Source organism: Ovis canadensis, chromosome 24 (assembly GCF_042477335.2).
Source record: "Ovis canadensis isolate MfBH-ARS-UI-01 breed Bighorn chromosome 24, ARS-UI_OviCan_v2, whole genome shotgun sequence".
Taxonomy (NCBI): Eukaryota; Metazoa; Chordata; class Mammalia; order Artiodactyla; family Bovidae; genus Ovis; species Ovis canadensis.
The window spans coordinates 50,252,389-50,356,719 of NC_091268.1; the positions used below are offsets into that span (position 1 = coordinate 50,252,389).

General features: G+C 53.3%; 1 protein-coding gene across 5 annotated transcripts; it reads left to right on the forward strand.

Moving 5' to 3' along the window:
• The first annotated feature begins 4,048 nt into the window (after window positions 1-4,048).
• MYL10 (myosin light chain 10) lies at window positions 4,049-95,882 on the forward strand. Of its 5 annotated transcripts, XM_069569744.1 has the most exons (9): window positions 4,100-4,384; window positions 73,908-74,160; window positions 87,100-87,192; window positions 87,673-87,748; window positions 88,502-88,606; window positions 92,668-92,746; window positions 94,371-94,418; window positions 95,314-95,362; window positions 95,632-95,882. In XM_069569744.1, the coding sequence occupies exons 3-9, from the start codon at window positions 87,157-87,159 to the stop codon at window positions 95,728-95,730; spliced, it is 492 nt and encodes a 163-aa protein (XP_069425845.1). In that variant the 5' UTR covers window positions 4,100-4,384; window positions 73,908-74,160; window positions 87,100-87,156; the 3' UTR covers window positions 95,731-95,882. The 5 variants fall into 5 exon arrangements, with proteins under 5 accessions (XP_069425841.1, XP_069425843.1, XP_069425845.1 ...); XM_069569740.1 differs by lacking the exon at window positions 73,908-74,160 and having other exon boundaries at window positions 4,049-4,384; XM_069569741.1 differs by lacking the exons at window positions 4,100-4,384; window positions 73,908-74,160 and adding an exon at window positions 83,956-83,998.
• Window positions 95,883-104,331: the final 8,449 nt, after the last annotated feature.

Here is a 104,331-nt window from a genome sequence, read left to right on the forward strand (position 1 = left end):
TGGAGGAGGGCATGGCAACCCACTCCAGCATTCTTGCCTGGAGAATCCCATGGACAGAGGAACCTGGCGGGCTATAGTTCATGGGGCTGCAGAGTCGGATGTGACTGAAGCGACTTGGCACGCACGCATTTTGAGAATTATCAACATGTGATCAGAGACACAAAGTGAGCAAATGCTGTTGAAAAAGGGCGACAGTAGACTTGCTCGACCAGGGTTGCCACAAGCTTCAATCTGTTAAAAAAGAAAAATGCAGTATCTGAGAAGCACCATAAAGCGAAGTGAGATGAAACGAGGTCTGCCTGGAAAGCTTCTGGAACATCCTGGGGCAGAAAAGCCTTGTCACTCATTCCTGTTCCCTTTCCGTCAGGACGGCTTCCGAGCGGGAGCGTTGCTCTGCCTCTTGACCTGACTAAAGAGCCATCTCCCTTGCAGACATTTTAGTGTCCTTCCTGGGCTCCCTCCAGGGGCCCCTCTGGGGACTGGAGGCTGCACTTGCTAAGCCAGAGTCCCTCTCTCCCTCCCATGCCGGGCACTGACGCCTGGGGAGGGGCAGGACCACTGCCAAGTAGCCAACCGCTAGTTATTACAGGGGCCCTGGCTCCAGAGCCTCCTGTCTCCTGGAGAGAAGGGCTTGTTGGGGACTGTGGGGGTCAGATGCCAGGAAACCTGTTGGGGTACAGGGCTTAGAGGACATCTCTGGAGGCGGGGGTGTGTGTCCAGAAAGAACATGATAATCAGCAAAAAGCAACAAAAGATCTTTTCAATGTCTTTTTCTAGTTGAACGTGTCATTTGCATTTCATTTCTGTCTGCTAATCTCGCCCCTTCCCAATACTTAGTAGATACTTCTGTCTTATTTCTTCATCTCTGTGTTAAACCTGGAGTTGATCATCAGAGCGTGGCCTCTGTGCTGGCCACCAACAGGGATGTACCAGGATGGAGAACCTGATGAACCCCAAATTCCTTTTTGCTCTGCTGTTTCAGCGAGGCACCCCAGTTCTGCTTTCCATTTTGGCAGCTAGGGAGTCAGAGTGGACACGGCAGGGTGTGGGGGGCAGACACACAGTAGGCCCTTGTCTCGTGAGCAGGATCGCTTCCTCCCTACCCCAACCTCCTCCCGCCTCCTTGGGGAGGTCGCGCTGACTTGCAGGCTTGGCTCCGCTCCATCTTGCGCGGCTCTCTTCCCTGGAGCCCAAGCGGAATGTTTTCCCTTCCCTCCTCCTCCTCTTCCTGTGCACTGTCTGTGGGACTCCGTCGGTGTCCCGGGCTACCCCAGGGCGGCCCGAGCCCTCTCCCCACCTGGGTTCCTGCCCCAGAGCCCACCAGGCTGTTTCCAATTTGGACACGATGCATCTTGCCCCTTCAGATCACAGCCGCCTCTTTGATGGAACTAATGATGATCTAGGACTCCGGGGCCCCAGACCTCCCCAAACTGAGATAAATCCTGCCTCTGTGCAGACAAAGGGGCCTCCGACCCTGCATCTGATCCCCCTCCTCCAGGCTACACTGGAAGGGGAGACGTCTCTGGGAGATGATGTGAAGGCTGCGGCTGACCCAGGGAGACAGGAAGACGGGGATTTGTCCAAGGTTCCACAGAAGGTCCTAATACCCACTGGGGGTGCAGGGAGTGGGGGGTGGGCAGGGTTGCAAAGAGTCAGCTGGGCACACCTCATCCCAGAAAGACTCAGAGCCACAAGCTAGGGCAGGAGGGAAATCCCGTAGATGGGTGTTCAGTTCCCCAACCATTCCTGACAGCTTCTTTGCACTGCTGGGACACTAGGAAGAATGACACCCCACTTCTTGCACCCACAGGCTCACAGCGAGGGAGAGAGATTCACAAACAGACTGTGTGCTGGTGTGGCCACAGTGGAAGTCCAGGGGCTGAGGGAACCTGACCCAGCCTGGGGAGCCTGGCAGGCTTCCTGGAGGAGGCATCTCTGATCTGGGCCTTGGACAACTACCATATTGGGCAGGTGATATGCCCCGCCCATAGAAAATTGAAAATAGTGAAAGCTATTTAAAACCCTAAATCATAAAACTTATACACATGTGAAGAATCAAAGAGTTCTTTCTAGATTTTCTGATTTGAAAATGTTGGATTTTTAAAAATAGAACTGCAAAATAAATTTATTAGGTGGCTGCCAGTTAAACTGTCAAATGATGAATTTAATATGCCATTTATGGAATCACAAGTATCAACAGAATTTACATTGAGGCTTAGCAGTGGTGGACAAATACGAAGAGAAGAGTTGATCATCTCAGGATATTTGAGGGCAAGGAAAATACAGCAAACTTTTTTTTTTCTGTCTTTGTTTTTTGTTTTTTGGTCCTGCTGGTGCCTTATGGAAAAGTTCAGGTGTTACCTGTTACTCGCTGAGTGGAAATTGGGCAGAAAATGTGAATGAGTATTTGAGCTCCTGGTGGGGGTGTGCGGGGAGGCAGTCCACAGAAGGGTGTAAGAAAGTGCAACGTGGGGGTGTTAGGACCAGGGAGTAGTGGAGGTGTGCTCAGGCTGGAGGAGGCACCCAGGGTGGAGGGCAGGTAATTTTTTTTTTTCACCCTGCTCCGCTTATGGGGGATCTTAGTTCTCAACTGGTCGAATCCAGCGCCCAGCAGTGAAAAGCAGTGCAAGTCCTAACCATTGGACTGCCAGGGAATTCCCTTGCTGTTACAACTCTACTGCTTTCTCTGAACCCAGAGTGATTCCTGGGCAGGGAGTGCATCAGCTCTACTGCTCTGACCAGGCCAAGGCAGGAGCTGGTACCGGTCTGTGTAAGGGACGGACCGCGGAGGAGGCCCATGAAGCCATCCTGAGAGACTGGTTTTACCTAGTAAAGGATGAGGAACCACTATCAGTGAGCAAGTTGGGGCCCCCCAGGCACCCCAGAAAATCCTCTCCAGACACTGAGACTACTGCCACACCTCCTCCCCACCCTGCTCCCTGATTTTGCCCAAGGACACCCCTTTCTGGAGCACCAGCCCCCAGCCAGCACCCCAGTCTTCCCAGCACCCCCATCCCTGCGCCTCTGCCATTTTCACCTTTCATTTCCTCCTCTTTCACCCCCTGCTGCTGGCTGCCCAAATTCCACCTCAAATGTATTCATTTTAAAACTTAAGCTTAATCCAGGGTTAAGGAAAGCACTTCGAGCTCTCTGGGGGTGTAACCAAGCTGAACGTGGACTCATTAACCCAGCAAAAGGCTCCGCTCAAACCACTGTGGTTTAGCATCAAAAACACATGTGATCCTCAGGTGGGGAGGCAGGTGCTCAGCTCCCCAGCCAGCTCCTCCCTTTGGGGGGCAAACTCCAAACAGATTCAGTGCTTCTGTCCAGGGCCTGCCTCTCAGCTGTCTGCTTGGGTGGCTTCAGAGAGCCTGGGCCCTGACCCTGCCTACCCCACCTGGAGGACCCAATTTTTTGAGTCCTGTAGCTTCTTAGAAGGAGAAGGCACTGGCGACCCACTTCAGTACTCTTGCCTGGAAAATCCCATGGGCGGAGGAGCCTGGTGGGCTGCAGTCCATGGGGTTGCAAAGAGTCGGACACGACTGAGCGACTGAGCACGCAGTTTCTTAGAAAAGGCTCTGAGTGAGCCTTCCTCCAGGCTGGTGGTGACCCTTTGCAGGTGATGGGGGCTTGGGGGAGTTCTGTCGGGAGCTGAGCCCTCCTGGTACAGCTCTGCCGCTCTGAGCTGCTTCTGTCTGGAATCCCACCCTGGATACCCCTCTAGTCTTCCCAGATAAGGGGTGTGTGGCCCCAGTCTCCTCTGGACAGGGATCCCTGAGGGCAAAGGCTGATCTTGCTTGTGTTTGAGGCCAGCACTCTGCTAGAGGGCCTGTGAATACAGTCGGTGCCTAATAAATGTTTGCAGCATGAAACGCTGGGCCCAGCACTCATCCATCAGACAGCCATAACACCCTGGACAGTGGGTTGCAGGGTGGGGGCGGGGCGGGAGGGGAGGAGGAGGGTGCTGGGTTCTGCAGAGGCCTCACTGTGGGCAGTCAGGGGTCGTCCTGCCGGCCGGGCTGGGTCAGACACGGACTTCGACCTTGGCTTTGCAGAAGGCGCCTGGACAGTGGCTTCTCACCCGGGGCGGGAGCTCCGCATCCGGGGAAGGAGGAGGCGTCTGCAGTCCTGTGCCCATCACCTGAGCTGCACCGGGCGGGCGGGGAGGATAACAATTATTGGAAGAGGTTAAAAAAAAAAATCATTATCAAATAACTACAGCTTGAAAAAGTTGGCGGGCGGGACGGAAAACGCGGCCTGGATCGCGCGGTGGCCGCCTCCGCTCCAGGCGCGCCGCGCCGCGGTAGCCAAAAATCCGAGGAGGAACATCTGTAACGCATTTAAGGGATGTTCACCTTTGAGACCGCGCCGCTGGATGGAGGCGGTGAGTTCACGCGAAAGGAAAAACTCTTTAAGAGGGTTTCCCTTAGGGGACCTGCCTGGCGGGGCAAAGCAGGACTGCACGCCGGGGAGGGGGTGTAATGTCGGGGTGGGGGTGGGGAGGGGCTGGGACCGCCTCTTTGAGCCTCAGTTTCCCCCAGTCTGTAGCACAGATGGTTGCGGATTTTTTTTTTTTTTTGTCCACTGGAAGGGCCCTTCCAGTGGGGACATTCGGAGAGTCCCCTTCTAGTCACCTGTGATCCTGTGAGTGTCGCTGGTGGAAGGAGAAGGACCAGGCTTTGGGTGGGGATGGGGTGGGGCCCTCATCGCCTCCTGCGGGTTGCCAGGCCCCTGTCATTGCATTCCCTCCACATTCCAGAGCCCCTGACGTCTTCTGGGTGAATGATTGTCTCCTGAGCCAGGCCAAACCCACCTTCCTGAACACTCACTGCTCTGTCCCTGCAGAGGAGAGCAGGGGACCCTCCGTTCTCAGTGGGAGAGGTGACCTTGTCAGTGGGAAGAGGCTTCGTATTTCTGGCCATTCTCACCTCTTAGGTCTTCATTACAGCCCTCCCTCCCTCAGGCCTTGGCTCCCCTAAAGCCCCCTAGCCCTGATTCCCACCACTCATCAACTTCCCCCTGGGGATTTGCATCTCAGAGTGGTCAGCATGGGGTCCAGTCCACCCCCGCCCCCTCCCAGAGTCACTTCGCAGGTGGCCCAACCTCTGAGCTTTTCAAAGTTAGAGGGGAGGCTGGGGAGGTGCAGGAGCGAAGTGCAGGGACTATTCCCTGGGGACTAACCCCCCCCCACCACACACACACACACACACACACACACACACACACACACACACACAGGAAGCCCACTTGCCCAAGAGAGGCTCAGTTGGGACAAGCCTGTGGTCCCGGGGTTTCTATCCACAGTATTATGTCCCTCCCAGCCTTTGTCCCCCAGGAGACAGAAAACACTGGAAACCATATTGCTAGGTGGAGTCAGGAGCACAGACCATCCCTTTGCACGGACTGATCAAGCGCTCATTGAAAAATGCTTCAGATCGCAGATATGGTGTGATATGTATTTTCCAACAGTAAACATAAGTCGGGTGGCAGGAGGGGGCGAGGTGGGGTGGGAGTGGGGGGTGGGGAGGAAGCAGAGCAAGAATTTGAGCTCAGGCCATTTGGCCCCAGAGTCTGCTCTTAGCTCTGAGCTGGACTATGAACCTAGCGAAAGTGAAAGTGACGTGTTAGTCCTTCAGTTGTTTCCAACTCTTTTGCGACCCCATTACTGTAGCCCACCAGACTCCTCTGTCCATGGAAGTCTCCAGGCAAGAATACTAGAGTGGGTTGCCCTACCCTCCTCCAGGGGATCTTCCCCACCCAGGGATCGAACTCGAGTCTCCTGCAATGCAGGCAGATTCTTTACTGTTTGAGCACCAGGGAACCTAGAAGATGCTCAATAAATGTTTGCTGAAGGAATGAATGGGAAAGCGGATGAGTGACTTCAGAAACTTTCAAACAAGTCAGTTCTTCCACTCCCTGGGGCCTTGGTGTCCCCATCTTACCCATGGTCCTGGGCACGTGCGGTCCCCACATGTGTCTTCACAGTGCAGTTTGTGAGCACCGGTTTCTGCATTTGCAGCTGTCTCTCCATCCCTTGCTCTCCTCTGTCCTCCCTCAATCACCTCCTGGGTAGCACTTCCCTGCCTGGTTGTGCAAGTGCGTGTGTGCAGGTGTGTTGGGCAGTGGGGGCAGCCAGGCAGCAGAGACACTGAAGACGGCCACCTGGCTCTCACACGGTCTCCTCCCTCCTCAGGTGTTGCGTTGTCACTTACACCTCACCTGCTACACAGCTGTGATCTGTGGCAACATCTGAGAAATTCCATGATTCTCTCAGGCACTGCCTTCTTTCCAGAATCTCAGAGTTCTAGAGTGGTCACGCTGTTGCGATTCCATCTGGGCCCTTCCTCTGAGTTTTCATTGCCTGAACTAAAGTCTGGACTCCAGGGGTCTGGTTCCATGAGCTCTCCCTGGCAGAAGGAATCTGTTTCAAGATAACAAGTCAAAAAAAAATCTCCTTTTCCATCCCTGGTCAGAGTCTGGCCAACCCAGTCCGAGGCCATGCCTCCATCCCTGGTGTACGGGAGTTTCTTCCAGTTGGACCCAACTCATCTCTACCTCCCTGCTCACTCGTCGCATCTGTTCTTACATGCACAGCTTGGGAGAACGGGACAGAGGTTCAAGGTTAGTCAGATCTGGGTCGACCTTGAACGTGGACCCTGGACAGCCCCTGAGGGCTATTCAGGGGGCTTGGGAGCTGGCTGACCTCCAGTGACCGGTGATCAGGAATCCAGACCCTAGCCTCCCAGAGTGGGAGGCAGAGTAATGTTTGGTCAGGAGGTGGTGTATCTTAGGTGGATGGGCATCTGGGGACAGGAGCCGATAGGAGGAAGGGCGGGCAGCCTGGCAATGCTGAGTGAGGCTGAGGAAGGGCTCTGGTGTCTGGGAGAGATGAGGATGGCTAGATATGGATGTGGCCCCAGACCACCAAGGGTTCTGAGCAAATTGATAAGGACAGGGTAGAGCCCAGGAGATTGAAGGACACTTGTTAGAACTGGGCGATGGGGTCAGATGGAGCTCCTAGCCCCCGGCGTCAGGAGGTCTTTACCCAAGGAAGTAGGAGGCTTAAGTTTCTGTAGCCAATTTCTCACTTTGCTTTGTCACAAAGAACCCAGAGGTCCTAATTTACAGACCATAACAAGTCCCTGAGCCCAGGAGACCCAGTGCCTCTTAGTTATCTACTTGGTGGATTTTTTTTTTTTTTTTTTTGCAGCTCCCTGCCTCTTCCCCACAGCTGGAGGAGCTCAGGACAGGCCAACTCACTTCCACTGGCCCAAGTCAACCCCATGTGGAAGACGGAGCCTGACACGGCAAGGCAGCTGGACAGGGTCCTTGACTGTATGGGCCCTGGCATGTCCCATCCAACGTGGACCCTGCAGCCATGCAAGTGACTTGCTTGGCTCCGCCTTGCTTGTCCCAAGAGGCTGGTTCTGGCACCAGCTGTCACTGAATAGTAAACAACCAGCACCAAAAACCCCCTAAGAAGTTTAAGATAAGAGACACCCCTTCGGGGAAGGAAGAACAAAACCTAACAGGAAGCCAAGTGGGTAAACCGTTACTGGTGTCGATGTGAGGGTTGCATCTCTCTGTCCCACGCTGGAGACGCTGTGCTTTTGGCTCTTGGGCTGGCCTGGGATGGGGGCATCACAGAGAGGGGATCGAGGTACACCTGCCAGGGGGCGGGGCTGGGGAGCGGAGCGACTGTCATATCATCTCCTCCTGTGATGCTCTGGGTCCTGCCCAGGTCCCTCCAAGTGGCACGTGAAGGCAGTGACTGGGAGTGGAGGCCCCGAGGCCAGACTGGTCACTGTGTGGTTGCTGAGTGTCCTTGAGAAGTCAGTGACCCTCCTGAGTCCCCTGACTTTTCTGAACGTACCCCCTCAACCACGTCATGGGGGTGCTGAGAGAACTCACCAAGATAACTCAGGCCGAGAGGCTAGCTCGGTGCCTGCCATACGGTGAGCACTATGGCTCAGCAAGGCTTGAGGAAAGGCTGGGTGGTGCACTTTGCAGACCTGGAACTGGGTGAGGAAAAGAAAAAAAGAATTCCTTAACCATCTGGAGCTGGGGCAAATTTCCTGGAGAAGAAGCCCTCCAACCCCCAGCCTGGACACCATCATCTCAGAGGAAAAGGAGAGAGAGAGAGAGGTCTTAATCAGAGCTTGAGAACTATGAATCAAGCACTTTAAATATTGTTTATTATTTATTTGTATTGTATTTTTAAAATTTTATTTATCTTTTGGCCCCATAGTGTGGCACTCGGAATCTTAGTTTTCTGACCAGGGATCAAACCTGTGCCCCCTGCCGTGGAAGTGCCGAGTCTTAACTATTGGGCTCCCCGGGAAGTCCCAAATCAAGCAGTTTTAATTGAACACACCGGACACTGATTCAGCACCTGCTTCTGTGCAGGGTGCAAGGGTGAAAAGATGCCAGTGCTACCCAGGATGTTTCCTCAGCCATCACCATCTAGTGTGGGACCGGAAATGGATGCTCTCCTATAGGCTGTGATGTGGGTCGGGGTGGTGGGCATGCAGAAGAGAGAGATGGCCACTCATTCAGATGGGGAATGTCGAAGAAAGGAGGGGAAAGGGATCTAGGCCCTGGGAGGTGGCAGAGAGGGAGCAGGGAGGAGGGGACATTCTAGGTGCAGGGGTGCTCTTCGAGGGGCTCTGAGAAGCACGGGAGGAGGGAGGGGAGGAGGGAGAACTCGGTCACTGAATTCCCTGCCTTAACAAGGCACCCTCCCCGGGAGGAAGAGGGAGTAGAGGGCGGCCAGTGACTCACTCTGCCCAGCTCGGCCTGGACAGCTGTGCACACAGACTGAGGAAGGGGCTCCCAGGCCACAACCCCCTGCCTCCCTCTCTCCTCCCCGCCAGGGGCTGGCCCATGTCACCTCGATCGACCTTGCCTGCACCAATGCCTGTCTCTCCCTGAGACTGCAGGAATGTCACTGGAAGTCCTCAGTGGCCCTGGAGTTCTCCTGCACCCTCAAGGAGGAAGAGCAAGATGTGAGGTCTCTCTACACGGAGAGTCTCACCTCCTAGGTCCTCTCAGCGTGACTCCAAGGTTCAGGCCCCTAGCAACAGCACCCACGTGCCCATCTGGCCCCCATCTGGCCCCTCTAGTCGTTCATCCACCCTCTGACCCACTGGCACTCAGCCCCGAGCCAGACCACACAGCTCGCAGCCCCAGCACCTCTTCCTGTCTAACTCCAGGGATGTCGTTGCTGGTTGTGTTAGTCGCTCAGTCATCTCTGATTGCGACCCCATGGGCTGTAGCCCGCCAGGGTCCTCTGTCCATGGGATTCTCCAGGCAAGAATCCTGGAGTGGGTTGCCATTCCCTTCTCCAGGGGGTCTTACCGACCCAGGAATCGAACCCAGGTCTCCTGCACTGTAGATGGGTTCTTTACCATCTGAGCTATCAGGGAAGCTCAGGGGTCGGGGCCCAATTCCCCTTGTCGTGAACTCACTTGTTACTCTTTCTCCTCGCAGGAAATATCACCACTGGGGATTCCCTGGTGGTCCAGTGGTTAGGACTTGCTGCTTTTACTGCTGAGAGCCCAGGTTCAATATCTGGTTGGGGAACTAAGATCTCTCGATCCGTGCCATGTGGCCACATTTTTAAAATGGAAAGATCACTGCCCTCTACCGAATTGCTCAGGCCAGAAACTTGGGGTCCTGTCGCCTGGGGTCCTGACACCTCCTTCTCCTACCCCTTATTCCTCTAACTTGACATTACACTGTGTAAGTTTCAGCTCCAAGATAGGCCTCATCCACTGGTTGCCATCTCCACGGCCACCACCCTGGTCTCCTCTGCCATCCTCCATTGCCTGCATGTTGGAGCAGTCACAGTCCCTCTACCTGCCATCCGTCCTTCACACAGCAGCCCAAGTAATTAAAACATGTCAATCAAAAAAAAAAAATGTTGATCAGATCATGTTTCTCTCTGCGGAGAACGTGGAGGGGAGGAGGCTTGTGTAGGGAACCAGTTGGGGTAGTGGGGGTGCGCTGGGAAGGTCAGAGTTTGTGTTTCCCTGAAAAGAGCCCTGGGCTAGAAGGCTGAGAACCTGGCTTCCTTCTGGGAGTTATAGCCTTTCTCTGAGCCTCAGTTCCCCCATCTGTAAAATGGGCATAAGTGGTCCTCCCCTCCAAGGGTTGGGGTGAGGACAAAGTGAATCAAAATGTGTGTGCTTAGGCCTGGGCCAGTGGTAGGCCCCTCACCAGGGCTGGATGTGAGTGGTCGGATCTGTCTTGAATCCCCCTGCAGAAACTGTTTTCCTGGCCAAAGTTTCTCTGCCTATTTGGGCAGGGTTTCCTTCACGGTGTTTCTGATGAAGTTTCACAGTTTACAGGATTTCCACTGCCGAACTAGCGATGACTCAGGCTCTTTCATCTGACCCTTCTGAGAGCAGAGCCCCTATCCTGCCTCTTCTTCTTCTTCTTTTAAACTATTTATTTATTTGGCTGTGGAGGTCTTCATCTTGGCAGGTGGGATCATTGGTTGTGCCATGCAGACTCTTAGTTTGGGATCTAATTCCCTGACCAGGGATTGAACCTGGGCCCTCCTGCATTGGGAGCTCGGAGTCTTAGCCACTGGACCACCAGTGAAGTCCCCTGCTGCTCCTTCTTGCTGCCCTTTGTTCCAGCTCCATTGTTGGGGGGGACAGAGGCCTTCCGGCCGACTGGAACCAACAAGGAAGGTGGCACAGACCCCTCTCATCCCGCTCCCACCCCCAGTCTGACCAGCTGACTCCCCACTGGCTATAACTCTGGCCCAGTTTACACAACTGAAGAAAAACGCAGAGAACTCAGCCTCCCTGATATGAGGGTGAGATGTATATAGGTCAGGGGCGAAGGGAGTGCCCGGTAGAGGGAATAGCCAGGAATAATGTTCAGAGGCTCTTCCTGTTTCGCTCCCACCCACCTCCCCCTCTGTCAGCACCATTGCCCAGCATCCTCTCCACCTCTACAAGGGCTCAAAAGAAGGATCCAGAACACCTGGGCTTATCGCATAGGAAGCCAACAGATCCTCTGGGGATGGCAGAGCCCTTCCCCAAGCCCAGATCCAGAGAGCCTGTCACTGCTTGAATTCCTGCTGTGTGATCACAGCACTGAGTCCCCACTCCCCTACCTGGCAGGAAATGACTGTCCTGCCCAGCCTTAAGGGGTGACATAAAACCCATGCCCATGTCCGCCTGGTCCTACATCAGACAGCCCTTAAGGGGTGGACTGGAGATTGCAGCCTCCCTCGTCCTGTGCTTGATGGAGAGGGGAGTGAATGGTGGACGTGGTCCCCAAAAGCAGAGACATGCTAAGTGGGGGACCCTAGGTGCAGGTGTTAAGGAGGTGCCTTATCTGTAGAGAATTTAGTAACAACAAAACTGACTCAGAGTCGGCTTGCTCTGTTATCACTTGCTCTGTTATTGCCAGCATAGGTTGGCAGTTCTGAACAATGTCAGGGATAAGACACTCCTTTGCGCCAGGACAGCCGGCGCCCACCATCCACCTCGTGCTGTCTCTCAGGGGAGCAGACCCCTGGGCGGCTGGCAGGTGACTCTTCCTGCTCAGTGCTGGCCCTGTTTTATGACTGATCTGGCACAAGGTGGAAATGAACTGGAGAGGTCAAAGGGCATAAAGAGGTCAAAGCGGCAGCTCAGAAGTCAAGACCTTTCTCCACTTATCACCCTCCAGGGCCTTCCCCTAACGATCCAAGAGAGAGGTGCAGGGCCCAGGTTGGGCAGGACCCTGTCCATCAAGGCAAGGAGTTTGGATTTTATTATCCTCACGGTGGGAAGCCTTTGGAGGGTTCCAGGCACAGAAGGGCTGTGATCTGATCTGTGTTTGGGGAGAATGGGAAAATTTAGGAAGCTGAACGTGAGAATGGGCTTCATGGACAGTTTAAAACAACGTTCTTCCGTTCTGTCTACAAGGCTTTTAACATTTTCCCTCCTGTTTCTGTTTTCGGCTGCTCTGGGTCTTTGTTGCTGTGCACAGGCTTTCTCTAGTTGCGGCGAGCGGGGCCTGCTCTCTAGTTCCTATAAGGGGCTTCCCATTGCAGCGGCTTCTCTTGCTGTGGAGCGTGGCTCTAGATCGCAGGCTCAGAACTTGCAGCTCACGGGCTTAGCTGCCTCTCGGCATGCGGAATCTTCTTGGGCCAAGAGTTGAACCCGTGACCCCTGCATTGGCAGACAGATTTTTAACCACTGGACCACCAGGGAAGTCCTATGAGGCTTTTTGAATCACTGCCATGTGCCAGGCTCTGGGCCAGCTGAGGTGGGTGTCAGTATGGGTGAAGCAGACAGGCCTCCACCCTCAGGGGGTGCACAGCCCGGGTGGGGAGAGAGACATTAAAAATCTCACCGACATTAACATGCTGACCGGTGTCGGAAAGATGTGCAGGAGTCCTGGGGCACCCGAGAAGGCTTCCGTAAACTCTCTTTAGCAGGAGACTCGAGACAGAGTGAATTAACTACTAGGTTGTCTGGGGGCCTGGAGGGGAGAGGGGGCAGGGGAACTGGAGGAGCTGGAATAAGGCCAGTGTGGTCGGAAATGAGGAGACTGTGGTGTCCGTGAGCTGGGAAGTCCCTGAGCTGGTGGGGTTTCCAGAAGACACATCAGGCCAAACTCAGGAACCTTGTCTTCATCCTGGGAAGGGCTTTAACCCAAGGAAGGGGTCCTGATTTGAGCTGCGTTTTTTGTTTGTTTGTTTTAGATATAATGACCTGTAACATTGGATTAGTTTCAGGTGGACAATATAGTAATTTGATATTTGTATATATTGCAATGTAATCATCAGGAGAAGACTAGTTAACCTCCATCACTACTTAGTTACAAAATTTTTTTCTTGGGATGAAAACTTTGGCCTCTCCACATGGTATGTGGGATCTTAGTGCCCTGACCAGGGATCGAACCCACGCCGTCTGCAGTGGAAGCGCAGTCTCAACTACTGGACCACCAGGAAAGTCCTGGGATGAAACTTTTAAGACCTATTCTCTTGGGATGAAAATTTTAAGACCTATTCTCTTAGCATCTTCCAAATGTATGATTAACAATAGTGCTCACACTGTATACTCCATCCCAAGAATTTATTTATTTTATGGATGAAAGTTTGTACTTTTTAACCCCCGTCTCCTGCTTCTCTCACTTCTCGTGGCGTTGTGTTTTACAACACTATGCAAACAAGAGCGAGACAGCCAAAGCCAGGGAGCCCAGCGCTGGCCTGGCATGGCCTCAATCACCCACCAGGAGTCACTGGCCCAGTAAGTGGAGAATTAGACTGCCAGGCTCCGAGTGGCACACCCGTGATGGCGGCACAGCCGTGGCGGCGGCGGGGAAGCTATGGCCCTGGGCGGTGTGTGGTTAGTCGGGCAGGTTCCTGAGCGCAGCCTCCCGTGGCCCTGGGGTGCGGCCCAGCCCTCTGGCATGAAGGCGCCAAGAAATATGAGTTGTTCCTTCTACAGTCTCTGTGACCGCAGCCTTTGGCCTCGATAAGTAGATGATGTTGATTCATGGCCTCGGACTTCTAGTCACAAAACCACAGTCTGGCTCAGGATAGTTCACCAGGGGCGGGAGAGATAGCTGATCAAAATGCACCTGTGAATCTCTCTAGTCTAGGGTAGGAATTTGGGATGTTTTTTTAGGGGGAGGAGGAGCATGTGGGATCTTAGTTCCCTGACCAGGAATCGAACCCTCCCCCTCTGCGGTGGAAGTCTTAGCCTCTGGACCACCAGGGAAGTCCTTTGAATCTCCCTAGTCTGAATCGTGAGAAACTCTGTCCAGTTGGTGCTGGGTTGGCTCAGCCTGAGAGTGCTGTTTTTCTGCTTGGTTTGTTGGGAGCAAGTAACTTTTGCAGGGAAAGAGCGGCTGCTGGAGGCAGGAGTGGAGCTGGCTGGGCTGAGTGGGTATGTGGAGGCCTCTTCCTCCCCTGAGGCTGCAAGAGGGTTGCTGCTATTGTGTGTGTGTTTTATTTTTATTTTTCAAATAATTCTGTTTATTTATTTTTGTCTGTGCTGGGTCCTTGTTGCTGTGCGGGCCTTTCTCTAGTCGCAGAGGGCAGGGCTTACTTTCTGGTTGCAGTGTGGGTCTTCTTGATGGCTCCTCTTGTTGAAGAGCACAGGCCTTAGGGTGTACTGGGTTCAGTAGTTGTGGCTCCCGGGCTCTAGAGTACAGGTTCAATAGCCATGGTGCATGGGCCGAGTCGCTCCTTGGCAGGTGGGATCTTCCTGGCTCAGGGATCGAACTCGTGTCTCTTGTATTGGCAGGCAGATTCTTTACCCCTGAGCCATCAGGGAAGCCTTGTGTGTATGTTTTAAATAACAGCTTTATTGGGATATAATTCATGTACCATGCAATCCACATACTACAGGGCAACTAAAAGTCTGTGTGCCACAACTACTGAGCCCACGAGCCACAAGTGTGAAGGGTGCACAAGTGTGAAGGGTGTGAAGCCCTTGCACCCTAGAACCTGTGCTCTGCAACGAGGGAAGCCACCTCGATGGGAGGCCCTCACACCACAGCTAGAGTGTAGCCCTCCTGATCCTCTTGACTAGAGAAAGCTGGCATGCAGCAATGAAGATCCAGTGTAGCCAAAAATAAAATAATAATAAATAAAAAAAATCCCCCAAATGTGTTATTCATCTTTTTATTATTGAGTTGGAAGGATTTTTTTTTAAATATATATATATATCCTAGATACAAGTCCCTTATCTGGCATGTGATTTACAATGTATACAGCAGACTATTTTGATTGCTGCAGACCATTTTCCGTTGCGTGGATACCCTACTTTTCTTTTCCTTTTAGTGGAATTCCGACTAATACATGGAGAAAGAACGATGGACTTGAGAGCCACCATTTGGCAAATCAGTTCAGTTCAGTTCAGTTCAGTCGCTCAGTCGTGTCCAACTCTTTGCGACCCCATGAATTGCAGCATGCCAGGCCTCCCTGTCCATCACCATCTCCCGGAGTTCACTTAGACTCAAGTCCATCGAGTCCGTGATGCCATCCAGCCATCTCATCTTGGGTCGTCCCCTTCTCCTCCTGCCCCCAATCCCTCCCAGCATCAGAGTTTTTTTTTTTTTCAATGAGTCAACTCTTCACATGAGGTGGCCAAAGTACTGGAGCTTCAGCTTTAGCATCAGTGCTTCCAAAGAAATCCCAGGGCTGATCTCCTTCAGAATGGACTGGTTGGATCTCCTTGCAGTCCAAGGGACTCTCAAGAGTCTTCTCCAACACCACAGTTCAAACGCATCAATTCTTCAGTGCTCAGCCTTCTTCACAGTCCAACTCTCACATCCGTACATGACTACAGGAAAAACCATAGCCTTGACTAGACAGACCTTAGTCGGCAAAGTAATGTCTCTGCTTTTGAATATACTATCTAGGTTGGTCATAACTATTCTTCCAAGGAATAAGCGTCTTTTAATTTCATGGCTGCAATCACCATCTGCAGTGATTTTTGGAGCCCAAAAAAATAAAGTCTGACACTGTTTCCACTGTTTCCCCATCTATTTCCCATGAAGTGATGGGACCAGATGCCATGATCTTCGTTTTCTGAATGTTGAGCTTTAAGCCAACTTTTTCACTCTCCTCTTTCACTTTCATCAAGAGGCTTTTTAGCTCCTCTTCACTTTCTGCCATAAGGGTGGTGTCATCTGCATATCTGAGGTTATTGATATTTCTCCTGGCAATCTTGATTCCAGCTTGTGCTTCTTCCAGTCCAGCATTTCTCATGATGTACTCTGCATAGAAGTTAAATAAGCAGGGTGACAATATACAGCCTTGACGTACTCCTTTTCCTATTTTGTTTCTGGCAAGAATCATGAATGGATGTTAAAATTGATGGACAAAAAAAGTGTATGAGAAACAGGATATTTAGAGTCTTAAAAGTAGCCTCCCCACTGGACACTTATTAATAGCAAAAGGGAAAAATAGCAGCTTTACACTGGAGAAACTTGGCAGACAACTTGATCAAGAAGTCAAAATTAATATCCACAGTATCAGAGACAAACATATCACATGCCCCCCGGTATGATGCAGCGACAAATATACACCCTGCTTTTTGTGGTATCTTTACCAGAAATGCCTACCCTGAAATTAATGGTGAAGAAGCATCAGAAAATGCCAACAGAGAGGCATTCTAGAAAACAAGCAGCTGGTACTGCTTAAATGTGTTAGGGTCATGAAAGACAATGACGAAAAACTGTTTCTGATTCAAGGAGACTAAGGGCTCATGGCGACTCAAAGCAAAGTGATCCTGCATTGAATCTTGGATCAGAAAAAAGAACAAGAGTGGGACCACCTGGGAAATCCAAGTAAGGGTTTTGATTAGGTCATAGTGTTTCCTGATTCTGATCATCGTATTGTGTAAGATGTTAATATTTAGAGAACTTGGATAGACTATATGGGAATTCTTCATACTAAATCTGCAACTTTTTGGAAAGTCTGAAATATCTCAAAATGAAAAGTTAACACAAACCACAGCAAAATTCTGCTTTTAAAACTCCTTTACTGTCCGTTGGCCTAAGGAGGGAGTTCCTGTAGCCAGACTGTCACCAGGCTTGAGATCTGGCTCCAGCCCGCCTGGAGCATCAGGTCTGGAGCTCAGGAGCACACAGGGTGGGGCTGCCTGTTATGCTTGGCTGTTACGGCAGGTCCCACCCCTACTCATCTTCCTCCCTTTTTACCTCCTGAGAAGTACTGAGACTTGGCCCTTAACAGGAGATCACCTTCCAGGAGCTCCCAGTCTGATGACAGAGGCAGACACAAAGACTGAGCTGGGACTTGACAGAGGATTCTGTTTCTGCTGCCTCCTCCCCAGTGAAAGTTTCAAGGCTGACTTTCCCGTCACCTCCTTGAAGCTTTGTGGCTCCTCCAAGTAGAGGGACCTGCCCTCATCCATCCTCCCTGGGTCTGTACCGAGGGTCCCTTTTCCAAGCATCTCCCATCTGCTCTGCCTGGGAGGTCTTCTGAAGGGCTTCCCCGATCTCAGGACTCCTTGATGTCTGGGTCAGCGCTCCATTCAATTCTGGATGCCCCTAAAGCAAGAAGTGTCAGGAACTACTGTGTCTTCTGTGTTGATGAATCTGGTATCAGGGCAGTGGGGTAAAACCCCCACCATTTTGAGAAGTGAATCCTCCTGCTTCAGAAAATTGATTTGACTCTCTAGAGAACAGGACCATGGGGGCTGGGCTGTTGTGCTTTGACAGGAGGCAGGATTTGAGGGGTGGGAGGAGGAGGGGGAAAGGGGAATGGCAGGGCAGAGATGGCAGACAGACATCTAGGGGGAGGGATTTTAACAGGCTCCTATAATTATAAAGCAGATGCCTCTGCCTCTCCAACCGTCAGTAAACCTACTACCCACACAGATGCCTGGTATGAGTGGGACTGGGGATAGAAGCTAAGGAAAAGGATTTCCACATCGGGGCGGCAGTGGTGGAGGACTAAGGCATCTTGAGCAAGGAGCCGAGACCATCTCCACACTGGTGTTCAGTAGAAGCAGGGCTCTGGGTCAAGGACAACCGAGATGCGACCAGTCTTGTCCCCAACCCAAGACTCCGCAGCCGTCTTGGAAAGGAGTTCCCGTTCCTCCACCATCCAGGGGCTGTGGATCATTCTGGTGCAGCCTTGCAGGGGTCAGCATGACCTCCTGACTCCAGCTGGCAACACCAGCGCGTGGGTCTCCAGTGGGCACTGCATGGAGGAGCAGAGACCCCTCACGCTTTGACTCTTGCAGCCCAACCGGCGGTGGACACTGGTTCCCTCCAAGAGCTTCTGGGGAGCTTCCCCTGCCTGCGTTTCTGGGGGAACAAGTGATTCCAAAGAGATGCACTTGACTCCTACTCAGTGCGCTCAGGGAACCTCTACTGCTGCCTCCTGCCTGGGCATCTGCTTGACAAATGTCCCTGGCAAGCAAATGGAGAGGTTGAAATGTCCAAGTTCAGATCAGTGTGGTAGAATGGGGGCCTTGAACCCAGTCGGTGGCTCCAGATTTATTTCCTGGGAATTTCCCCCCCCCCCCCCCCCACTGGATTTGCTGAGAAATCCACAGGGGATGAAGTGGCAGGCATGGCCCCACCCTAGAGACCCCCTTTGCACAGGCACAAGCTGAGCCTGGCTTGAGTAGGGGCGGTTCTGGCCAGCATAGGTGTGGTCACCAAGCCCCAAGGCCACCCTGCCATCACTCCTCTCTGGAGCCCAGAGACTGCTGGCTTCTCCCGAGGGTGAGCGCGCTCACTGCCACTCATTCTTTCAGCAAACATTCCCTGATTGGCTCCTAACTGCCAGGACTATGCTTGGTGCAACTGCTCAGGGAGGACCAGACATGACCCCTGCCCTCAAGGGGTCACCATCTAGTAGAGAGACATGGTGATGGGCAGTTATCATATGGTATGGAAGGGCGTTGGCAGCTCCTGTGACCTGGGAGCACCATGGAGGCACCTGGCCCCGAAGGGGTGGGGCTGGAACCTTCCTGAAAGAGATGATGAAAAGCTAAGTCTTAAAGGATGAGGAGAAGGAGTTAGTAGAGGTGGGGGTTGGGGGAGGGAGGCAGAGGCATGGAGGGGAAAGCCACACTCATAACCAGGGGCTGGCCTCAGGATCCCAGGGTACCCTGCCACTCAGATGCCTGTCCTGGTCCCTCACAAGCCAGGGAGGGCCCAGCCTGCTGACCTCTGTTCCCTCCCACCCCAGCTGCTACCCCGAACAAGGCCAGGCCTGTATGAGACTTCCTGGGGCATTTACTCCATCATTGTGAGTCTGGAATTTCAGACCCAGAAGCCAACTCCAGCTGGAGGAGGCACACAAAGAATTTAGCCAAGATTTCCTTGTAGCCCAGACTCCTCTGGAAAACAAGATCCCTAGGATCCCAGTGCAGATGGGAGCCAGGCCCCCCATGGGCTCCCACACCAGTCACAGCTCTGCCCCCTGGAAATGACACGGGAATCCACCTCTTTCCAGTTAGCCTGGAGGGAATCTGCCTCCTGGATCACCCTCTCCCACCCTGCGTCTAGTAGGTGTGTGACTGCTGGAGCCTACATCATATGATTACACCCTAGCTGCAAGGGAGGCTGGAAGATGGCTGGTTTTTGTGAAAGAAGATGGACAATCAGAAGGTGGGAGACTCCCCAGACATAGGAGGCACATTCAGCAGCATTGGGCAGGCAAAGGAATGAGGGATGGGCACTCTTTGATACTGAGGGGGAGGCTCTGACTGGCAAGGAAACCCTGCTATCTGGCACGATCCAAGAACTAACATCACAGCCCAATCCAATGGCCTGCCTTGGGCCATCTGCTTCCTCATCTTCCATTTGGCCTTTGGCTCATTCATCCATTGGCTAGTCATCAATGACAGCTCCTGTGTCCCATTTCCATCAACCTTTCTTTTTCTTTGTTGTCGTGGTGACCACTGTTGACCTGCCTTGGCAATCCAGGGGAGGTGTGTGCACCAGAAACCACAAATCCCACAGAGGAAGGGATCAGGGCTGTGGATGGAGGAAGGGAGGGTGGGAGAGGCATCCAACAGGGGGTCATGGCGAGCACTGGGCAGGCCCCTCTGCTTTTGCCCAGCACCCCTTCTTCTCCTGCCTGGGGAGGCAGGTGCACTGGGCATAGGGAGCCCACCCCTTGTTATTTCTTGGAGGAATGTCATCAATTGATCCCTCCTACCCCTTCCAATCTTTGGGGTTCCCATCTGGAAAATAGCAGGTTCCCTCTGGAGAAGCACCCATGTGGTTGAATTTGATTATTCCCACTCACGCTGTGTTCGCTGTTTCCGGAGCCTGGCAGGAAATGTTTACCGTGGATTTTTATAGAAGCGGCTGTAATGATGGAGTCCCACCCGACTCCTTCCCATTAGATAGGCGTATCTCCTCCCATCCCAGGGCGGCAAGGTGAGGAACAGGCGTGAGATCTGGAGTTAAGCCCCTGGGTGTCTCTAGCTTTGTGACATCAGAGAGACCACTTCACTTCTGGGAGACTCAGTTTCTCATCTGTATAATGGGGATAACATTATTCACCCAACAGGGGGAGGAGCCTCCTCAACTTGGGCTCCTCATTGAGAAGCCCAAGGCAGCTGGGGCGTGCATTGAGGGGGTGGTGCCCCAAGTCGCCGGCTTGTGGGGACCACTGTCCTCCTACTCCTGGGGGAGACTTGCCTGACCTGTGTAGGACCTTGGTGCTTTTCCTGGAGACATGCTGGGAGGAGACAGCCCTGCGCCCTGGTGCCCAGTCTTGGGTCTCCCACGTAGGAGCCTGAAGCACCTTCCCCGGGCGAGGAGATGGGCTCCATCCCTGTCTCAGCTCCTCAAGAGAGCAGCAGCCACTCTGCCTGCGAGCTGGAGGAGTTGAGAGAGAAAACGTGGAACTAAAATAGCTCTTTTCCATAAACAAAGCTGCTTTTCGTTGGGGGAATGTAAACAGGCAGATGCATTAGGAGACGGTGCCATCCGGCAGAGCTGTGGGGGAGGCGGCCACGCGAGGCCCAGGGCCTGCGCTGCCAGTGTCCCGGCCGCCCCTGGGTGAGCAGGATGCCAGGTGGCCAGGCCGCTCCAGCGCCTGGGGGGATCAGGGCCACGGGGCGCCCTCCGGGGCCTCCTGCAGCACCCTGTTCGGACAGGGCTGGGGGCCTCCCCTCACCCTGGAGGCCACCCCTCTGTGGGCTGAGAGTGTTTTCTAGAGCAGGGGGGAGCAGGGGGGAGCAGGGGGGAGCAGGGGGAGCAGGTGGGAGCAGGGACCTCTGACCCCAGAGGCCATTTCTCCTGGACTAGGAGATGCCGCCGATCCTCTGAGCCACTGTCCCAGCCAGTGTGGGGCTGGCTCCTCCTCCTTCGCGCCCCATCCTGAGTAGCTTGTGCCTTTGCCTCCCTCCGTGTTTGGCTATCCTGTTGTGGGTTCAGTCTCAAATCCCTTGAATGTGCCTTACAATGAGAGGGACGCGTCCAGGGCAAAGAAGAGCTCCTGGGTGGGAGCATCCCCGGGGTGGGGGGCAGGTGGGGATATGGGGAGAGGAGGAGCGGTGGGGTGAAGGGGAGAGTTGCTCTGCACCCACTGGGTGGGTAGGGGCTTGCGGTGCCCCCCAGGCAGTTGCCCAGCCTCAGGGGTGTCCAGTCCCCACAGAGTCCCGGGGCCTGGCTCTGGCAGCTCCCTGAGGGCCCCTGGGGAAGGGGCTCATTTCTGGGTTTGTGGCTGTGGCTTAACTGAGACCTCAGGCCTGTTTGCGGCAAGGGGTTGGTGGTCCAGCCTCAGAACTGCTGAGCTGTGCCCTGGGGAGGTGATCTGTCAAGGCACTGTAGATGGTTCTAGAACCTTGATCATCACTGAAAGGATCCCCCAGAACCCTGTGTGCACCCCACCCTGGGCTCTGAATGAGAGAGAGGGTGTCATACCCCATTTACAGACGAGAAAACAAGGCCCAGGACAGTGAGGAGGGCTAGCTTTCAGGCAGAGCTGACAGACCAGTGACCAGCCTGTGCTCAAGAGCCTGCCTCCACCGCGTCATGATGCCACGTCCTCAACAGAGAGGTGGAAGCCCCTGCCTCCTTTGCAGAGGAGGAGGCAGAAATCCTGTGATGGTGGAGAAGGAGATGGCAACACACTCCAGTACTCTTGCCTGGAGAATCCCATAGAAAGAGGAGCCTGGAGGGCTACAGTCCATGGGGTCACAAAGAGTCAGACATGACTTAGCTACCCAACAACAACAACAAAATATAAAGCAAAACATAAGCTAGTCATTAACTTTAAGATGTGTTTTTTAATAAGAGGTTGGAAAAATGTAAAATAAAAATAAGTCCTCCCTGGTGGCTCAGACGGTGAAGAATCCACTTGCAATGCAAGAAACCTGGGTTCAATCCCTGGGTCGGGAAGATCCCCTGGAGAATGGAATGGCAACCCACTCCAGTGTTCTTGCCTGGAGAATTCCATGGACAGAGGAACCTGGCGGGTTACAGTCCATGGCGTCACAAAGAGTCAGACACGACTGAGTGACTAACACCCATGCATAAATTTTAAAAAAGGAAATCCCGTGATGGTAAATGTCTCCCCAAGACAATGGCACAAAAATCAAGGGCAGACCTGGGACTGGCACTTCCAAGGCCAGGGTCACACCCATTTTGAGGCTACTGGACTGTGGTCAAGGGCATCCCAGGCATCAGAGGGCAGGGATGTCTGGATTGGGCCCTGCCACTTGGGAGAGGCATGTCCCTCACCTGTACAAGGGGCTGGTGAAAGCCCCCAGCACATAAGACAGGTGTGAGTATCAACTTGACCCAGGTGCCAGTCAGAGGAAACTGTGGCCCTGCCCAGCTGCTGCCTGTCTGGAGGTGGTGAAGCTCTCCTATAAAGACAACACTTGGAAATCAGCCTCTGGCAGAGGGGCTGTGACAGCTCTGCTGACAGCTCCCTGCCCCAGGACTAGCGGCTGTCTGGTTGAGGGCAAGGCAGCCACGCTTCCTGTGGGGATTCAGCTGTGGGAAGCTGCAGTGGGACCCCGCCTGGGGGGAGCAGGTGGGGTGGGGGCCGAGCCACGGACTGCATAGTGGAGGGCCTGGCATGCGCTGTGTGTGTGGGTCCTGTGGAGTCAGCCGAGGGGGCTGCAGGCTGGGGAGGGCTGCTCTGAAGACCCTACCAGGTGGGGGGGGGGGCCTTCAGTGAGAGGCTGAAGGGGCCTGCGAGAGGCTAAGGGAAGTGAATCTGGAAAAAGAGGAGATGGACCAGGGAGTGGGATCCAGGGAGAGAAGGCTGTTATGGGGAGGAAGGGGTTTGGGTCCTGAACCAGAAGCCAAGAACGTTATAGAACCCTTTTCTGTGTTGGTGTGTCCTTTGGGGAATACCTGATGAGCTCCAAAAGTCTGATCAAGGCCAACAATTGAGTGTCCCTGCTGGTGGAGAGCATGGCACCAGCTAGGGTCCCATGGGGGTTGATATCCACAAAGATCCCCAAGTCCCATGTGAGCCCCTCCCACCTCTGTGGCCCATTTCTAGGAGGGCCCCCTCCTCAACCCAGCGTTGCTAGCATAGAAACTGATCCTGGGATTCCTGCCCTCCCTGGCCCCCACCAAAACGTCCTCCAGCCCACACAGCTCTGTGCTTCTCTCCCCAACGCCCTGCATTCTGCCTTTGTCCCTCGTCTGGTTGTTGTCCAGCTTCCTGGTCATTCTCTGGCCTCCTGCCTTCCTCTACCCTCCCCTGGAACTCTTCACCTGCTCTTTCGGCTGCCAGATGGAGCTTCAGAAGGGGCTCAGGGCACCGTTATGCCCTGGGAACTCTGGTGGTCGAAGACCTTCTCTGGCTCCCCAGCGCCCATTCAAAGAAATCCCCACCCCTGCGCCTGCGCTGCCTGAGGCCTGGCCACATCTGGGTCTGCGCACTCCTCGCCTGGCCCACAGCGTGGCCCAGGCTGCGTGCCTTTCTCCCCATTCGCCCTCTCCCTGGCATCCTCATCCCGACCCTCCTGCCCCCTCATCTCTAGGGCTGCGACTCCTCAGCTTCCTTCCCGGCCTGTCATCCCCGGGGTCCCTGCAGCTCCCCACCCAGACCCTTTCCTGTGAACACTTTGGAGATGTGTGCGTCTGGGACAGGGTAGGCATGGGGGTGGAGGCTCGGGAGGAAAGTGGGGGCCAGCTCTCAGCCTGGAGGAGCTCGGCCTGGGCTCCAGTTGGCTTTGGTGGGCTGGGGTCTCTGATCACTCACCCCTGTGACTTTGCCAGCTCAAGGGAGTGACTCTGATTCACCCCATGAGAGCTAGGGATGGGTAGATGGGGGGGCTCAGCATTGCTTGAATCCCAGGTGTGTTGGCTGGCAGTGCCCCTCCTCTGGACCTCACCTCCCTGTTGCAGCTGGCTCTATGCCACCTCCACCCTCCACTTGGCTTCCTAAGGCCGGGGTGGGGGTGTTGGGAGCTAGATGAAATCTCAGATGGGGGGGCTGAGCTGAATCAGGGATTCCGAGCTGTGACTCTGGTCTGCTGCAGAGAGGCTGGGAGTAGGGGGTCCCAGAACCTCCCCGCAGCTCTTTGGTGGGAAGGGGAGTGCAGCTGGGGGGCGCTGAGCTGTGGGTCCTCTACGCCTGCCCTCCCCCAGGGAAGTGGGAACGTGGTCAGGGCAGTGATTCACAGCTGCTGCTTCCATGAGGTCATCTGCAGCCTCCTCCCCGCAGGGGGCTGGGGGAGGTGGGGGTGGCCGGGTGGGATGGGACAGGCTGGTCCTCGCGTCCCGCTCCCCCTCCCTGTCCCTGGCAGGCAGGAGGAGGGAAGGAGAGAAGGCAGGAAGGCGGCGGTCTATCTCAGCCACCATCTAATTACCCCGAGAGGTAATTGCTCTGGGTTTTCTCTGACACCTTGAGATTTCTCTCCGGGGCCTTGCACAGTGGAGCCAAAATAACCCTAAGGAGGCTGCCGGCCCCAAGACAGCGCCTATCTCGAAGCCCCAGCAACTGCAGGCGGCCCCGCCGCGACGTGCCCGAGCTTTGAGACGGCGTGAGTTTATGACAGGTCCCATTATGTCTCTTGCACAAGCACTGAGTGTTGAAATACCCAACGGATGATGGCAGTGTTGAAATAACCTGTCGTCTCAGCACTTTCCCCGTCATTAGCCAGATGTTCCAGCCCTCAGAAGCGTTTGCAGCCTTGCGCAGGGAGGGAGGGGGCCTGGATGGAGGCAGAGGGAGGCCTGGGTGGGAGGATGCGGCCGGCCTAGTGTCCCTGGGAGAACAGGGCGGGGGTAGGTCAGCCTTGGAGGAATGTGGGCACAAACAGACAGACAGGAGGAGGAGGAGGAGGTGGAGAGGCTGGCTTCTTTTGTCCCTTTTGAAAAAAAAATTTTTTTTAATTGTTTTTGTCTGCACCACCTCAGGATCTTAGGATCTTAGTTCCCATGCCCCCTTCAGTGAAAGTGCCTGGTCTTAACCACTGGATCGACAGGGAAATCCCTACATTAAAAAGTTCTATTCATTAATTTTTTTAAAAAATTGTATTGGAATTTGATTGACTCACCATGTTGCGTTAGTTTGAGGTGTACAGCAAAGTGGTTCAGTTCTACATACGCATGTCCTCATTCCTTTTCAGCTTCCTTTCTCATATGAGTTATCATAGAATATTGAGTAGAGTCCCCTGTGCTATCCAGTAGGTTCTTGTTGGTTATCTATCTTATACGTGTGTGTGCTCAGTTACTTCAGTTGTATCCGACTCTTTGTGACCTCATGGACTGCAGCCCGCCAGGGTCGTCTGTTCATGGGGATTCTCCAGGCAAGAATACTGGAGTGGGTTGCCATGCCCTCCTCCAGGGGATCTTTCTGATCCAGGGATTGAACCCACATCTTCTGCATTGCAGGCAGATTCTTTACCACTGAGCCACTAAGGAAGCCCCTCTTATATATAGTAGTTTGTATATGTTAATCTCAAGCTCTTGATTTATCCCTCCCCAGCATTTTTTCCCCTTTGGCAGCCATAAATTTGTTTTCAGTATCTGGAAGTCTGTTTCTGTTTTGTAAATCAGTTCATTTGTATCATTTTTTAAAAATTAGACCCCGCATATGCATGATATCATATGATATTTATCTTTCTCTGTCTGACTTCACCCTTCTAAAAAATTTTTATCCGAGTCCCATAGTCACTGCAGGGGTGGGACTATTCAGGGGGCCGTCCTAGCAGGGAGTCCACGTCAGGGCCCACGGGAGCTGGGCATACGGGCTCTGCTTCACTCAGAGTGTGTCTTGAGAGGTATTATCTTGACTGCTGTCCCCCACCCCACCCAGTCTGGGGACGAAGCCTCATCTTGAATCTAACTCTGGACTCTGAGGCCCGGGTTCCCATCACACCATCTCCCACATCCCCGCCTCACAGTAGCCTTCAGAAAACCATATTTTAACTAAAGGGGCTGCTCGTGGAGGGGCTAGAGTGCCAGGGTCCAACCCCTCAAAGGAACTTTCTAGTAATTGTGGTTAAATAACGAACTCCCCTGATAAGCATAAGGCCTGTCCCTGGTGGTATCCAAGCCAGAGAAGTGGCATAGCCACCAGCTGTGGAAGGCACCCCAGCATGAGTGAGAGGTGGACTAGAGGCTGAGTTCCCATATCTGTTGCTGAAGTGAAGAATGAAGTGAAAGAGCCTGCAGCTGATGAGTTCAGCCCTCAAGGGCCCATAACTCCCAGGATGATGCACCTGGGCAGGGGGCAGGTTCATAGTCTCCATGTTTAGCACCTTCTGTTTCTCCTGCTTCTGGAACCCGTATAACCCCATATGCTCTCTCCCACTGAGGCAAGGACTAGCTATCAGTCATTCACACCATAGTGAGAATGCATTTCTCCCTGGACTGAGGCCCCAGGCACCCTGGAGATAAAAATGCTGCCATCTTCAGGCTACATGGCCCAAGCCTGGCTCGGGCTGTCAGTCCCGCCCCTGTTGGCCGAGAGAGCGCCAGGGCAGCTTTCTGCCAACACCTCCCTTCAGCCTCCAGGCTCCTGAGGAAGAGGTGTGGTGCAGTTGGGGACCCAGCCTGGAGCAGTTGGCCTGGGGCGGCCGGACAGTCCTTCCCGGGCTCCACTTGCTGTGTGATGCTGAGTGAACGCCTTCCCCTCTCTGAGCTTCAGTTTCTCCATGGGCGTTAGGGACTCTGAGAGCACGTGAGTCACAGGGTTAACATGCATGTAGAATGTTAAGACCTGTGGGTGCCTCTGCCGGAGGGGACCGCGGGGCCAAGGCGATACTGAACTCTGACAGGAGGGCTCTCGCAGCAGGTGCTGGCTGAATGTAGGAGGGCACTTTGGCTCTGCTGGCCAGCCAAGGGGCAGCCAGGGGGCTGCTGACCCCAGACCTTGGCTCAACGTGGAGGCCTGTCTCGGTGTGCCGACATCTCCTCTCCTCGGCAGCCTTGACCATTTGGTTACACTGTGTCGGCCAGGTTCCTCCCTCTAAGGTTACAGTCATTGTCTTTCCCTTGTCGATTAATACATCTGAGGAGTGAGTCTTTGAAATGAGGCACTTCCTGTTTCTCCTCAGACTTTTGTCCATTAATTTCAGCATCCTTTGGTACATACCATTTGCAGCCATTGTTCCTGGGGTGTTTGCCACGTGGTCCTTTTCTATTTCCTTCTTCTGTTTTACAGCATTGCCATTCTAGTGGATGGAAGAGTGATCCTTTCTCCCTCCTTTATTTATTTGTCCAATTATGGATTTGTATCAGTGTGGGCTCCCCTGGTGGCTCAGATGGTAAAGAATCTGCTTGCAATGCAGGAGGTTCCATACCTGGGTCGGGGGGATCCCCTGGAGGAGGGCATGGCAACCCACTCCAGTATTCCTGCCTGGAGAATTCCGTGGCCAGAGGAGCCTGGCAGGCTACCGTCCATAAGGTCGCAAAGAATCGGACACAATTGAAAGGAAAAGAGAATTATATATTTATATCAGTGTATTATGCTCTCTTTTAATCCCTCTTTAATCTTGCTACCTTGAGAACTCGGCATTGCTACTGAGATTTAGGAATGAGGAACGGTGGCCAGGAGTAGAAATCCCTTGCTCAGGGTCTTGCCTGGTAGGTGGCCAAGGAGTTTCCAAATTATCCCAGATTCAGGCCCCTCCATCTTTTGCCTGGATCACTGCCGCGGCCTCTGACCTGTCTGCCTCCACCCTTGTCCTCGTAGTTCACGTCCCCTCCCTGGACCCTTAACAGTAGAACTACAGAACACTTTATTTTTCATCTTAAAAAAAATTATTTTATTTTGAGTGCACTGGATCTCCGTTTCAGCAGGTGGGGGGTGGGGATGTGCTCACTAGTTGCGGTGTGCTGGCTTAATTGCCCCACAACATGTGGGATCTTAGTTCCCCAACCAGGGATCGAACCTGCGTCCCATCCAGGTTGGAAGGCTCATTCTAAACCATTGGACCGCTGGGGAAGTCCCATTAGAACACTTTACCTGCTTCCAGGGGTCCCTTATGTCCTCTACATAGAGCTCAGACGCCTCTGCCTGGGTGGAAAGGCCCCTTCAGATCCCGTGTCTAGTGATTCTTCGGACCTCATCTCTTTCTGTCCTCCCCTCCTTGGTACAGTCTTCTCAGACCTGCTCCAGCGTGTCTCACGTCCGGGCCTTTGCACAAGTTGTTCCCCAGCCTGAGACGTGGCTCTCCTGCTTGCCTGGCTCCCTCCCACTCTTCCTCCAGGGCACAGAGTCAGGCATGCATCACCCTTTGGGCACCCTCTAGCCAGTCCTGGGCCCACTCCGGAAGCGGAGGGGCACCCCTTGGGCTTGACGGCAGTAATTGCCACCTGCCTTGTCTCACCTGTTATTGCTCTGGGTCTCTTCTCTGGCTGGACTGTGAGCTCCTCGAGAGCAGGGATTGGGTCTCCAGACCCCCCAGCAACTGGCACATCATGGTGTTTGGTTAATATTTATGGAGTGGATGAAAAATGGACTCCAAAGCCCTTTGCTCTTTCTGCTGTCCTGTGGACCTACTGTGTGCAGGGCAGTCTGCGAGGGGCTAGAGAAAATGACAGAAAGTTGGAGGGAGAAGAAACATGCCTATGAAACTATAAGCACGAACAGTAGCAGGGCCTGTTGGGGACTCGGAACGCGTGGACTGTCTAAAAGTAGCAGACATTTCACACCATCCCCAATATCATTCTACAGAGAAAGGGATGGAAGCTCAGCGAGGTGAGGTGACTCTTCCAGGGTCACACAGCTGGTTAGTACCAGGACCTGCAGGACGCCGGAGCACACGTGCCAGCTACTACCCCACACAACCTCACACCCAGCTAGACGGCCAGTGCCTTGTTCAGACACAGAGCTTCCTACGGGCCTCACACCTAGTGGCTTCATGTGGCTTTTTCCATGTCATTAATGGCCTTCCATTCCCTGCCTCTTCGGGTGTTTCTGTTATAGTTAAAAGAGCAATAAAAAACAACATAATTGGAAGACAAAGGCGACTGCCCGGCCAGTTCGCCCTAAGGAGCAGAGTGCCGGTAACTTGGGTGTGATTCTACCCATGATTCATGCAGAAAAATTACAACCTTCCATGAACAGGTGTGTACAAGCCACCGGGTGGGGTGGAGGCAGACACGGCATGTAGATCGGGCAGTAAAACCCAGGCCTGTGGAGGGGAACCGAGTCAGACAGCCTTCTGTTCTCCTCCCTCTCCTACCCCGGAGAGACATTATTGGTGCACAGCCCTTTAAAGTTTGCAAAATGTTCCTACTGGTGTGTTTATACAGACAGCAGAGCCCCACCCGTGCTGAGTCCAGGACAGTGAAGACAGGGTACTCCAGGTCAGATGTGCTGACGGGGAAGCTCCTGGGGTGATGTGCTGCCAGGATGCAGGGTCCCAGCCCTGCACAGGTTGCAGCCCACCCAGGAGAAGGGGTCTGAAGGGGTGTTCCACCTTTCTGATGGACCCTGGAAGGCTTCCTGTAGGAGAGGGTATGGAAAGCTATCTAGGAATCTGTCCTTCCTCACCTATTCCTTGTCTGTGGCAGGAAGTCTTCATTTTCAAAGGGAAGAAGAGGGACCCACCAGGTGCCCACTGAACGCCAGAGCTGCTTCCCTGGCCACCTGCTGTCATATCAGCCGCTTAGCATGCAAGCACGTGTGCTGAGGCCCTGGGTCCTGCCAGACCAGTCCCTGGAGCCTGGGCTCAGAAACTGGCTCTAGTGGGCTTATCTGAGCCCACTGCAGGGGCTTGCGTGCATGCGTGCTAAGTTGCTTCAGTTGTGTCTGACTCTGTGATCCTATGGACTCTAGCCCACCAGGCTCTTCTGTCCACGGGATTCTCCAGGCAAGAACACTGGAGTGGGTTGTCATTCCCTTCTCCAGGGGATCTTCCTGACTCAGGGATTGGACCCGGGTATTCTGCATTGAAGGCAGATTCTTTACCGTTGGAGCCACAAGTAGCTTCTCTCTCCCCAAATCAGAGAATCCTCCTTAGTAGAAAGCAGCCTCCAGGGGAATTTGGAGGGGGCTGGGGCTGGCAGAGGTCCTGCCTTGGTCCAGAGCCGCCCCCAGGACTCTGGCCACAGGTTCCCTTGCCGGGCAGATGTCCACTGGCCCTGAGCCCTGGTGGCAGGGCTGTGGGCTTTCTTGCCCCCATGTGCCCACCCTACTCTGAACCCACTGCTGACAGCCCTTTTCTCAAATTGAGGGACAGTTCTTACAGGCCTAGGTCTTAGGGGTAAACAAATAACAGTCAACACTGATGTTTACTTATCTGGCAAGTTACTCACTTTAACATCATTATCAAAGTTTGCATGTATAATACAGTCACATGGTCTGAAATCCTTATAAGAAAGCATTCATCAGAAGCCCCCCTTTCCACCCATGTCCCAGCCCCTGCTTCCTAGAGAAGCACTTGCTTTCTAAAGTGTCCTTCAGTGTTCCTTTAGGTACATGCACAAAGTAGTATTATTTGCATTCATCTCTGCTGTTCTGGGCTTCCCAGGTGGCACCAGTGGTAAAGAACCCACCTGCCAATGCAGGAGATGTAAGAGACGCTGGTTCGATCCCTGGGTCAGGAAGATCCCTTGCAGGAGGGCACGGCAACCCACTCCAGTGTTCTTGCCTGGAGAATCCCATGGACAGAGGGGCCTGGCGGGCTACGGTGCACAGGCTCACAAAGAGTTGGGCACGACTGAAGCAACTTAGCATGCACACATTTGTTCTCCTTCTTGTGTTTTACCTAACAGTGTATGCTGGAGGCTGGGCACATGAGAACGTGGAGAGCTGCCCGCTCGCTCTCCTTCTTCCTCCCCCGTCCCCCTTCCTCCCCCCACCCCACTGTGTGGATGTACTCTTGCTTCTTTCTCTAGTCCTTTTCGATAGATACTTGGATTGTTGCGGTTTTTGCTGTGACCCATAGGCTTGTCCATACCTCTTTTCTCACGTGTTCAAGGTGTCTGTTGAGTAAATTCCCAGAAGTGGGGTCGTTGGGTTACAGGGTGAAAACATCTGTAACTTTGACAAGAAGTGACTAAATCATCCCTCATCAGGTTGTATCATTTTGCATTCCGACCAGCAACGTGGGACAGTGTCTATTTCCCAACACAACAACTTTACCAACAGGCTGTGTTGTCATATTTTTGGATTTCTGCCTATCTGGTAGGTAAGAAATGGTATCCCAGTGTAGTTTAATCCCTGTTTCTTTTCACTTGAATGAGGCTGGGCTATCCCTTCATACGTTTAACGGCCATGTATATTTCAATTCCTTTGAACACTCCGTTTAAATCTACTGCCCACTTGTCTATTTGATTGTTGGTCTTTTTCTTCTTGTTTTCCGGGAACTCTTCATCTATTAGGGAGATAAGCCCCCTTGGCTAGGATGTGAGTCACAAATATTTTCTCCCTGTTTGTCTTTGATTTTGCTTATGGTGTTCTTTATCATGTAGAAGTTTGGTATTACTATTATAATAATATTAATAATTATTATTTAGTTCATTATTTTTTCTCTTCTGGCATTTGGGTTTTGAGTTAGAAGACTTTCTTCATGCCAGTGAAAGTATTAGTCGTTCAATCGTGTCCAACTTGGTGACCCCATGGACTGTAGCCTGCTGGGCTCCTCTGTCCATGGGATTCTCCAGGCAAGAATACTTGGAGGGGTAGCCATTCCTTTCTCCAGGGGCTCTTCTCAACCCAGGGATTGAACTCAGGTCTCCTGCATTGCAGGCAGATTCTTTACCATTTGAATCACCGGGGAAGCCCATTATAATATTCATAATTATTATTTAACTCATCATCTTTTCTTTTCTGGCCTTAGGATTTTGAGTGGTTAGAAGACTTTCCCCAAGCCACAGTTTTAAAGGGATTCACTCATGTTTTCCTCTGATTCTTTTATGGTTTTAATTTCTACATCAAAACCTTGGGTCCACTTGGAGTTTCTCCTGGTGTTCTGGTGAGGAATAGATTCAGCTTTATTGCTCTCCAGATGGCTTCCCATTTATTCTGACACCATCTATTAAAACTCTAATCTTTAACACCCTGATGTGAGAGGCAACTTCTATCACATGCTAAACTCTAGTGTGTTTTAGCGTGTGTTTCTGGGCTTGCTTTTCTGTCCCATGGATCTATCAACTCATGAGTGTGATAAGTAATGAATTTTTCAAGATAAAACGCTATGCTTAAAAAAAAAAACAAAACAGTTCTTAGTACTGGTATGCAGAATTTTTTTTTTTTAAGTTGCAGTATGTGGGATCTAGCTCCCTGATCAGAGATCAAACCTGGGCCCCCTGCTTTCAGAGTGAAGACTCTTATCACTGGCCCACGAGGGAAGTCCCCAGACTCTCAGCTTTGAGGCAATCTGGAGCTCGCCCCCAGCCCTGTTTCCTCCCCCACTGCCCCAGCCCCTCTCTTCTCCACACAGCTGCCCAGGGTGTGAAACAAGCACCCCTAATGGTTATTAGCTGAGTTGTCCTCTCTTCCAGGAAGTCTTCCTGGCCATCTCCTTAGCCCTGGGCAGAGCTAGTAACTGGTTCAGCAAGCGCTCTGAGCCTCCGCACCTATTAAGAGTTTTTGGGCTGCATTGTAATCGCCTGTTTTACTTGTCTTGGGCTGGATTCCTCCTTGTTGTGAATCAGTCAACATGCTTCTTTACTCACTTATAGGGCAATAATCTGCCTGCAGCCCGGATTGCCACAAGCGAAGTGTTTGATTCTTGTAAAGTGTCAATCAATCCTTGGACGTTTTCTAGTTCCCCCGGGGGGCATGGTGCTGTGGGTCTCCTCTCCCCTGTGGTCCCCACCCCTCACTCAGCCTTGCTGGCCCCTCCCACAGGCTCTATGGAGACCCCGGGGCTGGGCCTCCTCTCCCCTGGGGATGGGGCTGTGCAGAGTGGCTGAGGCCCGGACCTCCACTTGTCCTGGAAAGCTGAAGGGCTGTGGTCCCTCCTTCTTAGACACCTCACAGTGACTCATGCCACACGGCCCAGCTGACATAACCCCACCCCCAGTCACAGGTCCTGGCAGCTTCGTGGGCAGCAAGTCGTACAGGGCGATGCCTTGGCTGTACCTGGGTTGTAGAGGATGCGAAGGAGGGTCTCATCTCATCGGGAGCCCCTTCTTTTATCTTTCAGAGGGGGAAACAGGCTCTGCTCGGGAGGGGCGGAAGGGGACCAGAACCAGGCTGGACAGACTGGGGACATCCCCTGCCCCTACAGTGGGCCTCCTTGGGTAACCGTGATTTCCCAGCTGGTGCCTGGGGCCTGGCAGAGCAGATTCAGAGGGTTCAGCGGAGTCAGGGCTGGACCCACAGCAAGGCCAGAGTCCAGATGCTGCTGGCTCTGAGCAGGTGACGTGAAGCTGCGGGGAGAAGAGGGAGGCGGGGACCGGGCACGGCTACCCGGTGCCCATCGGGGACACAGCCCTGCCCTTCCAGCTGCCCCCGCCGCTACCCTTATGTGAGGCCTCAGTGTCCTCATCTGAAAAATGGGACAGTAATCCTGGCCTGGGCTTCCTGCCTCACAGACTTGTGTGTTGAGTAGACGGCAGACACGAGGATACTCTGGGAGCCCTGGGGCAGACTCTGACACTTGGTGGGGTCGCATTGCTGGATGCCCACTGTCTTGTGCTCAGTCGTGTCTGACTCTCTGCTGCCCCATGGACTACATAGCCCACCAGGCTTCTCTGTCCGTGGAGTTCTCCAGGCAAGAGTACTGGAGTGGGTGGCCATTTCCTAGTCCAGGGGATCTTCCCAACCCAGGGATGGAACCCACGTCTCTGGTGTCTCCTGCCTTGGCAGGTGAACTCTACCACTAGAGCCAGCTGGGAAGAATGGACAACGGCCTTAAGAATCCCCAGGAGAACAGCTCGATGAAGAGGCCAGAGTTACAGAGGGGCTGAGTCCACTTGACCTCCAGTCAGAGCTGTAAGATGGGCTGAGTGGGCTTGGGAGGGGGTGAGCTCCTTGTCACAGGCAGGGTGAAAACGGAGGCCAGAGCTGTCCCTGCCCTGGAAGCTTCGCATCCATGCTGATCTGGCCTCTCCAGCCCCCAAAGGCTCTGGTGTTTGCTTTTAAGACTTATGTCCCTTAGCCTACCGTTCAGTGCACCCTACCTCCAGACCCGCTTCTTCCCTGTCTTGCGCTGGGGTGGTGGGGGCGGACAGAGGCGGGAACTGGGAGCCTCGTACTGACCCAATGCCACTTTAACAAGCTTTGTGACCTCGGGTGAGTTACTCAGTCTCTCTGAGTCCCAGCCCGCCCGTGTGCCCACCTCCCTCACCAGCTGGCTGTCAGCTGAGACGAGTTAGTGAAAGGAAAGTCCTTGGCTCTGCTCAGCTGCACAGTAACTACTCAATAAACAGAGCTGAAACCCCAGCCTCTGTCCCCCGACTCCTCCCCCAACCCCCAACCCTCTACATTCAGAGTCCTTCCTGCTCCAGGACATAGACGTCCCCTACTCTCCCTGCCCCCACCCCCACCCCATTAGAGCCAGATCATAAAATCTCCAGGGGAGGGAGGCTGGTGACATCTTTAGTGGCGACATTTGGGTGAAAAATTCATGACCATCAGTTACTCAAGGAAGAGGGGGGGACCGAAATGAGCCATTTCCGCGGCTCAGCAACGCGGCTTCCCCCGGCTTCAAGTCCACAAATCTATTTTATGGGACGAGATCTATAGTCTAATAGAAGGAGCTTATCACAGACTTAAGAAAAAGTGCACAATAATGCGAGGCTCTTTCTCCACCTCTCAGCCCCACGAGGAGCCCTTCTGGGAAATGAGGGCAACAGCGCCTCGGGAGCCAGGGGCGTTTCCCAGACCAGCAGAGTCCCGACGGGTCCTTGAGACCGAGATTGGGTCCAGCTCTTCCCCACGCGCCCCCAGAGGTTCCCCTCCCACCCTCATGAATGCACATGGGACTCCAGGCGGGAGTTGCCTCCATCCTTCCCATCACCCGCTCACTCTCCATGGAGGAAGCAGCTTTGTCTCACCTGGGCCCCATCTGGTCTCTGGTACCCAGGGCAGGGCCTGGCATGTAGCTGATGTTGAACGAATGAACCACTGAGAGATGGGCTGTCATTAGGGCCGTCATGGAGGCGGCTCCTGGTCTAGTCTGTCCCAGGTGCGGGCAGGGGGCAGGGCTCAACACCCACTGATTCAGCAGAGGCTGTACCAGAAACAGGCTTCCCAGGAGGCACTAAAGAACCCACCTGCCCATGCCGGAGACATAAGGGGTGCGGGTTCGATCCCTGGAGGGGGGTATGGCAACCACTCTAGTATTCTTGCCTGGAGAATCCCATGGACAGAGAAGCCCCAGTCCATAGCATCACGAAGAGTCGGAGACGACGGAAGGGACTTAGCATGCACGCACACATGTACCAGAAACATCATTGCTACAGTGACCTGGAGCAGTAGAGGGGAGAGAGCTGCCAGCAACCAGGAAACAAGAGAATTCCTCTGTCTGGAGGTTTCTGAGAGTATCCACAGAGTAAATAGGGGGAAAGTAGATAAAGGTGAGGGCTTCCCTGGTGGCTCAGCAGTAAAGAATCTGCCTGCCAGTGCAGGAGACGTGGGTTCGATCCCTGGTCTGGGGAGATCCCCTGGAGGAGGAAATGGCAACCCCCTCCAGTACTCTTGCCTGGGAAATTTCATGGACAGAGGAGGTTGCAAAAGAGTCGGACATGACATAGTGACTCAGCAAACAAAAAACCAAGATAATGGTGGAGCCCAGAAAGATGGCTTCCTTTGGGGCTCAGCTGGTAAAGAATCCACCCGGAATGAGGGAGACCTGGATTTGATCCCTGGGTTGGGAAGATCCCCTGGAGAAGGGAAAGGCTACCCACTCCAGTATTCTGGTCTGGAGAATTCCATGGACTTTCTAGTTCATGGGATTGCAAAGAACTGGATAAGACTGAGCAACTTTCACTTTCAGGAAGATGAGGAAGCCCTGTTGTGGGGGGTTGATGTTGTCACCTCCAGCTTCCTGCATTTTTTTTCTTTAATTCCCTGTGTCCGAGTGACTTGCAAACCTGGGTTCCCAGATGAAGGGGAAGATCAGGTCTCCGTGGAAATCAAAGTCACTAAAGCTGAAAGATTCAGAGGAGGTCCAGGAAGAGGGGCAGCTGGCGGCTCACACTTTAGTGGTCTCAGGGCTTCCCTGGTGCTCAGATGTTTTACGTCCCGGGGTCCTGCCTGTGATTTCACGTGTAAAGCAAGTTCAGTGGCTGAAACAAAATGAAAAGCCAGTGAACTTATCCAGAGCAGGCATTTACTGGCTTTCTACCCCCGGGTCCCCCCTGCCAGCCACTTTCTGGAGGCGTGAGCAGGACCAGTCAACACCCATGAAGCCGACATCGATCGTGCGGGGAGTAAGACCAGGGCGGGAAGCCAGCTACAGAGCCTGCGTACCTGGGGGTGCCTGTGGTCCGATGCAGTCAGGTCCCCTAACTGGGGCGGTGGTGGCAAGGCCAGTGTGACCCAGAAAGTGTCTGAGTGTGTGGACTCTTCAGGATTGGGCCCCAGCTGTCATTCAAGAAATGCTGCTAAATGCAAAAGAGCAAAGCTGGCTGGCCGAATGGATGGCTGCATATTCTCAAAAGGGAGTTTTATTAACACTCAGCAGGAACAGCAATTCTGCCTTCTGGGTAAAGCTAAGGAGGCTGTCAATCTCTAGGAACAAAGGGCGGTCATAATCAGGCTATCAGTCTGGGGTGTGCTTAAACCCCCTGCCTTGAAAGTGTTTGAAAGTGATCATTTTCCTTGAGCAGGTTAAGCATCTCCGTGGCAATCCTTATAGCTTAGTAAAGCCTTTCTTTTTCTTTTTTTTTCCCCCTTAGGGTGTTCGAAGGCCAGGTTTACCTGAGCCCGTGTCCAAATTAGGCCAACTGCACGCTGGGGCTGCCTGAATTTGTGAGAGCTCTGCCTTCTAAGCTCTCTGATTGATCTCTCTGCTGTCCCTCGGAGCGGAGTGAGCGGACACTCGGTGACTTGGGTGCCCTGGGCGACCCACCCTCTCCATTGCATCAAACCTCAGAAACCGTTTTTCTGAGGTTTTTGATGGTCCCCATGAGGACTAGAGGTGGCTCTGTTAAAAGTATTGTCTCCTCCAGGGACATGTGGGACCAGACAAACTCAAGGCATGTGGCAAGTTAAGGTGGAGGGATCAGCTCGGTTTCCTGTGCTCCCAAAAGAGGAAATCAAACAAGTGACAGAACAGAAGCTGTGTCCTTGTTCTGTGTGGCTGGTGGGCCCCGGGGCACCAGAGGACCCAGGTCCACTGCTGGGAGCTGTTGGCTGCTTTCCTGGGTGGGCCAGTCCTGTTGGTAGAGGAGGAGTTATGTCCCTGCTTCGCAGGTGGCGCTAGTGGTAAAGAACCTGCCTGCCAACGCAGGAGTCACAGGAGACACAGGTTCCATCCTAGGGTCGGGAAGATCCCCTGGAGGAGGGCACGGCAACCCACTCCAGTACTCTTGCTGGAGAATCCCATGGATAGAGGAGCCTGGTGGGCTACAGTCCATGGGGTTGCAAAGAGTTGGACACGACTGAAGCGACTTAGCACATACACACATACCCTAGCCTTGAAGATAAATGATTAACAACTGGCTCTAAAAAGAGATGGAGAGAAAGAAGGAAAGAAAGAGGAAGAAGCATAGTGCTTGCTGCTTTCCATGGTGGGATTCTCCTGCTGTGGTCAAGGGTACAGCCTCTCTCTAGAGTGGGGGGGGGGGGGCGGGGGGCGGTGAGCTGCCTCCAGCACAGGGCTGCTCAGAGTCCACCCACCCTACCCTGTCATGCTGATGAAACTCAAAGAAGGGCCCAGGGTTACCCACGGTCGGGGCAGAGCAGGGTCAGAAACTACTTCAACCAGCAGTCCAGGGCTGGTTCCACGAAGCTGTTGATTTGTTTATTTATTTATTTATTTTTTGCTGCACCTCAAAGCCTGTGGGATTTTAGTTCTCAACCAGGGATCGAACCAATGCCCCCTAGAGTGGATGCTTAGAGTCTTAACCACTGGACTGCCAGGGAAATCCCATATGATGCCATCTTGGGGGGCAATTTCCAGAACACTCAGAGAATCTCAGCCTGAGATGTGAAGAGTACAGTGTTAGTGGAGTTTCGGCCTCCTGGGGACGGAGGGGCTGGCCTGGCCTGAACCAGCCCCATGTACCTGTAGGCGGTCAGAGCCACTAGTCCTGGCGGGTGGACGGCAGAGCTTTCTTGGTTACACAAACTGGATGATGTGGTGTGTTGGGGGTGGGGGGGGTGTGGGGGGCGGACAGAGGCTTAGGGCCCAGCACAGGGCACTCCCAGCAGTCACCTCCTCTAGCTATATTCTAGAATCTCACTTTTCCCAGCCTCTTGAGTGAGTATGTGTGTTTTAAATTCATCCCCTTTGGTTTTCCTTTTTCCCCCTGTTTATAAAATCTTGGCTTATGTCTATTCTCTGTTCTGGTTTTCTGTGTGAAGGCAAAGACAGGTCAGGTATGATCACTGGGAGATGTAAGGGGAAACTGAGCCACTGCTGCTAACTGAGCACCCAGCCTGTGCCATGCCTCATGCCAGGACTCATCTGTGCCAACCTCATTTACTCTACTGGCCGGGCTCAATCCCACTGTATAGTTAGAGAAACTCAGAGGGAGGAAAAGGACCTGCCTGAGGGGCTGGCCCCAACCCAGACGCTCAGTTTCCTCCGCACCAAGTTTCCTATTTATCCACTCTGCACTGAGCCCCCAGAAGCAGGGTCACCTGCTCCAGAGAAGATATGGCCTTGGGGAAGCTGGTGGGACCAGAGGAACTGCCCAGGCACCAATAGCAAAGGTGGTGGACAGGGCTCTAGGGGGTGTGCCCTGAGTCCCAGGGCGAGCCTGGAGCCTTGAGGAGAGCTTGGGCCGGGATCGGGCGCATGGGGACCTGAGGTTTGAGGACCCTGAGGGCTGTGGCCACTTAGGAGGCGTTGACGAAGACGCACCGGCTGTCGGCTGCGCCGCGCAAACCTGCCGGTCCATCCCCATCCGCGTTAGGGCGGCGCCACCTAGCGGCGCTAGCGGGAAGCGCCACCTGGTCCCTGGCGCTCTGTCTGGGTCCCGGGTTCGATGGAAGCGAGACCAGGAGGAAGAGGCCGCCTCTGGACCTCGCCAAGAGGAGCAGAAGGTGCTCCTAAGGGTCTGTACGGGCAGAGGCAGGGGCTGGAGGGAGGCAGGGAGGCACACTAAGCTTTGACCGAGACCCAGATGCTCTGTGGGGGAGCCTCATGGACCTGGGCAGTTACTGAGCCTCTTTGGAGGCCATGCCCAGAGTCTGCATTCTGGAGAGGAAGGGACATGTGAGCACATGTTTTATTTCTTGAAATGACAATGGCTGTGGAAATTGGAGGATGCCGACCACAAATTTGACCAGGCTTGTTTGTCCGTTTGTAATGCCCTTCCCAGGAGCAAACTGGCCACAGATGTCCATGGTAGAGGGGGCGGGAGGGGGGTTTGCCTTGGCTGAGGGCCTCAGCCTCATTTAGCCCCAAGGGTAAGTACCTCCTTACAGAGGCAGGGGCTGAAGCTTTGGGAGGTTTTACAACCTCCTCCACCAGGGAACCTCCTTAAGTGACAAAGGGAGCAGCTTTCCACCAGGGCGCAGCCAGCCTCAGCGCTGTCCAGATGCCTAAAGGCAGGGGTCCTGGCCAGTGTCAAGGTCATGGTTGGGCCAGGGTGAGCCTCAGAGGGGGAACAGCTGGTGCCAGCTGCCCAGAACCCTGGCCATTGCTAGCCTGGCCCTTGATGTCATGGGTGAATGTGGTTATTCTTTTTTTTTTAACGTGTGTGAGAATCTAGCTCCAAATCTTTTCTTTCTTTAAAAAAAAAACAAAACCTTTTTTATTTATACTGGAGTATGGGCTTCCCTGGTGGTTCAGATGGTAAAGAATCTGCCTACAATGGCAGGAGACCCATGTTTGATCCCTGTGTTGAGAAGATCCCCTGGAGAAGGGAATGGCAACCCACTCCAGTATTTTTTTTTTAATATTTATTTATTTGGCTATGCCTAGTCTTAGTTATAGCATGTGGGATCTAGTTCCCTGACCAGGGCTCAAACCTGGGCCCCTTGGATTGCGAGTGCAGAGTCTTAGCCACTGGATCACCAGGGAAGTCCCCCACTCCAGTATTCTTGCCTAGAGAATTCCATAGACAGAGGAGCCTGGAAGGCTATAGTCTACGGGGTCCCAAAGAGTCAGACACAACTGAACGACTAACATTTTTCATAGTCGATTAACAATGTTGTGATAGTTTCAGGTGAACATCAAAGGAACTCAACCATACATATGCATGTATCCATTCTCCCCAAACTCCCCTATGGGTGGATGGTTATTCTGTGCTTGGGCCTTGGGCTCCAAATTTAGGCAAGATTCTGGGGTAGAGTTTTGCCTCCCTTAACAATGTCCGCAAGGAACTTCCTCCAGCAATCCAGTGGTAAAGATTCTGTGTTTCCAATGCATGGGGCACAGGTTCGATCTCTAGTGGGGAAACTAAGATCTTCCATGTCACATGACCTGGCCAAAACAACCAACAAACAAAGAAACTAACAAAGAGAACACTGCCTCTGAGTCTCAACTTATAGGGAGAGATTTCTCAGATTTTATTCTGGGTCAGGCATTGATGTCTTTCATTTTGATAATCACTCCTGGGATTCCCAAGGAGGCAAGAGGCCCTCCTGGGAGACCAGCAAACCTTTCTCCACCTCCCCCCACTTCCTGGCAATTCCCTATCCCTGGACTTCCTTTCCCTCCCCGACCCCAAGTGCCAAGACTGGCCTCTAGGGTCTTTGCTGTCTTCCTCTAAAAGATTGGCCTCCCTTCTGACCCACAGTGCCCCAGGAAGACCCACAGACTAAGGGGACACAGCAGGGGCTGGGAGACCACACAGAACCCTGAACTTGGGGGGTCTCTGCCCCCGTTTTCTTGTCTAGGAGCGAAGGCACCAGCTCCAGAAAGCTGTGGCCACCTGCGCCTGCATGGTGAGGCCCCTGCTTCTCTCCTTGGCCACTCACTCTTCCTGGCTCTCCCTAGGCTCTGCAGCCTCTTGGGCTGCCTTGCTCTTCCGCAGCTTCTCTCCTGTAAGAGAGGTTCAGTGAGAGGCCCACGGTGGGGTGCTGCAAGCTCCCTCTCCCCTTCTGCTCTGGCCCTGTTCTTGCCCCTCCCTGCTCCTCCAAGCTCCTGCTGCTTGAGCCGCTCATCAGCCAGATTTGAAAAATGGAGGCTGATAATGTTAGTGTCAAAAGACAGATAGGGAAACTGGGACTTCGGGGGAAAAATAACTTACCTGAGGTTACACGAAGTTGGTATTCTGGCCTGGAGCGAGGAGCCTGGCAGGCCACAGTCCATGGGGTTGCAAAGAGTCGGACAGGACTGAGTGACTTTCACTTTCACTTCACACGGAAGTTGGTGGATGACTTGGGCCAGAACCCAGAACCTTGTGTTGTGTGCCCTCACTAGGGATGACTGGGTGAGGGGTCCTAGGCAGCATCTCTTCTTCTTGTCTCAATGAATGAACCCTTTTGAATGGTTTTAGTTTTCTCCATGTTTGAGCATAAATATTTTTTAAGAAGCAAAGAAGTTTACCTCTCTGATGTATAACAGTCCAAGCACAAGCAATCCAGGGCTTAAATGTCAGCTCTACAATGTCACCAAAGCCATTGTCCTTTTATCTTGCTGTTCTTCCATGCTCGACAGGTGACTCCCATATTTGAGTCCGAAATGGCAGCCCTAGATCCTGCCATCATTTCTACATCCCAACTAGTGGCAAGCAGGGAAGAGGAGTGGAAACCTATGACCTTTGCCCCCAATTTTTTAGAATAGTGGTAAAATAAACAGCATGAAATTATTTTAAGTGTACCATTCAGTGGTATTAAGTGCATTCATATTATTGTACAACAGGATGTGGAAGATATAGAGAAAAATTGAGACTCAGAGAGGATACATACCTTGCTCAAAGTCACACAGCATGTGAATAACAAGATTGGGCCTTGAGGGTTTCTGCCTGAGCTGGGAGCTGCTTTCATTAGAAATGTGGCCAAGTGAGGCATATTGGTGGATGGAGTGGGGTCTTAATATTCCCTTCACCCCAGTCAGGAAAGCCCATCTACCCATGGGATGCTGCCAAGAAATTTCCACCCAAAACTCAGCAGATTTCATATTCATACCCTGGCTAGCCTCTTCTACTCCCAGGATCTCTAAGATGCTGGGAAAATAGAAATGACTTAAAAATGAGTTACTTTAATTGGATTTTTCCCCAGTATTGGTATGCAGAGGTTATCACTGGGTGATTTACTGAGTGGCCCATCTCAGAGTTTATTGTGGCATCCCAAGTGTGTGTGTGTGTGTGTGTGTGTGTGTGTGTGTGCGCATGCGCATATATGGATATGTGTGTGGGGACACTTGTGTGCTTTTCTGCCTGGTGTAATGTAAACGCACATACTTCTGTATGGACATACGTGTGTGTGCCCCGCACTTTCAGAAGTGTCACAGACCGCTCTCCATCCGGTGGGCACTCTGCTCCCTCAACCCCCACCTCGCACAGGGGGGCAGTGGGGCCCGCAACAGTGAGTGGGGAGGGCGGCTGCCAGCTGGGCCCAGCGAGGAGTCGTGTCTGGGATGGTGTGTTGTAACTGGCAGCCTGGCATATGAGTCACCAGCCAAATTAACTCAAGTTTCCTTTGGGGAAAAATGTAATCAGTTATTGCACTCTGTTCCATTTTAGCAAATTAACTTGTCCAGTTTTTTTTATGTCTATTTCTTTAATTTGGGGGGTGGGTGGTTCCAGATGGGGAGGAGATTGGTGGGGGCCGGAGGCAGAGCTGAGGCCTCTACTCTGAGAGTGCCCGAGGGCTGTTGAGGATAGACTTCGAGGGAAGGTGGATCTGGGCTTAAACTGGGGACAGGGGTCCTCCTGCGGGGGCCTGGGGGTGGAAACACACACTTGAGGAAGCGTGTGCCCACATGGCATGTTTCCTGGATGATTTTCCACGCCTATCAGCTAGAAGAACAGAGCAGCCCTTCTGTGAGCAAGTTGGGGAGGTTCCTGGGGCCGGAGCAGGCCTCTTGGGACGTGCTGTCCCGTTGACAGATGCTCTCGGTCTGGAAGATTCCATCAGGCCTGCCTGTGCGTGCATGAAGGCCCCGGAGTCACGCACACCAGCCCAGCCTGCAGTCTAGGGCTTGTCCGTCCACTTCTGCCCTTTCTTCTTACCTCTACCCCGTAAGGCAGGTATTGCAAACACAGGGGAGCCTTTTCTCTCTGAGAAGTAACGCAGTGATACCAGACGTTGTTCCCTGCCATCTCAGTGGGGCAGCATGCTCTTTTTCCCCTCAAATGCTGGGGGAGAGAAAAAGGTATTTGACCTTAAGGACCCTGAGAGTGCCCAAGGCTTCAGCGCCTGCGGGAGGGTCTCCTTGGGGGATGCTGTGGCCTTTCATGCTCCCAGGTGACATCTGTGCCTGGCTGGGGCCTGGGTGCATACCCTTTCTCTCCTGGGAGGCCCACCCCTCTCTCAACCCCTCCCCTTGCACAATATCCCACTGCTCTGCACCCTGATAGGCTGATTTGGGGTGGCAGGTGTGTGTTCACTGTGGGCAAAGATAAATGTCCCAGCGTGTGCGGGCTGAACATATGGGGAGGATGGGCTCCCCCACCCAGAGCCATCAGTCTCAACAGGGGGTGAAGGTGAAGCGGAACCCAGCCTGGTCCCTGGCCTGGGCCCTGGTCCATGCAGAGGCAGTCGCCGGCCGGAGCTGAGGCAGGAGGGCTGGGCAACTGTGGGATTTGGAGGTACCAAGCTCTCCACCCACAGCCTGGGTGACAGGGATGCAGTTCAGGATGGGAGCTGCAGATGGGGGTGCCTTGGCAGGCAGAGAGGAAGGGGCTCCTGTGCAGACAAGCGGATTAGCCAGGAGGGAGGAAGCACCACTTTCAGCTGCTGGGTGAGGTTTTGGGCTGAGGTCCTACGCTAGAAGGGGGATGAGAGTCAGAGAAATAGGGCTTATTATAAGAAAGTGGCTGGAGAGGCCTGGGGAAATTCTCAGTAGAATAATTATAAGGTGACTGTTTATGGAGCAGTTTACGTGCATTGTCTCATTGGGTCCCCGTAATACACACTGATAATGTGGGTACAGTCTTTATACCCATTTTTCTGCTCAACAACTGAGGCTTAGAGGGCAACTGGTGAGTGACAGAGCAGAATGGCAGCAAGGCCACCCTTAGGCGCTGCACAGGCCACCCATGCAGCACATGGCTATGCGATGTCGCTCGATGGCTTCCAGGCTGGGTCTGCCCCCCCTGCAGCAGCTGTGAGCCCAGGGCTGGGTGTCACCCTCAGAGCTTTGGGACCCTCTTGGTTCCTGGCACAGACTAGGCAGCTGCGAAGTGGCTCCCAGAGACCCAGATCCTCTCTGATGGGGACACCCATGTGCCCGAATGTTTGCTGACTGCCAGCAGAGGGCAGGAAGTTAGGGCAACCTCTGGTTGGGGAGGTGAGTGACAAGTGGAAGTTGCTCAGTTGTGTCTAACTCTTTGCAACCCCATGGACTGTACAGTCCCTGGAATTCTCCAGGCCAGAATACTGGAGTGGGTAGCCTTTCCCTTCTCCAGGGGATCTTCCCAACCCAGGGATCAAACCCAGGTCTCCTGCATTGCCCAGGGATTCTTTACCAGCTGAGCCACAAGGTGGATGGCATCACCGACTTGATGGATATGAGTTTGAGTAAGCTCTGGGCATTGGTGATGGACAGGGAAGCCTGGCATGCTGCAGTCCATGGGTTCGCAAAGAGTTGGATATGACTGAGTGACTGAACTGAACTGAGCCACAAGGGAAACCCAAGAATACTGGAGTGGGTAGCCTATCCCTTTTCTACCGGATCTTCACGACCCAGGAACTGAACCAGGGTCTCCTGCATTGCAGGCGGATTCTTTACCAGCTGAGCTCTCAGGGAAGCCTTGGGAGAGTGTGCTGTATTCACATCAAATAAGGTGGCCCCAGGAAGAGGCCCCGCTGGATTCCGATCCTTCCTCATCAGCCCCCAAGTGTTGTGCATCCCAGGCTCAGAGGACTTGGCCTTGACACCAGAAGGGTCTTCTGGGTCTCCTGAGCCGTCTTCCTTCCGCCAGGAGGCTCCCATTTCTGTTGTGACTCACCTACCTCATTGTCTCCAAGGGGGCTGCCCTGGGTGACCGTCACTCTCCTGCAGGAAGCTGGGAATCCCACAGCTTAGATGGGAGCAAAAGTAGGGAAGTTTAAATTAATTAAAGTTCATTCTTACTATTCTGTAGCATATCTATGTATATGTATATATGTGGGCATGGCAACCCGCTGCGGTATTGTTGCCTGGAGAATCCCATGGAGAGAGGAGCCTGGAGGGCTACAGTCCACGGGTCACAAAGAGTCGGACACAACTGAGGTAACTTAGCATGCATGCACACGCGTGCGTATGTTCATATTTATATGTACAGATACGCACACACATGCACACACAGCCCGCAAATGCTAGCAACTGGAACTGCGTCTGAGTCATGGAATTACTGGTGATGTTTATTTCTATCTTCATGCTTTTTGTGTGTGTTTTCTCAATTTCCTACAGTGATCACATAATAGAAGAATTAAAACCAAACCCAGCTCACCAGCCCCCCAAGGCAGTTGCAGTGGGAACCTTTCTTGGGCCTGAATGACAGCCCCCTAGGGCTCTGCGTGTCTGGTCCTGTCTGGAGGAGGGTGGGCGGCCCAGGGCTGTGGATGGGATGTGGCAGTTGCAGGGTTGTGGGGGGAGATGTCTGTTCACAGGGAGGACCCAGGAACTCCCTAGACCTTCCGGAGCACAGCTTTTGTCTTCAAGACGTCTTGACTCTTACAGTTAATTACAGCTCATTTCTGACCCTCCCGCTGCTCCCCAGCTGGGACACAAGAAAGAGTTAAGACTCGTCTATATACATTCAACCTAGCAACAAGCCCTCACCATTGCCAGCGCTCAGAGGCAAATCCACGCTCTTTGTCACCTGTCTTCGGCAGCTGTCCCCTTTTTGCTCCTTTCCCACAGGCTGGATGCTGCCATTCGGGACCCGGGTGTTCACAGCCCCGGAAGCCCGGCTCAGCCCCCTTCACCTCCCCTAGAGCACTCCTGGCACTGCTGTTTGAATGGCTTGGAGTCCCTGCTTCCCGGGCGCCCATCAGACCCCCTGACTTCCCCAGTGGGCTGAGTGGAGGAGGGGAAGGATCGGGCATCTCTTCCACACACACCCTGGCTCCAGCCTCCATTCAAGCGGGGCTGGGTGTGTCTGGACAGTCCAGTCACTGCTGCCGCCAGAATGTGGCAGCAAGGCAGGAACCGAAGTGGTTACCTCATGGCCAGCTTGGCCTTAGGTTCGTGTTTCTCATTTAGCCATTTGTGGGAGGCATCAGCGGCTCAGAGAAACGCAGAAGGGCCTTGGGAACAGCTTATCTGGTGGCTCTCCGTGGGCTTACTCCATCCTGGGGGTGTTTTGGACAATAAATGGGACTGTTTTTTAAAAAATATGTATTTATTTGGCTGCATCGGGTCTTAGCTGCAGCACGCAGGGACTTTTTTTGCAGTGCATGGACTCTCTAGTTGTGGTGAGGGGGCTCCAGAGTGTACTGGCTCAGCAGTTGCTGTGCACCGGCTTAGTTACTCCGTAGTATGTGGGACTTTAGTTCCCTGACTAGGAATCAACATGTGGAATCTTAGTTCCCCGACTGGGAATCGAAGGCACCACCTCTGCATTGCAAGGTGGACTCTTAACCACTAGACTACAGGGGAGTGTTTAATCGGTCATCACGATGCTGAGAGGTGGGTTCCTGGGACTGTAGTGTGCCCAACAGTCCCGCTCCATTAAGAATGGTTGTTGCATCCCACACAAATTGTAAATATCTGGCCAGATAGTCCTCTGGATGAGAAACCTGTTTAGAATGATCTGAGCTGAGAACTGAAGTGTGCTTTATATCCTAATACACAGTAATTTTTTTCCCCCTTGCATGGTTTTAACCTACATGGACTCTCCCAAGCAGCTACTACAGTGAAAATTGAGAAAGATAGTCCTTTGTTCCATTGCAGGATTTTACTGAGGCTGTTCAGTTAGACGATCACATTCCCAAATGCAAGGCCTCTCGTGGTGTTTGGCTGATACAAGAGCACAGTGTCAGCCTGCATTTGGAAATGCCATATTCATGATGAATGTATGAACAGGTTCGCATCACTGGCTTAAAACCTTACTACACGGATTTTTTAAATGATGCACCACCCTTATGGCAGAAAGCAAAGAAGAACTAAAGAGCCTCTGGATGAAAGTGAAAGAGGAGAGTGAAAAAGTTGGCTTAAAACTCAACATTCAGAAAACTAAGATCATGGCATCTGGTCCCATCACTTCATGGCAAATAGTTGGAAACAATGGAAACAGTGAGAGACTTTGTTTTTTGGGGGGCTCCAAAATCACTGCAGATGGTGACTGCAGCCATGAAATTAAAAGACGGTTGCTCCTTAGAAGAAAAGCTATGACCAATCTAGACAGCATATTAAAAAGCAGAGACATTACTTTGCCAGCAAAAGCCTGTCTAGTCAAAGCTATGGGTTTTTCCAGTAGTCATGTATGGATGTGAGAGTTGGACTATAAAGACAGCTGAGCGCTTTTGAACTGTGGTGTTGGACAAGACTCTTGAGAGTCCCTTGGACTATAAGAGGATCCAACCAGTCCATCTTAAAGGAAATCAGTCCTGAATATTCATTGGAAGGACTGATGCTGAAGCTGAAATTCCAATACTTTGGCCACCTGATGCGAAGAACTGACTTGTTGGAAAAAAGACCCTGATTCTGGGAAAGGTTGAAGGCAGGAGGAGAAGGGGATGACACAAGATGAGATGGTTGGATGGCATCAATGGCCCGATGGATATGAGTCTGAGTAAGCTCCGGGAGTTGGTGATGGACAGGGAGGCCTGGCGTGCTGCAGTCCGTGGGGTTGCAGAGTTGGACATGACTGAGCCACTGAACTGAACTGATGTGGACAGATTGAAGCACCAGTGAACTTTATTTCTAGAGAGAAAAGATGTTACCAAGCATCTGCCGTGGGACAGGGATGCTGGGGCTGACGGGCCACTTAGCCTCCCAATTCACAGATGGGAAAACCGAGCCCAGGAGGCACAGAGACTGCCGGATGTCACACCATGCAAAAGCAAAACCGGAATTAGGGTCCAGGTCTCCCAATTCCTGGTTGAGGGCTCTTTCTGCTCATCCAATAGCTTTTAACAGCCCTTCTCAGCCTCTTCTCTTGTGATGAGCTCCATTCCCTACTAAAAAGGTGGATGAAGATTTTTCTTATTGGAATATAGTTGTTTTTTTGGCTTACCCAGTAGCTCAGCTGGTAAAGAATCCGCCTGAAATGCGAGACACCTGGGCTCAATCCCTTGATTAGGAAGATCCCCGGGAGGAGGGCATGGCAACCCACACCAGTATTCTTGCCTGGAGAATCCCTATGGACAGAGGGGCCTGGTGGGCTACAGTCCGGGGGTTGCAAAGAGTTGGACACAACTGGCAGACTAAGCATGTAATTGCTTTACAATGTTGCATTAGTTTCTGCTGTGAAAAGTGAAAGTGAAGGTCTCTCAGTCGTGTCCGACTCTTTTCGACCCCACAGACTATACGGTCCATGGAATTCTCCAGGCCAGAATACTGGAGTGGGTAGCTGTTCCCTTCTCCAGGGGATCTTCCCAACCCAGGGATCGAACCCAGGTCTCCTGCATTGCAGGCGGATTCTTTACCAGCTGAGCCACCAGGGAAGCCCAGTTTCTGCTGTACAGTGAAGAAAATCAGTTATGTGTATACATATATCCCCTCCCTCTTGGACCTTCCTCCCATCCCACCTCCCTCCTGCCCGGCTAGGCCATCACAGAGCATCGAGCTGAGCTCTCTGTGCTATACAGCAGCATCTCACCAGCTCTGCTTTACACATGGCAGTGTATATATTGGGGAAGGAAATGGCAACCCACTCCAGTGTTCTTGCCTGGGAAGTCGCATGGACAGAGGAGCCTGGTGGGCTGCCGTCTATGGGATCGCCCAGAGTTGGACACGACTGATGCGACTTAGCAGCAGCAGCAGCAGCAGCAGTGTGTATACATCAATGCTACTCTCTTAATTCATCCCACCCGCTCTTTCCCAGCCTGTACCCCCATGTCTGTTCTCTTCATCTGCGTCTCTATTCCTGCCCTGCAAATAGGTTCATCTGTACCATTTTTCTAGAAGGTTTTTTTAACTTGTGGAGTTTCGTTTGTAATTTGTTGGAGACTTCCTGTAAACCCAGGGAGGCCCTGGGCTGTGGAAACCCAGCAGTTTGCTGGTGTCCGGTGCTTCTCCCTGCAGTCCAGTCCGGTCCCTCTGGGCCAGGCGGAAGCTGGAGGGCAGGGCCACACGTCCCCCTGTGACATCAGCCCAGACACCAGTTCCTCTCCTTCTCGGTTGTTTTTCCAACGACCAAGTAGATCTGAGCGAGACTGTCTATTCTTTAGACGACTACCTTTCAACTCAAGTTATGGTTTTATAAATAATATATACGGTGAGTCGGTGCTGGGGGAAGGACGTTCATTCTGCTCTGAAATATTTATGGCCTGGAGTGTCTGCTTACTTTTCTTTGGAGTCATTTTTTAGCATGGCGTGCGGGAGAGTGCGACAGCCTAGAGCATCTTTGGGGGCGGCAGCATGGATGGCTCTGCCAGCTTGGCTGGGGACCTATCCATCCTGTGGCCGACGGGAGATGGCAGCTCTGCCCTCAGAGCCCTCCCAAGAGCAGATCTCCTAAATTATCTCAGGGAAGGCTCTGCACCAGTGACAAGAATCAGCGCCACTGCCTTCCAGACAGACGTTGCTTTCCAGCGTGCAGCTGGAAAAATATCAGACACTACACCAAGATTCCTCAGATAGGATCTCGAATCCTTGGGCTTCTCCTGGGAGGTGTGCACTGGGACCTTCATTCTACAGATAGGGAACCTAAGACTCAGAAAGGTTAAGGAATTTCTCAAGGTCATGCATTCCCAAGTAGGAGCTGGATTTTTACCCAGCCTGGTTGACCCTTCATCTCAATCTTTTCTCCTATACCAGACTGCCACCTAGCCTAGCCCATCACTCAGTTGTAGCTGGGAGTGAGTGAATGGATTCTGGATCAGTTTCCGTGGGAGGGTCTGTCTGTCCACAATGGTGTGAACAGCTGGGGGGGCTTGGATCTGGGAATAACAATCTGCACTGAACAGCTGCACTTAAATCCCAGTTCTAAGGTGATGGGTGCATTTTTGCAAATGCCTAGGTGGGTCCAGGTGGGAGTCTGAATTAAAGAATGATAGTCCTCGAAGGACCCCAGAGTCATCTTGTCTGACATACCTATGTTACAGGTGGGAGGCTAAGAGCCCTGACTGGGGTAGGGACCTGCCCAAGGCCATAGAAGTATTTTGGCTTCCCTGGCAGCTAAGATGGTAAAGAATCTGCCTGCAGGGCAGGAGACACAAGTTTGATCCCTGGGTTGGGAAGATCCCCTGGATGAGGAAATGGCACCCCACTCCAGTGTTCTTGCCTGGAGAATCCCATGGACAGAGGAGCCTGGGGGGCTATAGTCTATGGGGTTGCAAGAGTCGGACATGACTTAGTGACTAAACTGCTAACTACTATCTTGAACACATTGGTCATGATGGTGTTTCTTAGAGTCCAGTCATCTGGTCAACCTCACCTCCCTCCTGTAATCCTTTCTCTAACAGGAGAAAACCAAGACTTGTAAAGGGAAAAGCTTGGTCAGAATCACACAATGGAAAGATATAGATCTGGGTACTTCCTTGATCTGGCTATAAATCCGCTAGTGAATTAAGTAATTTTGGGGTTGTGCTTAAGGACAAGATTCCAGAGCATTTCTGAATTAGCTGGACCATAAAGTGAACTGTAGTTAATTAAAAATATAGATCTTTAATCAATGACTTGGATTGAATAATGAGGATGGAAATATCCCACATTGTTTTCCCACCTTGAAGGACAACTTCCTATAGGAAATAGACACATGTATTCCTGACAATAGGTGACTCTGGGCACCCTGAGGACAGGGCTGTTGCTGAGTTATCACTGTGGCAGGCGCCAGAGAACAATTGTGAAATCAGTGAATGATGATCTTTCTGAAAAAGTCCCGCTCAGTTCTGAGAGGGAACAGTCAGGTTGTCCTTCCCTGGCTGCCTTTGGCCTTCTTCCCCCATCCATCCCCCCACCCCTGCCCTAAGGAAGACCCCCTTGCGGCAGATAGTCTGCAAAGATGGCGCCCACAATGAACCATGCCTCCTGCTACTCATAGCCCCTCCTCTAGAATGTGGGCTGTTCCTGTGGGCACCAATAGAATGCGGTGAACTTGACCATGTGTCTTCTAAGCCCACATCAAGAGAAGGCTCTGCAGCTCCCGCTTGGCTCTCTCGTAAGGCTTGCCCTGGGGGAAGCCAGTTGCCATGTTAGAAGTCTGACTGCTCTGAGACCACCATGTTGCAAGGAAGCCCCAGCTAACCACACAGAGAAGTCTGGTGCAGGACGTAGGGGTTGAGGGGGAGGGAAGGGGAAGAGGGATCTGGCCCAGGCCCCTGCTGAGGTGCCAGACGTGTGAATAAAGAAACCATCCTGGATTTCTGGCACAGTCAAGTCTTCAGGGGACTCTCAGTCCTGCTGCCGCCTAACTGCAACTACAAGAGCAGCCCTAGGCCAGAACCACTCACCCAGCTGAACTTGGTTGGCTCCATAAAACTATCAGGAAGATAATAATAACATTTTTAAAGCCACTATGTTTGGGGGGTGGCTAGTTATGTAGCAATAGACCACCAGAACACCTCGTGTTGCTCATGGCATCTGGGCTCTGAGGTGACACAGAGGTTTCAAATATCAGCCTTCTCACAAATGAGACACAAACCAGGCAGCCTTTTGAAGCTCAGAGAGTCATGTTACACCAGAGATGGCCTGTCCACACCAGTCGAGAAACTGTTGAGCATGTGTAGTGGAGAGAGGGCCTCAGTGCCCTCCCTCTCTGGACAGTCCTCCAGTACCTCAGGTCACTCTTATCACCTTGTATCTGCCCTTGCTTTCTGACTGTCTCCCAAAAAGTGAGGTCAGAAGGTCCCAGAGTGTCCCTAGGGGGTATCTAAAAGAGTGTCTCGAAGGGTGTGGCAGGGCTGCCCCCCAAGCCCCGTGCCTGCAGGGCCCAGATAAGATGAGCATAGACATTGAACATAAGGGTCTAGGCAATCGAGTGGAAAAACTGACATGCAATGATAGCTAAGCTTTGACCCATAGCCTTGTCTCCTCAAACAGAAAATAGATGTCATATAATACAACCGGTCATTGTCCACTTGAGACAGTACAGTTCTGAGATGCGTCACATTGGGCTTAAGCAGTGTCCTGATGGTGTGCGGTAGGATCATGCACTGTCCCTGATGGATCTCTAGTTTGAGAAGCTGAGTTCGAGCCAGTACTGGGCCTTGGTGCCTCCCCCTGTGGGAGGAGCCAGCTGGAGGTCATACATGCTATTGGAGAGTGCAGTGTGGGCTGGATCTCAGCCCCTCCCCCACCCCTTCCCAAACTCCAGCTGGGTACATTGGTGCAGTGCACAGACTCCCCAACTGTCCATGGCAGCTAGGAGTGGAGGCTTGCCACTGCAATGAGGACTTGGGGAGCCTAAACTTGTTCTTCCTCCCTAGACCTTTGAAGATGCAGGGCATACCTCACAAGAGAAATCTGACTTCCAGTCTCTCAAGGAAAAGGACTGAAGGAGCCTAGAACTTTGCATGTTGTTTTTGTAAACAAGCCTGTAACATCAGACCCTGGAATCAATGGCTTGAATTTCACTTTAAGTGCACAAGACCTCAAGTAGCAAATTCACTTAGGCCAGGGTTCTTTGAAACACCTGGGGAAGAGCCAGAAAGCTCAGTGGGCCACAGGTACCAGCACTTCTGGAGGCCAGGAGCCAGATGGTTTGGGCTGACTGGGAGGTGGCCACCCCAGCCTGTTGCACCTGGGGTTGTTTAGGGGAATGCCAGGTCTGGATCACCCCCAGCAATTCCAGAGTTTGTAGTTCTGGTTGTGGCTAATTAAATCTTGGCACACGACTCAGGCCAGCTCACCTCCCAGGAGGGTATCCTAGCAAAGAGCTGAGGGTCTCCAACAAGGGGCAGAACTTGCCCCAGAGATTCTCTCATGGACAGGCCTATAGCTGACCAGGGGTGGGCTTGGGGGTACAGGGGTGACTTGCCCATAAATGCATTTTTAAAAAATATTTATTTTTATTTATTTATTTGGCTGCACCGGGTCTTAGTTGCAGCACACAGGATCTTCCATCTTCTTCATAGCAGGCGGGAATCTTTAGTTGTGGCATCTTTTTCAGCCGTGGCACTCAGGATCTAGTTCCCTGACCACGGATCGAACCCAGGCCCCCTGTATTGGGAACCTGAATTCTTAGCCACTGGACCACAAGGGAAGACCCCCATGGATCCTATAAGTGACCCCTTTAGTGAGTAGACCATATTCTATCTTTTTTTTAAACTTCAGCTTTATTGAGGTATTATTGACAAACAAAATTATAAGATGCATCTTGGTGATTGGAACGCACTAACAGTGTCGAAAGAGTCTCCCCATCTAGTTAATTAACACATCCATCACCTCGCACATTTATCCTGTGTATGTATGTGTGTGTGTGAACTCAAGTTTGACTCTCAGCAAATTCCAATTATATAACATAGGATTATCAACCTGAGTTGCTGTGTTACACATTAGTTCCTCAGACCTTATTCATCTTAAAGCTAAGAGTTTGTGCCTTTTTACGAGTCTCTCCTTATTTCCCCCAGCAACTACTTTTCTACTCTGTGTCTGCGGGTTGGACTCTTTTTTTTTTTTTTAAGATCCCCTGTGTGAGTGATACCTTGTCTTTCTGTGTCTGGCTTATCTCACTTAGCACAATGCCCTCGAGCTTCATCCACGTTGCCACAAATGGCAAGATTTCCTCCTTTCTCATGGATGAATCATATTTCGGAATTTGTATATATCACCTCTTCTTTAGCGTTCACCCATTGGTGGGCTTTTCTCCCTCATAGCTCAGTTGGTAAAGAATCCGCCTGCAACGCAGGAGTCCCCAGTTCAATTCCCGGTTCAGGAAGATCCCCTGGAGAAGGGATAGGCTACCCGCTCCAGTACTCTTGGGCTTCCCTTGTGGCTCAACTGGTAAAGAACCCACCTGCAATGTGGGAGACCTGGTTTCAATCCCTGGGTTGGCGAGATCCCCTGGAGAAGGAAAAGACGACCCACTCCAGTATTCTGGCCTGGAGAATTCCATGGACTGTATAGTGCATGGGGTTGCAAAGAGTTGGACATGACTGAGCGATTTTCACACATTGGTGGACACTTAGATTTTCCCAGGTCTTGGCTGTTGTGAACATCACCGCAATGAACACAGGAGCAGACATCTTTTTATCCCGCTTTCATCTTCTTTGAATAAACACTCCGAAGCAGGATTACTCGATCATCTGGTGGTTCTATTTTTAATTTTTTGAGAACCTCCATACTGTTTCCCATAGTGGCCGTGCTAACTTACATTCCTACCAACAGTTCGCAAAGGCTCCTTTTTCTCCGCGTCCCACCAGGGCGTGTTCTCTCTTCTCTTCTTGGTGACAGGCGTCTAACAGCTGTGATACGAGGTGATATCTCCTTGTGGCTTTGATTTGCATTTCCCCATTGCATTTGCACTTCCCACTAGATGGCTTTTTATTAAATAATTTAACATAAAACACAAATACCCAGAGGGGCCACTTATTAAATATCTACTTTAAAAAATGTTTCTCTATTTGTTTAGCTGCATTGAGTCTTAGTTGCGGCATGTGGGGTCTTTAGTTGTGAAGTAAGGGACATAGTTCCCCAACCAGGGATCGAACCCTGATTCCCTACACTGGGAGTGCGGAGTCTTAGCCACTGGGCCCCCAGGGAAGTCCCAGACATCAATTTTTGATGGTCACTGTGCTTGAGGCTCTCATCAAACAAACTCATTTTTCGGCCACACCACAGGGCTTGTGGGATCTTAGTTCCCCAATCAGGGATTGAACCCAGGCCTCAGCAGTGAAAACACCAAGTCCTAACCACCAGACAACCAAGAAATTCCTCAAACTCATCTCAATTTAATAACCACCCAGTAAAGAAACTGGGTGTGGTGGGTAGAATAATACTGTTTCCCTGATCTCTCCCATAAAGATGCCCGTGTACTATTTCCAGGAACCCGTGAAGATGTCACCTTTGGTGGCAAGGGAGAAAAAAGGTTGCAGATGGAATTAACGTTACTAACCAGCTGATGCAGGGGGCCCAGGTTTGATCCCTGGTCAGGAAACTAAGATCCTTCATGTTGCACAGTATGGCCAAAAAAAAACCAAGAAAATCTTTTTTGGGAGTTCAGCGGTTAAGACTCAGAGCTACCAATTCAGGGGTCAAGGGTTTGATCCCTGGTCAGGGAACTAGGATCCTGCATGCTACCTGGCATGGCCAAAAAGTAAAAATAAAATAAAAATAAAAGTAAAAATAGTAATCATAATCACTTTCTTATAGTCCACTAGGGGAAGTGGACTATAGGGAAGTGATTATTATTATTATTATTATCCCCTCATGGCTCAGACGGTAAAGAATATGCCTGCAATGCAGGAGACCTAGGTTCAACCCCTGGGTCCGGAAGATCCCCTGGAGAAGGAAATAACAACTCACTTTAATATTCTTGCCTGGAGAATCCCACGGACAGAGGAGCCTGGCGGGCTACAGTCCATGGGGTGGCAGGGAGTTGGAATGACTGAGCGACTAACACTTTTGATAGCCCTAAGAATTTTGTGGATTCAGACACCTCCCGGGGTCAGCGCAGTTCCAAAGGAGCCTGTGCAGTTTGTTTTGTATTTATCATGTTTTCAGTCCTCTGTTTGGCTCCTCATCAGGCTTCCCTCCACATATAAAGAACCAAAGAGAGGGGTTTTGGTCACATAGAGGGGAGAACGTGGCATTTACCTCCCATTCCTTTTGTCCATCAGAGAGGGCGGCCAGCACAGATTCACCAAAGGTCTCTAGTGGCAGGCCACAGGGAGCTAGCCTGGGCCTGGGCCTTCATGGAGGCTGGCTAATCACGTCTGTGGGCTGTGCTGACGGTTGGGTGTTCCCACGAACTCTGCCCAGGATGACCTTGACCAGGTACATCTTCCACAGGCCCTAGGGCCCTGGCTGAAGCCAGGAGTTGGGGCCCACTCAACTCTGCTCTGGGGAACACACGACATCTCTGGGCAAGCGGGTCCCTTCGTGTGGGGTCTCCGGGTTCTGCCAACATCCAGTCATCTCTTCAAGGAGCACGCAGGTGTTTTTGCACTAGGAGGCACTCAAGGTCCTGGTGCTAGAAGGGCCTCCGGGGGGGGAGTTGCGCTTGGGCAGGGCTTTGAGTTAGGGAGCCCTGGCTGTCCCCCCAGGAACAAGGGGGCTTTCTGCCTTCTCACAGGCTGCCTCCCCTGGGTGGCTGGCCCTGAGCCCTGCTGGCCACACGATCAGGACCACTGGATAGACAAGTAGGGGCGTGGTGGGGTGGGTTATCTACTCTGCTCAGACCCTGCATGGAGGAGCATCCCCACCCCCACCAAGAACCCAGGAAAAGGGCTCCACATGCCCCGTCGTTCACCAGTGGGCCTTGTACCCCTTAGCTGAATGTCCCCTTCCCTGTGGGGCCTCCCTTGGTCATGCTGTCTTGTCACCCTCTTGGCCCCACCCAAGCCTTTCAGGCCCCCTTTCTCTCCTTAGCACTTACCACTATCTGACCTCGTGTGTGCATGTATATATTTTAAATATTTGCTTACTTATTTGTTTGGCTGCGTTGGGTCTTCGTTGCAGCACACAGGGTCTTCATTGCATCATGCAGGATCTTCTGTTGCAGCTCACGGACTCCCTAGTTGTGGCGTGTGGGCTCAGCAGTTTCTTTACACAGACTTAGTTGCTCCATGGCATGTGGGCTCTTAGTTCCCCGGCCAGGGACTGAATCCACATCCTCTGCACTGCAAGGCGGATTCTCAGCCACTGGGCCACCAGAGAAGTGCCTAACCCAGCATATATTTCTTTTACTTATTTATCGTGTTTATTGTGTGTCTCCCTCCATAGAATATAAGCTCCGAGAGGATAAGGACTTTGTCCATCTTCTTCACCAAGGTGCCCGCAGCACCAAACACAGTGTCAGGTAAAAGGTAGAGGCTCAAAATATATTTGTTGAATGAATGAATAGGGGGAGTGAATGAATGAAAGAAGTCCTTGGGAAATGTGATTCTCCCTCCAAGGCACCAGCGAGGGCAGGGGAGTGAAGAGGCTGATTTTTTTTCACAAAGCCAGCAGCGCGGGAGGCTGTTTTAGGAGGTCGGCCGAGGCAGCTGTGAGCTGGGTGCTGGATGACAACCAGCTGCGGTCTGTGTGCTGATATGTCCCAGCTGTGCCCATGATGCTCCTTCATCTCGAAGATGAGAGTGCCACAGCAGACCTCGGAGCTAGGAAGGGCACCGAGGGGTCCTTGATCTCTGGAGACTCTCGACAGGGGTGCCTGGTGGTGCTTCTAGCTTAATGGCACTGTCATCCCTTCTGAGGGGGCAGAAGAGCCAGGAGCATGGGCTGGGCTGGGGTAATGGACCGCAGGTGGTGGGTCTGGGGTTCTGGGGAAAGGAGGAAGTAGGGGTGGGCAGAAGGAAGAGAGCAAGACCCGGAATTCCACATGGAAGGATGGCTCTAGAAGGTCAGGGTCCCTGAAAGTGGATTCTGGATGGGGGGTGTGTGTGTGCGTGTGTGTGTGTGTGTGTGTGTGTTGGGGGGTGGAGTTTAATAGGGATGCTTCAGGGATCAGCACCTAGGTGAGGGGATAGCAGCGAGGGGCACAGAGGGGGAGCTGGGGGTTGCAGACGGACATCAGCCAGCCTGCAGGACCTCCTCGCTGGGGCTGGGCCTTCGCCACGGGCACCCATCACTCATGGCGCGGGCTGCTCCGAGCAAGGGCCTGGCCTCAGGTGGGGTGGCTCTTCTCAGCAAAGGATAATGGATCACTTTCCCAACCAGTGGGGATGCTCCTTTGGACCTTAAGGAGATTTGGGGTGGGCAGTAAAGCACCCACTTTGTGGGTCATTAAGGTGGCTGTCCTGGCTCCACTGTGGCCACAGGGTCCCCCCCGCCTTGGAACTTTGTGACCCCGAGCCATGGTCCTCTGGTCCCCTTCCCATTCCCCCATCCCGGCCCCCAGGTCCTCTCCCAGAATGATCAGCTAAGAAGGAGGGCTGCAGGGAGTGAGAGGGAGCTGGGAGGGAGGGAAGGAATGTGGAGGCTGTGAGCAAGAAAGTGGAAAAGCTTGCAACAGTCAACGTGGAGAGTAAGCGGGGAGGAACGGCAGGTCTGGACTCCTGGCCCCTGACTCTGCTGCCTGCCTGCTGTGTGGCCTCAGGAAAGTCTCCCTCTCTGATCTTTAGCTTCCTCACTTGCACAGTGGGGACTCGGAGCAGCGGGAGCCCCAGAGGTGGGAATGCGACTGAGTTTGGCTGCAGGTGAAGAAGCTCAGTGGGAGGCCTGCGTGGGCCCACTGGGTGTACAGGATCCAGTCTGCGCCCAGGCTGTGTTGCTGGGGCTGACACCTTGGAGCCCAGCCTCCTGCCTTAACCTCTCTCCCTAGGACACATCAAGGGGTTTCTGGGGTGGCCCCCGGGGTGGGGGACACTGGTGCCCCTCGTCCCACCGTTGAAGCCAGGGGGACACTTGGCTGCATCTGAGTGGGTGAATATACAACGGGAGCAGCTCCACCAAAGTCGGGCTCAGGAAACAAAAGCTCAGGTTCCCTCAGGGCCTGCATAGCCAATCCGGAGCTGGCGAAAACAGCAATTATGAGCTGTGTTATTAAAGGCTGCAGGATTTTAATTAACAATGGAATTACCTGGTGGTGGGACCGGGCAAGGGAAGGGATAATGACAGATTGCGGGAAGACGGTCAGGCCGTGGCTTCCACCTCTCAGCTCCTGCAAGGCCTGGGGAGGTGGCAGGGCCAGCTTTCCAGTCTTTAATAAGGTCCCTCTGCAGAGTCCTCAGGGGTGGGCTGGCCAGAGGGGAGGGGCTGCGTGTGCTCCAAGCCTCCCCGGCTCCCTACTTCTCACTTGCTCCCCACGCCCCAGCCCCACCCCCAAATTCCAGGTGAGAAGTGAATGATGGTCATCAACAGACTTTTTATAGGGGGCTGACTTTTTATAGGCCCCCTCCTCCCCAGGGCTGACAAGGCATGAGTGGAGCCCAGATGATGGGCCCAGATGGCTGCAGTTGGGGCCAGGAAGGGGAGCCCAGCCGAACCGAGGGACCTCCAGCTATAAGGCCCATGGGGGAGAAGGATGTATTCTCCAGTTGGGTCTCCCACCCACACCCCAAAATCTCCTGGGGCCTCTTAACTACCCGATGGCAACAATGGAAGTGAGAGGGCAGTGGAAAATAGTATTTTCTGTGTGCTGAAATAAAATTACTTTTATCTATCAGCACAGCAGGCAGAAGGATCATTACAAAAACTCAGATAAATGTCATTTTGCTTGAAATGTTACAGTACTGCTCACTTGGCTCAAAGCCTTTACAAAAGCTGCAAGACCCTCTGTTAGCTCTGACTGCCTCTTACTCCTTTCCCCTCACACACTGCATTCTGTCCACTCTGGCTTCTTTGCTGTCCCTTGGATATATTTTTTTTTTTTTTTGGCCACACCTTGAGGCATGTGGATTCCTGGGTTGGGAAGATCCCCTGGAGAAGGGAAAGGCTACCCACTCATATTCTGGCCTGGAGAATTCCATGGTCTCTATAGTCTATGGGGTCGCAAAGAGTCAGACATGACTGAGCGACTTTCACTTTCACTGAGGCATGTGGGATCTTAGTTCCCCAACCAGGGATTGAACCTGTGCCCCCTGCACTGAGAGTCTTAACCACTGGAGCACCAGGGAAGTCTGCCTTGCTGTTCCTTGAATGTGCCAACCACACTCTTGGCTTGGGTCTTTTGCACTAGTCCTTTGCGCCAACTGGAATCCTCTTCCTTCAGATATTCACAAGACACTCTCACAGAGGTCTACTCTGACCACCGTCTCTTCTGCAGGCATATCTGACTTCCCTCATCTTGCTCTTCTTTTCTTTTTGATGTGGGTTATCACTTTGTAATATACAAGACACTTGGTTTGTCCTCTTGGTTTCTTATCCCTACTTTGTCTTCTAGAATGTAAGATCTTCAAAGGCAGGAAGTTTTGGAGTTTTCTTCACTGAGGCATCCCAAATCCCTAGCATATGTCCTGGCATGCAGTAGTCCCCTAAAGAAGTATATGCTGAATGAATGAATCAATTTGATATTCAGCCTGAACAGGAGATAAACGACAGGGAAGCCTGCAATGCCGTGCTGCAGTTTATGGGATCACAAAGAGTCAGACAGGACTTAGTGACTGAATCACGACAGCAAGGAGATAAAGACATTTTCAGATAAATGAAAATTCAGCCAGACCTGGTTTCTTGTAAAGTTTTTCTAATATGGCCCATTAAAAAAATCTTTATTAAATTTGTTACCATATTGCTTCTGTTCTATGTTTTGATTTTTTTTTCTTGGTTGCAGGGACTCTTAGCTCCACAACCAAGGATCCAACCCACATCCCCTACATTGGAGGGTGAAGTCTTAATCGCTGGACAGCCAGGGAAGTCCCATCAGCCGGACCTTTATAAGACAAAATTTGGTTGTGCTTGAGGAATGCAAATGCTCTCCGGTGAAGAGAGTGAGATGCAAAAAGGAATAGAGGGGGAAAATTAATGGTAAATGTGGGGGCAAAAATTAACATTGCCTATATAAAACAGAATAATGTCTAACGTATGTTCAGGGAAATGGTTTAGCACTAAAAGGGTGGTCAAAAATAGCATGGCAATTGGAAGAAGTGATTTCAGTTAAAGAGTTCTCGTATTTGTCAGGAGGGGGAAATACGTTAAATTCAGAATTTATTAAGTATGCCTACAAAATAGCATAAAGGCTAAAAGAATAGCCATGTAACCTATTACTCAAACAAATGGGGGCAAGGTGGGAAAATAAAATGGAAAAATAAAGAAAGAAATCCCCCTAAAAACTTCATTCCCTCATGGTGGAATGTATTATCCGTTAGCAAGTATTCACTCCGTCTATGCCTCATTCCATGGGAAGAATAGGTACTCCACTCCACCGAGCTTGAGCTTGATCACGTGACTAGATTCAGCCAATGGCATGTGAGTGGATGTGGCACCAACAGAGGCTTTGGTGTCCTTGCACAGCTTGGCTTTGTCTCCGGTGTTCCTGCCACTGCCACCTGCCCTAGAGAGCCTGCAATCCTTAAGCCCAGTCTCAGCGAGCCTATTCTTGGAGTCAACCCACAGTACAGAATAAAGGGACGAGCAGGCAGAGCTATACCCAACCTCAGACCGAGAGTGAGAAACACCTTTGCGTAGTTATGAGCCACTGAGAGTTTGGGGTTATCTGTTGCAATATTATGGCAGTCGTGTCAAAACAAGATCAAAACACATGTATCAAAACACAGATCAAAACAAGACAGGGGAAAACAGGGAGGAAAGAAGCAGAAAATGCAGGTCAAGTTAGAAAATATAATAAGATGGTGGAAATAAACCCCAATTGATCACCAATCACTAAAACATACATGGAAAGACTCTTTAGTTAAAAGACAAAGACTGTCAAGCAACATTAAAATAAAGCTGAACCATACGCTGTTTACAAGGTATGCACGCAAAACATAAGGACACAGAAAGATTGAAAAGCAAAAGATGGGAAACTATGTTACAGCAGATGGAAAAAGAAAAATGGGAAGCTGTATTAATGTCAGGAAAAATTCCCTCCCAGAAAGGTAGAAAAATTCTTATTTTTTTAAAAGATATTTTTGACGTGGATCACTTTTAAAGTCTTTATTGAATTTGTTACAATATTGATTCTGTTTTATATATATATATATATATATATACACACATATATATATATATACACGAAGTGAAGTGAAGTGAAATTCGCTAGTCATGTCCTACTCTTTGTGACCCCATACAGCCCATGGCATTTTCCAGGCCAGAATACTGGAGTGGCTAGCCTTTCCCTTCTCCTGGGGATCTTCCCAACCCAGGGGTTGAGCCCAGGTCTCCTGCATTGCAGGCAGATTCTTTATCAGCTGAGCCACAAGAGAAGCCCATATGTGTGTGTGTGTGTGTGTGTTTTCTTGGCCACGAGGCATGTGGGATTTTAGCTCCCCAACCAGGGATCAAACCTGCATCCCCTACAGGGTGGAAGGTGAAGTGCTAACCACTGGACCGCCAGGCAAGTCCCCAATTCTTATTTTTTAAATGCATTAATAGTATAGCCTAAAATATTTAAGGCCAGAATAGAGAGAGATAACAGGGAATATGAAAGTCCAACATGATATGGGACAGTTAAAATTATTGCCTACAATAATCAATAAATCAAGTAGATAAAAATCAGAAAGTATTTAAAAGATTTAATGGTATGTATCACAAACTTGGTCAAGCAGATACGCAGAGAAAATTGTATTAAATACCCAACCAGAGGGGAATATTTATATTTTTCAAGGCACATGAATATTTATGAAAAATGACCACACGTTAGTGCATAAAGCTAGCTTCAACACATTTCAAAGGATGTGTATTGTAAGACTGTTCTAGAACCACAGTAAAATTAACTTACCAATAATAATAAGTAGATAATGAGAAAACTAGTATACTTAAAAAAGTGTTTTTTAATGTCTTCAATTCACGTCAGTCAAAAATTTCCATATTCATGGAGTAAGATACTATGGGGAATAAAAACAAAGTAAATATAGTTACATAGGGGCTTCCCTGATGGCTCAGCAGTAGAAAAACCACCTATCAATGCAGGAGACGCAGGAGACATGCATTCTATCCCTGGGTCGGGACGATCCCCTGGAGGAGGAAACGGCAATCCAGTTGAGTATTCTTTGCCTGGAAAAATCCCATGGATAGAGGAGCCTGGCGGGCTACAGTCCATGGGGTTGCAAAGAGTTGGACATAACAGCACACACATAGTTACACACATCAGTGTAAATAAAACTCTAAGCAATATTTGGCAAAAGAAGAAAGTCATAGAAACATGTATGCAGTATGAGTTCATTTAAGGTCATGGGCAAGCAAAATAAAAAACATACTATTTAGGGATACAGGTAGATGGTTGTGGCCTACATGTATCCCCTTGGCCACCTGATGCAAAGAACTGACTCACTGGAAAAGACCCTGATGCTGGGAAAGATTGGAGGCAGGAGGAGAAGGGGACGACAGAGGATGAGATGGTTGGATGGCATCACCGACTCAGTGGACATGAGTTTGAGCAAACTCCAAGCATTGGGGATGGATAGGGAAGACTGGCATGCTGAAGTCCATGGGGTCGCAAAAAGTCAGACATGACTGAGCAACTGAACTGAACTGAACTGTAGGTGGTTTTAAAGGAAAGCAAGGGAGTAATTAAATGGAAGTTTAGAACAGTAGTTGCCCTCAAAGTCACACAGGGGGCTTCTAAGGTTCTTGTAATATTCTAGCTCTTAATCCAGGGAATAGGTACTTGGGTGTCAAGATCACGTTTATCAGATAAACCATACCTATACATTTAATTTGCTCTGTGTGAGCTGATACATTTCACAAGAAACGTCATTTAACCAAAAAGCATTAGACGTGGAACTTCTCTGTGGTCATGAGCCCTTGTCTGGCTAAAGGACGGTCCAGCTTCTGGAAAGAAAGAGCTTCTTTCTAAACAGATAAATTGGAATGGGCACAAAACTTGGCTTAGTTCGTTAGTGGGGGGAAGAAATGAGTCCTGTTGAATTTGGTATTTTTTTCCCAGATGGTATTAATTTCAGAAGACAGCCTGGTCACCATCACTGTCTCTCATTTGCTGAAACAAACTCCCCACAAAGAAGGGCAAGTTTCCATCTTGAGCTGCTGTTCCAGCAGCTGCTATTGCGGCATCTCCTTTCTTGCCTTGGGCCCTGTTTTGCTCTACCTTCCTTCACGTTGCTCCTGTCCTTCATCTCCTTTTCTTAGAATTTCAGGACTGGAGGATTCTCATCCCATGCAGGAATCCTGCCAACACCATCCCAGCTGGGTGGAGGCACAGTCTCTACTTAAACACCTCCCCTGTGGGGAACTCACTCCATCAAGTGGCTTCCTTATTTGAATACAACTCTGACCCGTTGCTGCTGGCTCAGCCATCTGAGGTCCCAGACCAGTCAGGCTACTTCTCTTTCTTGGGCATCTTCTGCAGATGTGTGCTGACAGCGGCCTGGTCTTCTTCTCCTTCCAGGAAAACTTCTTGAGTGTCTCAGTTCATTCCCAACATCATTGCTGATCTGTCTGAAAATCAGATTCACTCCCTCCTGTGCACACACCAGTGTGGAAAGTGAAAGTGCTAATCACTCAGTTCAGTTCAGTCGTTCAGTCATGTCCGACTCTTTGCAACCCCATGAATTGCAGCACGCCAGGCCTCCCTGTCCATCATCAACTCCTGGAGTTCACTCAGACTCATGTCCATCGAGTCTTCGGCGCTCAGCCTTCTTCACAGTCCAACTCTCACATCCATACATGACCACAGGAAAAACCATAGCCTTGACTAGACAGACCTTAGTCGGCAAAGTAATGTTTCTGCTTTTGAATATACTGTCTAGGTTGGTCATAACTTTTCTTCCAAGGAGTAAGCGTCTTTTAATTTCATGGCTATAGTCACCATCTGCAGTGATTTTGGAGCCCCCCAAAATAAAGTCTGACACTGTTTCCACTGTTTCCCCATCTATTTCCCATGAAGTGATGGGACCGGATGCCATGATCTTCGTTTTCTGAATGTTGAGCTTTAAGCCAACTTTTTCACTCTCCTCTTTCACTTTCATCAAGAGGCTCTTTAGTTCCTCTTCACTTTCTGCCATAAGGGTGGTGCCATCTGCATATCTGAGGTTACTGATATTTCTCCCGGCAATCTTGATTCCAGCTTGTGTTTCTTCCAGTCCATCAGTCCTGTCCAATTCTTTGTGACCCCTTGTTCTGTAGCCCACCAGTTTCCTCTGTCTGTGGAATTTTCCAGGCAAGAATACTGGAATAGGTAGCCTTTCCCTTCTCCAGAAGGTCGTCCTGACCCAGGGATTGAACCCGGGTCTCCTGCATTGCATGCAGATTCTTTACTATCTGAGTCACTAGGGCTGTGGGGCTGCAGATAAATGGGATCACACAGTATCATAGATGCCTGGCTCCTTTGCACTTGCATGACTGTGAGAGTCATCTGTGCGGTGGTGGGAATCGCTGGGCCATCCTTCCCAGTCTGGATGGGGAGTTCTCAGCCAAGACACCAGCACCCAGACAGAGGATGCATCCCCAGTGCCTCCAGGGGTCACTGATTCACTGACTCTTCCCTGGTTTGTGATCTGTGTTATGCACCTGCTGTGTGCCCTGCTCATGCTGGCCCCTGCAGAGTACGTAAAGAATGGATGGGTTAGGATTGGGTGGGGATTGGAACACAGAGAAAGGGCTAGTGGTCAGCTGGTGGTGGGATGATACATGACAAAGAAGAGGTAAGCCTTAGGCCACATCCTAAAACATGGGACACATCCCCCAGGGGAGGGAACCATGTGGGCAAAGATAGGGCTTGGGTGCTGTGATTCGGGGCTGGGAGCGGACAGGGCTGTAGCCACAGTGATGGCGTACTGGTTCTGTTTCCTCTCTCCCTCTATGCCATTCATACCTAGGTGTGATGCCTTAGCCCACAGCATCAATAGCAGTGGATCTCACACTGGAAAGAGTTATCAGTCTGGGCCCCATCCCCAGTATCTCTGATTCAGCAGATTGGGGTGGAGCCCGAGAATCTGCTTTTCTAGTAAGTTCCCAGTGCTGCTGATGCTGCTGGTCCAGGGAGGGCCCCACACCTCCCACAGCTCTGGGTCCAAGGCTTTGTGAAAAGACGTCGGGGTACTAGGATAGGGCCCTCATCACCTCTCCGCGCCTTTGCTCAGGCTCTTTCTGCCGTAAGGGATGCCTTTCCCAGCTTCTTCCTCTAATTCACGTTCTCTAATTCACATCTCTCCTCTAAGCCCCAGTGTAGTGCTTCCTCCTCTAGGAAGCCTGCCAAGGCTACCTCACCCTTTGTGATTTTTCCTGCTTGAACTCATTAAACATTTTTTTTGATGTGGACCATTTCTAAAGTCTTTATTGAATTTTTCCTGCTTTGTGTTTTGCATTTTTGGCCACGAGGCATGTGGGATTTTAGCTCCCTGACCAGGGGTCGAACATGTACCCCCCTGCATTAGAAGGCAAAGTCTTAAACACACTGGACCACCAAGGAAGGCCCCCTGACTGCCCTTCCTATCACTCATCCTCAGATTCATTTTAAACACTTCTGGTCTGCTCCTTTCTCTTCTTTTATGAATCGAATCACCCAAGAGAAGTGGAAACAGGCATCCACACAAAAACATGGACCCATATATTCACAGCAGCATGATTCTAATAGCCCTAAAGCAGAAACAACTCAAATGTCCATCAGTGGGTGAATGGATAAGCTAAACACGGTGTATCCATACAACGGGGTTTTATACAGCCATAAAAAGTAATGAAGTACTGTTCAATACTACAACAGGGATGAACCTCAGAAACATCACGCTAAGTGAATGAAGGCAGTCGAAGACCAAGTACTGTAAGATTTCTTTTACATGAAATGTCCAGGGTTGGCAAATCCATAGAGACAGAAAATAGATTAGCAATTGGCAAGGGCTGGGGAAGGCTCAGGCAACCACGGGGAGGGCTTGGAGGGTAACTGCTAAAAAGTACAGAGTTTCTTTTGGGGGTGATAGGAATGATCTAAATTCAACTGTAGCAATGGTTGCCCAACAATGTGAATATACTGAAAGCCCTTGAATTTTACACTTTTTTAATGGGTGAATTGTATGGTATGTGAATTATATCTCAATAAAGCTGTTACTTGGCCACCTGATGCGAAGAACCAACTCATTGGAAAAGAGCCTGATGCTGGGGAAGATTGAAGGCAACAGGAGAAGTGGGTAGCAGAGGATGGGATGGTTAGATAGCATCACTGACTCAGTGGACATGAATCTGAGCAAACTCCAGGAGACAGTGAAGGACAGACGAGCTGGTGTGCTGCAGTCCATGGCAACTGAACAATGGCAACCAAAGCTGTTTTTAAAAAGGGATAGATGTTGGATGGCAGGAGCTGTGTCTCCCAGGCCCGCCCCACCCCCCACTGCCCGCAGAAAGTCCTGCTGTGGTCCAGCATCTCCCACCACTTTGATCTTAAAGAGCAAGTGGAAGCTCAGAGAAGGAGCCCTGGACCAGGAGTCAGCCACTTGCTGTGCGTGCTGGGGAGAGCCTGTGGCCTCTCTGAGCCGCACTCGCTCCCCTAGTTTCTTGAGGAGGGATACAGGAGGCAGCAGGGGACAGAGGAGCCAGCGGTCCCCGTGGAAGTATTCTGTCTGAGGTCTGTAGCCCAGACCCTGGCAGGAACAGGGGTGGTGGTCAGACGCCCCACTCTCCCTGCCCTGAGGGATGGAGGCCACCCCACCACACTCTATTAACATCCTAGAGCCCAGGTGTTTTGGTTCTGAGACTGCAGAACATGAGAGCAAATTACCGACAATGAAAAGCCCCAGGTTGTTGGTGGTAAGCAGGGCGTTCAGCTGTAACTTGTATCCAGAGCGATTTTACCAGTCTAAGATGGTGTTTTCCTAACAACCTACAGACCTTCAGTCTCCTCCCCTTCTAATCCCCTGCTTTGTACAAACATAAAATTAATCTTCTGAATACCCAAAGCAGGCCCCAAAAGAAGTGATCAGAGAGAAAGTGTGGGGGTGGGCTGGGGGAGGGTGAGCCCCACCCTCCCATCCTCAGAGATCCCTCTCCTGTTTGCCTCACAGCCCAGGAGGGGCAGATAGCTGAAGGGCCACCTGACGCTTCATAATATCCCCTGTACTAGACTCTCTAAGCATCCTTCTGGCCCTGCTTGCATATCTCCACTGACAGGGGCCTCATCACCTGTAAAAGCAGCTAGTTATATCTGAAATATTTTTGCCTAGGGCAGAATTCCCCCTTAGAGTAAGCTCCCCTTGGCCCACTTTTGTGCCTCTTCTGGCTTAGCTCAGTTCCCTGGGGATTTAGGATGATTGTCTTATGCCCCATACCTATTATTGATTAGTCCAATCATTAACAGGAGAGCTGCATGCCCAGCCCTTAAAGGAAAATGGTCCTTTCCTCAGCACTGGCTACAGATGGGGAAGGCCATCCCTACAGGTACCTAGATACTCCTCACCCCACCTGGAATATATCTTCTTTCCTTACACACTGTCCAGCCTCAAAGAGCATCTTACATAAATTGGAAAAAGATGCCTCTGAATCCAGGTAAGCGCCGCTCCACGCTAGGGTCAGGGGTTCAGCCCCCATTGATCTCTCAGCCAAGGGCTCTTGAGCAGTGAGCAACGAGCACAGTCACACCAGGTGACCCTCCTGGAAGCCAGGTCTCAGCAAATGGTTCTGTCATTCCCTCGAGGTGGCTCGTGCCAGGTCAGGTGGGCGGGAACCTTGTTTCCTGGAATCCTCTCCTCTCTAGTCAGCCTGAAGAGAAACATGTGCTCTGAGACCATCAAGGCTGGAGTTGGGAAAGAAAGACGCAGCGATGCGAGTAGGTTCCAGTTCATCCCTGTCCCTTCTTCCGTCCTCCCCTTGCGGACTGCTGGCCCTCCTGGCTCACAACAACCTTGACCTTCCACCAGATGCTTGACTATGACCTCAGAGCAGAGGCTGTGAAGACACTTCCATCAGTGTCTACACTGGCTCTGGCCTCCTACTCCAGCAGCCAGACGCACTTGGCTTCCAGCTTTTTCTGCACGCTCCACCTGCACCCCTGCTTAAGGAGGGCTGGTTGGGGACAGTCGCCAGTCCCCATATAGCTCGCTACTTTGGACTTTCCTTCCAAGACCCTCCCAAGGGGTATGGAGGCTAGTTCCTACACTACAATACTCACCAGGGTTCTGCTTCCCTGACTGAGCTCAAATGGCACCCACCCCCTTACCCACGTCAAAGAAAGTAGGGTGGGGGCATCCCAGAGGCCCCTCCTCTTACATCGGGACCTCTGTGAAGTGCTCTCTGGCCCCCAAGATGCCCAGAGCACCTGGTCAGGCCAAGGGGATGATGCTGAGTGACAGGGGTGACCAGGCTGTGCTGGAATCAGAAGCTGGCATCTCAGCCTTTTCTCTAAAGTTAGTTCTCCTGCCATCTCTCTAGGGGAGCTGGGCAAGTCCCTGGGTCTCAGTCTCCCCATTCACAAAATGGGAATAACAAAGTGCAGCTCTGGGGTTTGCCAAGCGACCCCCATAGGCGGTGACTGTGGAGTCACTTTGGATCTGTGCATCCACGTACTCGGGAAAGGATGGTGTTCCAGGCTGATGGATGGACACAAGGCTCTCTGTGGCTTAGTTTGGCTGGAATGCCCTCGCCTTCTCCCTCCCAGGAGCTACAGGAGGCCCCTGTGTGGGTAAACAGGATTCTCACAGGTGATCTGTCATGCTCACGTAGGGAGCCCTTTGCCCCGAGAAGCAAAGGAGTGAGGTGGACATTAGCTGTGGGGTGGGTGGGTGGGTGCGGGGTGGTGGTGGTAGGGGTCCTGGTTTGCAGGGAGCATAGCCTGGCCTGTGGTGCCAGGAATGGGTGGCCAGAGCTGGAGGAGGATCCCGTGCACACAGGGTGAGAGGCACAGACTCTGTAGCCAGACTATTCTGCCTCACTCAGGCTCCTCCATGTCCTGGGCTATATGCCTCTACTTACCCCTCTGTGCAATGGGGCAATAGCAGCACCTCCTTCCAAGAGCCACATGAGGATTACTTGAGTTTATATACTGCAACCTCAGATCCACATTAGATATTATTCCTACAAGCTGCTGACCCTGGGACAGCAGATATCCCCCAGGAGGTTCTGGGGAGGGACTCTGCGTTCTGCCATCCCAGCCTCCATGCAGCATCTTCTCTGGTCATGCAGGATGGGTTCCTGCTCTCGGAGCCTCAAGTTCCCGTTTCAGGTAGCCACGTGGGCTCACTGGGACCCCAGCCACCAAGGTGCTTGGTGGCCGGAAACCCCGTTCTGATAAAGCCAGTGGCAGAAGCAGATTCCGGACCATCTGACGCTTGACTCAGGGCTGTCATGCGGGCTTCTATCAGAATAAACAGGTTTTGTTGTGCATTTCACAATCTTAGCATCTTTAATTTATCGTACAACAAATTGGAGAAGATTTAGCATGTATTTAATTAATTTGACGAAAATAGTTCAACAACTGTAAACAAGGCTGCAGAAACATGCTTGCCAGTAAGCGATGCCCCGACTCCTCTGAGGCTTAGGGAGCACGGAGGCTTGAGGCTGTGCTGATGCTGCAGGAGGGAGAGTGACACAGCCTCGGCACCAGGGTGAGGGCTGTGCGCCAGGTGGAGGAGCTGAGTGGAGGCAAGCGGCCTGAGGACAGCGTGGTCACAGACCCACTGGGAGCCTTGGTGTCTCGTGCTTATGAAGGGACAGTAACCCCTGCCCTGCTTTCCGCTCAGGGGATCTGGGGAGGATTTCCTGAAATGGGAATCCAAGAAAGTGAGAGCTTGTTATGGAGTCTTTGATGTGAAACTCCCAGTAGGAGGATGCTTGGGGTGTGTGTGGGTGTGTGTACATATGCACGTGTGTGTGTGCACGTGAGCACAACCTTCTGGATGCCTGACCGGTGACAACCCCACTGAGCTGGGGAGTGTTCCTCCTCCTTCCTGGGGAGCATTGGGCAAAGACTCTCCTATGGCTCCCAGTGATTTCCTCCTGTTGTTCACCCTTTTGTGTAATCCCTTCCCCTTGAGCGTGGGTGAACCTGTAACTTCCTTTTTTTAAAAAAATATTTTGTTTTATTTATTTATTCATTTTGACTGTGTTGGGTCTTAGTTGCAGAGAGCTAGGGCTCTTTATTTGTGCGTACGTACTTCAGACCACACAGGCTCAGTAGCACAGGCTTAGTTGCTCTGTGACATGGGGGATCTTAGTGCTCCAACCAGAGACTGAACCCACGTCTCCTGCATTGCAAGGCGGATTCTTAACCACTGGACTATCAAGGAAGTCCCTGTACTTAACTTTTCACAAGAACAGCAAAAAATATGGCAAACGTGTTGAGACGTCACTCCCATGATTATGTTACATTATGGAGGACGCCCTCTGAACAGACTGGAGAGAGGATCCCATTACTGGGCTCCTGAAGTAGTTGTGTTGGAGAAGGCCAGGTAGCAGGGAATGGCATGGAGCCACCAGAAGACAGCCTCAGTCAAAGACTCAGACAAAGTCCTCAGTCATACAGATCCCAAGAAATGGAACGAATCCTGCAACAACCAGAATAAGCGTGGGAGCAGATTCTTCCCCAGTCGAGCCTCCAGATGAGAACACAGCCAGGCTGACTGCTTGACTGTAAGGTGCTGAGCAGGTGACTTGGCCAGCTGTACCCAGACTCCTGTCCCAGGGAAACTGTCAGATAACAAATGTGCGTGCTATCTTAGGTCACTAACTCTCCAGTTATGTGTTTATGTAGCAACAGGAAACTAATCCAGGAGGCATCGTGGAAAGAGCTGCTCTTCAGTGTAGCAGTCCCCCCCCCCCTCTGGCGGAACTCATACTCCTTGAGGGTCAAGCCCTTCATCTGTGGGGACGGGTTATTGGAGATACCTTGGGGCAGCTAAGATCTGAGATCCACTCAGCACAGAATAGGTGTCAGGTCACTTTGTGAAATGCTGAATACCATCATCTCCAAGCAGCATGTGATTTGGGGAAATAGTTTTACGTGTACATTTGACCTGAGTGTTGTAAGACTTGCTTCCATTATTAGGGGCCTTATAATTTACAAAGAACTTTCCCCATGGGCAGGGGAGCAGGAATTAGCCATCGGCCAATGGGAACCAGGGTGCGTGGGAAAAGGAGCCGAGTCTCTTTGTGGATCTGCTCTGGGCTGCTGGGTCCTGGCTCCCCGGTTCCACTTGGCCCATCAGACACGTGAAGCCTCTGCTCTCTGTGTGCTGATGGAATGTGGAGAGTGGGGGCAGGGGGAGTCAGAACTGGTCCCAGCTCGCTGGCTTGGAAGTGTGAATGGATGGGTGTCAGTGATGGGGAAGCAGTCAGCGTGGGTGTGTGGCGGGAGTGCCAGACTCCCAGATTTGGCTTTGAGGGGCTTCCAGGAAAGAGGGTGGGCTGGGGGTCTGCAGGGCGAGACTGCCCATCAGGAGATGGCTGCCAGCCTGTTTACCGACCTCCCACCTGCAGGCAGGGCAGATGCCCAGGAGACGGGACGGGTGCTGCAGTGGTTACAGCTCAGATCCTAGAGCTTCTCACTCTCTAGCCGGGTAACCTCAGAAAGTCACTTGGCCTCATCTGTAAATGGGGATCCTAACGGAACACTTTCTAGGGTCAGGTTGAAGGTGAAAAGAACCAGCCCCTAAAGCACTCGGCAGAGTGGTCTGGTCCTGTGGTAAGCACCAGTGAGGCGTGGCCGCTGGGACGTATGCCCTAGGATGGCTGGTGTGCTTGTCTCCTCCCAGGAAGCCAGCATCACACAGGAGGCCTTCATCAGGGGCTTGTGAATTAATGGAAAGAAGCTCCAGGGACTTCTCAAGTGGTCCAGTGGCTAAGACTCTGCACATCCACTGTAGTGGGGTGTGGGTTCGATCCCTGGTCGGGAAACTAAGATCACATACCATGTGGCATGGCCAAAAAAATAAAAGAAGGAAAGAAAGGCAGCTCCAGGGTCCTCTTCCCCGTGCTGGTGCCTTCATCGAGGTTACATCCCACAGAGGAGGTCAGGATGCCCCTGTGTTTGGCGGAGGTGTCCCACCATCTGGGCAGGGCTAGTAATTCCTCCATTCCTGCCAGGCAGGGTGGAGAGTCCTGAGGTGGGGCCCCTCCCGCCGCCCCAGAGTGGGGTGGGGGTCCTGCCAGTATATCTCTGCTGACTTCTCACCCTCGGGGTTCGGGGGAGGGAACCCTGGCCTCCCTTGGCCCCGCGCTCTGACTCACACTGGCTTTGGAGCCCACCCAGAATGACTTTCCCAGGCTGGGCCCACCCCCACTATTTACTCTTGGCAAATGGGACCTTCCTGTTTCTAAGAAAATGGTTTTAATTGGTAATTATCTCATGTCTTCAGATAGCATCTTTCATCCAGGTGCCTGCAGCACCCAGCTCGTTAAACTGAATCCTTAGAAGGTACCGGGACTTCAAACAGTGCCCCTGGGTCACTCGGGCGCCTTGCAGGCTCCCCAGAGCATGAGCACCCCAGGGTCAGCGCCAGGCTTCTGCTGCCCTGCTGCGCCCCAGGGTCAGGTGACAGCCAGAGGGTGACCCCGGGTGGCTTCCCCAAGGATCTCGTTGTGCCCAGCCCCGCATGGGCTGCAGCAGGCCCAAGGCAGCCCTGCCCCCCACCCCACTCCCCTGAGGGTTCCCCTGGCCCCCGAGACTGGGGAGACCGAGGCCGACTCAACAGTACATATTTCTTCCTTTCAATTTAATTTGTCAGACGGAGGTAGGCCCCTGAGTTAGAAGCTGTGGTGAGAGCCGTGTAGTTACTCGTTACACAGACCTACCCCTCGTCCTGCCCCTTTGCTCCCCTGCCTCAGAGGCCACAGCTCTCAATTCTAGATGATTCTTTCGGAGTTCCCTCCATGGCACTAAAGAACAAGCTTGTGTCACTACCAGTTCGCCTTTCAGGGTCAAGGTTATCTAAGGACTTCCTACTAAAGGAGGTGAGCTTTCATCTCTACACACACACACACACGCACACACACAAACACCATTTCCCACCCACCATCCTCCCAGTATCTCCCATTTCATCTAAGATGCTGATGCTTCCTTGATCTTTCCAGACTGTCTCTAAGAACCGTTGCCATACAGCCGGTGTGAGTTCAAAGCTACTCTGAGTCTAGAGGAGTGGAGGATGCAAGCCTGGCCTGTGGTCAAGCCAGCATACGTGGAAGGAATCAACGCAAATCCCAGTCCACAGCTGTCGAGAATAAAATGCCCAGTGAGTTCTGGGTCCCCTGCTTCGGGCTGGGGTACAAGCTAGTGTTGGAGTGACGCAGACACAGCCAGCGTTCCCCTGCAAGTCACCATCTGCAGGTACAGTAACATAACAGCTGGCATATATGCTGAGCTGGAGGACAATTAGACCACGCAGCCTTGAAATTGGGGGATCTTGTCACCAAGAGCCGTGTCTTCTGCTGTTGACCAGAGAGCCCCCATTGATATGGGCCGATAATGTTCCAGCTGCAATGCTTTAATCCTCATAACAAGCTTTCCAGGTGGCGCTAGTGGTAAAGAACCCGCTTGCTGAGGGAGGACACATAAAGGCCGCCAAGTTCGATTCCTGGGTCAGGAAGATCCCCTCTGGAGGCGGGCACAGCAACCCACTCTAGTATTCTTGCCTGGAGAATCACATGGACAGAGGGGCCTGGCAGGCTATGGTCCATAGGATTGCAGAGTTGGACACGACTGAAGCGACTGGGCACAAACATAACTAATTTCGTTAGCAGATGCAAATTCTCAAGTATAGGATGGATAAGCAGCAAGGCCCTACTGTATAGCACAGGGAACTCTATTCCATATCCTGTGATAAACCATAATGGAAAAGAATATGATAAAGATTATGTATAGGTATAACTGAGTCACTTTGTTGTACAGCAGAAATTAACACAACATTGTAAATCAACTATATTTCAGTAAACTTTAAAAAGTACAAACAATCTCAGGTTACAGGCAAAGAAACATAGAAGTCAGTGTTAGTCGCTGAGTCATGTCCGACTCTTTGTGACCCCAAGGATTATAGCCCACCAGCCTCCTCTGTCCATGGGATTTTCCAGGCTAGAATACTGGAGTGGGTAGCTAATTTCCTTCCCAAGGGGATCTTCCCAACACAGGGATCAAACTGAATCACAGGCAGATTCTTTACCATCTGAGGCACCAGGGAAGCCCTGCTGGAGAGTGATGTGCCAGGCTTTAGAGAGACGTCAGGTCCAGCAGGACCCAAACCCAAATTCAAGCTCTAGTCTGCCAGCCCTCAGACCCTGAGGAGATCGTGGCTGTTCTGCCGGTCCCCCTGCAGGTCAACCACAAGCCGGGGCGCCGGGGAGGGGAGGGGACATCTTCCAAGAAGGGCTCTGCTCTTCACTGTCTTCTCCACTGGGGGGGCTCCAACCAGTGGGGTTGGGAGCTGCCCTGTCTGAGATCTCTTTCATGGGAGAAGGAAGCCCCATTTTCAGGCTCTTTTCCTCGGGCGGGGGAGGAAGCAAGAGGGAGCATGAAAAAGTGGCCCACCCCACCCTCCCTGTCCCAGCTTCTGATTCACCCCATCCAGAGCCAGGCGGGGGTGGAAGCCGCTGGGTGCTCCACTGGGTGCCGGGCCACTTGGCTAATTGCTGAGCCAGGGCAGCAGGGCGTGGCCTGCCATAATTATAGCTCATTCTGTTGCCTCTGGCTCGGCTCACAGGAGAGGGTGTGAGGAGGCCCCCAAGCAGCAGAAAGCACACATTAGTACAGCAAATTGGCCTGTTTGGCAGCCTCCAGGCCCCTGGGAGGGCCCCAAGTCCAAGCATCCCCTATGCCACCAGCTGCTGCCAGGATGCCCTGCATCTTGAAGAGTGTTAAAGTGTGGTAATCTCTCAGTCGTGTCTGACTCTTTGCAATCCCATGGACTGTAGTCTGCCAGGCTTCTCTGTCTGTGGGATCCTCCAGGCAAGAATACTGGAGTGGGTTGCCATTCCTTTCTCCAGGGGATCTTCCCCACCCAGGGACAAAATACGGGTCTCCTGCATTGCAGGCAGATTCTGTAGCATCTGAGCCCCCACGGAAGCCTGCATCTTGAAGAGGGGAGCACCCATCTGGACCTTCCCAGCTCGGCTCCCAGGTGTCCCTTCCGGGGTGGGGAAAAAGTCTTCCAGTGGCACTCGAGCCAGCCCTTCTCTGCCCCAGGCCTCAGTTTTCTCGGCTGTCTGATGGGATGAGGCCTGTGGTTTGTGAACCCGGGGCCTGATCCCCACCATTCACCACTCATCCCCCTCACCCTTTCCCGGCCCAGACTCCAAACCCATGCATGGTTAAACCTTCAGGTATTTCCAGTGCTAGCCATCCAGCCACCCCCAAACTTATTCCTAGACATTATAGAGACAAGCCTTCCTTGTTACTATGCCTTTTCTGAATTTCTGACCCGTAGAAACTGTGAACACACCACTGTGATCAGAGTGATTCTTTACATAGCACTAGCTAATAATTCATGGAGAAGGCAATGGCACCCCACTCCAGTACTCTTGCCTGGAAAATCCCATGGACAGAGGAGCCTGGAAGGCTGCAGTCCACGGGGTTGCTGAGGGTCGGACACAACTGAGTGACTTCACTTTCACCTTTCACTTTCATGCATTGGAGAAGGAAACGGCAGCCCACTCCAGTGTTCTTGCCTGGAGAATCTTAGGGATGGGGGAGCCTGGTGGGCTGCCATCTATGGGGTCACACAGAGTTGGACACGACTGAAGTGACTTAGCAGCAGCAGCAGCTAATAATTCAAATGGTGGAATTAAAATGGGACAATGGAAAGTTCTTTCCAAGGCACTGAACCCGGGGAAGGCCTATGAGACTGACTGCAAATACCAGGGGGAAGAAAGATAGAGGCCCGAGAACTGAGGCATGATCCCCATTGAGAGGGTACAGGCCATGCATGGCCAAGCTGATAAATTGCCACAATCATGCAACCCACCAGCTAATGCTGTTCCTCTCCAGCTAAGAGTTTCCAGCCCCTCAGCTACAATTCAGGTGGCTCTTCTCCAAATATCCCTCCCCGCAAAGTGCAGTACTAGGACCAAACCTAAATCATCTACTGTTTGTGTAGATCAGCAGAGGGTAGCACTGTCATCTCCCTGGCTTGAGAACCTAGATCTCTGTTAACATGCTCAGGAGGACAAAGTTCTGTATAGTCAAAGCTATGGTTTTTCCAGTAGTCATGTACAGATGTGAGAGTTGGACCATAAAGAAGGCTGAGCACAGAAGAATGGATGCTTTTGAACTGTGAAGAAGACTCTTGAGAATCCCTTGGACTGCAAGGAGATCCAACCAGTCAATCTAAAGAAAATCTGTTCTGAATATTCATTGGAAGGACTGATGCTGAAGCTGAAGCTCCAATTACTTTGGCCACCTGATGTGGAGAGCTGACTCACTGGAAAAAAAAGAACCTGATGCTGGAAAAGACTGAGAGCAAGAGACAAAGGGGACGACAGAGGATGAGATGGTTGGGTGGCATCATTGACTCCAGGGACATGAGTTTGAGCAAACTCCAGGCGATGGTGGAGGACAAGGAGGCCTGGCGTGCTGTAGCTCATGGGGTTGCAAAGGGTCAGACACAGCTTAGCAATTGAATAACAACAACAAGAATAGTTGCACTTTTACACCCACGTGTCTGAATTGAGCTGACTGTGAGCTACAATCCCTGGGTTGCTCCTATGCTGCTATCAGCTCAGTTCAGTTCAGTTCAGTCACTCAGTCGCGTCTGACTCTTTGCGACCCCATGAATCACAGCACGCCAGGCCTCCCTGTCCATCACCAACTCCCGGAGTTCACTCAAACTCATGTCCATCAAGTCAGTGATGCCATCCAGCCATCTCATCCTCTGTCATCCCCTTCTCCTCCTGCCCCCAATCCCTCCCAGCATAAGAGTCTTTTCCAACGAGTCAGCTCTTCGCATGAGGTGGCCAAAGTACTGGAGTTTCAGCTTCAGCATCATTCCTTCCAAAGAAATCCCAGGGCTGATCTCCTTCAGAATGGACTGGTTGGATGTCCTTGCAGTCCAAGGGACTCTCAAGAGTCTTCTCCAACACCACAGTTCAAAAGCATCAATTCTTCGGTGCTCAGCTTTCTTCACAGTCCAACGCTCACATCCATACATGACCACTGGAAAAACCATAGCCTTGACTAGATGGACCTTGGTTGGCAAAGTAATGTCTCTGCTTTTGAATATACTATCTAGGTTGGCATAACTTTTCTTCCAAGGAGTAAAGCATCTTTTAATTTCATGGCTGCAATCACCATCTGCAGTGATCCTGGAGCCCAAAAAAATAAAGTCTGACACTGTTTCCACTGTTTCCCCATCTATTTCCCATGACATGATGGGACCAGATGCCATGATCTTCATTTTCTGAATATTGAGCTTTAAGCCAACTTTTTCACTCTCCACTTTCACTTCAATCAAGAGGCTTTTTAGTTCCTCTTCACTTTCTGCCATAAGGGTGGTGTCATCTGCATATCTAAGGTTATTGATATTTCTCCCGGCAATCTTGATTCCAGCTTGTGCTTCTTCCAGCCCAGCGTTTCTCTTGATGTACTCTGCATATAAGTTAAATAAGCAGGGTGACAATATACAGCCTTGACATACTCCTTTTCCTATTTGGAACCAGTCTGTTGTTCCATGTCCACTTCTAACTGTTGCTTCCTGACCTGCATACAGGTTTCTCAAGAGGCAGGTCAGCTGGTCTGGTATTCCCATCTCTTTCAGAATTATGCTGCTATGCGTCCCTGCAACTCCGCAGCACAAGTCAGAGCTAGGTCTGGCCTGCCTTGTTGCTGCTGTGGCTGGAAAGGTCAGTCACCCTCACTCCCAGTGGTGACACTGCGGTGAGAGGCCCTCCCTTCCACCCCCAGATGCCTGGATCCTCCTGGCTGTGGCCTGGCCACTAAGCCGCCATGTCCACCCCTGCTGCCACTTAGCGATGTGAGCATGTGAGAAGGACCTTCCCTGGGGGCCCCAGAGGTGGGGTGACCAAGACGTCAGGACGTCTGGGCTCCTATACCTGCTTTTCACAGTCCCGCACCTCTCCATCCCATTCCCAGTCATGAGATCAGAGATTGGGCAAAGGGGGCGGTCCTCTACTCCAAGGTCGCTGCTGCTGCTACTGCTGCTAAGTCGCTTCAGTCGTGTCCGACTCTGTGCGACCCCATAGACGGCAGCCCACCAGGCTCCCCCGTCCCTGGGATTCTCTAGGCAAGAACACTGGAGTGGGTTGCCATTTCTACTCCCAGGAGGCTCCCCTAATTATCTCTGGGAGGGAGGGCCCTAACACCAGGAAGGTGCCTGCTTCCTGAGGACCACATTCCCCACTTAGGATCCGGACCAGTAAATCCGGCCTTGGCCGAAGGACAGCCAACCCGTGCTGCAGGCACAGTAGGCCCCGTGCAAATGCTTGAGGCAACCCAACACCCCCACCAAGTGACCAGGGGCCAGACTCAGGCCACCTCCCTGCAGTTCATATTTCAAGCAGAACCCAGACTTATAGCCAATTTACTCTTTGCCCCTTTTTATTTAGTCGCTAAGTTGTGTCCAATTCTTTGCGACCCCATAGACCATAGCCTGCCAGGCTCCTCTGTCCGTGGGACTTCCCAGGCAAGAATACTGGAGTGGGTTGCCATTTCTTTCTCCAGAGGATCTTCCCAACCCAGGGATCAAACCCCTGTCTCCTGCATTGGCAGGTGGATTCTTGGCCACTGAGCCACCATGGAAGCCCCCTTGCCCTTTCTTGCCCCTTCTTACCCCAAAGGAAGTTGACTTGCACCTCCATCAGCTCTCTAATTACCAGACCGGAGACTAAGATCTTGAGGACAATTAGGGGAGGCCTGTCTTTTCCCAAACTCCCTGCTGTCCCCTCCTCCCCAGACCCACCCCTGTCTGGAGCCTTCCTCTCATTTGGAGCCACTTAGAAAAGACTAGGAAGCCTTCAAAGCAAAGAAGAATGTCTCCCGGGATGCCTCCTGCCTGTTTTATAGCTGCGGCCGAGAAGGCAGGCGAGTGTGCACGGGAGAGGCGCCCCATTCAAGGGGCCTGTGGCCACAGCATCCTGCTATAAAAATACCGAGGATTTGAAGGCTGCTGGAGGAGAAGGGGCAGGACTCCTCTGCTAAGTCAGCCAAGAGTCTCCCTAAACCAAGAGAGAAGGGAGCCCCAAGCCAGGTCTGGGGACTCTCTGCCGAGTTCTGCTTGGGCCCTGGAGGTCACCTCTTAATGGCTGGGATGTCACCACTGAGCAGCCCTGCCCCTTCCCCTCCCCTCTTCCACCGGACTCTGGCCCCTCCCACTCAGCACCTTCGTATCTGAGCTGCTCTGTGGGTGCCCTGAGACATCCACACCTTTATCTGCCCTCCTCCCAGAGCAATGCCCTCTGCCACTTTGCCCTTCTCATCCTTCATGGCCCAATTCACTGGGTTCCAGCCCAAAATGTCCCCTCTGAATGCATGGGTGGTGCCACTTTTTTTTTTTTTGGCCTTGTCTCCAACATCCACTCTGCAGAGCAAGAACCACCTGCCTCTCCCTCACCATGACTGCCCGGACCAAGAGGCTTCTAACCACCTGGCCTATCATAGCAGAAGGGGGATCCATCAGTCCTCTGAGTCCAGCCCTGCTAGATGCTGAGCATCTTTTGTAACTTTCCCATCAATTGGCTGCAACTTGCATACCACCTGTGATGGGGAACTCATCCCCCCACCAAGCAAAGGCAACTCAAATTGACAATCTCAAACTGACAACTAAAATCCCATATGCAGAATCCTAGAGCTTCCCTGGTGGCTCAGATGGTAAAGAATCTGCCTGCAGTGCAGGAGACTCGGATTCGATTTCTGGGTGGGGACGATCCCCTGGAGGACTCCAGTATTCTTGCCTGGAGAATTCCATGGACAGAGAAGCGTGGTGGGCTATAAACCAGGGATCAAGCTTGTGCCCCCGAAGTGGAAGCGCAGAATCCCAACATACTGGCCCCCCAGGGAAGTGCCAGTGGTGGCACTTTCTGTCTGGGTCCCCTCACTCTGGGAGCCACACTTGTTTTGTTCAGTGCTGTGCCCAGCATCCACTAAATAATTGATGAGTGAATGAATAAACCCAAGCATACACTGTCTGATTGGGTTACTACAAGTGCAGGGATTGTCAAGGACAAGTTCTTACTCCCCCAGAACATGCAGCGGAGGGCTACAGTAGACAGTTGATGAGTGTTTGTCAATTTGAGTTGCCTTTGCTTGGCGGTGGGAGATGAGTTCCCCATCACAGGTGGTATGCAAGTAACAGCCACTTGATGGGAAAGTTACAAAAGATGTTCAGGATCTGGCAGGGCTGGACTCAGAGGGCTGATGGATTCCCCTCATGCTCCGATAGGCCAGATGAGCAGTCGTGGTGAGGGAAAGGCAGGTGGTCCTTGCTCTGCAGAGTGGAGGTTGGAGACAGTGATTCCAGTGGGGGAGGGGAGGTGTGACTTGGGCAAAGACAGAGGAAGGAGAATGAAGGAAGCATTTGGAAGACATCGGAAGTAAAGGCGATGGTCTGGAGCAGTCGGCGGGGGACAGCCTGTTGATCATGGGGAGTTAGTGGCAAGAAGTTAGGGGTGAGGGTGACTGGTAAAGTTACCTGCTCTAGCTTGCTCTCATGTGGTCTTGGTGACAGCTGTCACCCTGTAGGACGGCGGGGCGGTGGGGTGAGGGGGGGTGCTGTGTTTTAAAGCAATTGGTCTCTTTCAATTTCCCATCCTGGCTTGGTCACCCTGGAGACCTCAGGGTAGATCTCTGGAAAGTGGGCTGCTCTTCACAAGTGGCTAAGTCCTCTGACTCCCCGGGGCCAAGCTGGAATTCCAGTTCCAAGGCTCATTGCCCCAGGAGGCACCAAGCCCCTCAGGGGTCTCTCTGACCCCAGCAACTGGCCATCTCCTTGTGGTCAGCTGAGCTGAACAATGTGAGCCAGCAGTGGCCACAGACTGGCCCTGGCCCCATCAGGCTGAAGGGGGACTGAGACGGTGAGTTTCATCAACAATTCCATCCATGGCCAGGGGGAGGGGGAGGGCGAGCACTCTGCCAGTGACTTCAGAGCCACCACCTTCCCATGGCACTGGACTGCCTGACGGCTGCTTCCAGGCGGCCAGGTTGCTGGCACCATTTCTCAGATGGGGAAAACCGAGGGTCTGTGTGTTGCTGAGTGAGGGTCCGCAGCTCGGGCAGAACTCAGAGCTTCTCTTACTCAGGACCGCTGCATGCTCCTCACTTCTCCCGCTACTCCCCTACCCCAGGGACAAGTTTTTCCTGATCATCTGTCCAAAGGGTTTCCATGGTCTCCACCAGACTTCTGATCAGCTCGTCCTGCTTTCTTAGTATGAAGGAGAAGGAGGCCAGGGAGGGAAACTGTGGGGACTAGTTTGCTAAGCACCTGTAAGCTCTGCCATCACTCACTCCGCCTTTCATCATGATCCCCTCTTGGATGTCCCCTGTCCCGGCAGGCTGGGCGGCTCTCTGTGGGCTCAGGAGCTGCCCTGCGCCCTCAGGAGCCCCTGCGTGGTCCTGCACAGTGACCTCGGAGGCAGGAGCCCAGAGACATCCATAAAGACGCCTCCAGCCAGCAGGAAGCAGGGGTGGTGGCCCCGGATGGCATCATCTCTCTGCACTCAGCAAGTCCCGAGCCAGCAGCCTCCAGGGCAAGGCTCAGGGACGGGTCAGGAAGGGCTGCTCCCCTGGGGCTGGCACAAACAGTGGTCACCTGCCCCTCTGCTCAGGCCCAGAGAGGGACGGGCACCTGCCATGCTCACACCACTCATCTCTCAGTGGGTCAAGGTGGGGCAGGGACTGGAATCCCACCTTCTGCGTCCAGAGCCGGTTTCCTTTCACCCTGACCTGCTGAACACCTGTGGCCTGTCTGGTTGGTCCCTGTCCAACCAGGGGACCAGTATGGCAGTATGGCAGAGTCTGGCCTCAGCTCAGAGCAACAAATTCCATCAGAGGTGATGGAGAGGTCAGGGGTCTGGTCAGAGTCAGCCAGTCCGGGTCGCAGGAAGGGGAGCACTGAGATCAGCCTGGGATGAGTGATTTAACTCCAGTGAGCCCATTTCCTCACCTGGAAAGTGGGGTAAAGGAGGCAGGGTGAACATACAGGCTTTCGAACGCAGCGTGATTGTTGGTGTTTTACAAGAGTTAGCTTCTTGTTTTCTCTGTCATCACAGTCCCTCCCCCAGGACGGGGGATCAGCCGTACTGGGGCCTGGCGGCCTACGGCCAGCTCCGGGGACAGTTAAGCTGTCCTGTGCCTGAGGGTGGGTGGGTTCACGGCCTGAGCCCAGCACTGCCGGGCCTGGCAGCCCATCAGACATGGCGGTCCTGGGCGGGGGCCGACTTGGCAGGACGGACTGGGCAGCCGGGCGGCACTGGACACACGGGAGGCCTGCCAGGGGCAGGTGCAGGCTTCGCTTGGCACACGAACTGGAGAATTCTTGGGCTGGACCAGGCCTGGTGGGGACGGGCCCCGTCCCAGTGTGTGCGTGTGGCCGGATGGATGGGGATGTGATTTCTCCGTTGTCCCTCTCCAGAGTCACCTCCATTCTTCTTGTTTGTCTCTTTCCTTTCTCAACTCCCTGGTAATGGTGGCAGTGGTCCTATTGGTTGAGGGGTCCCTGGGGGCCACGCTGATGCAGAAACCCCCTCCACGGGCTGACCGGAGGGGCATCACATTCTCCCCACTTCTCATATGAGAGGACTGAGCCTTCTGGAGGGTGGGGTCCCACTCAAGGTCACACGGCTCGAGGGGTCAGCTCCCCAGTTGGCGTGGGTGGCCCTGCCTTGGGAGCTCTCCCGAACTTGCGTGGTCTAAGGCTAAGTCTTCCCAGGTGGTTCCAGGCCTCACCTTACTGTGTGTCCTCGGCCAGGAGCCCCTTCTTGGGCCTTGGGCCCTTGGCTGCAGAGATCCGGTTGGCCCCCCACTGGTAGAAATCCTTGTGGCTTGGACGGTCTCCGGAAGCCACAATCCCACCCACTCTGAATGGGCCCAGACAGGTGCCTGGCAGGGCTGCCCCCACCGTGTCCTCTGTCACCTTCCAAACTGTGGTCTGGCCCTGGAGCACTATTTAAAGAGCCGTCGCCAAGCTCCCCCAGCCCTGCCGGAGCTCGAGGGAGCCCTCCAGACCATGGTAGGCTGGCGCTGCCCTGCCTGCTGACCCTGACCTCATCCTGTGACCTTGACTTCATTTGTGATACTGACCTTCACCTCATTGCCTGAACTCACCCTGACCTTGAGCTTGTCCCTCTCACTGACATCTTTGACCTTTTCTTCTCCCTTGATGTGATCCTTGCTCCCAGCCAGTCCACCCATAGGGGTCCTGACTTGGGTCTCTGCTTTCCTGGACTCGGTGGGGCCTGCTGACGAGGTGAAAGGTGGGGAGGCAAGGAAGAGGAGGGTGGAGGGGGCCAGGGTGGGCCAGGTTCGGAGGTTTCAGGACAGAAGAGGGGCTCTGATCCCACTGAGAGAACATACTTCTTAGTGGGGGGGTTGGGGTCGCTATTCTAGGCCAGCCGGGGTCCTACGGAGCTTGGCATGAGGGCTGCTGGCCTTGCTGCGGGGTCCTTCAGGCCATGTGGGGCCTGCCCTGCCGCCCTCCCCTTGTCCCTGGGCTCCAGTCCCTTGGGGCTTCCTGCGGGCCTTCACTGGGGCTGTCCTTTCACGCTTCCATTTCACACGCTCTCATCAGTCCTTCTTGACCTGAAAATGCTAACTCATCCAAGCCTCAGTCTGAAAGTCACCCCCTCCGGGAGGTCTGCCCTTAGTGCCCAGGAGTACAGTGGCTTCTCTGAAATCTCAGCATCTTCCCTCCCTCCACCACCTTCTACCAACTGTCTGTCTCCTAGCTGGACTGTGAGCTCCTTGGGCACAAGAACCAGGTCTGATTCACCTCCGGGTCCTGGGACTGGGCACCTGGGTCAGCGGGTACCTGACAAATGTCCAGATGCTCTGAAAGTGAAAGTCTCTCAGTCATGCCCGACTCTTTGTGACCCCATGGACTGTAGCCTGCCAGACTCCTCTGTCCATGGAATTCTCCTGGCCATAATAATGCAGTGGGTAGCTGGTCCCTTCTCCAGGGGATCTTCCCAACCCAGGGATCGAACCCAGGTCTCCTGCATTGCCAGTGGTTTCCTCACCATCTGAGCCACCAGGGAACCCCAAGAATACTGGAGTGGGTAGCCTATCCCTCTTCCAGGGGAACTTCCCAGCTCAGGGATCGAGCGAGGGTCTCCTGCATGGCAGGCTGATTCTTTACCAGATGAGCTACCAGGGAAACTGCCCAGATGCTCTGAGGGAGGCGTGATATCCATTTTATAAAGGAGACTTGGGGCAGAAAACTGATTTTCTTAATATCACAGAGGCTGTGAACAGCAAAGCTGGGATTAGAATTCAGGTCTGGGTGACCCACCTTCTGCTCTGAGATATTTCCTTCGGAAACACATTATAAAAGGGAATTTCTAAGACAGCTGGGCTGGAAGAGGGGTCCCAGCTAGGAGATCAGAAAGCCAGTCAGGGCTCTGGGTCTCAGTTTTGCCTGTGCAATAGCAGAAAAACAACCTCTTCCTTCCTTCCGGGGTTCTAGAACAGGGTCTGGCACACAATAGGGTGACGTTTCCCCAGATGACGCGAAAGGCTGGGGATAGACAGGGGCAGGACACGCCCTGGCCGATGGGGGAGGTCTGAGGAGAGCGAGGGCAGAATATGCCCCCCAGACGGAAGTGATCGCTTTTATTAATCAGAAGGAAATGTATCTGTAATTATGTGAGATGAATTCTGCAGGGAGGTTCCTTTCTTTATGATGTCTGAAGGGATTTATAAATATTACAGGGGTTTCACGGCATCAGAACGTCCTGGCTGCCCCTGCCAGCCCCCTTTCAAAGGATTAGTGGAGACAAAAGACTGAGTAAAAGCTAATTATAAGTCAGCCAGGCGCTGCGGCTCCTCAAGTGAGCCCGGCGACCCAGGGAGATGGAGGTGAGGGTGGGGGTGGGGACATAGGGCTCGGGGACAGGAATGAGTTAGGGGAGGGAGGGGGGACCACACAGGCACTGGGGCAGGTACCAGTGAAGCTCTGGGGTGGGGTAGCAGGGGCTGGACACAGAGGGTGGTGCAGGCCGGGTGGAGTGGGCACGGGGGTTCTGCAAGGGCTCCCCTTCCACCTCCCCCTTTTGTGTGAAGTCCCAGCTGTCCTTTCCCCCATCGTGAGCCGAGTCTGGGGCTCCTTTGCACACGGGGGCCCTAGTGATGGCTGCTGAGGGAAAGGTGCCACGGAGGGCTTTGGGGACAGAGAGCAAAGGCCCAAGAGTGGACTCTCCAGCACCATGACATCGGAGAGAAACACGTGGAGACAGGAAGTCTGGCCAGAGACCCTCCACAAGAATGGTCACCTGCTCTACCCGCTGCCCTAAGATAGGCCCTGAGCTCCAGGGCTGTAGTTTCCAAACCGGCCCCCACTCGGAGCCAGACGCTGTGTGGGGGAAGGCAGCCCACCACTCCCTTCAATGGGACAGACCCAGGGAGGTGTGGCAGGACGGTGTGCTCTGGGCTACGGGGCGTGGAAGCCCAAGACCAGTGGGGAGGCAAGGTGGGGGCGGCAGGAGCTCTTAGTTGGCCTTGGGTCGAGGTTGATCAGGGAAGGCTTCTCAGAGGCGGTGGTGGAGGAGTTGGGCCTGAAGGATGAAGCTACTTGCTGATGGAAGGCAGGGAAGGTGCCCCATGTAGTGGGAAGGGCAGGAGCAAATGATGGGAGAGCGGGGCATGTAGAGCAGGTGTGGGGGACCCAGGTTGGGGGGGGATGCTCTGGGAGGGGGGCAAGGGACAGACCTCACGGGACCGAGGGACCTGGGTGTTACCCTGAACACTGGGGAGGGTGGCAGGAAAGGAGGGGCCCTCCACGTGGGGGCTGGTGCTAGAAAAGACACTCCTCTCTGCTCCACATCCTGGGCGCTGACCACTTGCCTTCCAGAGTTGGAGGCGGGGGCGGGGCAAGAAGCGGCAGGGTGACCCTGCAGGGTGGGCGCTCTGCAGGCTTCACGCTCTGCAGGCTTCTTGCTGGGGGCTGGGAAACACCCTGCTTCCCTGCAAGGCTTCAGGAGCCTGGTATCTCTGCTGGGGTCTTGGCAGGGGTGGGGGGGCAGTGTTGTTCAGGAGATAAGGCCTGAGGGTTGGGTGCCACGAACAGGGTACCTCCCAACAAAGGGTTGCTGCAAAGCCTCACCTGAAACCTCACAGGCACCCAGAAGAGCCCGGAAAAAAGCAGAAGGAGGAGCCAGCTCCAACGTCTTCTCCATGTTCGATCAGTCCCAGATCCAGGAGTTTAAAGAGGTCGGTCAGCTGCCCCTGGGGCTTTGGAAGGTTACTGGGATGCACGGAAAGCCTTTAGATGTGGGGTCAGCCCTCAGTCCCTGGGTGGGTGGTGATGTCACTCTTAGAGGCTGCCAGGCTGCAGCTTAGCCCCAGATGTGATGAGCTGTCCTCAGGCAGCCCCGCCCCCTCTATCCCTGAGTCTTTGCTGTGTGACCTCTAGCAAGCCTTTCCCCTCTCTGTGCCTCAGTTTCACTCTCTGTAAAATGGGGTTGTGGGGAGCATGAAATGAGGGATGGGCACGAAGCCCCAGGGGGTGCTGGTGCACAGTAGGAGCCCAGCTCGTTAGCCATCACTCTCATGATGGGAGGGCCAGGGCCTGCACTGAGGTTGCTGAGATAACAACAGGCAGGAGGACCACCCCTCGCAGGTAGCAGGGACCTCTGGGGAGGGGTTGGGGTGGGAGGGCGGGTGGCTGCTCAGTGCCCGTGTCTCTGCCAGGCCTTCACCATCATGGACCAGAACCGGGACGGCTTCATTGACAAGGAGGACCTGAGGGACACCTTTGCTGCCCTGGGTGGGTGACCGGCAGCCAGAGGCCTGAGGCTTGGGGCGGAGCCAAGTCTAGGCCTTTCTGAAAGAATGTGCGGCTGCGGGCAGGTCAGGGTGGTTGGCGCAGGGGTGTGCTCTGGGGGCTGGTGTGCTCTGGGGGCTCCCAGGAGGGGCGGGCTCTGCCTGGAAGGTCAAGGGAGGACTCCCCAGTGTTAGAAGAGGACTGGTCAGGGGACGGAGGTGGGTATTTCAGGGACAGGAGTGACCCCTGCAGAGGCCTGGAGTGGGAGGGTGGGGGAGGAGTCAGCAGGCAGTGGGGTTGGGGGAATGCTGGGGGTGAGGAAGAGGCTGGAGACATTCAGAGGTGGGACTCAGGGAATCCCAGAGTCCTCGCCTCTAGGCAGCCTATGGCACGTGAGCCCCTAGGACCCAGGTCTTCCACTCCAATGTGCTGCAGCTTCTTTGGGCCTCAGTGGCCTCATCTGTAAAATGGGGATAACCACCAACTTGCTGTCATTTCCAGGGAGGCTGAGGTGGTGGCAGGGGGATGGTGAGGCTGGAGGCAGCCCATGGCTAAATGTGCCCCCATCCCGAGACCGCCCCCACCAAAAGGGGGACAGGGCCTTAGGGCTGAGTGGAGGGATGGGAGAGACAGTAGGGCTGGGAGATTCTGCAAGACGCTGGGGTCCTGAGATCTGGGCTCCTGGGCTGCCTGCAGGCAGGGTCCCCTCTGACTCTCACTGTATGTGTGGGTGTCTCCACCCCTCCCCTCCCCCAGGCCGCATCAATGTAAAGAATGAGGAGCTGGAGGCCATGGTGAAGGAGGCCCCTGGGCCCATCAACTTCACCGTCTTCCTGACCATGTTTGGGGAGAAGCTGAAGGGTGAGTGAGGTCCTGGTGGGGGTTGCCGAGGAGGGGATGGGTGAGTGGGCATGGGCAGGTGCGGTCCTGTGCGTCCACATGCCCTGTACCGATGCACACCCCAGCTGGGGGCATGGTGTAGCCCCGGACACCAACCCCCAGGGGCATACACAAGATCCTGCCTCAGTTTCCACCTCTACAGCACAGAGCAGGGTAATTGTCATGACTTCCGATTTGCGGGGCTGTGAGGGGCCCAAGGCTATGGTTTTTCCTGTGGGCATGTATGGATGTGAGAGTTGGACTGTGAAGAAAGCTGAGCGCCAAAGAATTGACTGCAAGGACATCCAACCAGTCCATTCTGAAGGAGATCAGCCCTGGGATTTCTTTGGAAGGAATGATGCTAAAGCTGAAACTCTAGTACTTTGGCCACCTCATGCGAAGAGTTGACTCATTGGAAAAGACTCTGATGCTGGGAGGGATTGGGGGCAGGAGGAGAAGGGGACGACAGAGGATGAGATGGCTGGATGGCATCACTGACTTGATGGACGTGAGTCTGAGTGAACTCTGGGAGTTGGTGATGGACAGGGAGGCCTGGCGTGCTGCGATTCATGGGGTCACAAAGAGTCGGAATCGACTGAATGACTGACCTGAACTGAACTGAGGGGCCCAGGGGGACAGTTTGCAAGAAAGCCCTTTGCAGGACAGTGCTCCCGCCCTGGTCTCACCTTCCTGGCCCTGGGTTCATCTTGCATGTTCTGTCTTACCACCTGTGGCCGACGGGAGGCGGTGGTACTGGGGGTGGGTGGGCTGGGGGTCCCGGAAGCTGCCATGGCCCACCCCAGGGTAGGCTGTGCTTCTCCTCTGGGGAAGGATTCATAGGTGAGGAGGTCAAGGCTCAGATGGGCCACACACCTGCCCAGGTGCCCCAGCATCGAAGCGGCAGGAATGGAGCCCCGACCCCTCTCCAGCTCTAACCACTGCGCTCCCCTGAGATGTGGCATCAGGCCCGGGCTGGGATTCTGTGGTCAGAAGGAAGGGCCAGCCAGGGCGGGGGCTGCCCTGAGGGGTGGGTCTTATCATCATCCCACTCTCAGGCTGTCCATGCCTGATACTCTCCCTGGGCCTCAGCTCCATCTGGGTTTAAGCCCGGGCCTGCTTGGACTTCCCCGGCGGTCCAGTGGTTAGGACTCTGCCCTTCCAAGGGGTGCAGGTTTGATCCTTGGTTGGGGCGCTAGGATCCCACACACTCTGTGGCATGGCCAAAAATTTGTAAAAATGTTTTTTAAATATAGAAAAAAAAGAAGAGCAGGCCCCCCACTGGCCCTGAGGGTGGCCTTGGGCAAGGTTTATCTGCGCTTTGCACCGTGGCTCCCCGTCTGTAAGACGCGGTTTGTGTTAGTTTCCTGAGGCCGCGGAAACAGATGACCACGAACTTGAAGGCTCAAAACACCAGCCGTGTGTTCCCTCAGTTCTGCAATCTGGAAGTCCGCAATCTGACAGGTCGGACTCCACTGAGTAGCTCCAGGAGAGAACGCCTCCCTGTTTTTTTCTGGCTTCCGGTGGCCACTTTGCTCTCGTCTCTGCCTCCGGGGGTCACACCGCCCCCTCCTCTTCTGTTTCTGTCTGTCTCACTCTCGTAAGGACACTTGTCACTGGTTTTACGGCCCATCTCGATGAACCAAGATGGTCACTCCATCTCGAGACCCTTTCTTTACCTCTCAAAGGCCCTTTTTCCAAGTGACATTTCCAGGTTCTTGACATGAGGACCTGGGGGCCACTGCTGAACCCACAGCCACCAATCGGTGCTGTCCAATTGGCAGAGGAGTGCCACCGGGCCCCCCTCTGGCCAGCTGTGAGGGGTTATTCCTGGGACCACAGTCACCTCCTCGAGGGGTGCAGAAGTCCAGGGGGCGGGGCTGGGGGCTCAGTCCCAGGGAAAGATGTGCGTGAATCCAGCCAGTGACTTCAAAGTGAGTCCCAGAACGCGTGTCAGTCTGTGACTGAGCTAAGCGCTCTGACCCCAGACCGCACCTTTTTTTCATTTTCACAGGGGCGCCGCGGCTGGGGCTCCAGCTGAGCCTGTCATGCAAACTTGGCCAAGCCTGCAGTAGGGACAGGGGCTGGGGGGCTGGGCAGGCACCGCTTCGTCCCTCTAATCGGGATGAAGACATTTTGCCATGAAGTGACCAGGGGAGGTGGCCTATCTGCCACCCACTGGATGAGGTTTGCAGTTGGCAGAGGGGAGGCCCTCTCTGAGAGGAGGGAGGGGAGGACTAGCAGGTGGTAGACGTCCAGCCATGGGGCCTGAACCCAGGGCAACAAGTTCACATACAGCTGGCCCTCAGGAAGGTGGGCTAGAGCCAGCCTGCCCCAGCAGAGAGGCCCCTCCAGAGACCCAGGGAGACCGAGACCACACAGCAGGCCCCTCACCACAACCCCTTGGCCAGCCCCTCCTCCTGCAAGGCTAGGCTCCGACGCACCCTAGGCTGAGCCTCTGGCCTGGGCACATTGGCTTTCTGTCACCCTGCCTAGGAGAGGCCCACACCTCTGCTTCCAGGAGCTCCCAGGCCACCAGGCCAGCACTAAGCCCAGCCCAGTCACTCAGGGCCAGTCTCAGAAATGTTGAGAGACTCAGACATTGTCCTGTCCTGGATGATCCTAAAGAGGAGATACAGACAGCCCTGACCCAGTCTGATGGGGGAGATAGGGATGACCTGACCCACTCTGAGAATCAGGAACACAAAGGGGCAGAACAAATAGGGGGACTTTGGAGGTTCAAACAGTCGTCTTCAAACCTTCCTCCCCTTGCAACTGGAGACCTCAGGCCAGCCACAGAACCTCTCTGAGCCTCAGTGTCCTCTTTGACAAACTGGAGACATCAATACCTACCACATGCGGTGTGCTGGGGTTGCATAGGGTTACATGGGGAAGCTGCAGGATGGACTTGGCACAGAGTACTTAGATATGTTTGCGGTCACGATAGAGTAATGTTTGGCAAGCCCTTTACCATTAAATGGCAACCCACTCCAGTACTCTTGCCTAGAAAATCCTATGGAAGAAGCCTCGTAGGCTATAGTCCATGGGCTCGCAAAGAGTCAGACACGACTGAGCGACTTCACTTTACCATCAAGGACACGTTATCTTAACCAGTCCTGGTAGACAGGCAGCAAACCCCACCTTGGTCTCCATTTCAGCGATGACAGAGCTGAGCCTTAAGAAGGAAGGGGACAGCCCTTGGTTCCCAGTGAACAGGGAGGGCAGTGTGACAGAGGGGAAAGAGCACCAGGTAAGGGTTACCAGATCACCCGCTGCCATTCACACAGTCCCTGAGGCCTTGGGTGAGACACTTCCTCCCTCTGGGCCTCAGTTTCCCCATCTGTACCACCAGGGGGCTGGGTATTCAATCCCACTGTGTTAGCAGAACCAGGTCTTCTAATGGCATTTGTCCCCAAAGCCCACACTATAAACATGAGAAAACCAGAACTGCTCTGGTTGCGCTCTGCCTCTCCCAGCCCCCCACCTCCACCCTACCCACCCTTTTGACCCACCTGCCCCTCCTCTGGCCTAAACAACCTCTCAGACTCCTCCAATGTCGCTGCCAGAACCTACAGCTCCCAAGTAAGAGCTCTTTCTCCTTTACCCATAGCCTAATCACAGGGCATGAGTTATGAGAACTTGGACAAGTCACTTAACCTCCCTGAGCCTCAGTTTCTTCATCTGTAAAATGGGGCCAGTGGTCAGGAGGATTAAGCAGGTAGTAAATGCCTAGTAAATGAACTTGGGCAAACTGCGGGAGATAGTGAAGGACAGGGAGGCCTGCTGCAGTCCTTGGGGTTGTAAAGAGTCAGCCATGCCTGAGCGGCTGAACGACAACCAGAGCCAGTGCAGGCTGATTGGCTCTCAGCACAGCGTCCTTGGCGACTGTTACTATTCCTTGGTTCTCAGAAAACTCCCTTCTCTCTGGCCTCACTGTAGACCAGAAGCTGGGGAAGAAGCTCCCTGAACCCTTGGCCTCTACAGGGGCCCTGGGACCCAGTGCCAACCTCTGACTGCCCTCTTTATCCTGTGTCTGCTGCTTCTAGGTACAGACCCCGAGGAGACCATTCTCCATGCCTTCAAGGTGTTCGACACTGAAGGGAAAGGTTTCGTCAAGGCTGACTTGTAAGTTGTTCCGCCTTCTGCTTTGGTTGTTCTCTTCCCAGAGGCTCAGGGGAGAGATGGACTGGGTAGGGACGTGGGGGTGGTGGCCCAGGCTCCTCTCCTGCCCAGAACTCAGGTAGGTTCCAGCCAGAAGCCAGGAGGCCGCTGCCCTGCCCAGTTCAGTCATCCCTCTATCTCCCTTCCACTTCCTGGGCCTCGGGGTCTCCGTTTGTGGGGAAGTATGCCAGGAATGTGGGGTCCCCAGGGGATGGCTTCCCAGTGGCAAGGGAGGATGTGGTGGGGGCAGAGGTGGGTGGTCCCTGAAGGATGACTGAGGATTGTCATGGCTGGAGCAGAGAACATTCTAGATGCAGGAATACAGCGAGAGAAGAGCCAGGCCTTGGCCTGTTTAGGAGGAGAGGGCTGTGTGTGCCGGGGGCTGGGTGGGTGTTAGGGGAGACAGCACAGAGTGGTAGGAAGGGCCCGTGTTGGGCAGCCCTGGACCCTGGGCGGCAGGGGCCAGTGGGGCATGGGAGAGCCTAAGGAGTTAGGCAGGAGCAACACGGAGGCCAGCCTGGAGGAGGAGAAAAGAGGGCTGTAGCTGCCGCAAGGGTCTTGACTGACAGGGATAGAGGGAGGAGAGCAGCTGGGTGAATGAAATACAAGAGGCCAGCACCGATGGGATCCAGGGTGTTGGAAGAGGAATGGGCCAGATTTTGGCTCGAGTGGAGGCAGGGATGGAAGTGGAGCCACAGGAAGGACTCAAGTCCTCTGGGGCTGCAGAGAGAGCGAGGAGGCCATCGTGGGCAGCTGTCCGGCCCTCGCTGGGCTGGCATCCTTGAACGTGGGAGCAGTGATGCTTGCTATGCCCGGGAGCCTCAGCCCGGCGGGAGCACAGGGCAGAGAGCCAAGACTTGGGGGCAAGGCGGGCTGGGCAGAGGCAGCCTGTCCAGGGGCTGACACACTGAGCTGACCTCTGAGCCATCCCTTCAGGCCTCCACGGACTCTGTGGGCCTGTGGGTGGCCCTGGGCAGGCAAGATTTCTTCGTCAGTCACAGGCTTCCTGACCAATTACCAGGTTGCTTCAGGCATAGTCTAGAGGCTAATTTTGCTTTCTATTAGTGTCAGCTCGTGATGGAGGTGGGGCAGGAGAGGGCAGGGGGCCAGGGAGGAAGTGGGGGACAATGTCTTGTCCCCCAGACATTCTTACAGTCCCCCTGCCCCCCTAAGTTTTGAGTCACACTCTCCTCAGGGGTGGGGGAGGTATTCCTGAGGGCTTCTCCAGGCTGCAGCCCTCCCGTTTACCCAGCCCTCAGAGTCCACGTTCCCACCCCCATCTTGGAGACCTCAGGAGGCACTGGGGGTACCCCTTGGAGTGGCCTCCACCCACCCCTCTCCTGTCACCCATCTTCACTCCCACCAGAGCAAAGTCAGGGCTGGGAGGAACCCTTGGGGGACCCCGTTTTTGGACCTGAAGCCGCCATCCCCAGGCTACGGGGCCTGAAAGACATGGCTGCCCGCCAGGCAGGCCACAGAGAAGGCTCTGGTTGAGACAGAGTCTGTGAAAAATCCCCGGCGTGCAGAGCTGGAAACTGTGACTGTCCTGTACTAACATAAATAATGGAAAATGTGCGTCGGTCCTCAGGGGGAACGAGGCTGTGGCATCGCGGGCACGTGGATCCTCACACCCCAGGTCAGCCCTCTGGCCCCGCCCCTGCGCACTGCGGCCCTGCCCACCACGCCCCCCAACGCCGAGCTCCTGGGGGCACCAGGCCCTCCCCGACAGCTTCAAACATCCCACCTCGGGCCACTTCTCCAGTTCCCCCGCCCACCTCCCCCAGGCAGGCCTGACCCACCGTGGGCAGCTGCTCTCCCTGACTACTCAAGAGGACAGGGCCCCACCACTACAAATCGGTACCCCTCCTGAACCTCAGCTGACCTCTCTGCAAAAGGGGCATAAAAGTGCTCACTTCCCAGGGCTGGGAGGAGCAAAGGAGACTTGGGCTGGCCCAGGAAGACACGGAGCTGGGTAACCCTCCCGCCCCTTGGCTGAGTACAAGCACCATCATGCTCCAAAGCACCTTACAGAAGTCAGCAAAAATCACAAGCTGAAGAAACAGCGTGTCTAGAACCAGGGCAAAGAGGCTCTCCTCTGTAACCTGGGAAGATCCCCTGGAGGAGGAAACGGTAACCGACCCACTCCAGTATTCTTGCCTGGAGAATCCCATGGACATAGGAGACTGGTGGGCTACTCGGTCCACAGGGCCTCAAAGAGTCAGACACGATGCGGCAGCCGCACACAGTCTGTACCTGCAGAGTGCACAGGGCAACATTGGAGTGGCCGCCACGTCATGCCGGGGCCCCAGCTTATGTCACTGGGCCCTCCCCCGATGCAAAAGGGAGAGTCCAGCTTATAGAGGAAGTTGCGCGCTGCAGTGGTCGCCTGAGGCCGCACGGCCAGCTGGGGGCTGCAGGGCTGGCCCCGGCTGGTGTCCTCCTGGGCTGCCCCCTCAGGGTCTGTGTGTCCACACACAGAGTGGCCCTTTCCCTCCTTCCCCTGAAGGTGACCCTTTCTCTCCCTTGAGCAGCATCAAAGAGAAGCTCATGACTCAAGCAGACCGGTTCAGTGAGGAGGAGGTACGAGCAAGCTTTTCAGGGCACTGCCCGCCCCTGCCGACCGAGCATTCCTGGGAAGTGCCCTGTTTTCAGGGGTCTGCTGACAGGGTTTCCCCTGACTCCTTGGAAGGGGAACAAGGATGGGTGGGGGTGGCTGCCGGCCTGGCCTTAGTGCTCACCCCCCCACATCTGCTAAAAGGGGAGGGACATTCTGCATGACGCCCTTGGGTGACCCCTGGCTCTGACCCCATTCGGCCCTGGTCCAGGCTGACTCCCAGCTCCTTCCCCAGGTCAAGCAGATGTTTGCCGCTTTCCCACCAGATGTGTGTGGCAATCTGGACTACAGGAACCTGTGTTACGTCATCACGCATGGCGAAGAGAAGGACTAGACGGAGACCACGGACCCTCCCCCCCGAACCCCCCCACATTCAGACTGGTGGGGTGGCCTTTGAGGAGCCCCTGTGGTCAACATGTGTGAAGAGAAGACTCCCTGGCTTGTGGGTCAGGGGCAAAAGCAAGAATAAATAATGCTAACAAGGTCTGAGTTCTCGTGATTAATGCTCCAGTTGGGGAGAAAGCGAAACATTCCTATGCTGTTGGTTTTTCCAAAACTTTTTACTTCCTGGCTTTGCTCAAATGTTCCTGATGAGCTGATGTTTAGAACTAATTGACAGTTTTAATGATCCCCAGCTGGGGCACAAGACACTGCCTTCATTTATGAAGCTTTTATTGAGCGCCTAGTGCGTGCCAGCCCTGGTACCAGTCCTGGGGACACGGAAAGGGGCCAGCCCTGTCCTGGGGCGGGAAGATTGTGCAGTAAGGAGGACAAGAATTGGGGTGGGGACACAGTGGGGAGGAGGTGGGACTGGGCCAGCAGAGACCTGGCAGCTAGGAGCCAGACAGAGGCAGAGAAGGCGGAGAGGAGGACTCCAGGGATGCTTAAGTTGGGGGGCAAAGATTTCTTAAACATGGCACACATAGCACCCACCATATAATAAAAGGGCAGAAATCGGACCTCCAACTGAAAACTTCCGTTCAGCAGAGGACACCATGAAGAGCCTGTAAAGGCAAGGCCCAGGCTGGAGAAGATACTGGCAAGAGACGTCAATAAGGACTTCCCCAGTAGTCCAGTGGCTAAGACTCCTCGCTCCCAATGCAGGAGGCCCAGGTTCCACCCCTGGTCAGAGAACTGGAGCCCACTTGCCTCAACCAAGAGTTCACATGCCGTAACTAAAATATCCCAAGTGCGGCAACTAAGACCCAGTTCAACCAAATACGTAAATAGAGAAATAAATAAATGTCCCCCCAAATAGATATTGACAAAGATCTTAAATCCCAAATATACTTGAAAAAAAAAATACCCTACATGTCAATAAGGGAACGATAACAACCAAAACTGAGCTTCTCGGCTGGTTCAGTGGTAAAGAATCCACCTGCCAATGCAGGAGACCTGGGTTCCATCCCTGGGTCAGGAAGATCCCCTGGAGGAAGAAATGGCAACCTGCTCCAGTGTTCTTGCCTGGGAAATCCCACGGAGAGAGGAGCCTGGTGGGCTACAATCCATGGGGTCGCAAAAAATCAGACACGACTTAGCGACTAAACGACAACCACCAAAATGGAAAACAAAAAGGAGGTAGGTGACAGGATCAACGGCAGAGCTGGGACCTGGACAGCATGGCTCTGAGCCTGCACCCGAAAGCTCTACCCCAGCCTGCTACCCCATGCAGTGGCACATGGAGGCAGGGACTGAATTCGGGGTCTCAACAAGGAGGTCCTTTTCTTCGACCCTCCTCCACCTTCTCCCCTGGGGAAGGTGGGGAGAGAGGTGACCCCCTATTAGCCTGGGACTTCCAGGAGCTGGACCCAAGGGGCAAGGTCCGGGAGCACGTGTGGGGATGGCCCAGCTGGAGGGGGAGGAACATTCCGGAAAGTGCCCTTCTTCCACCAGGCCTTGCTCCCTCTGCTCTCGAAGAGCCTGACTTTCCTGGAAACCAAGGACTCAGCTGCCGCCACTGCCTGCCGAGGAACTCGTCAGACCTGTTTGTGTCCCCAGGAAGCAGGTCAGAGCCAAGCTTTGGGAGGGAGTGGGAGCCCTGGGCACCTGCTCTCTAGTCTGGCAGGCGCGGCAGCCCTGCTCCGTCACAGCAGGCCTGCGGGGCCTTGCACTGCCGGGTCTCCACGAGGACGTGGGGCGGCCACTAGGGAGGCCAGAGGGGCTCCACGCAGCTCAGGATGGGCGACTGGGAGCCACTGCTTTTCTCATCCATTCCTCCACCCTTCAGATAGCTGTCCACTTACACCCACTCTGTTCCAGGGCCCAGAGATGGGATTAGTAGCACCTGTAACACCCACCGGGGTTCAAGTGGAGGACCCACATAAAGCGGGGGGCTCCAGTGGCTTAGGGCAAAGAAGGTGGGAGCGATGAGTTGTGAGGCTGCTGGTGGCCCCAAGGCCCTGGTCTCTGCTTCTCGGGGCATTTTCACATATTGCTTCCTCAGGGCCCCTCTCCCTCCAGCTGTGGGTCATTGGTGGTCTTGGCCACCCCTGACCTGGGCCCACCACCAGCTACCTGCAGTCCCCACGACTCTCTATCTAGCTCCCAGGGGACCCCTGGCTTGGCTCTCCATGACCCCTTGATGGGTTCCTCCAGGTCCTCCCATGGTCCAGGCTGTTGGGCTGATCTACAGAGCTCCCCTTCCAGAGGTGGGGCCTGAGGCTCCCGAAAGCCGGAGACAAATGGACTCATCCCTCCCCAGTCATATCTGGAAACACCTTTTTAAAGACACAAGAGGGGACTTTCCTAGTGGTCCAGTGGTTGAGAGTCTGCCATTCATGTGGGGGATGTGGGTTCAATCCCTGGGCAGGGAACTAAGAGCCCATAAGCCGTGGGGGCAACTAACCCAATGGCTGCCAACTACTGAGTCTGTGCACTCTTGGAGCCTGTGCTCCACACATGGAGAAAGGCCTCTCGCCGTGGCAAAGGTCCTGCATGCTGCAACGCGGACCAGACACAGCCAAACAAATAAATAAGTCATTGGTAAAAAATGTTAAAAAAAATAATAATAAAGGCATAGGAACTACTTGTGGGGCTTCCCTGGTGGCTCAGGGGTAAAGCGTCTGCCTGCCAGTGCAGGGGACACAGGCTCCACGCTGGGTCCGGGAAGATCCCACATGCTGAGGAGCAGCTAAGCATGCACCGTGGCTGTGGCTCCAGAGACCCGGAACTGCAAATACTGACCCCACGCACCGCAACGACTGAAGCCCTCAAGCCCAAAGCCCTCACTCTGCACCAAGAGAAGCCAGCTCAGTGAGAAGCTCGTGCACCCCAAAATAGAGATGAGCCCTGTTCTCCACCACTAGAGAAAAGCCTGTGTGGCAACAAAGACCCAGCAGAGCCAAAAATAAGTAAATAGCTTTTAAAAAAAAGAAGATCCACCTGTGGCCTCCCCCACCTGCCCCTTCACTTCGATCTTCTTGGCCCTGTGCTTCCCTGGCACAGCTTCATCCAGTTCCTTGAGTACTCTCCCTTGCCTGCCGCCACAGTGCCTTTGCACATGCGGCTTCTGTTACCTGGGACACATACCCATTCATTCTCCCACTGGTGAAGTGCCCATTTAGCCAAACTCAGCCTTCAGCTAGCTCTCAGCTCATGCCACATGCCCAGTCCTTGATCCCCTTCTGTGTACTTTCATGGCTCCAAGCACTTCTACTGGGGAGATGGACACGTGTTTATCCTCCCCCACAGAGGGCTAAAAGCCTGGGGGTGGGGTCGGATTTTGCCCATCACTGTACCCCCAGCAACCTGCACTGGGCTGGCACAAAGCAGACTCTTGGGAGACATTTAACCAACTCCAGGAGGCCAGAGAGCTGATCTCGGCTGCATGAAGCCTCTGGAAGCAGCTTCCGGGGTCAGCACTGAGGTCTGGGCCTCCAGGAAGGTACCATTGGCCAGAGGCTCTGGCCGGGGCCTGCAGCCGGGCCAGAGTCATGCCCGAGGCCCCACAGGAACCTGCCCTAAGCTGTCTGGGCTTTAGTCTCCGCCCAGGCAGAATAGGACCCTGCGGCTCTCTGAGTCTCAGGGATCACCACCTTCTGGGCAGTAGCAAACCCTGAAGCTGTGGCCATCCCCAAAGGGCACTTGTCTCATCAGCTGGCCAGACTGGCTCTCCTGGAACTCTCAGTGGCCTGAACGATGATGGGCAGCAAGCCCAGGCCAGGCCATGGCAGGCCTCCGTGTCCCCCGGGAGCTGGGTGCAGGGATCCCGCCCTGCCCTCGACCCGCCGGCTTCCCGAGCCAGCTGGGTCTCATTGAGGGTAATTAGCCCAGTGAGACGCCTGGGTCTTGGCGTTTCATTTTCCACTGTGATCCGTTAACCAGGGCCCTCGGACAGTGGCCCCCATATAAATCACAAGGGGGTCGCTGTTAAGAGAAACGGCAAATTCCTTCCACCCGTGTGGCTGGCTAAATTGACTCTGAGAGCAGATTCCTCCTGGCGTTCACTCAAGAATGGCCTTTGAAGGTCTTTCCAGGGTGGACCCGGGGCTTGGAGCCGGCGGGTGGGTAATCTCCCAGGAGCCTCTGCTGACCGCGGGAGAGGGGGGGCCCTCCAGGGCCTGGTGGCTGCTGGAGAGACCCCGCCTGACGCCGCTCCGTCACCACTCAGCATCTCCGTGGCAACCCTGGGGGTGACTCTGCACCTTTCCACAGCCGGGAAGTGGCTGGGGCCAGGGCTGGGTGAGCCGATGTTGTCCTCAGACAGGGATGCTTGACCCTGCAGCGATAATGAAACATCCCGATGGAATTTTAGACCTCAGGGGTGGGAAGGCTGGTGGTGAGGTTCTGAGGGGGTGCCACAGAGTCTGTTTGGTGGGAAAACTACTCCATTCCCACTGTGAGCTGAGCCCTGGGCTGGGCCAAGATTTCAGTCTGGCTGAGGGTTCGTTAGGGCCTCCAGGGCCTCCTGTCTGTCTCACACATTCAGCCCTCAAGTCTCCCTTGACAAAGGCGAAGGGAAGCTGGAGGCAGGGAGGCCAGGATGGGGAGGTGAGGGAGTTGAGGAGTGTCCTTTGAGCCTGTGCTGGCAAGTGAGGAACCTTATCTTCAAGGCCCTGCGCCAGGGCAGAAGGTGAAACTGGCTGGGGTATCCTGCAAGGCAAAACCGGGTAGGCGTCATGGAGCAACAGGGACCCAGCCCCCGGGATGGCTCTAGCTTTCTGAACCATCCCAGGGACAGGTGTGTTGGTAGGGAGTGAGCTATCCATGGCTGGAGGTATGCAAGCCAGAGACAGTTACACTGCAGGGTTGGGGCTGGCTAGCTCTTAGAACCTGAGTCACTCCTCAGGGCAGAAAGCTAGGGGTGCATAAATCAGCTACCTCACTGCCTGGTGCACAGTGGGGTAACCCTCCCCTTCACACCCACCTGGCTTCAGTGTGGCCCCACCCAAACCACAGACCCCAGGGCAGACTGAGCCGGAAGGTGGGACCCTTGGTGAAGAGATGAGGGCACCGAGGCCCAGAGGGTGCACCCCCTTCCCAGCTCCAGACTTCCAGGTTCATTCCCCCCTTTCGCAAGCCTGAGCATGGTCAGCATCAATCTCCTGTCCAATACCTGCTATTAGGGTGACAGGTGCTGACACGTGGGTGTCAGTGGGGCAGAGCTGGGGGGCCTGTTAACATGCAGCCTCTCGGGTGATGATGGGGGGCCATGAGGTGGGATTTGGGGCTGGTGGCGGGTCACGGCGGACTTGGGGCTCCTTGGTGAGCAGGAAGAGGGTGTCCGGGAAGGGGGCTGTGTCTTGCTGAGCAGGTCCTTCAGTCTCTGGGCCCCAGTCCTTTCAGTACCTCGAGGACACTGGACTGGGCTGGGGAGGCCAGTGGCGTGGGACCCGCGATGGGGCCGGGAGGGACAGGCCAGCCTGGAGCCGCCATAATCTGGGGCTTAGCTCTGACTTCAAAGCGGGAGGCTTCAGCTTCATTGGAATGTCCAGCCATGGTGGGGGTGGAGAGGGGACGCCTGGTTCCCATCAAGCTCCAGAGGCCCCCTGAAAGGGTGGGGTGCGTGGAGTGAGGACAGGGCTGAAAATCCCAACTGGGGCCTGTCGGACGGGAGAGCCCCAGCTCCTTATGGCTGTGTGACCTCGGGCCGAGGGCTTAACCACTCTGGGCCCTGTTTTGCTCATCAGAGAAACAAGGCGAGTGGTACCTCCCTCTGAGGGTAGCACCTGGTGTAGGATCTGGTCACCGGTGGGGGCAGTCTGCAAGACTTGGTGTGTGAGCGCGCATTCGGGCTACAAGGGCGGCCCTTATGGCTCCACAGCGCCATCTACCGACGGCTGAGCAGCCTCACCCGGCTCCGTCTTCCCCAAGACTTCTGGGGCTGGCGTCTTTTGGGCAGCCGTGGATGCAAGGTTAAAATCACGGTTTGGGAACAGACAAGCTTTCCTGTGAGTCATGGCTGCCTCACCTTAGTTTCTGGCTGAAAGCTCAACAACAGAGAGAAGTGGAGCCTACTTCTATCCCCTTTTACAGATGGGGAAGCTGAGACCAGAGTGGGTAAGACCCTGGCCCTAGGCTGTGCGGTGAGTAGCAGAGCTAGGATTTGAACCCAGGCAGTCCTGGTCTTCATCTTCTTGTCACCACTGGCTAAGACATGCAGCATGCCTTGTGAGACCGCGAATAAGAATCAGTGCTGGGAACTGCCGGGCTGAGACTCCTGAGCTCAGGTGGTTCGTCGCGGGGACTCCAGCACAGGAGTGGAGGTCACTCTGGGTTCTCTGGCCTGTCGCTGTTGTTCACTCACTGAGACATGTCCGACTCTCTGTGACTACGTGGACTGCCACACACCAGGCTTCCCTGTGGTGGTGGTTTAGTCGCTAAGTCGTATCTGACTCTTTCGACCCCATGGACTATAGCCCACCAGGCTCCTCTGTCCATGGGATTTTCCAGGCAAGAATACTGGAGTGGGTTGCTATTTCCTTCTCCAGGGGATCTTCCTGACCCAGGGAAAGAATCTGGGTCTCCTGCATTGCAAGCAAGTTCTTTACCAACTGAGATACAACAGAAGCCCAGGCTTCCCTATCCTTCACTATCTCCTGGAGTTCAGATTCATGTCCATTGAATCAGTGATGCTATCTAACCATCTCATCCTCTGCCACCCTCTTATCCTTTTGTCTTCAGTCTTTCCTAGCATCGGGGGTCTATGGCCACACCACCCTGAGTGTGCCCGATCTTGGGAGTGCATCTGATCTTGGGAGGAGCCTGTCTCTGTGCAAACCTGAGGGGGTGAGCCCCCTGTCCCCGAGTGCTGAGGGGGTGCTGAGTCTCCAAAACACTTGGACCCCTACTCTGAGGTTTAGGCCTGCCACCACCTGGAAGATGGGCCAGGCAGGCAGGAGAGCCCATTTTACAGATGAGAAAGCTGAGGCCCAGAGAGGAAAAGCAAACTTCCTTGGGATATGCAGGCAGGAAGTGGCAGAATAAACCCTAGAACCCAGGTCTCAGGACTCTGGGCCCAGTGCTCTCCCCACTTCCTGCCCAGGAGTCTAGCTGCTCCTCTGGGCTGCTTCCTGGGGGTCCCCAAAGAGTGCTCAGGGTTGGAACTGTCAAAGCATGGGAATGGGGCAGGTTCTGAGGCAGACAACAGGGAAAAGTAAAGGTCGGAGAGAAAGGGGTGTTTTATTTGTATTTGTTTATTTTGGCCACACTGCTGCATGCGTTATCTCAGCTCCCCAGCCAGGGACCGAATCTGCCTTCCTGTGGTGGAAGCGCGGACTGGTAACCACTGGACCTCCAGGAAAGTCCCAGAAGGGGTGTTTTTGATGGTCCGGGATGAAGCAAAGAGATGGGCTCTGAGAGGCAGGTGCCTGAGGAGGGAGAGGAACTAACCCTCTTTGAACAGCTGGGTGCCACACCCTGTGCCTTGGGCTCCACATGGTTAATGTCTCTGAACCTCTCATCAGCCCTGTGATAACGGACAATAGATCTTGATAAAGACATTACCTCCCAAATGCACTAAAAAAAAATGCTGCATGTTAATAATGGAAAGATAACCCCCAATTTACCAAAAACCCAGGTAGGTGACCAAAAAAAAAAAAAAAAGCCAAGTGGTAAATAAAGATAAGATGCTCAACATCATTCCTCATTAGGACAATTCACACTAAAGTGTCAATAAGGTACACATCTACCAGAAGGGCTGAAATGAAAAAGGTGGGTGTTAGTATCCCCATCTTGCCGATGAGGAAACACAGACTCAGAGACGCTGACACCCGTCTGACAGCCAGCGATGCTTGGGGCTGCCTGCCCTCCAAGCCCGCCATCTTCCTACACTTGTGGATGTCGTCAGGCTGCCTTCTGCTGACCGGAGACTTCCTGAAGGCATCAGGCACTTTGCAAACCATCAGGTCCTCTGGCCAAGTCTGTACTGGGGGACTGGGAGGCAGGGCTGGCTCACCCCAGTCTTTATTCCAGAGCAGCGGTGTCCCGGGAGCAGTGGGTGCAGCCAGAAACTGCTCACACATGGGCTGCACAGAGTCCTGGGGGGCCCAGAAGAAGGAGCAGCCAGGGCCAGGGGCGGAAGCCTGGGCACCACTGGGCCTGGCTTGCCAGAACAGGAGGAGCTTCCGGGGAGGGGCGGCCAGGGCAGCAGATGGCCAAGTTCCCGGGTGGTTGGAAGGCAGGCCCTGAGGCCCTCGGGGTCAGACAGCAGGGCCTTGGGCCTCCAGCCAGAGCTGGACACTTAGCCTGAGGGTTCGGGCACCACCCTCCAGGGCTTAGGGACCCGCATGGGCACTGCGGCCTGGCCTTCCTTCTAAGGAATGGATGTCAGGCTGTGCTGCCATCCACAGAGGTGGTGACAGAAGCTGCTGCTGCTCACGAGGCTGGGCTCGGGGACTGGTGTGCCTGCCCTGTCCTGGCCTCCTACCCTGTAGGCACTGGGAGAAGCCGGAGGCAAGTAGGGGCCAAGTAGGCATGCCAGGAGGGCTGAGGGCTG

Excerpts from the sequence above, each read along its gene's own strand:
- MYL10 (XM_069569740.1), top strand. Across the intron at positions 87,749-88,501 it reads GGACACCTTTGCTGCCCTGG|GCCGCATCAATGTAAAGAAT; the intron begins GTGGGTGACCGG and ends CCCCTCCCCCAG. Across the intron at positions 92,747-94,370 it reads GGTTTCGTCAAGGCTGACTT|GGGGAACGAGGCTGTGGCAT; the intron begins GTAAGTTGTTCC and ends GTCGGTCCTCAG.